The following is a 109,689-nucleotide window of genomic DNA, read 5'->3' on the forward strand; positions in this document are numbered from 1 at the left end:
AATCCAGGCATGTTGTTTTTCCACTCGCAATGTTGCCCTCGATACAGATCTGGTGAAAAACAGAGTCACTTTGAACAGTGAACAGTGTGTTAGAAATGCACCCTGCCCGTTCCAACATGCCAGCTCCCTACCCTGGGAACGGATTATTTCATGGGAAGGCACTGGCGATCTGTTTGGATGTTGTGACTCTCCCAGAGCAGCACTTTTTCCCTCCTTGCTACCCCCACAGCCAGCCCCTGCCCTGCTTACAGCTTCCTCCCCCCTCCCAGGAGCCCGGGGGTTCCAGTGGGTCACTGCTGCTCCTCACTCTGCCACCACCCACCTCAGAGACCTGACTACCAGCTTCAAACAAGTGCCAGCTGAAGTAGTCATTTCAGCATCCATTGTATAGCTGGCTTAAACCTTAAGTGGGCTCACATTTTTATCTTCAGAAACCTAAACAACTAAAATAAGCTAAGAGAATTTTTTTCAACCGCCTTAAAATGATTTATAGCCCAAGAGAGTTATATAAGGCAATGGCAAGGCTACACATGCAACACTGAACCCAAAATGCCACCTGTCCTGACACAAGCCCTCACAATTTTATTCCTAACAACTTTTGCACACATCTCTCACAATTTTATTACAATTTTCACAACTAGACCAGCAAAGAGTATGACCCAGTGACAGACCCACCACTACAGTGACACAGCTATGGCCTACGCTTGCCAATACACACACTCAGATTATAACTGAATTGTAATGAAAGAGGCTGCACTGTTTATTTTGCTTTCTGAACAAAATGCAAATACTTACAATTCTCTTTCTAGCATCTTTTTTAATCAGATGCTTATCTAGAATGGAAATAAACAACAGTTAACATCAAAGTGGTCTTAATAACTTAGTTATACTGAGCCTCTTAATGTGAGACGCTCTAGGACATTGTTAGGTTCCCTATGGCTTAACATGACACTATTTTCTAAATTATCAACCTTCAAGGTTCTAGGTAATTATTGGGTCATGTAGCAGACACATTGTGGCACCGACTGACACAGATTTAGCTGAAGCTGAACGCTGTCCCTGACGCTGCCAAGTCCAACGCTGAGTGCTCACACTTTCACCACATTTTTGCTACATCTGCTGCTCCTCAGCGGGTTTGCGTAGAGGAAAAATGAATTTTAGAAAGACCAGCTGGCGCAGCACCCACTGGCCTCACAGGTCCGGCGGGTAAGAGCGAGGATTACAGAGCAGCTCCAAAATAAGCACCTTACACCTCAAAACAGGGCAAAAACACTGTCCAAGCCAAGCTGAGCTTACGAGACCCTTCACCCAGCCAAGCACGGCAGGAAGGCAGGGACGGGCTCGGCGGTCACCCCCGGTCAGAGCTCCAATCTGACCCCGCTCGCTCCTGTTGCCCCAAAGCCGCTCCAGGGTCTGACCCGGTCCTGCTCCCTCAAAGCCGCTGCACGGTCCGACCCCGCTCCCGGGTCCGACCCCTCTCTCGGGTCTGATCCAGCTCTCGGTCTGATCCAGCTCTCGGGTCTGATCCAGCTCTCGGGTCTGACCCCGCTCCCGCTCCCCCAAAGCCGCTCCAGCGCATCCCGAGGGCTCGCACTGACCCGAAGCCGGGTTCAGGGGCGGTCGCCGGGCCCGTCCCGTCCCCTCCCCGCGGTTCCGCCCCGCACTTACGGCCGGTAGCGGCGCGGGGCCCGCCCGCTGAGGGGCCGGGGACGGCGCTGCCCGCGCCCCGCTGGCCCCAGGCCCAGGCCGCGCCCCGCCGCCACATTGCCCATCCCGCTGCCGCCCGGACCCGCACCGGACCCGGCTCCGCCCCGCTCCGGCCCTTCCGCCGCCGCCCCATCACTTCCTCCGCCCCTGAGGCGCTCTGAGGCGGGGCTGGTTCAGCGCTGGCGATGGCACCGGGATCACCTGCGGGATCGGCTCCGGGATCTCCCCGGCTGGAGGGGCCGTCCCGGGGTGCCAGTCCTGCCGGGCACCGCCCCGGCAGCGCTGCCGGCCGGCTGGAGGGGCCGTCCCGGGGTGCCAGTCCCGCCGGGCACCGCCCCGGCAGCGCTGCCGGCCGGCTGGAGGGGCCGTCCCGGGGTGCCAGTCCCGCCGGGCACCGCCCCGGCAGCGCTGCCGGCCCGACGCGGCTGCCGCTGGACCGGGCCTTCCCCCGCTCGGCGTGGTGCGCGGTGAAGATCGCCCGCACGGTACGGCCTGGGGCGGCCCCGGGGCCCGCGGCATGGCCCGGGCCGGCGCTGACCCCGTCCCCTCCTGTCCCGCAGATGGTGGCGCTGGCCGCCTTCATACGCTTCCTGACCGCGGGCGAGCAGCTGTTCTACGCGGCGTATGCCGGCCTGGACACGGTGATCATCGTCTTCTTTCTGCTGCTCTACCTGCTGAGGCTCGACGCGCGGATGCGGTGGCTCCCCTGGCCGCTAGCTGTGAGTACCCGTGGGCTCCGAGTACCGGGGTGCTCTGGATGTGAGTACCGATGTCCCCTGGCCGTGAGCATTGATGGACTCGGGCCGTGAGTACCAATGTTCCATAGCTGTGGGTACGGCTGTCCCCTGGCTGCGGGTACTAATGTCCCCTGGCTGGTGGTACCAATGTCCCCTGGCTGCGGGTACCAATGTCCCCTGGCTGCGGGTACCAATGTCCCCTGGCTGTGGGTACCAGTGTCCCCTGGCTGTGGGTACCAATGTCCCTGGCTGTGGCTACCAGTGTCCCCTGGCTGTGGGTACCAATGTCCCTGGCTGTGGCTACCAGTGTCCCCTGGCTGTTGCAGCTGCTGGCTGTGAGTGCCAGCAGGGCAGTGAACAGGAGGGATCTCCTGTCCCAGGGGACTTTGTCAGCCAGCCCAGTGATTGTTTCTGTACAGGTAAGACAAGCCCTCGTGTTCTGTGGAGGTTGAGGCAGGTTTTCCTAACGGAGCGTTCTGTTCCATCAGTTCTGGATGGCTGCTGGATCCGGTAACAGCCCTCCCGGCACAGGCACTGTTTGCCTCTTTGCCTTTGTTGTGTAACACCTTCACACCACCAACTAGTCACACACTTTCACCCAAATACCCACGAGTTCTGCTCCTACCTCCCTTTTGTACATGTATTTGCTGCTTTGGTCCATCAGGTGTAGCCAAGTTGCAAAATATCAGGCAAAAACAACAGAAGAAATGTAAAATGAGCAAGTTTTACTATAAACACTCTTTTTACCATCAAACCACTGGGTGTCAGTGTCTCACTGTCCTCTCGCACAGATACTGCTGTAACTCTGTTTTCATGGCAATCCAGCCATTTTTCACCATGCCTTCTCTGTTGGGAGCTCTCCACGTTCTCCTTCAGGCCTGTATTTCCAAATAAATATTTTGCTTCCACTACCTGTTTCAGGATATTTTCATGTCGGGGACGTCAGTGATGTTTCTCATCCCTGTGGGCTTGACTGCAGTAAAAATCAAGACCAACAAGTGGATAATGGATGGAGGAGTAAGTAGGAACCTTGTTAACGAATTTCAGTTCTTAAAGTGCAGTGATTTGAACCTCTTGGTACACTGACATTGTGGAAGGACCATGCAAACAACTGTCTTGGAAGAACATTCAGCAGTAGCAAACAAGGTACATTCAAGTGTATCTCACAAAAAGAAAATAATCCTCCCATGACTATTAATTTAAAGATGACAAGAATTAGGAATTGCTGCAGAGAAGTACTGAAACATTCAGAATTTCTAGTGTTTTTAAGTAATCTACATTTGCTCCCATAGCTTGAAATCCCAGGTGGGGGAATCCCTAGCTCTTTTAGAACTATCCAGTTTGGCTATTTGAGAAAAAATTACAACAGTCCTGCTAAAAAGAGTTGAAGCTTTTTAACAGACACGCTGGTACTTCCCTCCTGGCATGTGCATTCTTGTTTCTGACACAAACTGAGGAATTACGTCAGTTGAAAAGGGGTTTTGTTCATACTGTGATTGTAAGAATTCATCTTCTTAAGATTTAACCAAATTAATAGTTTGTGTAACTGATATTTTTAATTCAAATGGCAACTAATGTAATTAACCTTAATAAACAGCTAGGAGGGGAAGAAAACCCCTCAGTTTTAAAAGTCTCTAGAAGTACAAGATACAGTACAAGCTGAAATGTGACAAGAAACCAAAAGAAACCTCAAACCTACAACAGAGGTCTTTCAAACTGAGCTTAGGAGATGGTGGGGGGGAAAGTTGATGGCTTCATTGGCAACAGCATCCTAAAAAGGAGACTTTGTGATAGATTGACTGTGCTGGAATAGAATTTATATTCTCAGTTGTGAAGTTCACAGAAATTAAAGGTGGGAGCAGGAGACTGAGCAGGTAGCTGGGAACACAAGTTTGGGTGGAACATGGGACATCTCCAGTGCTGGGAGGGACAGAATCACCCCCAGCCAGTTCTCCTGAGGCACAAACTGCCTTGAGCTGTCCTCTCCCAAGAGCTCTCCTGAAAATAACTCCCCTGATCAGATAATTCAGTGCTTTCAGAAAAAAACCCTGTGTGCATGTGGGGTGGGGCTGAAGGGCAGGAACTGAGTGAGTTAACTCAGTGGCTCTTCTGCAAACACATTTTTCCAGTTACCTGCCTGAGGTTGTCTATTTTCTGAGTAGTTTAGTGCATTTTATTCAGTTTGGAGAATGTTTCCCTTTCAGAGGAGAAGAGCATTTTCCTGCTGGGCTTGTTTCCACAAATACTGACTTTTCCCCTTGACTTTTTTCAGGGCCAGTCCCATTAATAAGCAATCCTTAAAGGGACAGAGGGGATTTCATTAAGGATAAAAGCATTGTCTGGCATAATGCAGCATTAGCTTAGCTTTCAAGGAGAGCACCACACTATCTCCAAGGCCTGACACAAACATCAAACAGAGCAGGCTCTCTGAAAGGCTGATGGGATGTAAATATGGGTGTTATTTGATTTATCAGCTGTCTCAAATCACACACGTTTTCAAGCCCAGAACAAAGTTAGGAAGATGTATTTACTGCTACCTTGATGAGTCACTACAGTAAAAGCTCAAGATTTATTGGGGGCACTAATTTTATGATAATTTTTATAGGTGTTGAGTCTTATATTGCTTGCTCTCTGCCTTGTTGACATATTTCTTCTTTCGGAGAAGATTAGCCTTGAGAAAGCAAGAGAAAGGAGTGCTGCCAGTTAAGATTGATGTGTTAGTGAAAGAATGAGTTCTCCATCCCGTTTCCCCACTGTCTTTTAAAGACAGTAAAGTATTTTCACATACTCGATTTTGAATTTCCTGTGCACTGATGTTTCTGCAAGTACCATTCATAAGTTTTCATACTTTTCCAAATGCAGTTTCAGCGTTGCAATTTCACCAGTTAAAGCTTCAGAGAGAATTGTCATGTTTTTCTAAACTTAATTGTGTTTTTACCTGTACGAAAATTATTTTCATGGTTGTCGTCTTTCTCTAATAAAAAAGAAAATAAAAACGAGCTTAAGCGCATTAATCTTATTTATTTACTAAGTGTAAAAAAGTACATTAAAGTAATGTACATTTTAAAGAAAAGTAAAAATGTAATGACCCAGTAACCATGCTTCGGAAAGATTTTGTTGGGCCATGTGAATTGCATGTTAAAGCATTCGCCGAGGCATTTGAATCCTGAAATTTCAGCCTTGAGCGGGGTTTGGCCTGGGTTACCTGCAGCGGCCCCTTGGAGCCCCAGGCGCCCGGTGGTTCTGTGCTTGGTGTGTTCAGAGTGGCGGGGACAGAAGCCCCCCGGCTCCCTGGTGTCGCTCCAGCAGCACAGGACAGGCGGAGGTGGCGGCCCAGCTCCATTGTCCCGGGGCTGGGGCGAGCGCTGGGGCCGTCCCCCACAGCTGGGGATGCTGAAACTTTTTTTTCACGTTTCCGCAGTGTCACGATTTCCGCTTCCCTCCTTCAGAGAGGAAAAAAAAAAATTTAAAAAAAAATTCCACGGCCAACCCCCCACCCCTGTTGGAGTCCAGGGGATCCCTCTGACAGCCCTGGAGAGTCAGGGGGCTGTACAGGGGGGTCTGGGATCTGTACAAGGGGGTCAGCCAGCCTCCCACAGAGCCCAGAAGGACTCTGATTCTGGCTCCTATCCATGGAAGTGAATGCTCACATGAAGGAAGAATCACAGATCCTAAGAATTTAGAAGTAGATAGTAGTTTGTTATAGAGTATACATGTAGAGATTAGGATTCATAGTATACGGGGCTGAGAGGACAAGATGGAGGAATTGGGGAGTGGCCCCTAGTTTCCTTGTTCTTGTTCTCATCCCCCATCTTTTGCTGATTTGGACTTTAGAGATTGGTTTAGAATAGAACTGACATGTTAGCGTAGCAAGTTAGTATTGGTAATGTTCTGTAAACAATAAATACGTCTTGGACTGTGGTTGGGTCGGGAGTACGGTACATAAGGTACGGGGCTCTCTGATCCGGGCAGTCCAGCGGCAGCCCAGCGCCAGTCCAACGGCGTGTCTTGCTTTGCTGGGGACGCCTTGCAAAGCCGAACAAGAACAGTTAGATAATATGAAATAAACAACCTTGATAACTTCAGCTGCTGGACCCACAGTGTCGTCTCTGCCTTCGGTGTGAAACGCTCAGGGCAAAGAGAAGACAGAAAACCTTATTATCTTGGGGAACAGCAACCCCAGGGAAATACCCAGGGAACAGCAACCCTGGGGGAAGATTTCACCACCTCGGGGAACGGCCACCCCGAGGAGAATCTCGGGGAACATTAACCCGGAGACACCCCGAGCCTGAGCCCGCGCCCAGCCCGAGCCCGGCGGGAGCTCAGGCCGAGCCCAACGCGAGCCCAGCCCAGCCCAGCCCCAGCCCACCCCGCCCGCCGCCGCAGCCATGGAGGACCCCGAGCCCGCGGGCGCTTCAGCACCGCCCGGGCTGAGCTCGCTGCTCCCCCCACGCGAGTTCCTGCGCTCCCGCAAGGGGCAGCTGCTGCTCTCTGAGTCGGCTGTGGAGTCTCCCTCTCCGGGGCATTCCAAACCTACCTCGACATGCTCCTGTGTCACCTGCTCCAGGTGACCCTGCCTGGGCAGGGCTCGGACTGGGTGAACTACAGAGGTCCCTTCCAGCCCGAAAAATTCTGGGATTCTGTTGGGATTCAACTTGTTACCTAGAAACACACTTTAATACTGCTTCAAGTAGCTTTTTCAGTAGCACTGAGATGTGTGCTGGTTTGGGCTGGAGTAGAGTTCATTTTCTTCACAGTGACTAATATGGAGCTCAGTTTTGAATGCTTAAAAAATGCCTTTCATGTACAGTTAGCCAGAATTAATTTTGTTGAATTGTTTATGATTGACTTTCATCACCGAAGAAATCCAGAGGAGTGCACGTGGATTAGACTAGAAAAAGCTCAGGAAGTAAAATATAAAGATTTGCTTTTTGCACAACTAATGGTTGCAATTCTGTCATCCCCTGATTCCGGCAGTGTAGGAGAAACAGAACTTTGCCCAAGGTAACACCAGGGTACAGGACTGCCTTCAGCTCTGGGTGGATTGTGAGAAATGGGTGTTAGGAACAAAAAGTGTTCACAGGGCTGTGTCCTGACAAGTAACAGTGGCATCCTTTGGGCTGTAACATTCTCTGTACTAAACCATTGACATTTTCTGTGCCATGCAAATTGTATGTCCATAGTGAAATTAGAATTAAGAACAAACTGCAGGAGACTGAGCTTCAATTGTATAGAAGCATTTCCAAAGAAATCGTTCTTTTGGACTCTTAGAGAAGAAAAAGTTGTGAAAGTTTAATAGCAGATGTCAAGAATATCTGGTATCCCCCCTACAAAGAAGCTGCAATAAGTAAGATAATTACTTAGCACACAAAATCTTACTTTTAAGCTCAAATTCTAAAGATTTACAACAGAGCAGCCGAATGGCATTCCTGGGATCACAAGCTTTAGTGCTTCATTAGGAAATGCTCTCTGTGCACTTACCATTATTGAGTTGCAGTGATTTAGAAAAGAAACAGCTCACCAGATGGGAGTAACAGGACAGGAGGTGCAGTTCCTGACTGGGTGTGGTTCTCTCAGTGTAATGCGGTTTAGGCAAACCACAACCCTACAAACGCAGTGCTGTCCAAAAGCAGCACCATCAGATATTGTTGCAAAGCCCCATAACTGAATGTTTCCATCCTGCACTAAGTGCCTGACAAATGTCTGTACAAAGTGATCAAAGTGCTCACGAAGCCTTGCTTGTTCCAGCTAAACCAACCAGAACCAGTAGGGGGAAAACATTCTGTACTTCTGGGATCATTCCCTGAAAATGACCCCAAAAATCAATGTGAGAGCAGTCTGAGTGCTGCATTGAAAGGATTCCCTTAAAGGCAACACCCAGAGGGTGAAGCACAAGCGAAGGGCAACTCAGCACTTCCTTTCACAAGTCCAAGAATGAAACCCCCACTGGTTTTCTCTACGGACTTGCCAAGTACTTACAGGTCATAATAAACTAATAGTGATATAAACCCAAAAAACACCTGTGTTTTTCTTTAAAAAAAGAAGTAAAAGAATGCAAACCAATTAAGAAATCAATTCATTTTAGAATTTTTTTAGAAATGTTTGAAGAGAGTAACAGTGTCCCATGCACCCTGTATTTTCACAGCTCCTCAGCTCAGCCAGAGCAGGGCTGGGGATCTCATGAACACAAATAAAATAAGCTCTCTGTGAAAAGCTAGCTGAAAAAACCCCTTGCAACCTTTCTGCAATCACTTACAAAAACTGTGTTTTGAGGGGTTTTTAAATGTTTTGCAGTGAATTCAGTGGGACTACCAGTGCACAGTTCTCTTCAGAACTAAGTTATGTTGTGATGTCCTGCAGAGCAGAAAGAACTTCCTGAATTCAATGAGCTTGCATTCATGTGGACAGGATTAGAGCACAACACCATTTCAAACTGGTAAGATCTGTTTAACAAAGCTACTTTAACTCAATGCACTTCATTTGCTTCCTCCAATAATAAAATAATGAACATCCTGCTTCTGGTATGAACTGTGTAAAGCCTGGGCAGGAAGGAGTCAATGCCTTGCTGTGCCTCAGGCACCTGATGGCCACTCAGGATGTGCCTGGAAAGGGGAACCAAGGAGCAGAGGGTAGGGCAGCACCTTCCTGGAGCCACTTTTCTGCTCAGGTCATGGTGCCCACACAGCACAGGGGCACGAGTGGGCAAGAGCCAGAGGGGCATTGACACCACCCAGGCCTCCAAATGCCCCTGACTCCTGCCAGGGAGGCCCCACCCAAAGGCTCTGCATGGCCCTCAGGGTCACAGCTGACAGAGGAAGCATTTCCCTGGGGAGGGATACAGCTGTTCCCATGCTAAATGGAATGTCTGCAACCCTCTGAACTGTCGCGGTGCCGATACTGAAGCCCCTCGGCTTCGCCCCGTGCTAGCCCAGGCACCGGAGCAAGTGTAATCTTGGGCTGCCCCTCAGCACTCACTGAGGAGTCAGCCTTCGTGGATTCTTTTTCCCTGAGGGAAGCCTCTAGGTGACAAGAAGTATCGAGCGATGAAGCAGAGAGGAAGAAAGGAGGATCCAGCCAGCCAGACAGTAAAACAGTAACTTTAATCCCAGTGAACACTGTCAGGGCCAGGCGGAGCTGGACCCAGAACAAAGAAATGCACCGGCTTATAAGCTCTCAGGGAAGGGGAGGAGAAATGGGAGTTCCCCTTTGTGGCCACCAATGGAAACTTATTACTAGGGAGAAAAGGGGAGGGGTTGCAAGCCTTGGACCAATTGGGGGAAGGGGGAGGGAGAACACAGTGGCGGGAAAAGGGAGAAAGAAACATGTAACCAAGGGGAGCTAAGAATAGGGACTTGTAGGGAGGATGTAGCAACTTATGAATTTCAATTAGGGGGGAAGGTACATAGAACAGACAATGGCATACAGAACATACAACAGTATTGGACCCACCAATCCTTCTTTTCCTTTCACATATCTAAATCCATTCCACTCGGTAAACCACCCATATGTCCTTCAACTCTGCCCTATCTCAAAAAGCCCTCTCTTTATTGTCCTTCTTCCAGCTCCCTCTCTCACTTCCTTAAGTCTCTCTTTAAAATCTTCTCTCTCGTCTGTCCTTCTTCTTCTTGACACAGTCCTTCAGAGCACTTACTTTCACTTGCTTATACAGTCCTACTTTCTCTGGAGGGTCCAACTGGGATTTAACATACAAAACTGGGGAAGGTTCAACTATCCACACCACCAAGTTTTTGTTTGGTGGGTACCACCCCAAGGGACCAAGAGTGGACGTTGACCTGACCAGGGACATCAAAATTCCAACAATCCAGCCTCATTGCTTTGAGATCTTTCCAGTACCTACTCTTACCCTTGCCTGCCATACTTTGTGGTATTTTTGTATTTGAACAGAAAAGAACCCAAAGAGCTCCACCCCTCCTTTTTACTGCAATTCAATTGTTCAAAAATCACAGAATCACTGAGGCTGGAAAATACCTCAGAGGTCATTGAGTCCAGCCTGTAACCAACCACTCTGTCACCCACCCAGAGCACTGAGTGTCACGTCCAGACATCCCCCTGCAGCTGCAGGGGGTCATTGTGGCTGAAGTGCAGGACCTGGCCCTTGACCCCGCTGGACCTCGTGGCAGTGGCCTTGGCACATCACCCAGCCTGGCCAGGGCCCTCAGCAGGGCCTTCCCGCCCTCCAGATCCCATTCCAGGCAGTGGGTATCACCCCAGTTAGCCGGGGGTAAACTCAGTGCCCTCCTCCACACCGTCAGTAGAGGTGTGGAGCAGCCCTGGTCCCAGCAAGGGACCCCATTCCCACCAGGGGGATCCCATTCCCACCATTCTGGGCCCGGCCCTCAGCCAGCTCCCATCCCAGCCAAGGACAGCCCTGGCCAAGCTGGGGCTGCAGCTTCTCCAGGAGATGCCAGGGGAGAGGGGCCCAAAGGCTCTGTGAATTCCAGGGAGGACCTGCCCCTCCTAACCCAGCCTGGCTGGGGCTGATCCCGTGGCTGTCCTGGGGTTGTCCCGCCCGTGCCGTGTGCTCACACTCAGGGTGATCTGCTGGGCTCCAGGGCCGGGCTGGCAGCTCTGTCAAACCAACCTCCCCCTGCACACAGCGGCCACTCGGGGCTGGGTACCCCGTTCACCCCACTCAGAGAAACCTCAGGTACCCTCCTCAGAGGCCATTGTAATAAACCCTTTATTTCAAATTACAAAAACAGTTGTCTTTAGGGAAAAAAAGAAGACATTAAAGTTACTTCTGGGAAGCAGCAGCAAAGTGGGAAATGAGGGAAACAGCCGTATTTCAGCTGAACAAAACTGACACAGTAAAACTGATGGAAAACCTAAAAACACAAAGAGAACTGGCTCATGTTCTGTTCCTGATTGGCATCTGATCATTTCAAAGCTGTAAGTCCATAGCATTCTACAAAGCATAGTGCAAAAACAATAGCCATTATATTTAAATACTAAAAATACTAACTCAGACTTCAGTAGATGATTTCTGATACAACAGCCACGGGCTTTATAAATGGTGTTGTCTGTTCGGTGGGTTCAGTATTTGGTCCCGGTTTTCTTCGTACTTCTCAATCATTTTCTGCACGTCATGGTCAGCTCCAATGACCTTGGAAAGAAGATGAAACACTGGAAATAACTGACACCACAGAACTTGGTTTCTCTTGAGCAGAACAGTACAGAACAGGACTACCAGTGCAGCCAAGCCGGGATACTCCAACAGATCTGCCCAAGCTGCTTTCTGCTGGGAATTTGGCATTCCCTGAAAGCTACACAGCTGATCCTTCAAGCCATCCCAGTGAACAGCCCCTCAAATTCCACTGCAGAGATGGCAGACCCCACTTTTATGCTCTACACCAACAGCTGTCACATTTGTCTGAGGCTGTCCTTCTCCAAAGGTTATCAGAAAAGCAGATTTATTTACTTTTACCACTGAACAACACTCCTGTTATTTCAGAAAGCACAATCCCCCACATGCCTAATTGGTTATAATTAAAATAATACTCACAAGTACTGGGCAGGAAACTTCAAACAGTGCACGTTTAATGAGCCACTCTTCATAGAGCTCGTGAATAGCCTCTAAATATTCCTAGAAAAGAGGCACTGGAATAACACAAATGCCCAGGGATGACACACACATTGCAATCCTTATCCATTTGGGAAGCAGTTAAGAGACACATATAAAAGCCTGCAACACATATCTTCCGCTAACAAAAAAATAAAAAGCATCAGAAGGTTTTTGAGAAATGTTAATTCCCAGTATAAAGTTTAACTCCAGGAAGACCTCAAAGACACAGCTCACAGAAGCACAGGGCTCTCAGCTCCTTTTAAGATCAAGCAACCATGATGCTCTCCCACAGGTAAAATGTGGTTCAAGATTTTTACAGAGGAAAATACTACAAGGTAAGGACAAGAAGGGCAAGGCTGCTAAGAATATGTATGGGGGGCACTTTCTGTGTCAATACATTTCCCTGAAATTCCCAGTTCACTTTCTGGTAACTCAGTTTCCTCTAAAAGCTCTTCTGCCTGCCACCAATTGGTTTTTTGCTTCATGGGGACCACTTCACTTTCAGAACTGCTCCCCTCCTCTTCAGCAGAGCTGCAAAATAACACAAAAGCTCTTCAAATCCATCACAGGGGATTTATTCTCAAGGCAGGCAAAATTTCACTGGGCCCAAAATTTAGCTCTTTGCACAGATCTTCTACTGACAATTGCTCCTCCTGAGCCACCCACCCAGAGCTGCAGAGGGAACTGCATTTATGTCTGCTCAGGCTTTTTTAGAAGCCTTGTGGCATGAAGGGCCGTGCTGTAAACTGGCACAGAAAGTCACTGTTCCATCACCACCATTTGTTTCAAAGCAGATTCCCAAGCTCACAATTCTCATGGAGTTGCTTCTTTTCAGCCACAGCAAGAGACACTTTTCATGCACAAACATCCTGGAGGGAGCAGACTACAAAGTGCCCAGGAAATCTCAGCACCTGCAAGCCCAGCTATCCGTGCTTCACCTGGTGCTTTTGTGCCATTCAATGGTACAAAGGCAATTGACTTTCACATCTTAGAGAAGATTACCAGAGGATTAATACTGCACCTCAAGTCAGCTACAGTGCACTGACTACTACAACAGAACACCTGGGAGAGTCAGCGTGCATGACAGATCATTATTTTTTAAATAAATCAAAATTCAATACTCAGGGTTTACTTTGCAGTAGAAACAGCTGCACCACATTTTGGCAGTATACTCAGGATACAATTTTAGTATTTAGACTGGAATCATTCCATTTTCAAAGCTCATTATAAGCACATATATCAGAGGAACTCCTTACCAGAGGAATGACTTTTTCCTCTTCCCTGCATCGTGTCTATAGCCTCTCATAACAAACTTTAGGAGATGGCTGCAAATAAACTGCCGGAATAAAAAATTTAATAGTTATTTAAAAGCAAAGAAGTAGTTCTTTAAAAGCAAAGAAGTAACTCACTTCACAAACTACAGAAGGGAAGGATCCTGGCTTGGGTACCACCACTAGACCTCCCCTTTGGCACTGCTGTGAGTCAACCCAGGAACCACCCACAAACCCAAGCTGTCTGATGGTGTCCACTTTTATACTGAATAATGTGATTATCTATGAGCCAAGAAACAAGAAGTATTGCTTCTCCCAGAAGGGAAACCCACCCACAAACACAGCCCTCCAGAGCCACCAAGATGTTACCTATCAAATCCACTGAAACATCGATGTTGTTCTGGATCCAGTCAAACCATTCACTCAGGACAGCATAATCCACCTCTGGCATTTTTCCACTGAACAAACACAAGAGGCACAAATCACTCACTTAGCATCATGCAGAGATCAACTCCAAACTCTCATTTTGCTCACCAGACCAGAATCCCTCCCCATTTACTCATCATTTATGAAAAGGCCAGCATTATGCCCACCCAAATTGAAGGCCACACAAACCATTGTTCATAACATAGAAAGACCAAATCTTTTCTCTCTCTCTCTTTTTTTTTTTTTCAAGTACTCAACGATATTTATTGCTCAGGTTCTCTGTATCAGTATCAGTTCAAATCTATCCCAGGGCCTGTCACCAGAAGGGCTGGATTTACTGAGCAGCACCAATAATTCCTTACAGAAGCCACAGTGAAATGCAGCAAAAAATATAATGTCAATGTGTAGATAAATTTACTCCCACTGTAAGAAATATTTGTGGAAAGAGTAGTGAAATATCCAATATGCTTAACTAGAACTCTGAACTCGGAGCACAGAATGTTGGAGACAAAGACCCCAAAGTTATCTCAGCAACAAATAAAGTATCAGGCAACTCAAGTAAAAGGGAGTTACTGAGGACACGTTAAGAATCGCATACTATGTTTTTATTAGTGAATCGATTTTCACTTAATACCATATTCTGATTGTCAAATATTACTAATTTTACAGTATCCTCTCTTCAAAACTGGTGACAGTAACACATACTCCATACTCTTTCCTAAATGCTTCTGCAACATAAAAATTGTAAAAAAGATGGAGTTGGGAGGCTCCTGTGCTCTCCAGCTGAGTAATTAAGACTAGTTATGCCATTTGAAATAGGACCGAAGAAAAATATTCCACAGATTTCTAAACCAGTCCCCTGACAGCTTGCTTTGGTCATTTGCAAAACTGAGCAAAAGTAATAAAGCCATTTCCCTAAATATGGAAAAAAGCAAAACCCCTGTTTGCACCACCTCCCCTCTTGATCTGCCATCCAGAAATGGGGTAACACTGGTCACTGCTGCTCTTCCAACACATCAGTTCTGGGTAGCAGGGATCTACATCAGCCAGACTCTCATTGTGCTACTTTTCTCCAGGACACACGGGGAAACAGGAAAGTTAAAAGCAACTGGAAATAAGAAAAAGCTCCACTGTTCTTACCCTAAAAGACAGATACCTCCAAGTCAATACTGCACTGACCTGCCCTGCAGACAACACACCTCTGCTTTCCCTGGGAGGACTCTGGCTCAAGGTCCATAAAGATACAGGGAATATAAAAGGCACAAAATGATGTTTAAATTTCCAAAGTTTGCTCACATTTGACTCCTACCAAGTCACGTTTTTACTGCCTAAGCCCAACACGAGCTGAGCAAGTTTTCTATCATAACTAGTGATGGATTCAGAGGGACACTGAACTGCAGAGCTCACCTACGGCACACCCTGCACACTCGTGTGCACACATTTAAAACATACCTAACACAGCCAGATTGACTCATTTTTTAATGTGTCACAAACTAGCTACTTTCATACATTCCTCAAGCATTCCTTGTTTTATTTATAATCCTTTTAAAACACATCTTTTTCTTTTGGCTTGCTGTTGGTACTATCATTTGCCTTCTAGTGTGGTGGTGCATGTTCCTTTTATCTTTGATGTTGTATGTAAAGCTTGGTTCTTTGTATTCTTTGTACAATTCAGTTCTATGTACTCCTACCCCCCCCTAATTAATATTCCTTTGTTCTCTCCTTCTCCCTCACAAGGGGATATTTTTAGACCTTACAGTTAAGTGTCCATCACCCTTCCCGCCTTTGGTTTTCCCCTCCCAGTTCTCTGTGATTAGTCCGAAGTGCCTTTTCCCTCCCCTGTCTGCCCTAGAGACTGTATCCCATTGGCCGGAGGCGGCCAACCCCACCCCTTTCCCCTCCCCTTTTGTCCCCCTTAAAACTCTGTGCACGACCAGTGTCTGGGTCCAGATTTGGGCTCAGAGCGAGGCTAATAAACCTTCTCTGCTGCACCATTTCTGGGTCCTCCTTTTTCCTCTGCCTTGCTGCTTCAGCACATCCCTCCTAAGCCCCTTCAGGGACACAGAGCCCACAGGAGTCAGTTCTGCTCGCCCTGCCTGCAGACTGACCCTAGGCTGCGCCTTGTCCCAGTGCCTGGGCTAGCTCGGGGCGAGAGCCAGTGGCTGCAGGAGGCATTGCGGCATTCTAGCTTGCTGTAACAAAACAAAGCAAATGCCTTTTTTCCAACATTTGAAAAGTGCTGAGGTCACAAAACATCTTAGAGGCCCTTAAAAATGTTATTATTATTTAATTAATTCCCAGAGTTGACACAAACAGATGTAGCCTAATAGCAACTAAATCTTTGGGAACAAAGCATTTTGTCTACATTAAAAAGAAATCAGCATCTAAAAAGGAGGCTATTCTGGGCTGCTTGCACTGTGTATGGACTGGGATGAATGATGTGAGTCTCTCCCCAGTGCCAAAGGCGGTCCCGCGGCAGAGAGGGATGACACTCGTGCAGCGTGGGTGACACCTTGTGGCACAAACCGGGTTTGTCCCTCCGGGCCACTGAAAAACCCACTAAAACCCATCTGTCGCAGACACTGCTGGCATAAGGTCAGCATCCCAAACAACCAAACAAAACCCTGATTCCTGCACTACCGCAGTTAGTTTGGGGTGGGTGAGTTATACCTAGGGCAGGTAATTGCTCTTGCTTTACTCACAGCCTACCAAAGCTCGCAGTCTTTTTTAATCCTGTCAATCCTGATTCTGTGCAAGGGCATAGGACTTGAGTCCCTGCTTGCAAGAAATGCCAATCCAGGGTGCCAGGCTGGCTAACGCAGCCCAGTTCTCTCCCTCCTGCAGCCTTATTCTTTATATCCTTGTGGTTTTTTACCTGTTCAGCGTGTGTTTGAGTCAAGCAAGATTCGGGTATTCAGCTGGAGAGCAGATCACTTCAATAGATGGTGTCTAAACAACACTGAGTTCTAAATACTCAGGAGCAGTGCTGAAAAAGGTTTTCCAGAGTCCTACAGGAAGTGGGCAGCACCACCCATACCAAACACACTGCCACTCCAACACAGAACTGGCAGATTGCACAGGCCCCTTAAAATGCACACTACCAAAGGAATTATCATTTGATTAGATATACATTTTAAATAATTAATCCAAGAAAATAAAGTAGAAAGCCACATCCCATACCTTCGATACAAGTTTTCCACAAAAACGTGTTTTGCACTGTGAATCGACCGCTCCATCATCCTTATGGGGGAAATCTGCAACACAGAACTTCACCCTGTACATTTTCATGCTTGCTTCTCTGCAGACTCAGGTGGCACATAGGAAACACAATTTTCAGAATCTAGTGAGAAACAAACTTCCTTGGAGGGTGGGAACCCCAAAACAAACAAGGACTCCTGATCTTACTCTAATTTGTTATTCAGACACCAGCTCAAAGCTAAGTGGGAGCCAACTCAGGGTACAAAACAGCAGCAACCCACTTAGGATCTGCAGGATAATGGGAACTGTTGCTCCCCAAATAGCTGCTCCATCTCATGCATTGCTGGGTGACAGCACAGGGCTGACATCAGACATTCAAGCAAGGAAACAGGACTTTAAAAATAAGTAACTGCAGCTGACAGAGCCCTGGCCTCAGCCAGCACTTCATGTGTTCCACCACTACTTCATGTGGGAGCAGGGAGATCCTCTGACACTCTTGGGCCTGGCAGAGCAACTTCTCACCCAGGTTTCTGCACATTAACAAAGCAAAAATAGCTCCAGCAAGGCTCAAATGACAAAAAAAAGCTTAAATTGAAATACAGGGAGATCCTCAGGAATTCTTGAATGAACCTCTCCAACAGAACAGGATTTCTGTGTCTTGGAAAAACACCTCTTCCAAAACCCTAATGATTATATGTGCCACTTCCATATTTGGCACTGCTAAAAGTCTGCCCTAACACAAGCTTAGAAAACAGAACATAAGAACAATCAGTAAAATATAAGCATGGCATGTAAGACCAGGTCTTGTAATCAGGGAATGGAAGACAGCATAGAATGTAACAAAAGGTGTTTGAAGGAGAAAAGAATGAAGAAATCTTGATAAAAAAGGCAGGATGTGAAATTTAATTTAAAAAAAAAAGGAACAAATACAAGGAAAAAAAGGATGTAAACCACCTGAAAAAGCAATAGAAAACGGTAGTGGAAGTATTTTGCATAAATAGAAGAAGCAATGGCTAAATTTGTTCTAGACAGCACAAAGCAGTACTATGAATTCTAACATAAGGTTACTTGGTGTTTGCCAAAGATTCAAAATAATGAAATCACAGACAAGTCACTGACATGAAATGAGGAAGAGATTTGTGCAAGCCGAGCTCCAGAAGTTGTGCCCAAACAGCAGGATCAGTTTGGGGAAGTTGTGAGCAAGCAGGAGGCAGAAGTTTTACCCCCAGAGCACATGCTGAGCATATCAATGTCTGCCCCACAGAAATCCTTACTCACTGCAGGAACAAAGAATGAACACACACAGCACCTTAACTCTTGAATACAAGGTTAAAAGGATTTCGCACTCCTAACCACATCTAATTACTCTTAAAATTAAAAGAAGAAGTTTCCTTACCATGGGCCTGGTGTGCTGCTCCAGCATGGTTAGCTGGACATAGGTCTGCAGAGTTATTCCCCACCTCGATGCATCCTGGTACATTAAGCCCTGGGGTCAGAGATGGAAGCAGGACAGATGGACACTTGTTAGGACAAACAGCACAACAGGAAGTTTGGGTTATTAGGAAGCTTTTGCCCTACAACAGCGTTGCTCTAAGAAGCACACTAAAATAGCTGACATCAGGTTTGATTAGAATTAAGTGATCATTTGCTCTCCACAATGGACAGTTAATGTACAATTATGGCCCTGTCCCTACAGACACTGAGTGGGAGGTTGGTTGAAGTCAGCAGGAATTAGTTACTCTGCACATAGAACAGTCAGAACCAAGTAATGAAAAAAACCCCTATCTACTACTCTATTTTTGTGCACTGACAGACTCTCAGTACACCCAGTGCATCCAGATATCATACAGAGTTCTAAGTATGGTCTGGGCCTCAGAAAAGGTTAACAGGCAGCTGTTCTTCCCAAAGGATCCTCAGAGCAGCTCTCAGGTAGCTGTTCCACTTTCTGACTGCTGCAATTCCACACACACACAGAACTTACAAGAAACAATCTATCCTGCACAGCAGAGAAAGGATCTCACTCAAAATAAAACATCATTCAGTGTCTGTTGGCTGAGGTGACAAGTTTTAAGCCAGCAGCACAGCTTCAGCCCACAGGTCTGACCTTCTCCTTTTCTCCCTGCCAAGACCAGACTTTCCCAGTGCTCCGAGGCTGCTGTGGTGTCGTGCAACACGTGCCCCACCCTTTACTAACAATCAGAAAGGCATCAGCAACTCCTAGGAGGGACAATTTACTCCTCCAGGGGGCCTGTGCTAACACTGATGGTATTTAACACGTGTCAGGGCAAGTATGGCTTGGGCTGTGTCCACAGGGCGGACCGCAGATCCCTCCTCAGCCACCACGGGGTTTGTGCAGAGGGCTGAGCCCCAAGCACAGCACTGACAGCAGGGACCACTTCCAGCACCACGGCAGGGTTGGTGTGCAACTGCAGCTGGGACCCAGGGACAGCCCCGGGGCAACAGTTCCAAGAAGCCTCGGCCACCCAAAGGTCAACAGAAGCCCTCAACGCCTCACTGAGCTGAATTTTCCTTATCTGCAGCAGCCACAGGATCACAGATTCATACAGTGTTAAGGGGTTGGAATGGACCTTAAAAGATCATCCAGTGTCACCCTCTGCCATGGCAGGGACACCTTCCACTGTCCCAGGCTGCTCCCAGCCCCAGTGCCCAACCTGGCCTTGGGCACTGCCAGGGATCCAGGGGCAGCCACAGCTGCTCTGGGCACCCTGTGCCAGGGCCTGCCCGCCCTCAGAGGAAAGAGTTTCTTCCATACATCCAACCTAAACTACTTCTCTTTCAATTTGTCCCCTTTTCCCCTTGTCCTGTCACTGCAGTTCCTGAGGAATTGTCCCTCTCTGGTTTCCCTGCAGCCCCTCAGACCCTGAAGGAGCTCTGGGGTCTCCACACAAGCTTCCCCTCTCAGGCTGAGCAGCCCCAGCTCTCCCAGCCTGGCTCCACAGGGGAGGTGCTCCAGCCCCCTCAGCACCTCCGTGGCCTCCTCTGGACTCGCTCCAACAGCTCCATGTCCTTCTTATGTTGGGGGCACCAGAGTTATTCAAAGAACTCCAGTCAAACAACATTAACTGACCAGATCCACCCCTCACCTTGAGTGACATCCTGCCCTTCTTTGAAACAGGCATAAGCACATTTAGAAAGAACTGCCACACTCAGGGCTCACCTTCCTGGGAATTGCTTTAATTCACACCCCACTGGACACCCAGTCCTTGCCAAAAGCACATTTTATATGCCATGTTTCTATTATATGCATGTCTTAATCACAGTAGAAGCTCTTTTGCTTTGTGGAGCTTTAATTTTTGCTGTGTAATGTTTGGATCACACCTTTTGGAGCAGTTTTGCTGGCTGATAAAAAGCCATTACACGTCTTGCTAAAAGAACAGCCACTGTAACTGCAGAAATAATTTCTGCCACTTACCAGTATATTGTGACCTCGAACATTCCTCCACTTGGTCAAAGGTTCCTTCAAAACCTGGTTAAAAAGAATAACTCCATGTTCAATGCATCTTGGATTCAAAATACTTAATGTGACCCTACAAGTGTACAACTATTTTTAAGGAATACTTGAGCAGTAAATCAGAGTATTCAGGACTTGTATTGGAAACTCATCAGACTTAAAAAAACAGTACTGAATTCTGTAACGTAAAAGGTAATAATGAACACTGCTAAAAATAGAGAAATGTCAATACCCAACATATTCTTAGCATTTTTAAATGCTGATTAGACTACCTCATACGCCTGGAGAGAATTTTTTTTTTTTGGAGTCAAAATCAATGTGATGTAAGGGAAAGAACAGCTTAGCAGAGTACTTCGCATTTCAGTGACAAGCCCATCCCCTTACAAATTAACTTCTCAGAAAGTAACGCTTGCCAGCAAAGGAAGAGGACCAGAGTGCTACCACATTCTACCACAATGTGTTCTAACAAACAGAATGTATTCAAATCTTTTACAAAATGAATCAGAAAAGCATCTACCCTGAATAGGTAAAATCACAAGAGACTTGCCTGGTTCAAACAGGGTCTAAATCTGCAATAATACTGTAGAGTCAGGCCTAGGAGAATCTCATCAGCCAGGGAATTTAAGTAACTACTTAAAAATGTTGCATGGTATGCAAATTAAAGTCTGTTATCCTTTGGATTAACAGTTAATTACTTCATAAGGACAATTCCTGTAAAATTACCAAATAATATCTGGCAACCCAGCATTTCGAGGAGGACTCCTAAAAATTATTACAAAATGTGTTGCCAGGTCTGTTGGGGAAAGCATTAATAACTGTTGTACAAAAACAATTGTTCAATCAAGGTTCGACCTTGATTTTGTTTAAAATACAACAAGCCTGCCCTTCCCCTAACCTGGTTCTAAGCAACACAAAATCAAATACCGGATCAGTCTAAGAGGTCTCCTGAACCAGTTCTAACAGATGTTCCTTCTTTTAAAAAAGCCATCTATTCACTGGGATCTCTGTTACATGGCATAGGTATTTTTACATAATAATTCTTTACTTTGCTTTTACCACACCCATCTAAGATTTCAGTGACGTGAAATGGCAAACAGGCAAGTCCAAACATGCCCACGCTCTGCGAGTTGCTGTTACTTTATAAAGGTACAAACTCTGATTCACGGGTTTTACTGGGATTTTGGCATCCTGTACATACATACCACATGTGATCTACATTTCTCTGCTGCAATTTGCCTATAAAACGTTGGGTTGCTGCCCCAGCAGCCCCCTGCTGCTCCCTCCTCACACACCCAAGGACACGGTGGATCTAAGACAAGCAGCTGCTCAGTGATGGAAATAAGGACAAAGAAATGTGCATCCAGTACCTCAGTGCTGGTAGTTTGTGCAAAATAATCCAGGCATGTTGTTTTTCCACTCGCAATGTTGCCCTCGATACAGATCTGGTGAAAAACAGAGTCACTTTGAACAGTGAACAGTGTGTTAGAAATGCACCCTGCCCGTTCCAACATGCCAGCTCCCTACCCTGGGAACGGATTATTTCATGGGAAGGCACTGGCGATCTGTTTGGATGTTGTGACTCTCCCAGAGCAGCACTTTTTCCCTCCTTGCTACCCCCACAGCCAGCCCCTGCCCTGCTTACAGCTTCCTCCCCCCTCCCAGGAGCCCGGGGGTTCCAGTGGGTCACTGCTGCTCCTCACTCTGCCACCACCCACCTCAGAGACCTGACTACCAGCTTCAAACAAGTGCCAGCTGAAGTAGTCATTTCAGCATCCATTGTATAGCTGGCTTAAACCTTAAGTGGGCTCACATTTTTATCTTCAGAAACCTAAACAACTAAAATAAGCTAAGAGAATTTTTTTCAACCGCCTTAAAATGATTTATAGCCCAAGAGAGTTATATAAGGCAATGGCAAGGCTACACATGCAACACTGAACCCAAAATGCCACCTGTCCTGACACAAGCCCTCACAATTTTATTCCTAACAACTTTTGCACACATCTCTCACAATTTTATTACAATTTTCACAACTAGACCAGCAAAGAGTATGACCCAGTGACAGACCCACCACTACAGTGACACAGCTATGGCCTACGCTTGCCAATACACACACTCAGATTATAACTGAATTGTAATGAAAGAGGCTGCACTGTTTATTTTGCTTTCTGAACAAAATGCAAATACTTACAATTCTCTTTCTAGCATCTTTTTTAATCAGATGCTTATCTAGAATGGAAATAAACAACAGTTAACATCAAAGTGGTCTTAATAACTTAGTTATACTGAGCCTCTTAATGTGAGACGCTCTAGGACATTGTTAGGTTCCCTATGGCTTAACATGACACTATTTTCTAAATTATCAACCTTCAAGGTTCTAGGTAATTATTGGGTCATGTAGCAGACACATTGTGGCACCGACTGACACAGATTTAGCTGAAGCTGAACGCTGTCCCTGACGCTGCCAAGTCCAACGCTGAGTGCTCACACTTTCACCACATTTTTGCTACATCTGCTGCTCCTCAGCGGGTTTGCGTAGAGGAAAAATGAATTTTAGAAAGACCAGCTGGCGCAGCACCCACTGGCCTCACAGGTCCGGCGGGTAAGAGCGAGGATTACAGAGCAGCTCCAAAATAAGCACCTTACACCTCAAAACAGGGCAAAAACACTGTCCAAGCCAAGCTGAGCTTACGAGACCCTTCACCCAGCCAAGCACGGCAGGAAGGCAGGGACGGGCTCGGCGGTCACCCCCGGTCAGAGCTCCAATCTGACCCCGCTCGCTCCTGTTGCCCCAAAGCCGCTCCAGGGTCTGACCCGGTCCTGCTCCCTCAAAGCCGCTGCACGGTCCGACCCCGCTCCCGGGTCCGACCCCTCTCTCGGGTCTGATCCAGCTCTCGGTCTGATCCAGCTCTCGGGTCTGATCCAGCTCTCGGGTCTGACCCCGCTCCCGCTCCCCCAAAGCCGCTCCAGCGCATCCCGAGGGCTCGCACTGACCCGAAGCCGGGTTCAGGGGCGGTCGCCGGGCCCGTCCCGTCCCCTCCCCGCGGTTCCGCCCCGCACTTACGGCCGGTAGCGGCGCGGGGCCCGCCCGCTGAGGGGCCGGGGACGGCGCTGCCCGCGCCCCGCTGGCCCCAGGCCCAGGCCGCGCCCCGCCGCCACATTGCCCATCCCGCTGCCGCCCGGACCCGCACCGGACCCGGCTCCGCCCCGCTCCGGCCCTTCCGCCGCCGCCCCATCACTTCCTCCGCCCCTGAGGCGCTCTGAGGCGGGGCTGGTTCAGCGCTGGCGATGGCACCGGGATCACCTGCGGGATCGGCTCCGGGATCTCCCCGGCTGGAGGGGCCGTCCCGGGGTGCCAGTCCTGCCGGGCACCGCCCCGGCAGCGCTGCCGGCCGGCTGGAGGGGCCGTCCCGGGGTGCCAGTCCCGCCGGGCACCGCCCCGGCAGCGCTGCCGGCCGGCTGGAGGGGCCGTCCCGGGGTGCCAGTCCCGCCGGGCACCGCCCCGGCAGCGCTGCCGGCCCGACGCGGCTGCCGCTGGACCGGGCCTTCCCCCGCTCGGCGTGGTGCGCGGTGAAGATCGCCCGCACGGTACGGCCTGGGGCGGCCCCGGGGCCCGCGGCATGGCCCGGGCCGGCGCTGACCCCGTCCCCTCCTGTCCCGCAGATGGTGGCGCTGGCCGCCTTCATACGCTTCCTGACCGCGGGCGAGCAGCTGTTCTACGCGGCGTATGCCGGCCTGGACACGGTGATCATCGTCTTCTTTCTGCTGCTCTACCTGCTGAGGCTCGACGCGCGGATGCGGTGGCTCCCCTGGCCGCTAGCTGTGAGTACCCGTGGGCTCCGAGTACCGGGGTGCTCTGGATGTGAGTACCGATGTCCCCTGGCCGTGAGCATTGATGGACTCGGGCCGTGAGTACCAATGTTCCATAGCTGTGGGTACGGCTGTCCCCTGGCTGCGGGTACTAATGTCCCCTGGCTGGTGGTACCAATGTCCCCTGGCTGCGGGTACCAATGTCCCCTGGCTGCGGGTACCAATGTCCCCTGGCTGTGGGTACCAGTGTCCCCTGGCTGTGGGTACCAATGTCCCTGGCTGTGGCTACCAGTGTCCCCTGGCTGTGGGTACCAATGTCCCTGGCTGTGGCTACCAGTGTCCCCTGGCTGTTGCAGCTGCTGGCTGTGAGTGCCAGCAGGGCAGTGAACAGGAGGGATCTCCTGTCCCAGGGGACTTTGTCAGCCAGCCCAGTGATTGTTTCTGTACAGGTAAGACAAGCCCTCGTGTTCTGTGGAGGTTGAGGCAGGTTTTCCTAACGGAGCGTTCTGTTCCATCAGTTCTGGATGGCTGCTGGATCCGGTAACAGCCCTCCCGGCACAGGCACTGTTTGCCTCTTTGCCTTTGTTGTGTAACACCTTCACACCACCAACTAGTCACACACTTTCACCCAAATACCCACGAGTTCTGCTCCTACCTCCCTTTTGTACATGTATTTGCTGCTTTGGTCCATCAGGTGTAGCCAAGTTGCAAAATATCAGGCAAAAACAACAGAAGAAATGTAAAATGAGCAAGTTTTACTATAAACACTCTTTTTACCATCAAACCACTGGGTGTCAGTGTCTCACTGTCCTCTCGCACAGATACTGCTGTAACTCTGTTTTCATGGCAATCCAGCCATTTTTCACCATGCCTTCTCTGTTGGGAGCTCTCCACGTTCTCCTTCAGGCCTGTATTTCCAAATAAATATTTTGCTTCCACTACCTGTTTCAGGATATTTTCATGTCGGGGACGTCAGTGATGTTTCTCATCCCTGTGGGCTTGACTGCAGTAAAAATCAAGACCAACAAGTGGATAATGGATGGAGGAGTAAGTAGGAACCTTGTTAACGAATTTCAGTTCTTAAAGTGCAGTGATTTGAACCTCTTGGTACACTGACATTGTGGAAGGACCATGCAAACAACTGTCTTGGAAGAACATTCAGCAGTAGCAAACAAGGTACATTCAAGTGTATCTCACAAAAAGAAAATAATCCTCCCATGACTATTAATTTAAAGATGACAAGAATTAGGAATTGCTGCAGAGAAGTACTGAAACATTCAGAATTTCTAGTGTTTTTAAGTAATCTACATTTGCTCCCATAGCTTGAAATCCCAGGTGGGGGAATCCCTAGCTCTTTTAGAACTATCCAGTTTGGCTATTTGAGAAAAAATTACAACAGTCCTGCTAAAAAGAGTTGAAGCTTTTTAACAGACACGCTGGTACTTCCCTCCTGGCATGTGCATTCTTGTTTCTGACACAAACTGAGGAATTACGTCAGTTGAAAAGGGGTTTTGTTCATACTGTGATTGTAAGAATTCATCTTCTTAAGATTTAACCAAATTAATAGTTTGTGTAACTGATATTTTTAATTCAAATGGCAACTAATGTAATTAACCTTAATAAACAGCTAGGAGGGGAAGAAAACCCCTCAGTTTTAAAAGTCTCTAGAAGTACAAGATACAGTACAAGCTGAAATGTGACAAGAAACCAAAAGAAACCTCAAACCTACAACAGAGGTCTTTCAAACTGAGCTTAGGAGATGGTGGGGGGGAAAGTTGATGGCTTCATTGGCAACAGCATCCTAAAAAGGAGACTTTGTGATAGATTGACTGTGCTGGAATAGAATTTATATTCTCAGTTGTGAAGTTCACAGAAATTAAAGGTGGGAGCAGGAGACTGAGCAGGTAGCTGGGAACACAAGTTTGGGTGGAACATGGGACATCTCCAGTGCTGGGAGGGACAGAATCACCCCCAGCCAGTTCTCCTGAGGCACAAACTGCCTTGAGCTGTCCTCTCCCAAGAGCTCTCCTGAAAATAACTCCCCTGATCAGATAATTCAGTGCTTTCAGAAAAAAACCCTGTGTGCATGTGGGGTGGGGCTGAAGGGCAGGAACTGAGTGAGTTAACTCAGTGGCTCTTCTGCAAACACATTTTTCCAGTTACCTGCCTGAGGTTGTCTATTTTCTGAGTAGTTTAGTGCATTTTATTCAGTTTGGAGAATGTTTCCCTTTCAGAGGAGAAGAGCATTTTCCTGCTGGGCTTGTTTCCACAAATACTGACTTTTCCCCTTGACTTTTTTCAGGGCCAGTCCCATTAATAAGCAATCCTTAAAGGGACAGAGGGGATTTCATTAAGGATAAAAGCATTGTCTGGCATAATGCAGCATTAGCTTAGCTTTCAAGGAGAGCACCACACTATCTCCAAGGCCTGACACAAACATCAAACAGAGCAGGCTCTCTGAAAGGCTGATGGGATGTAAATATGGGTGTTATTTGATTTATCAGCTGTCTCAAATCACACACGTTTTCAAGCCCAGAACAAAGTTAGGAAGATGTATTTACTGCTACCTTGATGAGTCACTACAGTAAAAGCTCAAGATTTATTGGGGGAACTAATTTTATGATAATTTTTATAGGTGTTGAGTCTTATATTGCTTGCTCTCTGCCTTGTTGACATATTTCTTCTTTCGGAGAAGATTAGCCTTGAGAAAGCAAGAGAAAGGAGTGCTGCCAGTTAAGATTGATGTGTTAGTGAAAGAATGAGTTCTCCATCCCGTTTCCCCACTGTCTTTTAAAGACAGTAAAGTATTTTCACATACTCGATTTTGAATTTCCTGTGCACTGATGTTTCTGCAAGTACCATTCATAAGTTTTCATACTTTCCCAAATGCAGTTTCAGCGTTGCAATTTCACCAGTTAAAGCTTCAGAGAGAATTGTCATGTTTTTCTAAACTTAATTGTGTTTTTACCTGTACGAAAATTATTTTCATGGTTGTCGTCTTTCTCTAATAAAAAAGAAAATAAAAACGAGCTTAAGCGCATTAATCTTATTTATTTACTAAGTGTAAAAAAGTACATTAAAGTAATGTACATTTTAAAGAAAAGTAAAAATGTAATGATCCAGTAACCATGCTTCGGAAAGATTTTGTTGGGCCATGTGAATTGCATGTTAAAGCATTCGCCGAGGCATTTGAATCCTGAAATTTCAGCCTTGAGCGGGGTTTGGCCTGGGTTACCTGCAGCGGCCCCTTGGAGCCCCAGGCGCCCGGTGGTTCTGTGCTTGGTGTGTTCAGAGTGGCGGGGACAGAAGCCCCCCGGCTCCCTGGTGTCGCTCCAGCAGCACAGGACAGGCGGAGGTGGCGGCCCAGCTCCATTGTCCCGGGGCTGGGGCGAGCGCTGGGGCCGTCCCCCACAGCTGGGGATGCTGAAACTTTTTTTTCACGTTTCCGCAGTGTCACGATTTCCGCTTCCCTCCTTCAGAGAGGAAAAAAAAAAATTTAAAAAAAAATTCCACGGCCAACCCCCCACCCCTGTTGGAGTCCAGGGGATCCCTCTGACAGCCCTGGAGAGTCAGGGGGCTGTACAGGGGGGTCTGGGATCTGTACAAGGGGGTCAGCCAGCCTCCCACAGAGCCCAGAAGGACTCTGATTCTGGCTCCTATCCATGGAAGTGAATGCTCACATGAAGGAAGAATCACAGATCCTAAGAATTTAGAAGTAGATAGTAGTTTGTTATAGAGTATACATGTAGAGATTAGGATTCATAGTATACGGGGCTGAGAGGACAAGATGGAGGAATTGGGGAGTGGCCCCTAGTTTCCTTGTTCTTGTTCTCATCCCCCATCTTTTGCTGATTTGGACTTTAGAGATTGGTTTAGAATAGAACTGACATGTTAGCGTAGCAAGTTAGTATTGGTAATGTTCTGTAAACAATAAATACGTCTTGGACTGTGGTTGGGTCGGGGGTACGGTACATAAGGTACGGGGCTCTCTGATCCGGGCAGTCCAGCGGCAGCCCAGCGCCAGTCCAACGGCGTGTCTTGCTTTGCTGGGGACGCCTTGCAAAGCCGAACAAGAACAGTTAGATAATATGAAATAAACAACCTTGATAACTTCAGCTGCTGGACCCACAGTGTCGTCTCTGCCTTCGGTGTGAAACGCTCAGGGCAAAGAGAAGACAGAAAACCTTATTATCTTGGGGAACAGCAACCCCAGGGAAATACCCAGGGAACAGCAACCCTGGGGGAAGATTTCACCACCTCGGGGAACGGCCACCCCGAGGAGAATCTCGGGGAACATCAACCCGGAGACACCCCGAGCCTGAGCCCGCGCCCAGCCCGAGCCCGGCGGGAGCTCAGGCCGAGCCCAACGCGAGCCCAGCCCAGCCCAGCCCCAGCCCACCCCGCCCGCCGCCGCAGCCATGGAGGACCCCGAGCCCGCGGGCGCTTCAGCAGCGCCCGGGCTGAGCTCGCTGCTCCCCCCACGCGAGTTCCTGCGCTCCCGCAAGGGGCAGCTGCTGCTCTCTGAGTCGGCTGTGGAGTCTCCCTCTCCGGGGCATTCCAAACCTGCCTGGACATGCTCCTGTGTCACCTGCTCCAGGTGACCCTGCCTGGGCAGGGCTTGGACTGGGTGAACTACAGAGGTCCCTTCCAGCCCGAAAAATTCTGGGATTCTGTTGGGATTCAACTTGTTACCTGGAAACACACTTTAATACTGCTTCAAGTAGCTTTTTCAGTAGCACTGAGATGTGTGCTGGTTTGGGCTGGAGTAGAGTTCATTTTCTTCACAGTGACTAATATGGAGCTCAATTTTGAATGCTTAAAAAATGCCTTTCATGTACAGTTAGCCAGAATTAATTTTGTTGAATTGTTTATGATTGACTTTCATCACCGAAGAAATCCAGAGGAGTGCACGTGGATTAGACTAGAAAAAGCTCAGGAAGTAAAATATAAAGATTTGCTTTTTGCACAACTAATGGTTGCAATTCTGTCATTTCCTGATTCCAGCAGTGTAGGAGAAACAGAACTTTGCCCAAGGTAACACCAGGGTACAGGACTGCCTTCAGCTCTGGGTGGATTGTGAGAAATGGGTGTTAGGAACAAAAAGTGTTCACAGGGCTGTGTCCTGACAAGTAACAGTGGCATCCTTTGGGCTGTAACATTCTCTGTACTAAACCATTGACATTTTCTGTGCCATGCAAATTGTATGTCCATAGTGAAATTAGAATTAAGAACAAACTGCAGGAGACTGAGCTTCAATTGTATAGAAGCATTTCCAAGAAATCGTTCTTTTGGACTCTTAGAGAAGAAAAAGTTGTGAAAGTTTAATAGCAGATGTCAAGAATATCTGGTATCCCCCCTACAAAGAAGCTGCAATAAGTAAGATAATTACTTAGCACACAAAATCTTACTTTTAAGCTCAAATTCTAAAGATTTACAACAGAGCAGCCGAATGGCATTCCTGGGATCACAAGCTTTAGTGCTTCATTAGGAAATGCTCTCTGTGCACTTACCATTATTGAGTTGCAGTGATTTAGAAAAGAAACAGCTCACCAGATGGGAGTAACAGGACAGGAGGTGCAGTTCCTGACTGGGTGTGGTTCTCTCAGTGTAATGCGGTTTAGGCAAACCACAACCCTACAAACGCAGTGCTGTCCAAAAGCAGCACCATCAGATATTGTTGCAAAGCCCCATAACTGAATGTTTCCATCCTGCACTAAGTGCCTGACAAATGTCTGTACAAAGTGATCAAAGTGCTCACGAAGCCTTGCTTGTTCCAGCTAAACCAACCAGAACCAGTAGGGGAAAAACATTCTGTACTTCTGGGATCATTCCCTGAAAATGACCCCAAAAATCAATGTGAGAGCAGTCTGAGTGCTGCATTGAAAGGATTCCCTTAAAGGCAACACCCAGAGGGTGAAGCACAAGCGAAGGGCAACTCAGCACTTCCTTTCACAAGTCCAAGAATGAAACCCCCACTGGTTTTCTCTACGGACTTGCCAAGTACTTACAGGTCATAATAAACTAATAGTGATATAAACCCAAAAAACACCTGTGTTTTTCTTTAAAAAAAGAAGTAAAAGAATGCAAACCAATTAAGAAATCAATTCATTTTAGAATTTTTTAGAAATGTTTGAAGAGAGTAATAGTGTCCCATGCACCCTGTATTTTCACAGCTCCTCAGCTCAGCCAGAGCAGGGCTGGGGATCTCATGAACACAAATAAAATAAGCTCTCTGTGAAAAGCTAGCTGAAAAAACCCCTTGCAACCTTTCTACAATCACTTACAAAAAGTGTGTTTTGAGGGGTTTTTAAATGTTTTGCAGTGAATTCAGTGGGACTACCAGTGCACAGTTCTCTTCAGAACTAAGTTATGTTGTGATGTCCTGCAGAGCAGAAAGAACTTCCTGAATTCAATGAACTTGCATTCATGTGGACAGGATTAGAGCACAACACCATTTCAAACTGGTAAGATCTGTTTAACAAAGCTACTTTAAAACTCAATGCACTTCATTTGCTTCCTCCAATAATAAAATAATGAACATCCTGCTTCTGGTATGAACTGTGTAAAGCCTGGGCAGGAAGGAGTCAATGCCTTGCTGTGCCTCAGGCACCTGATGGCCACTCAGGATGTGCCTGGAAAGGGGAACCAAGGAGCAGAGGGTAGGGCAGCACCTTCCTGGAGCCACTTTTCTGCTCAGGTCATGGTGCCCACACAGCACAGGGGCACGAGTGGGCAAGAGCCAGAGGGGCATTGACACCACCCAGGCCTCCAAATGCCCCTGACTCCTGCCAGGGAGGCCCCACCCAAAGGCTCTGCATGGCCCTCAGGGTCACAGCTGACAGAGGAAGCATTTCCCTGGGGAGGGATACAGCTGTTCCCATGCTAAATGGAATGTCTGCAACCCTCTGAACCTTTTGTTTGGTGGGTACCACCCCAAGGGACCAAGAGTGGACGTTGACCTGACCAGGGACATCAAAATTCCAACAATCCAGCCTCATTGCTTTGAGATCTTTCCAGTACCTACTCTTACCCTTGCCTGCCATACTTTGTGGTATTTTTGTATTTGAACAGAAAAGAACCCAAAGAGCTCCACCCCTCCTTTTTACTGCAATTCAATTGTTCAAAAATCACAGAATCACTGAGGCTGGAAAATACCTCAGAGGTCATTGAGTCCAGCCTGTAACCAACCACTCTGTCACCCACCCAGAGCACTGAGTGTCACGTCCAGACATCCCCCTGCAGCTGCAGGGGGTCATTGTGGCTGAAGTGCAGGACCTGGCCCTTGACCCCGCTGGACCTCGTGGCAGTGGCCTTGGCACATCACCCAGCCTGGCCAGGGGCCTCAGCAGGGCCTTCCCGCCCTCCAGATCCCATTCCAGGCAGTGGGTATCACCCCAGTTAGCCGGGGGTAAACTCAGTGCCCTCCTCCACACCGTCAGTAGAGGTGTGGAGCAGCCCTGGTCCCAGCAAGGGACCCCATTCCCACCAGGGGGATCCCATTCCCACCATTCTGGGCCCGGCCCTCAGCCAGCTCCCATCCCAGCCAAGGACAGCCCTGGCCAAGCTGGGGCTGCAGCTTCTCCAGGAGATGCCAGGGGAGAGGGGCCCAAAGGCTCTGTGAATTCCAGGGAGGACCTGCCCCTCCTAACCCAGCCTGGCTGGGGCTGATCCCGTGGCTGTCCTGGGGTTGTCCCGCCCATGCCGTGTGCTCACACTCAGGGTGATCTGCTGGGCTCCAGGGCCGGGCTGGCAGCTCCGTCAAACCAACCTCCCCCTGCACACAGCGGCCACTCGGGGCTGGGTACCCCGTTCACTCCACTCAGAGAAACCTCAGGTACCCTCCTCAGAGGCCATTGTAATAAACCCTTTATTTCAAATTACAGAAACAGTTGTCTTTAGGGGAAAAAAAGAAGACATTAAAGTTACTTCTGGGAAGCAGCAGCAAAGTGGGAAATGAGGGAAACAGCCGTAATTCAGCTGAACAAAACTGACACAGTAAAACTGATGGAAAACCTAAAAACACAAAGAGAACTGGCTCATGTTCTGTTCCTGATTGGCATCTGATCATTTCAGAGCTGTAAGTCCATAGCATTCTACAAAGCATAGTGCAAAAACAATAGCCATTATATTTAAATACTAAAAATACTAACTCAGACTTCAGTAGATGATTTCTGATACAACAGCCACGGGCTTTATAAATGGTGTTGTCTGTTCGGTGGGTTCAGTATTTGGTCCCGGTTTTCTTCGTACTTCTCAATCATTTTCTGCACGTCATGGTCAGCTCCAATGACCTTGGAAAGAAGATGGAAACACTGGAAATAACTGACATCACAGAACTTGGTTTCTCTTGAGCAGAACAGTACAGAACAGGACTACCAGTGCAGCCAAGCCGGGATACTCCAACAGATCTGCCCAAGCTGCTTTCTGCTGGGAATTTGGCATTCCCTGAAAGCTACACAGCTGATCCTGCAAGCCATCCCAGTGAACAGCCCCTCAAATTCCACTGCAGAGATGGCAGACCCCACTTTTATGCTCTACACCAACAGCTGTCACATTTGTCTGAGGCTGTCCTTCTCCAAAGGAAAAGAAACAGAAAAGCAGATTTATTTACTTTTACCACTGAACAACACTCCTGTTATTTCAGAAAGCACAATCCCCCACATGCCTAATTGGTTATCATTAAAATAATACTCACAAGTACTGGGCAGGAAACTTCAAACAGTGCACGTTTAATGAGCCACTCTTCATAGAGCTCGTGAATAGCCTCTAAATATTCCTAGAAAAGAGGCACTGGAATAACACAAATGCCCAGGGATGACACACACATTGCAATCCTTATCCATTTGGGAAGCAGTTAAGAGACACATATAAAAGCCTGCAACACATATCTTCCGCTAACAAAAAAATAAAAAGCATCAGAAGGTTTTTGAGAAATGTTAATTCCCAGTATAAAGTTTAACTCCAGGAAGACCTCAAAGACACAGCTCACAGAAGCACAGGGCTCTCAGCTCCTTTTAAGATCAAGCAACCATGATGCTCTCCCACAGGTAAAATGTGGTTCAAGATTTTTACAGAGGAAAATACTACAAGGTAAGGACAAAAAGGGCAAGGCTGCTAAGAATATGTATGGGGGGCACTTTCTGTGTCAATACATTTCCCTGAAATTCCCAGTTCACTTTCTGGTAACTCAGTTTCCTCTAAAAGCTCTTCTGCCTGCCACCAATTGGTTTTTTGCTTCATGGGGACCACTTCACTTTCAGAACTGCTCCCCTCCTCTTCAGCAGAGCTGCAAAATAACACAAAAGCTCTTCAAATCCATCACAGGGGATTTATTCTCAAGGCAGGCAAAATTTCACTGGGCCCAAAATTTAGCTCTTTGCACAGATCTTCTACTGACAATTGCTCCTCCTGAGCCACCCACCCAGAGCTGCAGAGGGAACTGCATTTATGTCTGCTCAGGCTTTTTTAGAAGCCTTGTGGCATGAAGGGCCGTGCTGTAAACTGGCACAGAAAGTCACTGTTCCATCACCACCATTTGTTTCAAAGCAGATTCCCAAGCTCACAATTCTCATGGAGTTGCTTCTTTTCAGCCACAGCAAGAGACACTTTTCATGCACAAACATCCTGGAGGGAGCAGACTACAAAGTGCCCAGGAAATCTCAGCACCTGCAAGCCCAGCTATCCGTGCTTCACCTGGTGCTTTTGTGCCATTCAATGGTACAAAGGCAATTGACTTTCACATCTTAGAGAAGATTACCAGAGGATTAATACTGCACCTCAAGTCAGCTACAGTGCACTGACTACTACAACAGAACACCTGGGAGAGTCAGCGTGCATGACAGATCATTATTTTTTAAATAAATCAAAATTCAATACTCAGGGTTTACTTTGCAGTAGAAACAGCTGCACCACATTTTGGCAGTATACTCAGGATACAATTTTAGTATTTAGACTGGAATCATTCCATTTTCAAAGCTCATTATAAGCACATATATCAGAGGAACTCCTTACCAGAGGAATGACTTTTTCCTCTTCCCTGCATCGTGTCTATAGCCTCTCATAACAAACTTTAGGAGATGTCTGCAAATAAACTGCCGGAATAAAAAATTTAATAGTTATTTAAAAGCAAAGAAGTAGTTCTTTAAAAGCAAAGAAGTAACTCACTTCACAAACTACAGAAGGGAAGGATCCTGGCTTGGGTACCACCACTAGACCTCCCCTTTGGCACTGCTGTGAGTCAACCCAGGAACCACCCACAAACCCAAGCTGTCTGATGGTGTCCACTTTTATACTGAATAATGTGATTATCTATGAGCCAAGAAACAAGAAGTATTGCTTCTCCCAGAAGGGAAACCCACCCACAAACACAGCCCTCCAGAGCCACCAAGATGTTACCTATCAAATCCACTGAAACATCGATGTTGTTCTGGATCCAGTCAAACCATTCACTCAGGACAGCATAATCCACCTCTGGCATTTTTCCCCTGAACAAACACAAGAGGCACAAATCACTCACTTAGCATCATGCAGAGATCAACTCCAAACTCTCATTTTGCTCACCAGACCAGAATCCCTCCCCATTTACTCATCATTTATGAAAAGGCCAGCATTATGCCCACCCAAATTGAAGGCCACACAAACCATTGTTCATAACATAGAAAGACCAAATCTTTTCTCTCTCTCTCTTTTTTTTTTTTTTTCAAGTACTCAACGATATTTATTGCTCAGGTTCTCTGTATCAGTATCAGTTCAAATCTATCCCAGGGCCTGTCACCAGAAGGGCTGGATTTACTGAGCAGCACCAATAATTCCTTACAGAAGCCACAGTGAAATGCAGCAAAAAATATAATGTCAATGTGTAGATAAATTTACTCCCACTGTAAGAAATATTTGTGGAAAGAGTAGTGAAATATCCAATATGCTTAACTAGAACTCTGAACTCGGAGCACAGAATGTTGGAGACAAAGACCCCAAAGTTATCTCCGCAACAATAATAAAGTATCAGGCAACTCAAGTAAAAGGGAGTTACTGAGGACACGTTAAGAATCGCATACTATGTTTTTATTAGTGAATCGATTTTCACTTAATACCATATTCTGATTGTCAAATATTACTAATTTTACAGTATCCTCTCTTCAAAACTGGTGACAGTAACACATACTCCATACTCTTTCCTAAATGCTTCTGCAACATAAAAATTGTAAAAAAGATGGAGTTGGGAGGCTCCTGTGCTCTCCAGCTGAGTAATTAAGACTAGTTATGCCATTTGAAATAGGACCGAAGAAAAATATTCCACAGATTTCTAAACCAGTCCCCTGACAGCTTGCTTTGGTCATTTGCAAAACTGAGCAAAAGTAATAAAGCCATTTCCCTAAATATGGAAAAAAGCAAAACCCCTGTTTGCACCACCTCCCCTCTTGATCTGCCATCCAGAAATGGGGTAACACTGGTCACTGCTGCTCTTCCAACACATCAGTTCTGGGTAGCAGGGATCTACATCAGCCAGACTCTCATTGTGCTACTTTTCTCCAGGACACACGGGGAAACAGGAAAGTTAAAAGCAACTGGAAATAAGAAAAAGCTCCACTGTTCTTACCCTAAAAGACAGATACCTCCAAGTCAATACTGCACTGACCTGCCCTGCAGACAACACACCTCTGCTTTCCCTGGGAGGACTCTGGCTCAAGGTCCATAAAGATACAGGGAATATAAAAGGCACAAAATGATGTTTAAATTTCCAAAGTTTGCTCACATTTGACTCCTACCAAGTCACGTTTTTACTGCCTAAGCCCAACACGAGCTGAGCAAGTTTTCTATCATAACTAGTGATGGATTCAGAGGGACACTGAACTGCAGAGCTCACCTACGGCACACCCTGCACACTCGTGTGCACACATTTAAAACATACCTAACACAGCCAGATTGACTCATTTTTTAATGTGTCACAAACTAGCTACTTTCATACATTCCTCAAGCATTCCTTGTTTTATTTATAATCCTTTTAAAACACATCTTTTTCTTTTGGCTTGCTGTTGGTACTATCATTTGCCTTCTAGTGTGGTGGTGCATGTTCCTTTTATCTTTGATGTTGTATGTAAAGCTTGGTTCTTTGTATTCTTTGTACAATTCAGTTCTATGTACTCCTACCCCCCCCTAATTAATATTCCTTTGTTCTCTCCTTCTCCCTCACAAGGGGATATTTTTAGACCTTACAGTTAAGTGTCCATCACCCTTCCCGCCTTTGGTTTTCCCCTCCCAGTTCTCTGTGATTAGTCCGAAGTGCCTTTTCCCTCCCCTGTCTGCCCGATGTGAGTCTCTCCCCAGTGCCAAAGGCGGTCCCGCGGCAGAGAGGGATGACACTCGTGCAGCGTGGGTGACACCTTGTGGCACAAACCGGGTTTGTCCCTCCGGGCCACTGAAAAACCCACTAAAACCCATCTGTCGCAGACACTGCTGGCATAAGGTCAGCATCCCAAACAACCAAACAAAACCCTGATTCCTGCACTACCGCAGTTAGTTTGGGGTGGGTGAGTTATACCTAGGGCAGGTAATTGCTCTTGCTTTACTCACAGCCTACCAAGGCCCGCAGTCTTTTTTAATCCTGTCAATCCTGATTCTGTGCAAGGGCATAGGACTTGAGTCCCTGCTTGCAAGAAATGCCAATCCAGGGTGCCAGGCTGGCTAACGCAGCCCAGTTCTCTCCCTCCTGCAGCCTTATTCTTTATATCCTTGTGGTTTTTTACCTGTTCAGCGTGTGTTTGAGTCAAGCAAGATTCGGGTATTCAGCTGGAGAGCAGATCACTTCAATAGATGGTGTCTAAACAACACTGAGTTCTAAATACTCAGGAGCAGTGCTGAAAAAGGTTTTCCAGAGTCCTACAGGAAGTGGGCAGCACCACCCATACCAAACACACTGCCACTCCAACACAGAACTGGCAGATTGCACAGGCCCCTTAAAATGCACACTACCAAAGGAATTATCATTTGATTAGATATACATTTTAAATAATTAATCCAAGAAAATAAAGTAGAAAGCCACATCCCATACCTTCGATACAAGTTTTCCACAAAAACGTGTTTTGCACTGTGAATCGACCGCTCCATCATCCTTATGGGGGAAATCTGCAACACAGAACTTCACCCTGTACATTTTCATGCTTGCTTCTCTGCAGACTCATGTGGCACATAGGAAACACAATTTTCAGAATCTAGTGAGAAACAAACTTCCTTGGAGGGTGGGAACCCCAAAACAAACAAGGACTCCTGATCTTACTCTAATTTGTTATTCAGACACCAGCTCAAAGCTAAGTGGGAGCCAACTCAGGGTACAAAACAGCAGCAACCCACTTAGGATCTGCAGGATAATGGGAACTGTTGCTCCCCAAATAGCTGCTCCATCTCATGCATTGCTGGGTGACAGCACAGGGCTGACATCAGACATTCAAGCAAGGAAACAGGACTTTAAAAATAAGTAACTGCAGCTGACAGAGCCCTGGCCTCAGCCAGCACTTCATGTGTTCCACCACTACTTCATGGGGGAGCAGGGAGATCCTCTGACACTCTTGGGCCTGGCAGAGCAACTTCTCACCCAGGTTTCTGCACATTAACAAAGCAAAAATAGCTCCAGCAAGGCTCAAATGACAAAAAAAAGCTTAAATTGAAATACAGGGAGATCCTCAGGAATTCCTGAATGAACCTCTCCAACAGAACAGGATTTCTATGTCTTGGAAAAACACCTCTTCCAAAACCCTAATGATTATATGTGCCACTTCCATATTTGGCACTGCTAAAAGTCTGCCCTAACACAAGCTTAGAAAACAGAACATAAGAACAATCAGTAAAATATAAGCATGGCATGTAAGACCAGGTCTTGTAATCAGGGAATGGAAGACAGCATAGAATGTAACAAAAGGTGTTTGAAGGAGAAAAGAATGAAGAAATCTTGATAAAAAAGGCAGGATGTGAAATTTAATTTAAAAAAAAAAGGAACAAATACAAGGAAAAAAAGGATGTAAACCACCTGAAAAAGCAATAGAAAACGGTAGTGGAAGTATTTTGCATAAATAGAAGAAGCAATGGCTAAATTTGTTCTAGACAGCACAAAGCATTACTATGAATTCTAACATAAGGTTACTTGGTGTTTGCCAAAGATTCAAAATAATGAAATCACAGACAAGTCACTGACATGAAATGAGGAAGAGATTTGTGCAAGCCGAGCTCCAGAAGTTGTGCCCAAACAGCAGGATCAGTTTGGGGAAGTTGTGAGCAAGCAGGAGGCAGAAGTTTTACCCCCAGAGCACATGCTGAGCATATCAATGTCTGCCCCACAGAAATCCTTACTCACTGCAGGAACAAAGAATGAACACACACAGCACCTTAACTCTTGAATACAAGGTTTAAAGGATTTCGCACTCCTAACCACATCTAATTACTCTTAAAATTAAAAGAAGAAGTTTCCTTACCATGGGCCTGGTGTGCTGCTCCAGCATGGTTAGCTGGACATAGGTCTGCAGAGTTATTCCCCACCTCGATGCATCCTGGTACATTAAGCCCTGGGGTCAGAGATGGAAGCAGGACAGATGGACACTTGTTAGGACAAACAGCACAACAGGAAGTTTGGGTTATTAGGAAGCTTTTGCCCTACAACAGCGTTGCTCTAAGAAGCACACTAAAATAGCTGACATCAGGTTTGATTAGAATTAAGTGATCATTTGCTCTCCACAATGGACAGTTAATGTACAATTATGGCCCTGTCCCTACAGACACTGAGTGGGAGGTTGGTTGAAGTCAGCAGGAATTAGTTACTCTGCACATAGAACAGTCAGAACCAAGTAATGAAAAAAACCCCTATCTACTACTCTATTTTTGTGCACTGACAGACTCTCAGTACACCCAGTGCATCCAGATATCATACAGAGTTCTAAGTATGGTCTGGGCCTCAGAAAAGGTTAACAGGCAGCTGTTCTTCCCAAAGGATCCTCAGAGCAGCTCTCAGGTAGCTGTTCCACTTTCTGACTGCTGCAATTCCACACACACACAGAACTTACAAGAAACAATCTATCCTGCACAGCAGAGAAAGGATCTCACTCAAAATAAAACATCATTCAGTGTCTGTTGGCTGAGGTGACAAGTTTTAAGCCAGCAGCACAGCTTCAGCCCACAGGTCTGACCTTCTCCTTTTCTCCCTGCCAAGACCAGACTTTCCCAGTGCTCCGAGGCTGCTGTGGTGTCGTGCAACACGTGCCCCACCCTTTACTAACAATCAGAAAGGCATCAGCAACTCCTAGGAGGGACAATTTACTCCTCCAGGGGGCCTGTGCTAACACTGATGGTATTTAACACGTGTCAGGGCAAGTATGGCTTGGGCTGTGTCCACAGGGCGGACCGCAGATCCCTCCTCAGCCACCACGGGGTTTGTGCAGAGGGCTGAGCCCCAAGCACAGCACTGACAGCAGGGACCACTTCCAGCACCACGGCAGGGTTGGTGTGCAACTGCAGCTGGGACCCAGGGACAGCCCCGGGACAACAGTTCCAAGAAGCCTCGGCCACCCAAAGGTCAACAGAAGCCCTCAACGCCTCACTGAGCTGAATTTTCCTTATCTGCAGCAGCCACAGGATCACAGATTCATACAGTGTTAAGGGGTTGGAATGGACCTTAAAAGACCATCCAGTGTCACCCTCTGCCATGGCAGGGACACCTTCCACTGTCCCAGGCTGCTCCCAGCCCCAGTGCCCAACCTGGCCTTGGGCACTGCCAGGGATCCAGGGGCAGCCACAGCTGCTCTGGGCACCCTGTGCCAGGGCCTGCCCGCCCTCAGAGGAAAGAGTTTCTTCCATACATCCAACCTAAACTACTTCTCTTTCAATTTGTCCCCTTTTCCCCTTGTCCTGTCACTGCAGTTCCTGAGGAATTGTCCCTCTCTGGTTTCCCTGCAGCCCCTCAGACCCTGAAGGAGCTCTGGGGTCTCCACACAAGCTTCCCCTCTCAGGCTGAGCAGCCCCAGCTCTCCCAGCCTGGCTCCACAGGGGAGGTGCTCCAGCCCCCTCAGCACCTCCGTGGCCTCCTCTGGACTCGCTCCAACAGCTCCATGTCCTTCTTATGTTGGGGGCACCAGAGTTATTCAAAGAACTCCAGTCAAACAACATTAACTGACCGGATCCACCCCTCACCTTGAGTGACATCCTGCCCTTCTTTGAAACAGGCATAAGCACATTTAGAAAGAACTGCCACACTCAGGGCTCACCTTCCTGGGAATTGCTTTAATTCACACCCCACTGGACACCCAGTCCTTGCCAAAAGCACATTTTATATGCCATGTTTCTATTATATGCATGTCTTAATCACAGTAGAAGCTCTTTTGCTTTGTGGAGCTTTAATTTTTGCTGTGTAATGTTTGGATCACACCTTTTGGAGCAGTTTTGCTGGCTGATAAAAAGCCATTACACGTCTTGCTAAAAGAACAGCCACTGTAACTGCAGAAACAATTTCTGCCACTTACCAGTATATTGTGACCTCGAACATTCCTCCACTTGGTCAAAGGTTCCTTCAAAACCTGGTTAAAAAGAATAACTCCATGTTCAATGCATCTTGGATTCAAAATACTTAATGTGACCCTACAAGTGTACAACTATTTTTAAGGAATACTTGAGCAGTAAATCAGAGTATTCAGGACTTGTATTGGAAACTCATCAGACTTAAAAAAACAGTACTGAATTCTGTAACGTAAAAGGTAATAATGAACACTGCTAAAAATAGAGAAATGTCAATACCTAACATATTCTTAGCATTTTTAAATGCTGATTAGACTGCCTCATACGCCTGGAGAGAATTTTTTTTTTTGGAGTCAAAATCAATGTGATGTAAGGGAAAGAACAGCTTAGCAGAGTACTTCGCATTTCAGTGACAAGCCCATCCCCTTACAAATTAACTTCTCAGAAAGTAACGCTTGCCAGCAAAGGAAGAGGACCAGAGTGCTACCACATTCTACCACAATGTGTTCTAACAGAATGTATTCAAATCTTTTACAAAATGAATCAGAAAAGCGTCTACCCTGAATAGGTAAAATCACAAGAGACTTGCCTGGTTCAAACAGGGTCTAAATCTGCAATAATACTGTAGAGTCAGGCCTAGGAGAATCTCATCAGCCAGGGAATTTAAGTAGCTACTTAAAAATGTATGCAAATTAAAGTCTGTTATCCTTTGGATAAACAGTTAATTACTTCATAAGGACAATTCCTGTAAAATTACCAAATAATATCTGGCAACCCAGCATTTCAAGGAGGACTCCTAAAAATTATTACAAAATGTGTTGCCAGGTCTGTTGGGGAAAGCATTAATAACTGTTGTACAAAAACAATTGTTCAATCAAGGTTTGTCCTTGATTTTGTTTAAAATACAACAAGCCTGCCCTTCCCGTAACCTGGTTCTAAGCAACACAAAATCAAATACCAGATCAGTCTAAAAAGTCTCCTGAACCAGTTCTAACAGATGTTCCTTCTTTTAAAAAAGCCATCTATTCACTGGGATCTCTGTTACATGGCATAGGTATTTTTACATAATAATTCTTTACTTTGCTTTTACCACACCCATCTAAGATTTCAGTGACGTGAAATGGCAAACAGGCAAGTCCAAACATGCCCACGCTCTGCAAGTTGCTGTTACTTTATAAAGGTACAAACTCTGATTCACGGGTTTTACTGGGATTTTGGCATCCTGTACATACATACCACATGTGATCTACATTTCTCTGCTGCAATTTGCCTATAAAAAGTTGGGTTGGTGCCCCAGCAGCCCCTGGCTGCTCCCTCCTCACACACCCAAGGACACGGTGGATCTAAGACAAGCAGCTGCTCAGTGATGGAAATAAGGACAAAGAAATGTGCATCCAGTACCTCAATGCTGGTAGTTTGTGCAAAATAATCCAGGCATGTTGTTTTTCCACTCGCAATGTTGCCCTCGATACAGATCTGGTGAAAAACAGAGTCACTTTGAACAGTGAACAGTGTGTTAGAAATGCACCCTGCCCATTCCAACATGCCAGCTCCCTACCCTGGGAACGGATTATTTCATGGGAAGGCACTGGGGATCTCTTTGGATGTTGTGACTCTCCCAGAGCAGCACTTTTTCCCTCCTTGCTACCCCCACAGCCAGCCCCTGCCCTGCTTACAACTTCCTCCCCCCTCCCAGGAGCCCGGGGGTTCCAGTGGGTCACTGCTGCTCCTCACTCTGCCACCACCCACCTCAGAGACCTGACTACCAGCTTCAAACAAGTGCCAGCTGAAGTAGTCATTTCAGCATCCATTGTATAGCTGGCTTAAACCTTAAGTGGGCTCACATTTTTATCTTCAGAAACCTAAACAACTAAAATAAGCTAAGAGAATTTTTTTCAACCGCCTTAAAATAATTTATAGCCCAGGAGAGTTATATAAGGCAATGGCAAGGCTACACATGCAACACTGAACCCAAAATGCCACCTGTCCTGACACAAGCCCTCACAATTGTATTCCTAACAACTTTTGCACACATCTCTCACAATTTTATTACAATTTTCACAACTAGACCAGCATAGCCTTGCAAGAGTATGACCCAGTGACAGACCCACCACTACAGTGACACAGCTACGGCCTACGCTTGCCAATACACACACTCAGATTATAACTGAATTGTAATGAAAGAGGCTGCACTGTTTATTTTGCTTTCTGAACAAAATACAAATACTTACAATTCTCTTTCTAGCATCTTTTTTAATCAGATGCTTATCTAGAATGGAAATAAACAACAGTTAAAATCAAAGTGGTCTTAAGAACTTAGTTATACTGAGCCTCTTAATGTGAGATGCTCTAGGACATTGTTAGGTTCCCTATGGCTTAACATGACACTATTTTCTAAATTATCAACCTTCAAGGTTCTAGGTAATTATTCGGTCATGTAACAGACACATTGTGGCACCGACTGACACAGATTTAGCTGAAGTTGAACGCTGTCCCTGACGCTTACAAGTCCAACGCTGAGTGCTCACACTTTCACCACATTTTTGCTACATCTGCTGCTCCTCAGTGGGTTTGCGTAGAGGAAAAATGAATTTTAGAAAGACCAGCTGGCGCAGCACCCACTGGCCTCACAGGTCCGGCGGGTAAGAGCGAGGATTACAGAGCAGCTCCAAAATAAGCACCTTACACCTCAAAACAGGGCAAAAACACTGTCCAAGCCAAGCTGAGCTTACGAGACCCTTCACCCAGCCAAGCACGGCAGGAAGGCAGGGACGGGCTCGGCGGTCACCCCCGGTCAGAGCTCCAATCTGACCCCGCTCGCTCCTGTTGCCCCAAAGCCGCTCCAGGGTCTGACCCGGTCCTGCTCCCTCAAAGCCGCTGCACGGTCCGACCCCGCTCCCGGGTCCGACCCCTCTCTCGGTCTGATCCAGCTCTCGGTCTGATCCAGCTCTCGGTCTGATCCAGCTCTCGGGTCTGACCCCGCTCCCGCTCCCCCAAAGCCGCTCCAGCGCATCCCGAGGGCTCGCACTGACCCGAAGCCGGGTTCAGGGGCGGTCGCCGGGCCCGTCCCGTCCCCTCCCCGCGGTTCCGCCCCGCACTTACGGCCGGTAGCGGCGCGGGGCCCGCCCGCTGAGGGGCCGGGGACGGCGCTGCCCGCGCCCCGCCGGCCCCAGGCCCAGGCCGCGCCCCGCCGCCACATTGCCCATCCCGCTGCCGCCCGGACCCGCACCGGACCCGGCTCCGCCCGGCTCCGCCCCGCTCCGGCCCTTCCGGCGCCGCCCCATCACTTCCTCCGCCCCTGAGGCGCTCTGAGGCGGGGCTGGTTCAGCGCTGGCGATGGCACGGGTATCACCTGCGGGATCGGCTCCGGGATCTCCCCGGCTGAACGGGCCGTCCTGGGTTGCCAGTCCCGCCGGGCACCGCCCGGGCAGCGCTGCCGACCCCACGCGGCTGCCGCTGGACCGGGCCTTCCCCCGCTCGGCGTGGTGCGCGGTGAAGATCGCCCGCACGGTACGGCCTGGGGCGGCCCCGGGGCCCGCGGCATGGCCCGGGCCGGCGCTGACCCCGTCCCCTCCTGTCCCGCAGCTGGTGGCGCTGGCCGCCTTCATCTGCTTCCTGACCGCGGGCGAGCAGGTGTTCTACACGGTGTATGCCGGCCTGCAGACGGTGACAACCGTCTTCTTCCTGCTGCTCTACCTGGTGAGGCTCGACGCGCGGATGCGGTGCCGCTACTGGCTGCAGGCTGTGAGTACCCGTGGGCTCCGAGTACTGGGGTGCTCTGGATGTGAGTACCGATGTCCCCTGGCCGTGAGCATTGATGGACTCGGGCCGTGAGTACCAATGTTCCATAGCTGTGGGTACGGCTGTCCCCTGGCTGCGGGTACTAATGTCCCCTGGCTGCGGGCACCAATGTCCCCTGGCTGCGGGTACCAGTGTCCCCTGGCTGCGGGCACCAATGTCCCCTGGCTGTGGGTACTAATGTCCCCTGGCTGTGGGTCCCAATGTTCCCTGGCTGTGGATATAGCTGTCCCCTGGCTGTGGGTCCCAATGTCCCCTGGCTGTCCAATGGCTGTGGGTCCCAATGTCCCCTGGCTGTCCCCTGGCTGTGGATATGGATGTCCCCTGGCTGTGGCTACCAGTGTCCCCTGGCTGTGGGTACCAATGTCCCCTGGCTGTGGCTACCAGTGTCCCCTGGCTGTGGGTACCAATGTCCCTGGCTGTGGCTACCAGTGTCCCCTGGCTGTGGGTACCAATGTCCCTGGCTGTGGCTACCAGTGTCCCCTGGCTGTTGCAGCTGCTGGCTGTGAGTGCCAGCAGGGCAGTGAACAGGAGGGATCTCCTGTCCCAGGGGACTTTGTCAGCCAGCCCAGTGATTGTTTCTGTACAGGTAAGACAAGCCCTCGTGTTCTGTGGAGGTTGAGGCAGGTTTTCCTAACGGAGCGTTCTGTTCCATCAGTTCTGGATGGCTGCTGGATCGGTAACAGCCCTCCCGGCACAGGCACTGTTTGCCTCTTTGCCTTTGTTGTGTAACACCTTCACACCACCAACTAGTCACACACTTTCACCCAAATACCCACGAGTTCTGCTCCTACCTCCCTTTTGTACATGTATTTGCTGCTTCGGTCTATCAGGTGTAGCCAAGTTGCAAAATATATCAGGCAAAAACAACAGAAGAAATGTAAAATGAGGAAGTTTTACTATAAACACTCTTTTTACCATCAAACCACTGGGTGTCAGTGTCTCAGTGTCCTCTCACACAGATACTGCTGTAACTCTGTTTTCATGGCAATCCAGCCATTTTCACCATGCCTTCTCTGTTGGGAGCTCTCCACGTTCTCCTTCAGGCCTGTATTTCCAAATAAATATTTTGCTTCCACTACCTGTTTCAGGATATTTTGAACTCGGTGACTTCAGTGATGTTTCTCACGCCTGTGGGCTTGACTGCAGTAAAAATCACGACCAACAAGGGGATAATGGCTGGAGGAGTAAGTAGGAACCTTGTTAACGAATTTCAGTTCTTAAAGTGCAGTGATTTGAACCTCTTGGTACACTGACATTGTGGAAGGACCACGCAAACAACTGTCTTGGAAGAACACTCAGCAGTAGCAAACAAGGTACATTCAAGTGTATCTCACAAAAAGAAAATAATCCTCCCATGACTATTAATTTAAAGATGACAAGAATTAGGAATTGCTGCAGAGAAGTACTGAAACATTCAGAATTTCTAGTGTTTTTAAGTAATCTACATTTGCTACCATAGCTTGAAATCCCAGGTGGGGGAATCCCTAGCTCTTTTAGAACTATCCAGTTTGGCTATTTGAGAAAAAATTACAACAGTCCTGCTAAAAAGAGTTGAAGCTTTTTAACAGACACGCTGGTACCTCCCTCCTGGCATGTACATTCTTGTTTCTGACACAAACTGAGGAATTATGTCAGTTGAACAGGGGTTTTGTTCATACTATGATTGTAAGAATTCATCTTCTTAAGATTTAACCAAATTAATAGTTTGTGTAACTGATATTTTTAATTCAAATGGCAACTAATGTAATTAACCTTAATAAACAGCTAGGAGGGGAAGAAAACCCCTCAGTTTTAAAAGTCTCTAGAAGTACAAGATACAGTACAAGCTGAAATGTGACAAGAAACCAAAAGAAACCTCAAACCTACAACAGAGGTCTTTCAAACTGAGCTTAGGAGATGGTGGGGGGGAAAGTTGATGGCTTCATTGGCAACAGCATCCTAAAAAGGAGACTTTGTGATAGATTGACTGTGCTGGAATAGAATTTATATTTTCAGTTGTGAAGTTCACAGAAATTAAAGGTGGGAGCAGGAGACTGAGCAGGTAGCTGGGAACACAAGTTTGGGTGGAACATGTGACATCTCCAGTGCTGGGAGGGACAGAATCACCCCCAGCCAGTTCTCCTGAGGCACAAACTGCCTTGAGCTGTGTTGGGATTCATGATTTATTTCTCTATGAGTTCTCTGTATGGTTCAGTTTTATGTATCCCTTCCCCCTAATTGTTATGCAAGCCTTCCCTCACAGTCCCTGCACCCCAAGCTATTTTTAGCCTTTGCTGTTAAGTATCCCTCATCCTTCCCGCCAGAAATGTTCTCCTCCCCTTCCTCCCTGATTGGCTCTACTGCATGTCCCTGCCCCTTTTTTGTCTTGGTTACCAACTTGGATTGGCTAGCTGTGTCTAGCCACCCCCATTGCTCCTCCCATGCTCTGTCCCTTAAAACCCCTGTGCATCCCTGATTCTGGGCTCTCTCGCGCTCTCTCTCTCTCTCCTCGGAGAACGTAGAGTGGGCAAATAAACCTCTCTGTGTGTTCCCCCGAGAGAGCCTCTCTGTCTCCTCCTTCTTTGTTGTGGCGAACCATCGGGTCTGCATTGCCTCTCGAGGCCAAGAACCCACAGGGGCAAGGCTGACTCCACAAGACTGTCAGCTCGCCTCCTCGAGTCTGTGTTGCTGGCGGTGTAGAGCAAGCCAGGCCAGGCAGACGGTGAAGAGCAGACACCGCCGCAATAGAGCTGTCCTCTCCCAAGAGCTCTCCTGAAAATAACTCCCCTGATCAGATAATTCAGTGCTTTCAGAAAAAACCCTGTGTGCATGTGGGGTGAGGCTGAAGGGCAGGAACTGAGTGAGTTAACTCAATGGCTCTTCTGCAAACACATTTTTCCAGTTACCTGCCTGAGGTTGTCTATTTTCTGAATAGTTTAGTGCATTTTATTCAGTTTGGAGAATGTTTCCCTTTCAGAGGAGAAGAGCATTTTCCTGCTGGGCTTGTTTCCACAAATACTGACTTTTCCCCTTGACTTTTTTCAGGGCCAGTCCCATTAATAAGCAATCCTTAAAGGGACAGAGGGGATTTCATTAACGATAAAAGCATTGTCTGGCATAATGCAGCATTAGCTTAGCTTTCAAGGAGAGCACCACACTATCTCCAAGGCCTGACACAAACATCAAACAGAGCAGGCTCTCTGAAAGGCTGATGGGATGTAAATATGGGTGTTATTTGATTTATCAGCTGTCTCAAATCACACACGTTTTCAAGCCAGAACAAAGTTAGGAAGATGTATTTACTGCTACCTTGATGAGTCACTACAGTAAAAGCTCAAGATTTATTGGGGGCACTAATTTTATGATAATTTTTATAGGTGTTGAGTCTTATATTGCTTGCTCTCTACCATGTTGACATGTTTCTTCTTTGGAAGAAGATTAGCCAGCTTGAGAAAGCAAGAGGAAGGAGTGCTGCCAAATAAGATTGATGTATTAGTGAAAGAATGAGTTCTCCATCCCGTTTCCCCACTGTCTTTTAAAGAATTTGTATTTTCACATGCTCGATTTTGAATTTCTAAACTTAATTGTGTTTTTACCTGTACGAAAATTATTTTCATGGTTGTCTTCTTTCTCTAATAAAAAAGAAAATAAAAACGAGCTTAAGCGCATTAATCTTATTTATTTACTAAGTGTAAAAAAGTACATTAAAGTAATGTACATTTTAAAGTAAAGTAAAAATGTAATGACCCAGTAACCATGCTTCGGAAAGATTTTGTTGTGCCATGTGAATTGCATGTTAAAGCATTCGCCGAGGCATTTGAATCCTGAAATTTCAGCCTTGAGCGGGGTTTGGCCTGGGTTACCTGCAGCGGCCCCTTGGAGCCCCAGGCGCCCGGTGGTTCTGTGCTTGGTGTGTTCAGAGTGGCGGGGACAGAAGCCCCCCGGCTCCCTGGTGTCGCTCCAGCAGCACAGGACAGGCGGAGGTGGCGGCCCAGCTCCATTGTCCCGGGGCTGGGGCCGGGCGCTGGGGCCGTCCCCCACAGCTGGGGATGCTGAAACTTTTTTTTTTCACGTTTCCGCAGTGTCACGATTTCCGCTTCCCTCCTTCAGAGAGGAAAAAAAAATTAAAAAAAAAAATTCCACGGCCAACCCCCCACCCCGAGCCTGAGCCCGCGCCCAGCCCGAGCCCGGCGGGAGCTCAGGCCGAGCCCAACGCGAGCCCAGCCCAGCCCAGCCCCAGCCCACCCCGCCCGCCGCCGCAGCCATGGAGGACCCCGAGCCCGCGGGCGCTTCAGCACCGCCCGGGCTGAGCTCGCTGTTCCCCCCACGCGAGTTCCTGCGCTCCCGCAAGGGGCAGCTGCTGCTCTCTGAGTCGGTAAGGACCGGGCTGCGGGGCCGGGGGCCGCGGGAGCCGCCCCCGGGGCACCCGGGACCCGAGCGGGCTCCGCCGCACCGACCTGCCCCGGGCCGCTCCGCTGTGCGGCTGAGGGGAGAGGGGGCGGCTGAGGGGAAACGGGGCAACAGCCGAGGGGAAAACCGGGGAACAGCAACTGAGGGGAAAATTGGGTAACAACAGCGGAGGGGAAAACCAGGGAACAACAACTGAGGGGAAAATTGGGGAACAGCAGCCGAGGGGAAAATTGGGGAACAGCAGCCAAAGGGAAAACTGAGGGCAACAGCAACCGAGGGGAAAACTGGGGAAAAACAACCGAGGGGAAAAACAGGGAACAACAACTGAGGGGAAAATTGGGGAACAGCAACCGAGGGGAGACAGGGGGCAACAACCGAGGGGAAAATTGGGGGAAAACAACCGAGGGGAGGCGAGGGACGACAACCAAAGGGAGAACGGGGAAACAGCCGTACCGGAGTGGGGGAACTACAGGGCTGAGAGCGTGATGGATTTAGCGTAATTCAGGCAGAGCACGTTAGAGACCAGAACTTGTCACGGTAGACTTCCAGTGTCTTACATGTGTTTCGCTGTCGGCCGCCTCTTTTCGGTAAAAAAGCGCTCTGATTTCGCTTTAAGCTGTTTGCAGTGTGAATTCAGTAACCACTACGGCTGCGGTTTGCATTATGGGCTGGTGCCAGGTTAGGGAGCAGCCTGTCCTGAGTGTGTCAAGAAAGACTTTACTCGTGAATTTATGATGTGTGGCATCAGGCTGTGCATCCCGGTCACTCAGCTGCTGTCCCGAGCGCTCCGGAGCCCGTTTGTCCCTGACCCGCCGAGGGATGCGCCTGCTCGCCGCTGTGGAGCCCTTGGGCTGGAGAGCTGCCCGCAGGGAACGGCCCTGGGGTGCTGAGACAGCGGCTGGGCACCAGCCCAGGGGGGCACAAGGCCAGGGACACCTGGCCTGGACCAGCGGTGGTGTGGCAGCAGGAGCAGGGCTGTGACTGGGGTGTGAGACTTTCTGGAATTTTACATGTAAAGGCTTAAAATCTGACAGCTGAAACAGTACCCACGTGATAGGGAAGGAGATTGCTCACCCCATGGGGAGTGGCTATTTCACACCAAAATTTAGCTTCTGAGTAGGAAGCTCGTTGATTGAAATTAGATGTTCAATATCATTTTTGCTAGAAATAATGATAAATTCAAACACTGAGTTTGTTGGAGTTTTAGCTGGAGTTTTGGCAGCAGGTAGTCAAGTATCAGGACAGCCCAAACTAGCAGTCCGGTCCATCGAGCGCTGGTCAGATGTGCACGGTGTCTCTGGCTATCCACTGTGCTAGCTCAGTGGAAGGAAATGAGGATATTCCAACAAAAGAAAGATAAGGAACAGGTAGGAGGCAGAATTGTCTGTGACCAATTGGCAGCTCTGAGAGTTTGTGAGACTGTGGGCACTGCTCTGTGGCAGAGAGACAGGGAACAGCCAGATGCAAGGGTGGCTTTGAGAGGAAAAGCATTCACTCAGGTCAGGATGACTTCTGGGGGGGAAAGCCTCAGGCTGGGTAGCAGCAGGCCATGGGCTTTACCAGCTCCACCAGAAAATCCCAGCTGCCCCTTCCCTCCTTCAGGAACCCCATCACTCGCACAGCATCTGTAGTTTACAAACCCACACATTTAGAAGATATCAAAGCCCAGCTAACCTGGCTCCTTTGGCATGTATTTTTGTTACATTCTATAACACTCAGTGGAATTTCCTTTACAAGCTTACAGCCACTAAATGATGGCTTTCAGAGAGCCTGGCTTTTTAACATCTCAGAATGATGACATATTGGAGGAATACTGTTCTGCTCATGGGATCAGACTCACCCTTTTGTTGTCATAGAGAAGTACTCATGATGCCTTCTTGGAGTAATAAAAACTGCTCTGTCTTGACAAAACAGGGATTTATCCTTTGTGAGGCCAGTTGGGGCTTCCCAAGGGCTTGGCTGGCTAAAGGAGCTCTAAAATCCCATCTGCCAAGAGCTTTCCTTGTGCTCCTTGCAGGCCAAGCCCACATGCTCAGGACATGATTTCCTGGCAGACAAAAAGCAGCAGCAGTTTCGCTCCAGTTGTCTCAGCTTTGCCAGAAGAAACCCTTGAAGACAACACAGGCCCCAGAGTAAAATGCAGCCTGTATACAATTAGAGAAATGCAGTGCCAAATAATTGAAGATGAGTCCAAGTTAAATCTATCATGGTTAAATCTGTGTTTCATCTTTAGCTTTGTATTTCTCATCTTGAATGTTTAATTTTTCCTCTGACACAGTGCTAATGTGGGGTGGGGTTGAGTTCTGCATAAATGTATGGAAATAATATTCATGGATACACATTTTGAACAGTGCCTTTTGTTCAGAAGCAAAGTGGGGTCCTCATTACTGTTACAAATGTCACATTATTCAGCAGCTTGGCAGTTCCCCAGAAATGCACTTTATTTCTGCAGCTCTCGAGCCATTTTTGAAAATAACATTTCCATATGGAGGATCTTTAGGATATTCAGGTGTGATTTGCTCTGGTGCAAACTGGGCATCCTGGTGCTTCCCCTAGAACAGGTCAGGCTGGTGGTGGAGCTGATTACTGCTGGAGGCTTAATTATAATCTCAAATTTTCTTCAGATAAGGAAGTTATCCTCCCCCCATTCCCTGCTCCTTTTTCTTTTGATCTCCACAGAATCACAGAGTGTTTGGGGTTGTATGAGACCTCTGGGGAACATCCAGTCCACCCCCCCACTAACCTGCCTGATGAATTTTTTATTCCACCTAGGACAGCTGTAAAGCAGAAAGAAGCAGTACCATCAAATACATTTATAAACTTCACTATCTCTCCTAATCCTGTTTATTTTCACTGCCTTGCTCCCTCCATTTTCTAACTATCTTTTTTAACCTTACAGGTTAAGCTTTTTTCCTTTCTATTCTCCCCCCCATGCCATGGTTTCTTTCACACATTTTAACATTCTTCTTATGCTACTCATTTTTCCTAACCACTCAAGTTGCTGTGTTGAAGGTCAGCATCTCATCCTTGCTCTTTTCCACCCTTCAAGAGATGAGCTTTCAGTTTCCTGTGTCCTGTGTTGGAACCATTTAACAGCCACTCTCACACTGCCACCAGAGCTTGTCCAGGCAGGATCCCCAGCTGTGGATTGCTGCTCACCTGGCTGTTCCACTCAAGCCTTTGTGGCTGCTTTAGTTGGCATCTCTGTCTCCTGAAGCCAGCATGCAGTGGCACTACGTTTTATTTTGTTTTTATAAAAATGCAGTTTGAATAGGTAAAGTTGTACCTTTGTGGTGACATAAAGGGATGCAGAATTCATTGTGCCTGTTTCTCTCCTCTTTTCCTCCTCTTTTCCTGTCTTTCTCCTGTCTTTTCAGTCTCCTCTGAACTGACCTTCGCAACTGAAACTCCAGCTGCTCGGTGTAAAGTCTCCTTTGAAGAGGCCCCTGTGCCTTTCTCAGGGTCTGTAGCCAGAAGGCCTCTCCTGCAGCCAGTTCTGGAGAAGGCAGGAATTTCACTCCACAAGTGCAACAGAGAAGTAGTAACTGAACAGCAGAGACCCTGAGTGATGCACTTTGTCTGTCTGACAAGAATACAAGAACAAAAGGCTCTCTTGTCCAAAAGATGACACTGCTACCCACTGGTACAGCCTTTGGCAGAGCTGTTCTTTCCTGGAGAGGGAGGCAGGAGCTGGTGCAGTGATGGCAGAGGCTTCCCAGCATGTCCCTAATTCCCAGTGGGTTCCAGTGGGGCTGTTCTCCCTGCTCAGGAGAGACAAAGACCTCTGCAGCTGCCATGACCTCAGCACTGCTCAGGCCTCCCTCCCTTCAGGGACACTGTGCTCTCTAACCACTATCAGGATTATTTTTTAGACCTTGAACTGCAAGCCAGTTGTACAATAAAGTATAACTTTCTAATGCCTGGCCATTTTAAGAAGCCCAGCAACACAATATTAAGTAATAATTGCATGGGTTTAAATGGGAAAGTTGCTTTCTGAAACACAATACCCAAGAAGGGTTTTGTGTGAATGGGAGTGTGCATAAAAGGTGCTCAGTGAATAGTCAGGCTGCTTTTTTGCCAGGATTTTTTTATAACTTTATGACTGCCAAGCTGTGAAAGGTCTCTGTCCTGCTCTTTGCTGTATTAGAGCTTCCTGCATGCAGATATTCCTTCACAGTGAAGCGGGCAGCAGTGACACCAACCTGTCATCAGCAGCTCAGGAAGAGCTCAGACTTGGCTGCTCTCGATACTGAGGGTGCAATCCCAAGTGAAGGGAAGAGAAAAACCTTGTGTAAATACAAATTGACAAAACTGATAAAACACTGTTACTTCTTTTTTTCTCCCAGAAGCTGCAGTGCTTTCTGAAACTGCTGGAAATGAACTTGCAACTCCATGGAACCTCACAAACTTCCACTCTAGCTGCCTTTTTTTTTTTTTTTCTTTTTTAAGCATAGATGCAGAGCTGTTAGAAAAACAACAAGGTCCCATTGCTTGACCTTTCTGTGAAGTGACCCTGAAACACACAGCTCCAGGAAAAGAGGTGCAGGACAAGTGTGATGTGCAATGGAACATTTGGAGTCCTTGGAGGGGTCAAGGTATATTCTGAAAGGTGCTTTTGAGTTTTTAGAGCACCTTTCAGTTTGCAAGATGTTTGTCACAAAGACTTGAAGTCTGGAAAAGCACGTATGTAGGTGTCATTATTTCTGGGTACAGACTGGTACTGCAGTGTTTGTGTTGTGGGAGGAGAGGTGTATTTTTAAAATTTTAAGATAACATCAAATGCTTGTGTTAGTGGCACTGCACTTGAATGATCAGGAAAGGCATCTTCTGGCTTCTGTAATTCAGAAAAGACAGATATAGGAAATATCCAATATTGCTGAAGGAGTCTGTGCATTCCACCTGTCAGAAGACGAAATGAATTCTACACAAGGAGAAATGAGAAATATCATCAAAACCCTACAATTTGTGGGCTCTTGTATTACACGGGGCTGTTCCCAAGCTGCGAAGGAAGTTTGGCATTAAAATCCATGTGAGGGCTGTCATGGGAGACAGAAAAGAAGAAAACCAAAGAATGAGGTGCAGTACTGAGGTGCAGTACCGAGGTGCAGTGCCATGGTCATCACCTGACAGAGCCCTCGGGAACCTCCTTCCTCTTGTTCCTCTGGCTCTTTCCAAGGTCTGCTTCCCTCCCCTTCCTGTGCCTTCCAGCCTTCTCTCGATTAAGGTATCCAAAAATATTGTCTTTCACATCTTCATTCTCAAAAACTGGTCCATTATTTTACAGATGTTTATTTCACATAAAATGTTCCTTGGGCCCTTTCAGTCTCAGAGTGCCTCCAGAATGACGAATGCTGTTTAACTGCAGACCGTTACCACACTTCAGTCTTTCCCTTTACTCATACCATCAATAATCTACTGCAGCTGAGTGGCTTCTTGTGAATCAAAAGCTTTTCAGTGTGCCTAGAGGTGCAGCTCTCCTCACGAGGGGATGCCCACAAGTGGAGAGCAGGGCAGGCTCGACCAATCCCACCACTGAGGGCGGGAAGGTGGGAATACAGGTACTGACCTTCAGGGCTGAGGAGCAGGCAGCAGCACACTGCTGTCATCTACCAGTCATGCAGGGCTTGGTTTGAACAAGTAACTGGCCTGGTAACCAGATTTTAAAATAAACAACTAGTATTTCTCCAGCTTCTCTGGGTCAGACCCAGTTAGAAAATTGAAATGCTGAGACTGATGTGTCTCTGCAGCAGCTTCCCTGGCACAGAAGCAGGAATCCCCTGGCACCCCAGCACCTGGGATCGGGGGCTTCTTGGTGTGTTCCTCCCCAGAACAGCTCCTGTTTCACCCTGAGTCCAGCTTGTGTCTGAGCCTCACACCTGCCCAGGGCTGAGAGGAGACAGCAGGAGCCTTCCCTGGCACTAATTGCCATAAAGCTGATAAGAACAGACCACAAAGGCTCTTCCTTTCATTTTACACTTCAACAGGAAAGCTTTTTTCTCAGTGCAAAGGCAGTCGGAGCATGGGAGTTACTGACTCAAACAGAATTGAGATCAAAGGGATCTCTGCTGTGCAGCATCACCTTACATATCTGAAATTTGCCTACCTCCCCTTGCTGCTCCAGTAGGATGTATTAATACTGCATTTAAGCCTTTCCTAAGAGATCACCAGGTTTAGTTCAAGTCTAAGGATCTGCCATGGGAAGGTTGTGGTCAGTGGGACCTACCCCAACCCAGCTCTCTGCTGCTGGTCACCCCTGCAGCTCAGCCATCACACACCTACATTTAGCCACAAAAAGGACATTTTTTCAACACCATAACAAAAAGAAAATGTCCTGTATAGATGGTGATTTCTTTTTAATCCAAGAAAACATAGAACTGTCTCTAAATTATGTTCCAGAAATGCAAGTGAAGCGGATTCAGAAAGCAAGTGCAGGCTTTGTTCTTTGAGGTGGGAAGGGAATAGGTGCTATGACAGGGAGAAGGAAGCCCTCTCTCCTCTTAGGAGTTAGGAGTTGTCAAGCTCTGATAAATCCACTTCCCTTCAGAAAATTCTTATCACTTTTAGCTCATAAAATACCCCGCTAAGGATGAGATACAGGGAGTGAACTCCCTCCACTTTATGAAAATGAGAAAAACCTGCAGAGAGGCTCTGTGAGCAATAAACAAATCAGAATGGGGTAAACACCAACAAATGAGGCAGATGTTATGAGCTAGCAGGCCCAGGCAGAAGTGAGCTCTATAAACTATCCCTGCTCAGTTTCTTAGAACCCAGTGAAACAAGAACAATGCATAGACATTTAAGATAAATATAGTCTCTTACTAAAAATGTCACATCCTCTCTAACCTCACCAGCCAGTCCTAAGGGATGAAAACAGTTTATTCCAGCTGTTAGTATCCTGCTCAGGCACTGACTGCTTTCCACAAAACACAGGCTGAGAATAAAGGCTTGGTAACTATTACACCAAGAAATTATTTCAGTGGGATTGAACTGCTTTGTTGCCCCCTAAACATAAAAGGTTTTTTTGATACATATATTTGAGAGTTGACTAACCTCTCATAGGAGTAATTAATTACAGGAGCCTCATCACTGAAGTGTAATGATGATTTTTTCTGAGGTACAGGTGGTCCCCAGGAGACCATAATAGCAGCAAACAAATCCACAGAGTTAAAATTTAACAAGGCAAATCCATTGGTCACCTTTGCAGGAAGATACATCTGCCTTCAGAAGTGCCATCTGTGGGAAAAGAATCCATTTATTTTCAGTGCTGTGTGAAAAGGAATGTCAGTGTCCCAATTTGGAATTATAAGTTTAAAAAAATCTTTGTAATCTAATGCTCAGTCTGTGCTGACCAAAAGCATCCCTGAGCTTTGGGAAGGCAGAGATTGTCTGCAGGAGAAAAGGCTGGACAGAGCAGCCCAGGTGTAAACTGGCACACAATAATGTGTAATTCAGCATCCTGGCTACTTTTGTTACTTCAGGCTAAATTGATTGAAACAGCAACCAATTCCCATGCAAGGCAGTAGAACAGGAGGACTGGAACCTCTTTTTGGAGGTGACCAACCCCTAGTACAGCAACTGAAAATGGTGTTGAGCTTATCCGTGATTCCATCACCTTGCACTTCTACAAACACAGTCCAGGAGTGTAGGACAGCACTCTGGTACTGCCTGGTTTAGGTGAAAATGCATTTTCTTCTGTTGTTTTCCCATAGTGAAATTTTGTATTTTGAGCCATATTCTCAAGATATTTCAATTGAGTGGGAAAAATGCCGGTTTTTTATTATTTACTAGAGTTAGGAAACATTATGGAGATAAATCTATGGAAGTTATCTGCCCTATTATTCTCTAAAACAGCTGCCACGCTGGAAAACTGGAACCAGACACTTCCAGAAATCACAGAACAATTAATTCTTGGCCCTTTTCTATCTATCATCATCAGACTTTATTCTTTCAACTCCAAGATTATAAATGCTGAGTTACTTCAGGCTGTCTGAGCACTGCTTTGGGTTTCAAATGAGAACTGTCACTGCTGAAAGCTCAAGAGCTCTGCTTGCTTGGCAACATCACTCTATTTTCAGAATTATGTTGTCAGAGCTGTTTACAATCCAGAGCAAATTACTGACTTCGAGAGGTGCAAATCCACCCAGTGCTCCAGAAAAGCGCCTTCACACACATAGAAATAAACACTATTACTTCAGATTTATTCTGTGCTGAACAAGAAAAATCATTTGGCCCAATGAAAAATAAAAAAAAACAGGATGCTGAAGCTATGCCAACAGCAGCAGCACTGACAGAAATACACAGGGAAAATAACACTTCAAAGCTGCTCAGCTGACTGCGGCTCTGCTAGTCCATGCGAATAACTACGAGTTTTCCCTTTAATTTAGGTGCTGTCATTTATCATCTTTATCTGCTATATTGCATCTCTAGCAGCTTCTTTCATGATGGCACCACTCCTAGAGTTTCTGCTGGCACTGTTTCTTCTTTTTGCCTACGCCTCCAAGCTTAATGAGAAGTTTAAAGGAGTCCACTGGCCTTTGGCGGTAAGTGAGATGTGCAACAGAAACCTTCAGATTTAATTGTGCAGTCTGAGGGGAGTGAAAGGGCCCGGGCAGGAGTTCAGGGTGACTCTGACAGCTTTACAGCCCTGCTGGCATCTTGTCCATGCTGCCTCTGGTTCAGAAGGCCCAGGAGCACACTAAACTATGCTCTGCTCTGCACTGCAGCTTGTTGGGTGCTGACACAAAGCATGGCTTTATCAAAGCACACAATGTATGCCCAATTCCAGGCCAATGGCTTAGGGTCAGCCCAAGTCCAACTGCTGAGGGCTCCTTATTGCCACCTTTGCAGAGGGGGAAACAGGTGTGTTGTTGAGAATGGGCAGACTTTATCAGGCTGTGATTAAATTCTCGGGTAGAGTTACACCCACAGGCAAACTGAGCTGCTCTGGGAAGGGGCAGCTCCGGCCAGTTCATGCCCACACAAGAGCCCAGTGGCTGCTGTGGCTGCAGGAGAGCCCTGGCCACTGGATGTCCCTGCAGCCTCCCTGCAAGGGGAGCAGCTGCTTTGCAGTACAAAAAATTCAAAAAGCCCTGCTGATCTTATCAATCTGGACTCTCTTTTGGTACCATCAGTAGTTCATTGCAGTGGGGTTTGAATTAGAGCTCTCAGTGTATAAAAATAACTTTAGCAAGGCCACTGGGAGATAAAACAGTATCAATGACTTTGGCTACGACTGTGCACAGCTCTCAGCTGGTAATCTCAGTTCCATCATTTTCCTGTTTTCTACATGCATCTGGTTCCAGAACTAAGACAAAAAAGGCACTGTGTGTTTATTATGGCCATTACCATAACATACTGCAGGCACAGAATGTAGATAACTGACCTTGTCCTGACTTCAGAGGAGTCAGGTTTCTTGCAGGATTTGTGCTTTGAGACAGGATCTTACTCTTCCATCTGTTCTGGAAAGGCAGAAGAGCTAATTGTGAGCAGAGCTGAGGGTACCATTATTGCAGCCCCCAGGTTTGCATGTGCCCTGGGAAGCACAGCTCTATGTTTAAAGCTCACTGCAGAGCCATCCCTGCTGGTGTGACAGGGCACAGCTCAGCAGGACACGTCCAGGGATCACACCAGGCACGTGCTCACCAGGGCAGGCTGGTGGAGCTGGCAGTGGACATAGGAAGTATAAATCATTCCAACACTAAACCAAGTGTTTGGTTCCTGAATGAGGAGTTCCTGAATGACAGGTCTCCCTGGAGATCACCACACAGCCCTGCATCTACAGAGAGTCAGGCACCCGTTCCCACGGGAGCTCCGACCTCCTGAGCCTCTGGAGCCGCAGGAGTTCTCAGTGCTCAAATAGGAGGTCTTTAAAGCGTTTCAAATGATTTTTACATTAAAGCCCTTGCTGTGCTCCAAGGCAAATGCCCCACACAGCCCTTCCCAGGCTGAAGGATGATCTGCCTGACACAGGCAGGGTAGAAGCAGGATTTATCCCAGCATCGTTAAGAGCAAAAGTTTATGCCAAGGTTCAGGTCTTCTCTTATTTAGAAATATTTCAGGGATGAACAGTTTCTCCTCTACAGGCTGTGGTCACATACCAACAAGGCCACTGATGCAACAACGGAGGGGCTGAGTGTTTGTTTCCAGAATGGTTTTTAGGGAGAGTCCTTGACCAGTCTAAGAATGCACCGTTGCTTCTCCCACAGGATTTCTTGCGCTGTGTCACCGCTGCCATTATTTACTTTGCCATTTCAATTGCTGCTGTCTCAAAATACAACGATGGAGCATCTAAAGCAGCAGGGGTGAGTAGGCATGAGCTTTCCACCTAAGTGTTGTGGTGAACTGAGTATGGATGTACTTACAAAACAGCTCAAATACGACCCCGCTGCAAGTCATAGAAGTTTCTTCAATTAATTGAATTCATCTGCCTAAAGCAAAGAAGAAATGGTCGCTTATTCAGAAAAACATGTCTTGAACCAATGAATAGTTTCTTCACCCTAACAGAGCTGCTCAGTGTTAACTGTGCCCTTAGGGAAGGCACCTGTTCTGCTTTTTGATTTTACTAGCTGCTCCTGCAAGGAGTGTCAAGATCCTTGAATGGAGGGAATAATAATAATAATAATAATAATAATAATAATAATAATAATAATAATAATAATAATAATAATAATAATAATAATAATAATAATAATAATAATAATAATAATGTTATTGTTATTATTTTTAAAAACAGCTGAAACCTGTAACTGCTGAGGCAAGTCTAAATTAAGTAATTTCAACCTCCTGCCTTTCCTGCTTAGTTTTATTTGCATGAGTTGAAACAAGAGCAGTGTCATTTTACCCTCCAGTACAAGGATTGCCCAAGAGGGAGCCTTCACCCATCAGCATTTTGTAGTCAGAAATACAATACAGACCCTGCATCTGCAACTTGACTCTCAGCATCAATAATGTATACAACATGAATAAAATTTGCATAACAATTTTGTAAGCTTGGGAAGAATGATGCCCGGTGGTGTCGGCCAGCAGCCCTTCCCAAACCATCCCACAATGCAAATCCAAATGTTGTTTAATCTTTTCCCTGCAGTGAGACATGGAGCAATGGAGTGTGTTCAGCCCAGGCTCCCAGACCAGCACCCAGCCTGTGCTGGGCACAGCTCTGCTGCTCTGACACTGGAGAGGGAACTCCAGAATCATTTTAATCTGTCTGGTTCACTCTGCAATATGCACATCTCCTTGCAAACAAGTGGAAAATTGTTTCCCAAGAAAGGGGGGTGATTCCTTGGTGGCAGAGGTGCCCTGGGACAGTGGAGGTGCAGGAGATGCTGATGCCCAGAACATGCCCAGAGCCCTGGAGGCCTGCAGCCTGGGGGAGGGATAAGGACACACCTGGTCCCTTTTCAGGCTCCCAAATCTGCTGTAATTCAGTTGATACCAATGTGCCACAAGTCATTTGCCTTCCCTGCCTTTTTGGAAAGGCACAGGCCAAAAAGCCATGGAGTTTTTCCTGTGTGGGTTTGGTTGGGTTTGGTTTGGACAGGTAGGGGCTGTTGTTAAGGACAGCATTATTTTGCCATTCCAGGTGTTTGGGTTTGTAGCCACCATCGTGTTTGCCATTGATTTCTACATAACCTTCAATGACCTGGTCACTTTTCTCAAGCAAGGCAGCTCCAATTCCCTCGAGGGCCGCAAGACAGAAGGTGGGTAAAATTCCCTGCTTGTTACACGAGCTGCAGGGTGAGATTTCCCTCTCCAGTTCACCTTTTGCAGGGAGCAAGCTCTTTTAGTAGACTATTAAGTGCTTTTCAAGCTTTAGGCTGAAAAGAGAGACAAAGGAAAAAAAGAATTAAAGGAACAGGAAATGGACTGTAAAGGCTAAAAACTGAACTGCCCTGATGATGATCAGGTGGCAAGGGTGCAGAATTAGGATTCAGATTAGATCAGTTCCCCTGGAGATGGAGACACAAATACATAATCTCACAGGAGTGCAGTCACACAGCTTCGTGTTGGTGTTTGTGACCGTGCAGGGAGGGCTCAGCCCTGCAGCACAAACTTGTGTTCACACAGGGGCTCTCAAGTGCTGAGGCCAGAAGGATGGAGCTCTGGCGGCCTGGTGGGATTTCTCAGCATCTCAGGGCTTCTAGCTCTCAGAAATGTTGAGCTGCAGAGCACACAGCAGTGCCCAGAGCAGCAAGGATGCCAGCAGGGCCTCTCAGCAGCACCTCCCAACTCCTTCAAAAACATTTCAGGTCCCATCACGTCAGCAAGAAGTGTCATTTCACAGAAGTATTCATTCCCAACCCCGCTGTGTCCTTTGAAGCACAGCCTGCCAGAGCAGCCTCTCTCCCAGCCAGAGACACAGCTGGGGGGGATTTCCAGTTTGCATTTTCACTTTTGTTCCTTGTTTCACCCCTCAGATGAGGACTCCGACTCTGACTCAGACTGAAGAACCAAGCATGAAGGGAAGATGATCAAGCACTTTCCTCTTTGCTGAATGCACTGCCAATTGAGATATCTCCTCTTTTCAGCCCCTTTCCACCTCACTGTTTATGGAATCACCAGAGCACATACAGGGCAGTGATGTGGAAAAGGAGACATTAATCACTCCTTGACAACTACAGATCCAACAGTGGTTCTGTGCAAGCAACACAGCTCGATTCTCTGCTGCCCCTCCCCACTCAGCACATCCATGTCCTGAGGAAATAGGAAGAGCATTTTTAACATTTACAGCTTTTAATGTGCTTTCATAATTCCAAACCTTTAACATTCAGAGCTTTTATACTTCTTGATGTGCCAAAGAAGAGAGGTTTGGATGCATCTGTTTGTATTTTTCTTCATTAACTAACAGTATTTCTTTATCCAAAGTCTGAGTACTCACAAGCACTGAAGGCAGGGATCACAGTTAACACATTGGTTTCCCTACCTTTGTATCTCCTGTCTGTCTGTGACAAGGAAAAGTGATAACTGGAAATCTGCAGCAAGAGCAAACCTGCAAGTATAATGGTGCTGCAGAGCAGCTGGCTCGTCAAACATTCAGTATCCCTTGTTTTAAGCTGCTTGGTTGGAGTCACATCCCCTCTGCTGCAATTTCACCACAGGGTGGGCTGGAACAGGTGTGGCAGCTCTGGGCAGCCCTGCCCTGTTTCTGTGGAAGCCACTGTGAGTGTTTGCATAGCCAGGGAAAGCAGGCTTGGAAAACAGCTCCCCACAGGAGCTGCCTGGGGATCCTGCAGGTGTTTGTGCCCCAGGCAGCAGTGCCTGATGTCTGCTCTGTGTTGAGGCCACTGGGGCTGCCCTGACACCAGCACCAGACTGGTGCCACTGGACACTGGTGCTGCCACACTGAGGGTGCACAGGCCCCAGGAGGCCAGGAGTGCCTCCTCCCCACTGGGGAAAGGCCAAGAAACCAACCCCAAACTACAGAATGTCTGCCATGAATTCATCTCCCCAGCCCCTTTTTTCAGTGTGGGTGGGGTGGGTTGGTTTTTCACCCCTGGAAGAATGTGATTTATCTTGTGGTGTTGTATTCCGGGGAAAAGCCCTCAGAATTTACAAGCTGTTCTCACAGGTAGCACAACCTGCAATATCTGTGTCCATTTATAAACACTTGGGAATGCTTGGGAAGAGCATGGCATACTCCTCACAGATGGCATCAGACAGGTCTGTGGCAAAGACACCTGCATGGATTTTTCAAAAATGAATACAGTATCAGAACAGGTGTGATTAAAAGGCGAGCAGATGGTACTAACAGAGTAAGTGAAAAACAGGGATAAAACAATAAAGGCAGATTTCCTTTGGAATAAAATCAGCACCTGGGTTCCAGTTCCCTGTGGCAGCTGCCAGCTGGACAGGGGAGCTGGCAGGGAGCAGGGGGTGCTGCTCAGGCTCAGAGCTGGCAGGCAGGCAGCTCCTACACCTCCTGCTTCCTGACCACTGAGAGAGTAAATGCAAAACAAGTGGTTGCATCTAAATGTGACAGATAATCTTTGATTTATAAGAAAGATCTCTTTGGACCTTTCCCTGTACAAACTCCCATGTTTCTTTCCCTTGTCATATTTTACTGGCACACACTGTGATGTTCAGGGGACCTGGGCTCATTTTTGTACTCATTTTGTATTTCCCTTTAAGTAAAAAATGTACTGCATGTCACAGCTGGAGACATGGTTAATATTTAGAAACCATGCTGGATTAAACCTCTTTTAATAGAAGTGTTGGGTGTCTTTACTTATTTGAAGACTTGATTTTGCTGCTTTGCCTCTGCCCAGCACAAGGGACAGTGACTTAAGGAATCCTAAATCTGTGCTGGGGAGAGGACACAGCTCAGAGCCAGCCCTGGGGACCAGCCACAGGACAAACCTCTTCCTTAGAGCACAAGACGAAAAAATTTAACCAAGAATTAGTTCTAAATATTGAGTAGACATTGGGGATGCAGTGCTCCCTCTTGGCAACCAATAATCCTGTGAACAACAAAGTCCCCTTGGGGTTCACGCTTCACACACCCAAAATAATACAGGGGTTTTCTGGTCATTTTTTCCATGTTGGATTAAAAGAAACAGGCAGCAAACAAAATGTTCCTTAGTTGCCTCAGGACTGCTTTAGCAGCTTGCAGTGAGGTGCCTGCCCAGAGAATTTCATTACTGGCTTTTGAGTACTTGATGACTTCGTTTATTTCAAAGCAGTTTGCTCCCAGGATCAAGGACTTCTGTAAGATCCCAGCCTTCTATTAAAAAAGATCTGTTCCCATTACTGAAACAAAACATGGCTCTGTATTTTAGGATTATAATTTCAGAAAATTAGATTTAAAATAATTACTTCAAAGCCAGTTTGGATTGGGGTGGAAGGAGCTGACTCTGGGGTCTTCTGCCCATATTCTGCCACAAATACTGCACCAAGCTCAGGGTCTGGGGCACGTGGAGGAAAAGTCAAAGTCAGCTTGGCTTTTTGGGTTTTTTATTTGTTTGCTTGTTTTTCCTCAACTGACAACATCAAAAGGGTGCTGGGAGCGCTGGTTTCTCTGCAGTTCAGGTTTCAGGAGACAAACACAACACATCACCTGCAGTGTAGAGCCCTTAGTTAAGTCCTGATTTCAGTGGCCTTGTCAGACACCTCTTTCCAATCACAACCACTCGTGTCCTGTGGAGGAGCTGCTTCCGAAGCCCCCAGAGCCCAATCCCTGCCCTCACTGCAGCTCCTGCACAGCCACGGCCACCTGGATTCCTGGGCCTGCCTGAGAAGGAGTTTCCAAACCCAAGTGTGGACAAATCTGTGTAGAAACAATGCCAGAAGTTCCATGACCTCGAAGCCACTGACAGGAAGGGAAAGTGGCACCTCAGGTGAGTTCACACAGCTCTCACCTGCCTGAAGGGCTCTCCCTCCTACCAAGCTTTTACATTTATCTGTGGACTTGTTCAGACTTGTGCAGTGATTTTTGGACAAGTGACGTTAAGGAATTCAAAAGACCTTTCCAAGGAATTCAAATACCTTTCCAAGCAGCTTTTTTAGATTCTGACTGAAGTAAGAGGCTCTCTTGTCCTTTGAACACTCTGTCCATTACTCCACCTAACTGTGATTTTCACTTGATGCTGAAGTTCCTCAAGGCTTCAATTTGCATCTGACAGTCACTCCCAGGACACCAAGGAAGAGCAGAGCATCCCAGCTGCTGTGGTGGTGGAGAACAGCCTGGTGGGCTGGAAAGCAGAACTCAGCTGGATGCCCTGTTCAGCAAGCCCCTGGCTCCACTCATGGTCCTTCTGCTGAGGATGTTCCCTGGGCACAGCTCTGATCAGAAACAATATCAGTGCATGGCTGCACTCCGGGTTTGCACCAGGGTACAAAGGGCAAATGCCACACGGGGCAGCACGTGCACAGCACCTGGCCACCCTTTAATCCTCTGAGAGAGAATGCATCAAAGAAGCAGAAGAAATTTAGGTAAGCACTGAAAATGTGAATCTTGTTACAAGATGCTTGAGACACCTTTTTGCATGGAATATTGGCTTAAAAGTCAGGATCTTTAAAAAGTCATGAATAAATAAACAGGAATGCATCAAAAAATCCACAGAGAACACAGATAGTCACCTAGGACATTCCTTTCCTGGAAGAATTCAGTGTTCAGTGTTTTGTAAACCTTCCAGGTCAGAAAGTAAAGTAGTGCTACCCAGAAAATTCAAGTGTGGTTTTGTTTGGGGCTTTGGAGAGAAGTTTGGGTAGAGGTTTTTTGGTTTGGGGTTGTTGTTAGGGATTTTTTTTTTTTTTTGGTTGGTTGATTTCTTTGTTTGGTTTGGTTTTTTGTTGCTATTGCTTTTGTGGGGGTTTTTTGGTTGGTTTTAGTTGATTTTTAAAATAAGTCAATTTTAAAATCTATTTCCATGAAAATACTGATTCCAACATTAATTTTCGCCAGGAAATACTTGTCCTTTTCTTTTATGGATTTTGGACACAGCCCATCACATTTTCGTAGACTGATCCATGAATAAATTAATTACAGTCCTTCTGGAAGAAAAGATACCCAGTATCTAAAAGTTACACTTTTTTTTTTTTTTTTTTTTTTTAATTTGACAGCTGCTGAAGCTTCTCCTGACCCAGGAGCACCTGGGTAATGCCACAGTGCTGCTGACAGCCCCACACAGGCAAAATGAACCGGCCTCGTGTAAGAGCCTCTGGCTCCCTCAGGGCATCCTTCCTTTGTGCCACCTCCTCACACGCCCCTGATCCCTCCCCAGTGTTCTGAGGGCAGCATCCACATTCCCAAATCTCTTCAAACTCACCCATCCCTCTGTGCCCTTCCACAGTTCTCACCTGTATTGATTCAGTGCTTCCACCTCCTGCCCAAAGCACCTGGAAACCAAAAATCCCACCAGCATCGCTTACAACCTCCAGCTCATGAGGCAGCAGAGAAATGCCCCAAATCCCGGGGCATTTCAGCCCCAAATCCCTTTCCAGTCCCAAATGGGCAGGTGCAGCACCCAGGATGGAGCCCTGCAGCCCACGGCAGTGCCCCGGAACCACTCACATGCAGGTGAGCAGCAGAGCAGTTCCACCTCCCTCTGCTCCGCTGCCCTCTCCCCAAGGCCTCTCCCTTGGCTGGCCCCTGCCCCAGGAGTGTCCCAGGGGCAGCCCCAGCCAGGGCTGCCCTGCTGGGTGTTTCACCCACGCTGTACCACACACAAAGGGCATTTTACAGCTGCCTGACCAAGTTATGAACCCGGGAACGCCCCCAGAACTGCACTGAGGGGTTCTGCTGCCTCTGGGGGTGGTTTCACCCCAGCAGCCCCCAGCCCCACACAGGATTTACTCTCTCAGTGAGACGAGGCAGAGAATGGGGAGGTGAAAAGTGAGAAAACTCCTGTGTTGAGATAAAGACAATTTATCAGGGAAAGCAAAAGCAGTGCACACAAGCAAAGCAAAAGAAGGGATTGGTTCCCCTGGGCAGGCAGGTGTTCAGCACCTCCAGAAGAGCAGGGCCACATCCCCTGGAAGGGTGGCTTGGGAAGACAAACACCATCACTCCAAACATGTCCCTTCCTCCTTCTTCCCCCTTCACACACTGATGCCACAAGGTGTGGGATACCCCTGTGGTCAGGTGGGGTCACCTGTCCTGGCTGTCTCCCCCCAACCTCCCAGGCACCCCCAGCCCCTCCCCAGCATGGCTGCACAAGGGGCAAGAAAGGCCTTGGCTCTGGGTGAGCTCAACAAGAACAAAAACATCTCTGAATTATCAACACCCATCCAAAACAGCCCCACACCAGCCACTGGGAAGAAAATTACCCCTCCCCAGACCACGTTTACAGATAAGATTTACATGTTTACACTGTTTTAGTACTTTAATATGTCCATTTATTAAACAGGAAGTCCTTCACAAATGATTCTGTACTATATTGATTGGACTAAGTGTTAGAAAACTACCATTTCTCCTACATACAAAAATACAGACTTTTACCACTATGAAGAATGATCAGAAGAGTACCGTGGAAACCCAGAGAGCTCAAATCTTCCAATACCAGAAAGAAAAGACAGAAAGACAACTAAATTAAAAAAAATTACAAAAAGTATTGTGCCCATATACAAAAGACTGGAAAAGCAAAATGACATTTAAAACTGATAAATACACCACTTAAATTACGCTGCAACAGCATGGATTTTAAAACCAAGATCGCTTTGTGTATTGCAAGACTTTACAATTCTTCAGCTTGTGTTTTTTGATTAGGACAGACACCAACAGAAGGAACACAACTGAAAGATGGTTACTGGTGTGGAAACAAGCTGGAGGTTGTGTTTTTTTGTGGAGTACCTTGGCTTTGAGCTTGGTCAAGCATTCCCAGGACACCTTTCCCACCCAGAGCTGGCAGCTGCTGCTGTGCCAGCAGTGAGTTCCAGCTGTGGGCACGGCAGGAAGGGGCTCCCAGCTGGAGGCAGTGCCTTGGAGCAGCTGCTGCAGCACCAGGCTCGGGCTCTGCTGGAATGCCGGAGCCCAGTGGACAGTGGGAGATCCTCCAGGGCTGTGAACAGTCTCCAGGGGAATGTGCTGCCTGCTGGAACCCTCCAGTCCTGCAGCAGGGTCTGGTGCTCAGGACAGCCCTGGCCTGCCGCCCCTGGGGCGAGGGGCACCGCCCAGGGCAGGGCAGGACAAGAGCCGGGAGCTGCCCTCGCACCACACCAAGAGATGCACTGAGGGCTCTCCAGGACGGGACATTGCAGGTTTTATTCCAAAAGCAAAGTACCAAGGGTATTGCATGGCAGACTTGTGCTCATGATGAAAGGAGAATTGCATCCCCTTTGCTCAGCCTGAATGGAATTCTAACCTGGTATTTCCATAATACCTCTGAGCTGTTTGCAATTACAAACCTGTCAGTACAGCACCTGTAACACAGAGGGATAAAGTCTTTTGGTCAGGCATGGATGCTCCCTCCTCAGAAGCTGTAAGTCATGAATTATGAGCTAGAGTTGGAATGTTTGGATTGGGCTGCAGAGTCTGTCTAGAGGAGCCAGAGCAGCCCTGAGAACACAGACCCCACACTGAGCACCCTCCACAGGGCCCGAGGAAGGGAATCCGGAGCACCAGAGATGTGCTCGGGGGCAGCCAAGGGCAGAGCAAAGGAGAGGCAACCCAGATTCCCAGGGGTCACACTCAGTGCACACACGGAGGGAAGGCAGTGACCACGGCAGCCATAAACCTGGAGTTGGTGGGAACAAAGCACAACGAGGCCAGAGCTCCGTTAGTGACTCACGTTACAAAAACAGTGTTTACTGCATTAATAAATTTACATCTCTATTCCTGTGAATGACAAGTGTCTGTACCACACATGGAAGGCACCCTAGGTGAAGCAGTTTTTCGGTATTTGTTTACAATTCTGTGAAAAGACAGAGTGTCGATTTCCAAATCAAATTCGAGCATTATAATGAGAAATAAATACATACTTTACTATTTTATTGTGGGTTCCTGAACCCTTACAAACTTCAACATATACAAATAGTTTCAAAATGACACTAACACAGAAGAGAGTAAGTCTAGACAGATATAATGATCAGCAAAGTCATTTGTCCTATTGTGTCATAAATGTTGTGTCTAAAGTACAGAAATCATTTCAAAATGCAATAAATTTGCCACAATATATAATTCAAAATATTTTCTTACTCCAGGACTGTGCTGTATGAGTTAAAGCTGGATGAGCTGTAGTGCTGAGACACTCTCCCTCCACAAGATCCGACAATAGAAACTGGTAAACATTCAAGATTAAAGTAGAAACAGTAGAAAAATGAAGGTAGCAATTGTTGTAATAAAAGGGTTCTAGCCAGGACCACTTTAACCTGCAGGCATCAGGATTAGCTGGAACATCATTAAAAATATTTCGACAACACTACTTTTGGGATTAAAAGGGTACCAAAAGTGATAAATCAGCCTAGTTAAGAGAGGATGTTTTCTTTCAGACACATGAAGATTTTAATTAAATAACGTCTATTGAGACATTTGTCCAAAGCAGAACAATACAATACCCTGAAATTTCCTGTGCTCTAGACAACAGCCTGTGACAGTCAGAAGAGGCAGATGCTCATATTCCATTCTGTTACTCACATCCAGATGTTATTAAAATAGCTGCAGGGACCAGCCCCAATCAAAAAATAAGAACCTCTCCAGACACTCTGTAAAACAATCTGGCTATTGCCTTTTAAATCCTCCTATGTCCTCATTCTGAGGCCATGAAGAAAGTTCCCATGTCCTTCCATAAATGCTAACTGGCTTTTTAAAGTTTTACCCATGAAGTTCCACGGGATACAGATAAAACCTTCATAGTAAACACAAAGGTCTAGGTTATAAATATGTCAATCAAGGTAACTATGTATCTTGTATATAAAATTAAATATCTTCTGTTTGCCAAGTATAATTTAAAAAGGAATATCTGTGGCTAGTTATAAAAAAATATTTATTAACCCATAGAGATTAAAAGGCAATTTCACTAACTCGTCCATCCAGCACATATGAAAGAGCTGCACTGGGATTCCAGATAGGTTACTTTATCTAATCACATTCCTATGATAAATAGACAACTTTCATTTCTGGGCGTATATAAGAACACTTCTGAAAGCTGCAAAAGAAAATTAGATTGTGTTGTAGACTCTAAATTAAAGGCTACCAGAAATCACAGTGTAAGCAGATTTTTTTAAAGATTATTTTTAGCATAGGAATGGTTAAATTATAGACAGATTTTTGATATACAACACACACACACAAAAAACAAAAAACCAAAAACAAACAAACAAACAAACCCCTCCAAAAAAACACAACAAAAAAAACACCACCCCAAAACAAGGGAACCCTTTCAGGTTGGACAGCACCACTCTGACCTGGTCAAGCAAATCTATCGAGGTAGCCAAGTGGCTGATAGGGAAAATAATATACCAGGAAAACCCTCTATAATGTCATTCAGAGATTTCCTGAGTATTTGTATAAATTCATTTTAACCAACTCCCTCTGTCAAAATAAAGAGAGGAACACGGCATAATTTCTACAAAGTATTTTCACACATTCTGTGCATTTTTGTACTGATTTCAGGATCATTTAAAAATGCTTTTGTTGCCATTAAAACTCACACACAGGACACCTCTATCTGCACAGTAATTCTGAGCTTTACTGGCCCTCCAGACAATGAACAGTCCATTCCTTATTTCATGCTACAAATAACAAGAGCCCAGTGCCTGATTTTCAGGAGTGCCAGCCATTGGCTTTACTCCTCCCTGTGGGACTGAGCAGGGAGCAGCCTGGATCCTCTCTGCACCCTCTGAAGCTGAGCCTGAACAACCCCAGCCCTTCCCCAGCCCCCGAGATCACCACGACTGCTGTGGCCACTGCGGGTTCTTACTGCTCATGTCTCACTTTGACAGCACTGGATTGTCAAGTGTCCTTCTCACATCCCCAATTCCTTACCAGACTGTGCCTCTTTATTATCTGGAATGCCTGCTGAAGATTTTTAAGTCCAGAGCCTTCAGGACAGGAACTGTTCTTAATGCTCCTCCATGGACAAAGCTGTTCAGTATCCCAGCTGAGTAGGAGAGATGACATTATTTCCTACACTACATGAAATGCTATCAATTTTGGTTTCATTTTTTATTTATGTCCTAAAACCATTATTCTTGCTTATTTTAGATTTTTGGTGAGTTTTTTTCCCTCACAAAAAAAATCAAGTAGAAATTATTACAAAGTTGGCATGAGACAAGAAAATAACAGATACAGAAATAGGCCTAAGGCAGAGGGGGGAAGAAAGGATTGCATTAATAAAGCCACAGATTAAGTAAGCATTTCCTGTGCCTGCACACCCCCAAAAGAGCAGAGGGGTGACAAATGTCAAATTCATTTAGGGACCTTAAAGCTCCTGAAAAGCTGGTGGTTAACTGACTCAGAACTCAGCCTGCAGCAGACCCACAGCACCTCATGAACCACTGATTCTGCCCTGGGGGAGGGACAATCAGCACATGGGACAGAATAATTCACAAGGAGAAAGTAAACTACTGCCTTAGAGAGGAGTGGGAACCTTCCCCTCCTCCTTCCAGAAGCAGCACTGGAATAGAGAGAGGTGAAACAACACCAGAGCGTGCTGTGAGCCGCAGGGTGACACACACACACAGGAGTGTTTGTCACAACACGAGACAAAGCCACTAAGGGAGCAGCACAGGCTGCTCCTTTGCTGAAATCCCAAGTAAAAGACACGTTAGAACTGAAAGATGAGGAGCTGCTGCCAAGGCACAGATCTTTGCTGATGCTGTGCTCCTGAATGCAGTGAGCAGCACAGACTGACATCTCAGATCTCTGGAGCCAGTGCCTGTCTCTCAGAAGGCACAGGCAGATCACACCACCCCTGCCAAGCTCCAAGCAGGAATCTCACACCAGCACCAGCTTTCCACAGTACCACAGGAGAGAATACCCAGCACAGCCTCCCAGGCCATCAGGAAAGGGAAGAGCACCACAGCTGAAATAAAGGGGTGTTGGACACATCTTGATCCTCCTGGCACTGCAGCAGACACTGCACAGCCCAACAAACAAGCTTAGCAAGAATTAAACATTAATGCATTTATCCATGAGGCACAAATATTCCAAATGAAAGCAAAAGGCGGAGAGGAAGAAGAAATTGGCTTTACTCAGACACATAAGTGAGCTCCTGTGTGGCTTCAGGAGCTCCTGCTGGGGCCGTTCAAGGACGTGGCACAAACCTCAGGTGAGGCTGACAAACCTGAGCAGGGAGGGGCAGACCCTGCCAGCACTGAGGAGCAGCTCCAGGCTGCTGTTTAATATTTTGATGTCTGTGCACAGGCTGCAGAATTCAGTCATTTCTACACCCAGAAATGCAGATAGATTCCAGGTCTAAGGGCTCTCTTTGACCAAAGGGGACTCATCCAAACCATTACTGTTTCAAGCATCCTGTTCCTACCAAGTTCAACTGTTTGCTTTAATTTAGTTCTATTTACAGTGGGGTTTGAGTCCCTTTATGGAGCTAAACAGCACTCTTAATGACTAAAAGAAATTATTCCTATGTGCTAGCAAGTAAGTAAGACTAACTGGCTGAAAGAAGTAATTTAATATCACTTTTCTAAGCAAGTTCAAAGAAAAAAATCAAACTTTCTACCCTCTTTTCTTCCTTAAGGGTTTTTTTGTGTGACTGCAGTTTAGACAACAGTCTTTAAAAAGTACCGCGCAATACACTGTGTAAAATTAACTTGGGGGAATGAACCATGTACACATCAAATGATCTTAATATTTCAAATGTAGTTGTCTCTCACAGCTACTTCATTTCCCTTCTATATAATCCAAATAGTAAATAATGTCTCTGCAGAGCAGTAAGTGCTTAAGATTTTTTAGAAAGTATATACTGTACAATACTGAAATCATCTTTGGTCCCAAAAATAAGGAAATTACACATTCACATTTGGTTTTGTTTCATGAAGTGAATCAGATAGTGTTTTCTGTTTTGGATTCCCCCCTGAGAGCTGTGCTGGGCTCAGGGCATGATGTGAGTAATAAATACTGGCATTCCCAGCTGAAGGAAACTCACCCCTGCTGCAGCAGCCCCGGGGCTATTCCAGCACCACTGCCCAAGGACCCCACTGCAGACGGGACTGCCCCACTCTGCTCCTGCCACTGCAGCTCAGCGGGGGCTGGGACCTCACTCCAGAGCAAACCCAAGTTACCTTTTCTAGGCCAGGAAAGCTGTAAGGGGGTTGAAAGGTACCTAATTCATAAATTTAGAGAGGTGCAAGAGCTCCCAGAGCTCTGCCCCAATCACAATGAGCTCAGGGAGCACAGGAGAGGATCTGGCAATGCTCCTTCAGCCCTGGCCAGTGACAGAACACACTCCTGACAAAATCCCTGGGTGACACCATCCTGTTCCCTGATTGCTGATGGCAGCTTCACTCTAAAAGCATGGATCTTCTGGAGAACTGTATTTTGTATTTCAATAGGTGGGTTTGGTTTGATTTTGGTGTGGGGTGCTTGGGGTTTTTTTTGGTTTTGTCTGGTTTGGGTTTACTTGGGTTTTTTTACAATCTATACAAACTGCTTTGATGGCAGTTTACAATTCCAGACTGGGTATGCTTGTGCTGCTTTTAAAAAGTGTTTTAGTAATTGACATTGCAAACTCTGCCACTGCTCCTGGGCAGTGCTGGCAAACAGCAGGGCAATAACAAACTGATATTTCTTACCACCCTGGTCATGGAACTGCCATGTACTGCTCAGGGAATGCACCCAGGTGAGACAGCCCTCTGTGGAATGTTTCTGTTCTAACCCAACACCAAGAGTTGGTTCAATCTTCTTTTACACTGGTGTTCCCTTTGGCATTACATCCAATAAAGCACAATAAATCGTTACTGTAGAAACTGGTAAACCATCAGTCACTAAGAAAATGCAAATTTTTCTTAACCTCATCAGTAGCTCTGAATTTTAATCTCCATCTTAGCCACTAAGGTAAAATGCACTGTAGATGTCGATACATTGAAAATGAAAAGGCATCACCTTTGTCACCTTTTTTTTCACACATCAAAATAATTCTCTGCTGCTCAATTTTAATATTGCAGCATTAGGTTCACACTTTCACTATCCCAGCTCCCTCCAGCATTATACAAGCCCAGGCACTTCTGCTGATCTCCTGTTTGGTGTAGCTTGGTTTTCATGGTTAAATAATTATCCACAATACACTGCCCGTTGTCCTTAAGGCTCCAGGTGCTACACTCTCCCTGAGCAGTGCAGCCCCAGCAGGACACAAACTCAGGCATACATGGCAAGCAGTTCCACCAATTGCACAGATTCTCATTTTCCTCACACCACAAAGGAGTTCAGCTCCAGAGATCTCCTCCCACACGCACTGTCTTCACACAGGCACACAAATCCCAAATAATGCATTACAGAGATAAAAACACCTAAGAAACAGAAAAATATCAAGAGACGTCTTCCTAATAATATTGTGACATTGTCTAGCTAATTACTGCTGAATTTGAGTTCTGAGTAGAGAAAATGTAATTCATTCACTGGAAATACACAGAAAATAAAAGAAACTTCAGCTAAGTACAACTATTTCTAAACAAATCAATACAATCATATTATTTTCCAATTTGCTGAATTAATTTTCCAAAGAAATATAAGGGGAATAAATCTGCAGAAACACTCAGTTAAAATAAAAATCAGGTTTACCTACTACCAATTTGGGTTTAATTTTAGAACAACCATCCTTCCAAACAGAAATATTTACCTTACATGAATCATAACATTGCAACCTTAGGAACACTCTAAAAGCACATAAATTTTTGCTAGTTCTTGGTTACCCTGGGCTTAGAGGGAAAGCAAGTTCTAGCAAAAACTTCTAGAAATGCTGAACCTTTAAAAAAAAAGAAAAGAAGAAAAAAATAAAAAGAAAAAGAAAGCCATGGGTGGAATGTAAGCCTATAGGATGACAACCCTTTCATTTTCTACTGCGCCCCTTAAGCCCTTTTTCTCCACCCCATCTCCTAAACATATTTATTTTCCCACTTTGGAATGAAAACTGGAATGTGTCCCCACACGAGCAGACAACCCCCTCCCCACACTCAGTGCACCCATGGGCAGCCGCGACCGCCCCAGCCTCAGCCCAGTCCAGAGCGGGCAGTGGCCCCTTCCCGGCGGGCTGCAGCCACGGGAACACGTGGAGGGGTCTGCAGCAGCCAGGAGGTGTGCAGAGGCTCAGGGAGCAGCGGGACAGACGGACAGTTTGGGATGGACAGGCCCCGCTGGCTGAGTTATTGCTGAGTGCCCCCGGCTCCTGGGCACATCCAGGGGCTCCGTCTGCTCTGTGGCTGTCCCTCCTCCCTCAGCCAGCCAGGGCAGGGCTGCTGTCTGTGGGGCAGGTGAAGCGACAGTGGATCTTCACAGAGGGAAGGAAACTGCTGTGCAGTTAATCCAAAACAATGACATACTTCAGAACAGACATATATTACATATTCTATAAGCTATATAATATATGCACATGTAGATGTGGAGGTCTTGAGGGGATCTTCCTTTTGAACAACCAACATTTTCTGCCTCCACGACAGCAGCTTCTGGCTCAACGCATCTCTGCACGCGTGCAGGGCTGGGCATCCTCCGCCACCCTCGGATCCACCTTCTCCTCCTTAAATAAAGCAAAACCCTTATTCCGTGAGGGAGCTGAGTGCTTCTTTCCCTTCCAGTCCCGTCTGGGGGTGGCTCTCACGCGTCCAGGCGCTGGATCTCGGGGCGATGCACCACCTCCCTGGACTCTGTCCGAGCGCGGATGTAGTCGCTGCTCTGCCGGCTGCTCTGCTGCCTGCTGCTCACCCGCCACTTCTTGACTGCTAAAAACGTGTTCACAGCATACACTGCCATTGCCAGGAAACCAAACACCTACGAGGAGCACAAAGGGCTGTCACAGACAAGTTTTGAAAACAAGAAGACAAGTAGTTTCACAGCAAAGTCCTCAGAAGTTCAGTTTCCTACATTATTTGCACAGACAAAACATAATGGCCTGGGAAATTATGTTTTTCTTCTCAATGAACCAGAGAATCTGCAAAAGTGGCTAAGATCAATGATCCCAGAAAGCAGTTTTCTCTGACTACCAACATGACAATTAAATCCTGCAGTGGAGCCCCAGTGGACGATCCTCTTGTAAAGAAACCAGCTCTACATCCAAAAGCTCATTTATTCCTCAGGATGCACACAAAAAGTGACAAGTCCAGAGCATCAGCCTAGAGAAGCAGCTGCTTTGCAGTTTTTTCTCTATGCTTCTGCAGAACTTACGTAATTTTAAAAACCAGGTTAAAAAGAAAATAAAAAACAAAATAATAAGTGGTTGCCAACTCACGCCCAAAATTAATTTGTTTGAACTGACTGCTGTTGATTTAAAACCCTGAAGTGCTACTACACTCACTCCACAGATCAAAAAATCATCTGTACTGAGCAAGAACTCAGCAAATTATGTGTGAGCAGCTTCAATTTCTTCTGACTTTTTGGCTCTATTTTTTCCATAGGCTTTCAACATAGAGCAGGATCGTGTAAGGCACCAAAGAGAAAGGCAAGTTCGACTGTAAAGTGTTCACTGCAAGTCATTTTTCTGCTGTTCTTGTCTCAAAGCCTTCAAAGCTCCAAGGATGTTAACACTCTTAAAATATGAACTGTCTCATAGAAAATTGTGAAAGTAGAAGTAAATTGTGATGGCAAAGGCAACAGGTATATTCAATCAATGAGTAGAAGTTAGATATAAACAAGTTTAAATTCTTACCACAGCAGCAATTTCTGCTCCAGTTTTATGGTTTAAAGCAGCCAGTACTACAGAGGCAATGAAAAAGAAGAAAGTACTGAGTCCAGTGTTGACCAGATCCTAAAAAAACAAATTCAGTGGCATTACTAAATGATGATTGTTTGCTTTATGAGAAGTGATGACACAGAAGGTTGGAACAAGAAGTGCAGCAACCCTTTGCCAGTTCCTCTGCAGTTTCCCAAGGTGTCCCACAGGACCAGGAAGAGTGTGAGCTGCAGTCTCCCAGCACCCAGAGCACCCTGCAGCCCTGGAACATCACCTCTGTCAGCACAGGGATGGGCTCACCCTGCTCCAGCCCGCCTGGTGCTGAACCAGCCAGGCTGGCTGAACTGCTGAACCCCTGCTGCTCACATCCCAGCAGAGCTCCTGCCCTGCCCTCACACCAGCCAGGAGCTTTCCTACCCCTTCCTTGAGGCCTGCGTTGAACAAAGCTGCATGTCCTGTACCACTTCTGTGAGTAACAACTGCCAGCAGTGTAAGAACAGAGATTTTTACCTATTTACTGCATAAAACTGATGTTTCAAGCAGACATTTTAGAACACACACACAGCAATACACTCAGGGAAAACTGCTTTGCTCCAAGCAAAGAAAAACAACTTGCTATACACAACTCCTGTCACACGTGCTGCACATGTCACTGGTGTTCAGATGGTGATGCTGCCCTGCCTCACCTCAACCAGGGTCATTAACACGTCACTGGAACCAAAGGAAGAACTCTGAATGGCAGGTATTTGCACAAAAATAATTACATCAATGCAAGACTAACTGATCAGACTCGAGGGAAAAAATATTCAAGGGTGTAAATAATAGAAGAAACAAAGCCTAGAATCTTTCAGGACAAGGTGCTCAGTGTGTTATCAGCACAGCTTTCACATTTGACATGTAAGGACACTGCACTGTCTGCATCCTCCCACTAAATTGGGCAACACCATTCCCAAACCACATAACTACCGTGAACAAACAGATGAGGTCAGTGTAGAGGGACGAAGAAAGGACAATTCAACACAAACATCAAATCAGTGAGAAGTGAATACTACCATAGACAGAAAGGATGGAAAGAAAACCTGAATTCAAGATTGCTGTGCAACTTACAGTCTTGAGGTAAAGAAAAAACACCAAAAAACCCACACAGAACAAAACCACAGTGAACATGACAACTCCCAGCATATAAAAACAATCACAATTATTAGAATTAAAGGACAATTTGTTCTGCTTGACTCTCTTCTCCCACATGCAAAGCAAGCTCACTTCCTGTTACAGCTCCTTCACTTTTTCCATCTTTAAATAATTATTTTATTTTTTCCCCGAAGTGCATCTTGTGAAGTACAATGAGAAGTCAGGCTTAGAAGACTTAACTCTAAATTTACTCTGCTGGATGTGAATCCCACAACTATGTTCCAGTTACACAGCACAAGGACTTTGAAGGGAACGGTGCCATCCAGCCAGCCCCAAAACATCTCCTCTTCAAGCCACAATTATAGAATGCTGCAGAAAGTAACTGCAGGAATGGAAGATTCTGGCAGTGTGTTACTCACAGAAAACACTCTATTTTGAGGGTACTGACTCAGCAACAGCTGGTTATCAAAACTGAGTGTCCAGCCAGCACGAGGCATCACCGTGGCCTGATCCTCATCTCAAACAGGGACTTTCCCAAGGAATCGGAGAGGCTCCCATGGCTCATGGCCACTTCCACTCTCATGTCCAGATGTCCCAAGCCCAGTCAGACCCAAACTCTAATCAAACAGCAAAAAAACCAAAAGTAAATTGTGGGTCTCACAAATTCCTACCAATTTTTCATCTGCCTTTGATTTTTTTATCCCTGCTCAAGCTCACTGAGATAGATGCTACCTGACACTTAGGGCATAAAAAAAATCCAAATTCTATTAACTAACTTTTGCAGTTTTAATTATATAACTTTTGCTTTGCAGAGATGAAGTTTAAACTTTATATAACTAGAGGTATTAGAAAATAAATGGCACTACACAATTTCTCCAAGCATGCCCCTCCGCAGCTCTGAGTTTACAGCCCTAACTGTGCTCCTGCAGTTGCCAACGCAAGCTGTGGTTCTCACCTGCACAAACCTTTTTCTTACTAGAGGGGAAGTCTCACTGTATCTGCAACAGATCCAGCTTCAACACTTCCACCAAGTCTCTATGTAAATATATGTGTGTCACCAACAATGGGGAAACTAAATATTGAGAGGAGGGCAGCCCTCAGATAATTAAAAATATACAAATTAATTCAACTCAAGATCAAGTTGAGTATTTTACTACCAGAGTACATCTGGTTATCTACAGGAAGGACCTGAAAAACAGAGACAAAATCCTAGAAGAAATAATTCGGAAGAACTTAGTGATTACTGTAGGCAAGTATCTCAAGAGATGCTGCTACGACCAAAACAAGGAAGAAAAATCACTTTTGCACTCCTTTGGACACATGGACACGACAGGTGTCTTATCTTTGCAAGGGACAGTGGAATGCTGTGTCCTGTTCCAGTATCCACATTTTTAAAAGAATGTTGAAAAATTGGACAGGATACAGAGAAGAGCCACAGAAGTTAGTGAAAGGAGGAGAATTTCTCACAGTATGAATCAAAAGAACCTAAATAGCTTTGAATATTAAAAAGACTGAGCTGTGTACATGAAGACTCCAGAGTTCAAACAATTAAAACTACTGGTTGTTTTAAAAGCTTAACATCAGAAAACCAACAAAATTAACAGCAAAACAAAATCCATAGCTGCCAGGTTAAGACAGAAGTCATATTCAAAATGAAGCTAAATAATTATAGGAGACCTAACCATCAGAACAAGAAGCCAAAGATGTATTTAATAATAGAATATTCCCTTTCATTTCTTATAATCCAGGTTAGGCTTTTTCAGACACACATTTTGTACTTCCTTAGTACCATACTTGAAGACTACATGGATGGCACATGATGGTCTATGATTTATGGGGTCAGATGTGCTCATTAATTAATCCCGCTGACCTCTGACATTTAGAATCGGTCATTTGGAGACCTTCCTAAAGGAGTACAGTGTAAGCAAGAGGGCCAGGCAAGCCTACAAAATGACATTTATCACCACATTACAAATGGATCTGAAAGCTTCTTTCAAGCTGCAAAACATAAAATCCTGCTGAAATTAAACTGCCAATGCCTTTTCCAATGTACTTTGATATAAGTACATCAGAAACTTGTCATCATCGCTGGCATTTTATTCTAGTTTACTTTTCACAAAGAATATCAAATTCCATACAGAGGATTCAACAACTTAAATCTAAAGAAGTGATTCTATCTTGAGGCTCCAAATTATTCATCTCTGCAACTCCATTTTCCCTGTTTAGGTCAAACTTTTCTAATGCAATTAACAACTGATTCACATTCATATGACAAGGCTGGTTTTTGAAAAAACTAAAATGAAAATTGTTTTATGCCCCCACAGCAGACTGTCTGGAGCTTAAGGAGCAATGACAGCAGTAACACTGCCATCCACACGTGTAATGGTAGCATCACAGATGCAAACAGCAGTGGAGGTTCTTAATCCAAAATGTGGAAGCTACTGCTTAGAGCAGAAAGACAAGAAAGGCCAAAAAACCCAGTAGTTTTGGGTGAAGTAAGAGGAGAAATAAAAGAACACAAACTACAGCAAGAAGCAGAGGATACTCCCTAAAATACTGCAAGTTTTTTCCACGTAAGAGAAAATGAATAATCGTGACAATAAGAAGAATAAACTAATTGAAAAAAGATGAGCTGCTTCAAATCTGGCCATGATGGAGCTGAAGTTCTTGCTATTATATTTATAGACAAAGTAAAACCACATCACAGAGGTAGAAGAATTTCTGCTGAAATTCCAGCAACCTCATGAGACACTATGGAGTGCCATAAAATACTCTACAAAGCTGCCATCCATAACAGAATCAAATCTTTGAGCTGAATCAAACCCACTCCAGGCTGCTGCTGCTGCTCCTTTTCTCCTTTCCAAAATGATTTCAAATGAAGACATGACTTGTGGTCACTTGCTAGATTATTTGCAAGTCATTCTGTTCAGTCCCCAGTGGTCCTGTCAGTCCAAAGGAGAACATCCAAGGCCATGGATTTGCTCTCTGTCCCACTCGGGGAGGACAAGGCAGAGGAGATGTTGCAACTTGTGGATGAAGATGGGCTTATGCCAAGATAAATATTTTTATGCTAGAAGAGGGCAAATCAGCTTTTGTTCTGCTGATTCTGCTGTGAAGGTGGGAAGCCCCATTCTATGATTCTGTGACCATCCCACACTCTTGTTTTTGAGGATCCAGGCAGGTATCGCTCCTGGAGTAATGAGGACAAAAAAGCTGAACTGGTGCTACAAATGAGAGCTGTTAACAGACCTGGCAACTGCCACCAAGTCACTCCTGCAATCTTCCACGCTGCTGCTCAGCCTCTCAGGCTGGGACATCACCAGGAGCTGCTCTGGTACTCTTTAAAAGGCAGACAGTGCTGTATTGCAGTTGACACTCATGTAAACAGAGATATGACATTTAAACTGGTGGTTGCTCTTGTCATTTGCTTTCTGAAATCAAAAAGTTTACATCTAGATGGAGATTAGAGTGGCTAAACTAATGTACCCTGGAAGAAAAGCCTGCACATTTCAAGTCTGACTTTGCCACAAAAGGTGACAGAAGTCAGTGGCCTGCTGGTGCCTGATTTATCTTCCACAGAAGACAGAGCTCAAAGTGACACTTCCTTTTAGTTTTAGTTTTTGCTGGTTTGTCAGGGGCAGGGGGAGAGAATGTTGTTGTTAATATTTTTTTATTAATATTTTAATTTTTTTTTGTACAGTGACCTTAATTTTTCCTCCAACTTTATTTGCAAGGTTTGGGAACATCTTTCCTTGCTTCTCTATGAAGCTATCAAGTTGAAGGTTACAAACAGCCCTCTGCACCAAGCACCTCTGGTCAAACTCCCAGAATTTTGCTCTGTTATTAAGCACTGCTTAAATTACAATGAATTAATTAAAAATGAAAACATGGTTCATCAACCAGAAGTAAGTGCTATGTAGAAAGAACCAAATTAACTGTATGAGCACTAATTGCCATCTCTTTTTTCCCCTCATGTATTTATAGTTACCTAGATAAACACAAGATACACATAAGCACTGCTTCCCCAACAGAAGAATGCATGAACATAAATTTCAGCAAGTTACTGCCACAAAGCAATAGATCACACCTGCAATAACCACCAAAATACATTATGTTTCTTGTATCTAAAACTAAGACTGCATTTATTAGAGTAACATTTATACCATGCACCAAATAAGAACAGTCCATGAAGACAATCCAGAGGAAATTAATTCTAAGAATTGTTTTTAAACTTATAAAATGTTCATTTTTATCCTTAATAGGTGCTGCTATTTTGGGAGTAGTAAACATAAAGGTCAAGGATGACTGACTTAATTTTTCATTCAACAGCTAAGGAAAGAAAGATGTTTGTTCAAGATAGAAGTGGGGAAAATAAATTAAAAATACAAGTAAAAATCAAGATTGCCCTGTGAAGGCCTTTGAACTACAGCCTTGTAATTACACTCTGCAGAGGCAAGGCTGCCACAGGACAGTTTTTCATTGGGGTACCATATCAAATTTTCTGCCAATTCTTTCAAGTGGCAGTTGCTTTGCACACAAATTTTCACTGCTGCAACAATGAAAAAAGCCCAGCCCTGCAGAGACAATGAAATCCATGTTCAGGCAGCACAGAATTCCCCAGGTGTGTTCTAACACACACCTGGATACCAGTTTGCTCCCTGGTGCTTCCCTGGGACTGCAGCCCAGTGGAATTCTGATTTTGTGCTGTGCTCAGTTCTGTGCTGCGCTTCTGAGCTGCTCCAAGCTGAAAAGCTCTGCAGTCAGAACTGGACTCCCAAAAATACACTACCATAACTCCAGTGAATGCTTCAAGAAAATAATTTAAAACAAAAAAATCATTGGTCAAAATGTTTTGGATTTTTTTCCCTACACACAAACAGCTTATTCTACTGGCTGATCATGCAATGATTTACATTGGTACTTAGATAATCAGGTTTCCCTTGTCACACAAACTCCCATCCAAGGGACACTGACAAATTCCAGTGTTCCCAGGTCCTTGGCACCACTGAAGTGTCTCCTTGAGCAGGAGAGAGGATCCCAGTGCAGGTTCCCAGTGACACCATACCCTGTGCAGCAGATCCCAGTGCAGGATGCCAGTCACACCACAGCCTCGTGCAGCAGATCCCAGTCACACCACACCCCCAGGACTCCAGCACCTTTCCTGCCCAGCCCTGCTCCTACAGGGCCAGCTCACCCCTTGGATACCAGACCTTCAGCTCTCCCTGCACATGAGAATGTAAATCATGAATTTTAGAAAAAAGGATAATTTAGGCAAAGACAAAACTATAGCAAAATTCATTAGCTCTGGCTGAAAGCAAACGTGCCCAAGCTCCTGGTGGAGCAGGAGCTGCTGTGCTCCCCATTCCCCAGGGCCACTCCTGTCTCCCCGCAGAATGGACTCCCTTTGAGGCTGTGAGGCATAAAGGAAATGGAAATTTCCATGGACAGGTTCCCCAGCTTTTGCATTTTTGCATAATATTGATAGTGCTGCACAACACAGACAAGGGACTGTTCTTTCATCTTGCTGGAACAAACTAGCCTCTCTCCAACACACCCAGACAACGCTCTTTTTTCTGCCCTCACCAGCTCCCTGTTTCTTGCATGTTCACCTCAGGAAAATATGAAAATGACTGGCAAGCCTCTAATTAGGATCAAAACAAATCTCTTTTCCCCAAATGGCTAAAAATATATATTTAAAAATAATTTAGCAATTTTGCGTATCTGTTAGATCCTAGTCTACATTGATCCACATTTTCATTCCAGCCAGGGAGGGGCTGGAATCTGCCAATATCCACAACACATTGGAAAGCATTCTAATTTTAATCAACTTTTAAAGGAAACAATCCTATGCTGGACAATAGCAGTTGATGACCAGGTACTTTCTAATACAGAGAATCATTTGAAAGCAAATGTTTTCAATGGTTCCTAGGAAGAAGTGCTAGTTTTCAAGAAAAATTTCTTCCTAAATTTAAGTTGATTAAATTTCTTCAAGCACTGCAACAGCCTCGTCTTCTCACACAGCAATGTTTGAGATTTTCCATAAGGGAAATATGCATTCTAAAGTCATATATATTTTTAAAAGCGTGTATCTTGTTGAATTTATGCATAAGGAGGAGTGACATCCTCCTAAAGCACTCAGGGATGTGAAAGACTGTTGATCAGAAAGCAACTCCTGTAGTAACTGTTTCATATACAGAGGCTGCAAAAGTATAAAAATGACCATCAAAACACAGGGAAGTAATAAATATCGAAAGAGGCAAATAGTGTATGAACACACATTCAAATTGTAAAGAATAAAATGCCAAAATAAGCAAAAGAAAAAAAAATTAGCCAGAACCCTACATTCCTAAATTTCCTACTAACTTGACCAAAGTAATATCCCACAGGTGTTTTATCAGCAGCCTTTGACCTCACACTCTCTACTTGCAGGAGTGGAAACAGCTGTAGAATCACAGAATGGTCCCAAGCACTCTGAATAATGAAGGTACTCCCTCCTGTCACAGGAAGAGTCCCACCTGTTTGTTAAAAATCGAATAATCATAAATAAAAATCAAACATAATCAGATTGCTGAAATCTGTAAGAAACACCAGTAAGAAGGATGGTCTCATCAGTTCATGCAAGACACAAGCTGCCAGTCCCTTCTCACTTCTGAAGAACTCTGGTATAAGGATGGGAGAAGCATTTTATCTTCAGTACACAACTAACAGAATGAGGCTTGGGAGATCATGGCCAATTCTTCCTGCCTCTGGGTCTGGCACTATGAATTAAAGCACAGCCCCGCAGTGTATTCCATGTGCCCTCTGGCTGATCTCCAGCTTGCTTTTGTTGCTCCAGGGCTGTTTAGGCAGGGGGTGCAGAGCGTGACCACTGCTCAAAAACCAAAATACCTTTATAAAACAAAACAAAAAAACCCCAAAACACAACTGACTGGATTTTTAACCCCTCTTCCCCAAAATATCTCCTAACAGGTGCTATGCAGAGTCAATTGATGCCACCACAAAGGGATAATTTCTGGACAGTTCACCCACAGCTTGCAGAACACCTAATCTATCTACCAAGCACTCCTAGGAGGAGTTCATCAATTAACTATGCAGCCCCAAGGTAGAAAGGATCATCTAATTCCACATTCCAATATCAATTTAAACAAGTCATTTAGGCTGGGAAACGAAGCAAACTGCAACATTAATTTATTATGTTTTAATTTTTAAAAAAAAAAAATCACACAAAAGCCTAAAAACCTCTGGGACTCCGACAGTACTTGCAAAATTACTGTTATAAAATAAAACAGAACACTGGCACAATTGTATCTGCACTGTCTAAAGAAGTTGGTATAAATATTGTCCTTGAAGCTGACAGATCCTTTGCTAAGAATGACTTAACATGTCTGAGTGACTGAGTGACTTAACATGTTGATTCTGTGACCTGTATTTATGCAACCCAGTCTGAAAGTTTAACTCAGAGTAGAGCATGAAAATAGACTTAAATAAAAAGAATGTGCACTGCCAGCAGTTCTCTTCCTAAAACTCCTTGTATCTGAGAATACATTAAGCATTGCCAGTAAATGTTTAATAGTTAGGTGTGTAAGAAATACAAAACACCCAATTTTCACAGAAAGCACTTAATTTTCTACACTACTGCCCAATGATTGCATTAGTCTATATAAGAAAATATACGTTGCAAATTTGTCCTAATATAAAAAAACCCCAGGTTAAGAGAGAATAACAGGCTGCTGTAAATACAGCATCTGTCAAAGTTAAATAACTACAGGCTGCATTTTTATCCACTTCATCCACAAAGCGTAATTGCTGGCATTAGCAGGAAGTTTTTCCTCCCAAAGACAATCTACCAGAACACAATTTTAGTTCTATTTAGTGTAGTTTAATCTTGCTACATTTCACAGCTCATTCTGCTGCTAGCTTTTAAAATAAATGTAAGTAAAATGTATACTTTACTCAGCATAAAGAACACTCATACACAATATTAAACAGCAGGAGAAAGCAAAGCTCAAAGACCAAACTTAAACCAGATTTGCAGCTATTTTTAACAGAGTGAGAATTCGAATGAACTTACAGTAAGATTCCAGTTGATCTGGGGTATTCTTATGTGAAGGTTCAGACTGAACAGAAGCAGGAGAGCTCCGGTAACCACCAGGGCACTGCAGCTCACAAACTCAAAGAAGTAAAGGCCCTCGCAAGGGGAGCATTCCATGATGGTCTCTATGCAGATGAACGCCGTCAGTGCCAAAAGCTGGGAAGAAAAACAAGTGGAAAAAAAAATAAATAGATTTCCACATTTTGAAAGTAGCCACAAGTATTCCTGAAATTTCCATTGGGAACGTGATCAGTTTACACTCAGGAATGTGTGATTTTAGTTTACAACAGAGCACTGTCTGGGGAGCAAATACAAAAGCAAAGTAACGTAACATTTTCTGGATTTGTCCCATTCAACAAAGCACACTTGAGCAAAATTACAAGGACTCTAACATCAAAATGACCAAGACACCCCAAAAAGCATGAAACCCCTGCAGGTCACTGGTTTAACATGCAAACAGCACTTCAAACATTTTATTTCACTTTTCACTCATGATACACTATTCCAAAACTAGAAGATGGAATGCATTTGTCAACCTTAAGCACAATTACACAGTATTAATGTTGTGTGATTGTGAAAGACATTTCAATAAAGATTATTACTTAAATTAATTACCAGTTGAGATCTAAATCAGTTCAAAATTGAAGAGATTCCGGATTTCTATAAGTCTCCAAAAATGCCTGCCTTTTTCACATTTATCATCATTACACTATATTTCATATAAAAACATATTTTATCATTCCCTTATAGCACAATAAAACAGGCAGCTAAGAAATGAAGAAAAGTCCCCTGGTGCTGCAAACACAAACATGCAACTGGGATAATGATAGGTCACACTAAATTCAGAGGATTTACTGGCAGAGTTAACATGTGTGCACCCTGAATTCAATAAGAGTTGAATTCACCATTTAGGATAAACCCTTACACTCACTGTACTTGAAAATAAAATCTGCCCAGTGGACAAAACTAAAATATATCCCCTCCAGAGCCCAGTGTCAGCCAGCAGGGACAGCTTCCATCACATGGGACTCCACTGGCACACCACGGGCACACAGCTCACACCACATCTGCATGCGAGTGACTCCTCCTCAAACACACTGACACAAGAGAAGCAGTTGCATGGATGGTTTGGGGGGTTTTTTTGTTGTTTTGTTGGGGTTTTTACATTTTCCAGGACAAGCAAGGAAGGCTGTAAGAGTGTTTTGCTTTGGTTTTCAGGGCAACCACCCCCATCCACCCACTGACATTTTTTAGAAACAATTCTCTTCTTGCTGTGCCACAAAATTCTATCGAGGCTGCAGTAAGCGCTTCAATCTCAGGATGAGGAACTAAGGGACATACTTTCCTCAGAACCAAATATTCAAGAATCCAAATGTTTTGCACAAACATAAGTTTAGAAGATTGACAGAATGAACGATAAAAAACAACTTCTGCTAAATCCTTCTTTGCCAATTTCAATGTTTTGCAGATACACTTCCTTCAAGCACTTTTTATGCTTCATCCATTTTGTTTGTCTTTGCCTCCCACAACAAAACTTGCAAAATGAAAAAAAAGGATTTTAAAATAAGTCACCAAGAAAGAATTTTTGCCACTAACATGAGCAGTAATCCTAAGAAAAGGACAATATCTCTCATGTTCACTTGCCACATACTTCAGAATACAGCAGAAAATGTAAATTTAAAACCAGATTAAAACTCAGCAAAACTACTTTAATAAAACCCCTCAAACTTGGTTGGAAAACTTCTCAGTTCGCTTAGCACATGTTCATTAAAGACAGCAGATACTACACTAATTTTTGTCAGCTAACTGAGCAGGCCAATTCATATCAAACAAATTCTCAATGGATATCCAGTGATTAAACACTTCAGATTTTATCTTTGACATTGAATAGCTTCAGAAAGAAAGATCATGCATGAAATGGAATATTCAGGATCAAAACAGAATCAAAGTCAAAGGATGATTTCACCAATGACACACATACCAAAAAAAAATTACTGACCAGACACAGCCTCATTTTAAAGTATTAGCATGTAATCAAGTTCTTCTCTGTAAACACAAGCCTCAAAACTGAAGATGACAATGCAATTTAAAAAAAAAAAAAAAGCTTTAAAAACCAATCTTTGCTCTATCAAGAAGGATCAACATCACATATTAATGCTAAATGTTAGCCAGTATAATTTTTACTTCTGGATTTTCCAGTACAATAAAGTTTCTAATTTTCTTGCCACTATTTTTAATGTATTATGACACTAGTAATTTTTTTTTTCTTAAGATATGGTTCTGCAATATTTTCTAGACATACTATAGTACAAGCCCCAAATATTAGGTTAATTTTCTCAAAACATGAACAACTCTGAATTGTGCCACCAACATTAGGCTGAAGGAGCCAAAATCTCTGGCACATCAGTTGCTGTGCTGGGATACAACTCTGGTGTTTTGCTGATGAACTTTTACGCTAACTCTTCTCCACACCAGGCAGCATTGCTTCTTCAAGGCCAACACACCCATCTTGGCTGGCAAAGCTCAAAAGAGACCAAAGAGTTTCCTGCAGGAGCACTGGAAATTAATTATGTAGTGAAGAGGCACTTGGAGCAATGAACTCAAATAATCCTTTGTTATCTAAATATTCCCAAGCCCAGAATTAATAAACTCCAGAGCAACTCCATGTTTAGATTTCATATTATCCCTTAAGAAACTACAAAATACATTTACCTATGACACACCCTTATAAGAAAAAAGCCTTAGCTGTGTACACTTAGGCCTGACTTAACCCAAAGCATTTCAAATGCAAGTAAAGATGTGCCATCATTTTGGGATGTGCAGCAGCAGTGCAGTGGCCTGGGGTGTGGCAGCTCAACTCTACTGATAAATTCATCAGAGAGGCTGGGAGAAACCTCAGTTGTATCCCTGTCTGATGGAGGGACACAGGAAAAGGACAATACTCCCATACACACAATTTATTTCTAACTCTTTGGTACTTCAAGTAAGATTACAACAAAATTTGTTGCTATTTTTCTTGCAATAGAAATTTATGTCCCTCTTCTCAAAGACTGTTAATGCTACCAGTGCTACAGATAATACCCTCCTGCTATCTGCCAATCCTGTCTCACACCAAAGCCATGACAAAAAATGAAATCCACATTAATCACTACATCAGAAAAAAGCTGTCCTCCTACAGAAACCTTCCTTTTCCTAATCACAATTGAAATCTCAGTCCTCAATACAATATATTCTCTTTAAAACATCAAGATAATCTTGTCCTCCTACACATTTACAAACTTGCCAGAAACATCATTCCCACTTGTAGTTAGAAGTTATATGAAACTTCTATAAAACATACTTTCACTGGCCATTCACTCAGCAAGGACTCTAACTTTGTTTTCAATGAGAAAGCAAACTATTCAGAACACATGAAATGAAATACACAGGGTTGATTCCACAGCCCCATGACTTACTCAGAGAGCCTAGAAAGTGTTGTGCAAATGCTGCCACATGAACAAACGCTGCTTCTCAAAGGCCACAGCTCACCCAGGGATAGGGTTCATTAAAATAACCCCAACCATGTGTTAACAGCCATTATCTTTGTGGTTTTTAATGCATGAAATCAATAACTTCGGAGACAGTGTACATAAATGAGGCAGTGAATTAACACAGAACACCTTTGCCTGGCATGGTCGTGAAGCAGAATGAGCGCCCCACTGCAAACTGCAGCAAAGTCTCTTCTCCAGAACTTCCTTGGCGCTTCCCCCTGCCACAGCTCACACCCCAGGTAAAATCAGTGCCTTGCCTTTCTATGATGACTACACACACCCTCCTGGGAAGAGGAAACAAGGATCAAGACCCTCCAGCCCTCCTGGGAAGTCTCCATGCTCCATCCAGGTTTGCATTGCTCCAGGTGACAGACACAAAGCTACAGAGAAAAAAACTCCCCAGCTGCTAAAGCTCAGCCCTTGCTTTGTAACACTCAAAAATCAGGATCCTGCTTCTGCCTCCCACAACTGCAGTTCTAATACAAGCCAAAAACCCCCAGAAAACCAGGGGAACAGCATCGTGTCAGAGCACAGGTTTTGGCCAACAAAATAAATCGTGACATTTGTCCAACATAGGAGGCAATCCCCACTTTCAAATATCCATAGTTTAGGGTGATGAGATTTGACAAGTTTTTCCACAAACAGAAGTTTCAAGGCTGGTTTACCAAGGAAAAATGGGAAGTTGAATGTGGTAGAAATCTCCTCTTACATGAATTACTGCTCTTTCCTACAAATAACACAGATACAGCTTTCTTGGGCTGAGGCAAGAGAAGTTTTCTCTGATAGACAAAACAAACCTTTTCATCTGTTTTTCTCTGCATTGAGTACTTTGGAGAGTTTTCTGTTCCATTCTAATTCCTCCAATGCCCTAAAATTTGTACAGCTCTCTTTTACTACTAACCTTTCTCTTTTTTAGCAGTTGCGTTTGGTTTCTTTTCTACTTCCACCCTTCTTTAAAGTACAGTGAAATGCAACTTTGTCATCATGGAAACATCTGCTGATTCTAGATGCTCAGGTCCATGCAGAGGTATCCCAGGGTAGCTGCAGTAACACCCTTCTCTTGTAAGAACCTGCTCAACCGAGCAGGCTCACAAGGAACAGGGTATGCTCAGGGTAAGCTCAGGAAAGGTCTGGCTCTGCCTGCATGTGCAATGCAGCTCCAGTGCTGTGACAGAGCATTCCCTGCCCTTCATTCCCCATTTCCCACCACCACATCTCACAGACAGGAGGAAAAAGCTCCAAGCAGAAGATTAAATATGAAATGTGCTTCTCAATTATGCCATTTTGTGCTTTTAGCAGTGAATAAACTGGCAAGCAGAAGAATCTGGCAACTGTTGCTGCCCGGGGTGTGCAGCACTGCCGAGGTAATTCCTGCACTGAACAGCACCGAGACCCCAGAGCAGCTCCACGGAGCCACCACAAATTAGGGCCACGGAATCCCTGAGAGAGCCTCTGCTCCGGGATCCGATGTCCTTGGAGTCAGCCACATCAGCCTCCCACCATTATGGCATCCATCTCAACTTTCCTGCAAATTCCCCTGGAGAAGGGCCTTAATGAAGAAATCATCTGCCTCGGGGCTATGTAAATGGCTCATATTTACATCACTGTCTTGGCAACACAGGCACATCAGACACAAAACACTGGATTTCCCCAAAATGGAGAAAACGTGCTGTGACAGGTACCGACGCTGAAAAAGAACTTTTAGGAGGTTGCTAATGGTGTATTTTTCCTGTCAGAATATTTTGTTATATTTTTGAGGAAGCTAATCAAAGAACTTTGCACTAAAAATAAAAAAAAGACAGTCCTGTAATGAAAACAAAGAAAAAATGAGTTTTCCTGTTTATCTAAAACATTACCACAGAAAGCTTTATTGTGTGGTTAAATGACATAATTACGTATGATTTTCAAAAAACCACAAAATGGTCAGCATTTTTTCTGCCTGAAAAATACCCACAGAATTTTAGCAAGAATGTCACACTAGCAAGACATTTTTACATCCAGACTGTTTAAATTAATGGTACAGCAGAATACACAAGCACAAAATAGGGAAGAATATATTGCTACTACATCGCTTAAAGTATCTGAAGACATTGAACTTTCTTGAATTAAAATCTAGATTTATTGTTCTCCTTTACTTGGCCCAGCAGTCCCAACTTTATGCATGAAATGAAGTGGGTCTCATTCCTTGCAAAGCACATGCATTTCCCACATCTAAAACAGCTAGCACAGATATGAATATTTGGGATCATATGGCTCAAACACAGCCCTGCTCCTCCAGCAGGAAAACATCTTTTACCCTAAGCAAAAAATTACTGATTTCCCGCCTGCTCCTGGTCTGCATCCTCAAAACTCCATGAAAAGTGTTATTAACTCTGGTAGGAGGCTGCAAGGGACCTCAAATCACAAAGGAGCATTTAAATTTCCCTGCAAAATAGAAAGTTCAGGAAAACACCACTTATCAGAGAGGGAAGCTTAAGCACCACCAGTGATTCAGCACCCCAGATAAACTAAATTGTGCTCTAATGGCCCAAATACAATCAAACAAACCCAAAGAGAGAAATTCAACCAGGCCTCCCAATTCACCTCTGATCTGGTTTTGGTGGTGACGGTAGAAATAAAAGCAGAAAATATGAGTTTCGGATCATCATTGCACCTCTAGTGTTCTACATGGAGCTGCAAAGTTTTCATTATTTCTCAGTTCACTTTTGGCCGTAATGTGGCAAACTTCAGTGCATTAAATACCATGGAATCTTTACTAAATCAGCTGATCTTTTGCCACCTCCAGCAGTTTTCTATAACCCCAAGATTCAGCTACTGCTGACTTTGCCTTCTCAATTTAGGCAAAAGACCAATTCTAAATACAGACCATATTGCTGAGGCCTGAAACATTTTGATGGTGTATTAGGAGAAAGGGTCATATTTTAGAGTGAAGGTAATCAACACTCAAAATCAGCAACAGAATGATATTTGTTTTGAAACATTTATGACATCAAAACTAATGCTTATTCTACAAAAAAATGAACTGAACTATGGTGAACAGAAGAAATTCTCAACTGGCTAAAACAGAAATGCATCAATTTTTAAAGTGAACTTAATCATAGAATCTAGAACAACAACAACAAAAAAAAGCTGCAGACATGATGTGGTGACTTATTTCCTGCTAACTGCATTAGCAGAGTTTTGTTATTGCTTGGCCACACTTACATAACAAACATTCTTATCTGCTAGATAAATGCAAAACCAATTCCAGTTCAAGTACTATTAAACACATAGTAGGGTTTGACAGATAAAACAGAGTTCTTCCTAAGAAAACAAAAACAATGAAACCCCCCCAAAAAAGTCTTGATTTAGATGTATTTTAGGTTTTATCCAACAAGCAGATGACCAAAAGAACTACTGAACAGCATCTGAAGCCAAGGCACATTGAAAGTATGTGCCTTGCATATGACATTTCCCCACTAAAATCTGAATGAGATTCAAACAAACCTTCCAGACTAGACAAAAATTAATGTAGTGTGCCACCTGTCCCATAAACAGAAGCCCATCAGCAGCTTTTTAGCAACCCCACCCTACAGGAAGGTTCATTTGAAGACGATACAGAGAGACATGCTTTAAACAAAGGGAAACAAAACATGCAAAACATAACTGGTTTCTCCCACCAATTCCTCTCCACAGGAACCTGTGCCTCCAGTCCCCAGAAACTGTAATTCTTGTGTAGCACAAATCAAAATATTTTCTTAAGCAACAGGTCCTTCAAGACAATAATGAACAAAATCACAACACAGAGTCTCACATTTCTAACTTTCCCATTCATATTCATCCATTAATCACTTCATTCCTGAACAACCCAGGGAGTGAACAACTCATAAATTGAAAGCTTTATTTTGTATCTGCAGTACATTAATTGTGCCAATGGCTACAGTGAGTGTCATCAAACAGAAAAACTAAGGGAGGCAGGCGATTCTTCACCGCTTTTTCACCATATCCTGATACTTGAGGCCTAATTTTCCCATTCATTGTCTTGTGCTCATTCTGGCAGTGTCTGCAAGCAGAGTTTATACAGCCATCTCTAATTCCCATGCAGGACAAGCTGCTCTGTTAAGGATGCTCCCTGGTGCCAGACAGGGCAAGTTCCTCAAGGCAGCTGCAGCTCACCAAGGTCAGGCAGGACAATTCTCTCGAGAAGCCTCAGTGTCCCCCTGCCTGTCCCAGAGGAGCAGGGAGGGACAGGCCACCAGCCCAGGGAACTCTGCACAAACCACTGCGGTGTGGCCAGACCTCAGAACAGGGCTCCAGGGTGCTGATAAACACCATAATTAAAGCACTCACACAACACTGAGTGGAAATTCTTGAACAGCAGGACTACCCAGCTAGGTTTCTTCAAGTCCAATTTTATCACAATCTGACCAGCATTTGTATTTCGTGTTCTTCAACAAGACAGGCAAAAATAGGTCAAAGAAACCATCATGCATTTCTTTGGTGCCACACTGAATGTAATTTTGTATGCATTGAGTCATCTGCATCTTCCTCAGCCACTGCCAGCTGCAAGTAGTAGGTGCAGAAGGGAGAATAAAATATTTTCCCATTAGCCTTATTTGCTGCTATATGCAGGCTTTACCACAATAGTGACACAGAGTAAAAACCAGCTACAGGTAACAAAATGGAGAATAAATCCAGTTTAACTGCTCCGTTAGCAAGCCCCACTCAGTAACCTGAATGTTGGCAAGCATCACTTTCAAGCACCAAAGCAGGGAAATAAAACTTTCCTTAAAAATCACTGCCAAATCCTGTCAGTCTTACAGACTAATTTAATAGCTAGTGTCCCTGAAGCCAGCAGTAACCAGTTTTGTGTCAGCATTCATGAGTTGTTAGTAACACCTGTGTGGGATGCTCAGCAGGTACCTTCCAGCACCATCCCCTCCCCAGCCTCCCAGCAAGGGTGAAGTGTCCACTCCACTTCCTGGCATTTTCCATTAAGTCAAGCTGTAAGAATGCAGAGCTTATCATATCTCTGCTATTTAAACAAAATGGGTAGATATAACTGCCCTGTTCTTGTCTTGGGTCTGCACACACACACTGCTGGAATACAGCACATTACTGAGATCATACTTGCATGGTTTTTAAATGAAGTACAAAAAACCCTATTGCTTCACTTATGAGAATTCTCTATTCAGCTTTTTAAAAAGAGAAAAATCAACACTTCTGAACTGGCTTCATGTTCCCAGCCATGTTCACAGGCCAGTCTGTGCTGGAAACCTGGCTAGTCAAAATAATATTAAAATAGAGTACTGTAAATCTAGTAACAAACAGATAAGTAATTTACTAATAAGTTGTTTATTAGTAATTTAGTAAATTTATTAATTTATTGTAATTTAAGCTATAAAGGTATAATAATAAAATTTGTCAAGTATTTGGTCTGCACAGCTTCTGGTTTAACTAGCCTGTTTGGCTATTTTAAAAAAATGAAAGTTCTATTTTATCACTATCAGAATCAGTCTGTATCCTTTAAAACCCCATTTAATCCCAATTATGAGTAAACATCAAACATCCCACAAATACTAAAATTAGAAAAGAATTTTAATGAGAAAACAGTGAAGAATTCAAAGTAGTCCGACGGAATTGAAATTTTTTGGGTTTGTTTTTGTTTAAAGGAAATGGTGCAAAATGTCCTTGCAATCCCAACCTTCCCAGGACTGTAACCCGAAGGCTCCCTTAGATGCCATGCCTTAAAAGGCAAAAAGAGTCCAGACATCCTGGTGAAAGAGAACTTAAAACAAGAGATGTGGCCAGGACGTGCAGAGCACTGCCAGCTGCACTGGGGAACGCTGCTCGGACTGGCTGCCAGGAGAGATGCAGGAGTAACTCCACCAAAACAGCTGAGCCTCCAGATGCCATTGCATAACTGCAGATCCTGGGATTTTTTACGTGGAGAGCAGCTGTGCCCCAGGCTACAGCAGCCTCAGCCTGCAGCCTGCAAAATGCTGTGAGCAGCAGAGAGTCCCTGCAGCGCTGCCCTCACCTCCTGCACCATCCTGCACACCAGGGCTGCACTGCTCTTGAAGCACTTCAAGAATGTTACTGATTACACGAGCATCTCAACTTTAAATATCACTATGTTTATCAAAAGGTTTCATCTACATTAGATAAAAAGTTTCTAAGCATTAAATGCAACAATTAGTTTCTTTTAGAAGAGTGTGTGATCAAACAGCTAATTAATATTTTCACAACATTCAAGAGGCAGCATCAGTTTCCAGCATGAAAATAATTTCCTGAGAAAAAAGTTACTACACACTGTTAAAGACTTGGAGAACTTAAGCATTTAACAATACTCACAACCATGCTCGTTGCTTTCTTGCCACTAATATTTCAGTTTAAAAATGTACAAAAGTACAGAAAATTCCTAATATGGAAATGGTTGTAGTCAATTCATAAAATAATTGGGAAAAAACCTGCCAGACCTGTTTTGAGTGATGCTGTATCACTGGCAGATTTACAGCACTTGAAAACACCCTGGGACAGTTTCAGTGACAGTCACAGCAGAAGCAGCACCTTGTGCACCTCAGACACGGCACACGACGTGTTCCTGCTCACTGGCACTGCTGGCCTTTAAGGCTCTCCTGAACGAAGCAGACAACCCCAACCAGGTCAGCTCACCCGCAGCCTCAACACTTTGGGAACATAAGAGCTAAAGAAAATTTAAAGACATGCAAGCATCACCAGCTGAATATCAAGTTAGATATTAACAGAAGTTTAAGTGGATGTTGGAACACTTGTCTGGATAAAAATGCATCATATTCTTCCACAAGCTAAGGCATTACACACCAGACCCTTAATTACAGTTCATTAAACACCACAGTCAGGAATCTGATACTCTGAGTATAGTTCCCAGTTTTATTTGCACATGGTGAGATTAAAACACCAGAGGATCTCTGCTCACCTGAACTCCCACTGTGGACTGTGAGTGGCCCTCTCCTCTGGGTGAGAGCTACACCAGCTCTAGGACCTCTCTGCCCATTGTCAGCAGTATTTCTGACCCATCTTTACTCATGGTAGGATGTTCTTACACCTATTCTACATCAGGTTGGCGTTATCCAGCTTTTGCTTCCTTACTCCCATATTCTGGAGTTGATGGTACAAGTTCCAGGGAAACCTAAACATTACTTCCATGTTTTGGAAGCAACTAAACAAATCATCTAAGAATTAGGTGGCTTTTCTTTTTATTAAATAAGAATGTATTTTTAATTGCAACTCTAATAAATGGAGGCTTTAGCACTACAGCACAACAGCAGTTGATCCATTGTTAAGAAGATGCCTTGGAGTGGCTACCTGGAACAGAAGCTAGACAAGGTTAAGAAAATAAAAGCAGGTATTTATTAAAGACCTTCAATAGGTACACCTTGAGCAGTCAGGAGCCTTGCAGAGGCTACACCCAGGATGGATGATGGTGACAAGTTTTTCAGACAATTATAAATTTGGTCCGTTTATATATGAGGGGTTAATCCTCCAGTTACAGAGTCAGGTAATGGAGTCATATTCCCCCCCGGTTTGCTCCCCTCACAAATCACTTTGTTTACACTTCTCAGAGCCTGAGGCTGTAGGGTGTCCTTGATTTTCAGGCCTAGAGGGATTGTTTTGCTTGACCAAAATGTGAAGAGAGTTAACTAACACTCTATGTGGAGTTTATACACTAATGCACTACAGGATTTGAAAATATAAAAGCTAAAATCCTAAGGCATCAAGATGTCTCTTCATTGTGCATTTCGTTTTCTTTGTATGCAGTTTCAGTACAAAATTATTTGCTGAGGTCCTGAAGAAAGAGAGATTTTGATGAAATGCAATTTTGAGCACAGGATAATGATGGCTACTGAAAAGTGCAAGTTGATTTCACAAAACAATGCACTAACTCTCACCAGGAGTAACAGATTCCTCCAACACTGACTATGTTACAAGAAAAACATAACCTGTTACATTTCTAGTCCTTAACTTCTTATCTCAAGATGATAATTATCACTAGGGAGCCTCATCAACAAAAGACATCACCAGAAACATTACAAGAAGTAAAGGTAGCTTTCCATTATTAATAACATGAGAACTAATTAGTGTAGTGTATCTATTACTATTGCACTGGTTCATAGTGGAAGGGAAAAAAAAACCTTGGTACAGACATTGTAGGAATTTCTTCTGAAATCAGAAATTTTAAACTATCCACCATCTTAAGAGGAAATTATTAACAGAAATTTGGAGTTTACTGGCAGGAGGATATGATCCCATGGCCAGATGGCAGTTAAGAGACACCATGAAAGAAACCAAAACCTACTTACCTTCCTGTGGGAAGACAGTCACAGTCATTTCTTCAGTTGTTCACAGAAAAAAATTAAAAGCAAAGCTAAACAGAGTTATCTTATTATTCTTCAACAGTAAATGTTAGGATGAAAATATCACCACACAGCAATGCAGACCTACAACCTTTGAAGAGAAATCTTTTTGAAGAAAAATCAAGAGTTTCAGAGGCACCAAAAAGACATCTGAAAAGGATTTCTAAGCATATTCTTGCATTACAAATTTGATCCTCTCAATATGATATGATAACAGCCTTTTTCTAAGACCAAATACCAGAGATCACCAGTATCTGCTGTGATACTCAGCATCTTCTGAAGAAGCTACAAATGCCACTGAAAATCAAAGCTTAACACATGCAAAAAATCACAATGATTTCTTACAGTAAAGCACATTCATTGTTTGGAGAGTATGAGAGAATAAAAAGGTGGACGATGCAGTTCATCACAGAGTGACTATAAACTGCCAGAATGATCCTGGGATGTGAGAGCAGCAGTGTCTGGAAAAGTGACACTGCACAGAGTGGTGGCAGCCAGCCCAGCTCAGGTTTGCTGCTGAGAGCCCGGCCCCTCGGGTACGCGGGGCGCAGGAGGCGGCCGGACGGTCCCAGGGCAGAGAGCCCCTGTCCAGCACTGTCCAAACCTTTCTGTCCGGCCTCGGGCAGCAGGACAGGGCTGGCTGAGGGCACGAGGGGTCAGGAGCACTTACAGCAAGGGGCAGCGTTAACACAAGAACAAAGAGCTATAAATTGCTCAAACTAAACCCACAGAGAAAAGGAGGAAGGGTTCTATCCCTCCAAACTGCAGAATAAATGAAGAGAACGAAACCCAAAGGTGAAACTGTCACCTATGAATAAAAAAGGCAGGTACAGGCTGCTGGGGACCCGGAGCTCCCTCTGAGGCTCGGGTGTCTCCTGCAGTGCTCTGCTCCTGGTGAACCCGGAGCACCGAGTGCTTCCCACCAGGACAGATGGTCTGACTGCCCTGACCTTGCTCAGGACGTCACTCCCCGCCCTCTGTTAACGCCCTGGCACTGAATTAACACCCCACTGACAGAACAATCCCAACTTCGCAACAAACAATGCAAAAGCAATCTCCCTTCAGTCACACTGATCCAGCGGTCCCTGACTTACGGAGGAGCTGCCTGGGAAGCGTGGGCTCCTGCTCCAGCCGCCCATTCCCAGTCGGGAATTACACCCAGGGCACTGCAGGGGCAAAGGGGCAGGCAAGTCAGACAAGCCCTCCGATGAGACACACCACACACCCGTGGGTGTCGGGGCTCCACAGAACCCTCCTCTCCAGCTGAGAGCCTTGCAGAGGCTACACCCAGGATGGATGATGGTGACGAGTTTTTCAGACAATTATAACTTTGGTCCATTTATACATCAGGGGTTAATCCTCCAGTTACAGCGTCAGGTAATGGAGTCATATTCCCCCCAGTTTGGCCCCCCGCAATTCACTTTTGTTTACACTTTTCAGAGCTCAAGACATAAGAAAGCAGCAAACAATAACTAAATATGAGATTACTGAACACCTCAGAATAGCTTTCAATGAGATTCAAATAGTCAGCAACTAGCTTATTCCTGGGAACATAAATGTTATTACTCTAATTTTCTAATATAATTAACAATGACAATTCTCAATAGTCTTATTACCCATGTAAGCATGCATTCCTGGCTTTTAAATTTGGTATTTTTTATTGCACCAGAACCTGACAGCCAAGAGTTTAGTCCTGGCCTCAGCAACTCATTTCTGAATCTGGAAATGTATAATGACAGTAAGCCACAAAACAATTTTTTTTCAATGTTCAGCTACTCTCCACCAAATGAAGATGGAACTTTTTATTCTGAAAACAGTGAACATCTGAACTGCTACTCCCATCAGATTTCATTTAGCTCAAACTGCTGCCTCCTCTGGCAATATCAAATGCTATGGACAAGAAGATGAGAGCAATCACGGAGTGATACTTCCCAGTGCACTCATCAGAATCTCACAGCTCAGTGACCTCCCAAGCAGAAGTATTATCTTCTTTAAAAGGAATCTCTGATAGATTTTTGTAGCATATGGAACAAACACATGAGGAGAAGAAACTCTAGGGCTGTCTGAGCCACAGAAGCCGTCACCAACCCCCACAGATGCCATCTACCCTCTCTCAGCACTTGCTAAGGGGTTTGTGCCTCTTGCTGCTTCCACCAGAAGGGTGTTCTGTGATCCCACTGCTCCGGGTAAACCATTCCTAACTGCTGCCAATGTCACAGGGACTGCCCAGGCACCTGACTTCACACCCACGGGCCCAGCTGTTAAAAGTGACGCAGGTTACTTTAAATCAAGTGCCTGTGCAAACCTGGCAGGATTCCCATGAGAACCAGCAGGGTTCCCAACATGATCCTGCCCGGTTTTCCTTTCCTTAAAGCCTATGAACAGCCCACCTGGAGCTACACTCCCGGAAAAACTGAGCAGCAGACAAAGGGCAGCCACGACTGGCCATGGGAATTTCAGTAGGAAATGTGTCTATGCCCAGTTTTAATGACAGTAAGATCCTTGGAGATGCAGAATTACAATAATCAAGGAAAAAAAATAATGCATTTTGAAAAGCTGAAAACTAGATGAAGAGGCAAAAAAAAAGCAGTCTCATCTCAAATGAAATTATTTTCAGCAAAGAGGTGGTACCTGCTAACCAGCTCATCTCCTTTACATGACAGGACTGTCATGACTCCTCACACAGTTAACACCTTTCTTCAGCAAACACACTCAGGAGAAGGGAAGACTGTCCTTAGGGAAGTCAAGGGAATGGGGAGAAAGTACTGAAATAAAATAAATCATCTGAGGACATCCACAGCAAAGTTTTCCAGTGATATCCATTTCATTATTGTACAACAGTCTCCATGGGAAGTATTAAAGCCCTCAAAAGCATGAGAAACAAATTCATGCCAGAAAGTAACGAGAATAAACTCTAAAGAACATTCCTGCTCTGCTCTCCAAGGACAGCCACCTCTCTCTCACACCTTCCATGAGAAAAGGTACTCCTCCTTTTAAATGCCCAAAAGTCAACGAACACAGCCTCTCCAAAGGAAAAACATTTCTTCGGTTAGCATACAAGTGCACTGGCTTCTTCCCGACTTCCCTTTCAAGTTTGAAATCTCATTAGAACAAAACCAAAAGGCACAAACCAAACATGAAAGCTCCAAGCTACCTTAAATCCTCACCCCTTCCATTTCCCTTTGTGCCCTTCGTGTGTCACTTCCCACCTGTCTGGTGACACCCTCAGGTGTCTCAAGCACCCCAGGAGCCCTGCACACTCCTTTTCTGACGTGATCCAACACTCCCCACCTTTCTCCAAGCTGCTGCTGTAAAGAGGCTACGGCTGCATCCCTGGTAAAGCAGATGTTCCCTCACAGATCCCAACAAAAACATACAAATACTTCAACAGAATATTGAGATACAGGCAAAAAACTCCCTTCTGAAAAGCTCACCTACCTGGCAATAACATTGTCAAAATCAGGGAAACCAGTTCAATGCTAAGCTGTTCCACATGGGCCCTTTCCCTTACTCCCTCGCACTGCTATTACTGACCACTGGCAGGCACATCCAAGGACTAGGAACTCTTCAGCTTGGCCATAAAGAGGAGCCATAAGCCCTAAATTGTACAGTTTTCCAGTCTGCAACCAAATCTAAACTTAGAAAAAAACCAAAACAAGGCTCAGAAATAAGCTGCATAATACTATACATGAAGCATCATCATAACCCATTATGTTGGTGTCCCTTCAAAGGACACTTTGGGGCACATTCTCTTGAAATATGAATGAGTTAAAACTCCTGTCCCCTCTAGCAGCACTTACATTACTCCCTACGCCTACAATGTCATTGTGGTTTCCCGTTTGTAACAACTCCTTCATTTGAATCCATAAAGATAAATCTACAACAAATTAACAGAGCCTTACACCTCTTTTAAGTGATGTAGGGTTTTCCCCATTCCTAGTTCCTTCAGCTTTTGACAGTCAAAAATGGGCATTTGTAAGCAGGGCCATCCAAGCCACAAAGAGCAGTAGTTTTCCTTCTCACAGCACCACAGGGCAGTTTGTGGGAAGCCCTTCAACCAAAGATTACAACAAGCAGCAGCAATGTTTGCCTTGAGCTGATATTTTGCCTGCCAATCACAAATGTATTTTAAGACAAATCCTGATGCTAAATGAAGCACATGCATTGTAATCTTTCCTGTAACATTCTTTTTTACTATAATACATTTAGAGACTTTTATCTTAACCAACCTTTTTCCTTTTTGTAATTTTTTTTGTGTGCCAGGAGTTCCTTCTTGTTTTTTCTTGTTTTTAAGAGATGGAGTTCTACACCACAGACTTGGTTACATTTCGGTTCCTTCAGTATTTTTGTAAAGACATTATTGAATATTGTCATTGAAATAATTACACTTGGCAAATAAGCAACCTAAGTACACAGTGGAATGTGCTCTCTCTCCTTTCTTTTCCAATACTGCTCAGTTTTCCATTGGTTTGCAAATGTCACTAGTCTGCTCCTCCATTACCATGAATGAGGAGGGTTTTGAGTACAATTAACCAGGCTGAGCTGGTGCACAGCCTTCCACCCTACACTAGCTAATTTAATTTCTTCTTAACTTCTGCCCCTCTGCATTCATACGCTTCTGGGAACCACATGCAAAATCTCAGGTCATTCTTATGAAAAGAGCACAAAGCATGGCTCAGTTCCTCTGAAGACATTGCTCTGCAAGTATAAACCTTCCCTACGATGAACTGGGAGCAGCAGTGTCTTTTTGTCTAGAGACAAGAAAAAGTCTCTAACTCCAGCAGAGCGTGGTTTTCCCCCATCTTTCTTTACATGACTTAAAAACTTATGACGTGTACTCAATGTATCTTGGTGATTTGTTCCAAGCAAGTCAGATTTAATAATAAAGGATTCAGTTACGATCAGTAATTAGTCATATTAATGACAAGTTTTTCACAGCACTTGCCACAGTTATTAGTGTACTGCAGAAAGGAACTGCAGTAGGAACTGAAACAAAAATCCCGAGGGTGGATTATTTCAGTGTATCAGGCAGCACCACCCCAGGATTTCCACCACACGGACAGTTTTTAACAGCTCGAAGACAGGTAGATGTTGCACAGTGATGACAGATCCCTTGGCTCCAGTCCCAAACACACACAACGCACACACTGCTGGTCCCTGTTGTTCTACTGGGCTAACGTGCTCACTGCTACCACTTGCAGAGCACAGATCTTACCCTGCGCCGAGGAGATGAGAGGAAAACAAATCACACTTCCAAATCCTGGCTTTTACTGGGCATTCATAAAAAATGAATTCATCACCAGAGTGCTCTATAAACTTGTGTGCAGCTGAAGCCAGGATACTTCAATGTGTTTTTCATGAAACCTGTATGTGCAAGTTCTGCCTCGTACTAACCAGCAATGGTTTTAAATGCCAAAGCTATATATATGAAATATTAAAATGCTGCTGGCATCACTCTTCTCAAATAACTTGTTTATTTTAAGTTACAAGAATTTGCAGCACCCTGTAAGAAATTACTTAAAATCACTTCAAGGTGATTTCCATTTTCATAAAACACCTTTTTTCCTAATATCCTGAAAAACACATTTGTTGACTCGAAAAATATAAATATCATAGTGACTTGGAAAGCAGATCAGATGAAGTCAAACATCAGCACTAGCACCACAGAAACTGCTGAAACGCTTTGGTGTTTATTATGTGTTTCACTGCTGGGGTGGTCCGAGCCTTGCACGGGCTCCACCAAACTGAACCAGCTCAGGTGTCCAAAGTACACGAACGAACGGAGCTCACGTTCAGTTTCACAGTACAAAACCTCACGTTTGGTGTTCGGGTTTATTTTAATGGTTTCTTTCCTTTTGTTCCGTGCATTTAAGAGAACTTCAGGCCGCTAAGGGCAAGCAGGCGAGCGAGGGCTCTGCGAGCTCCGGGCGGATCCCACGCCCCCCGCGCTCCGCACCCGGCACCGGACGGGTCCCACAGGGAACCGCGGAGCCTCACCGGGCACGGCCGGGGGCGTCCCCGGGCACCGCGACGCCCTGCACGGGGTCGGAACGTGTGCCACTGCTACCGAGAGGCTGCCTGCCGTGCTGTCCCGGCCCTGCGGCGGTAGTTTGCTCGGCACGCCGGCCATCCGCGGGCACACGGCCAGGTGAAACGCGCTCCTGCAGCCCCGGCAGCCCGCACGGCCCGGCCGGGCCCGCCCCTCACAGCGCCCGGCCACAGCCCCGCTCCCCGCCGCGGTACTCACCACCTCGGCCAGCTTCAGTTTGCCCAAGGTGCCCCGCAGGTAGTCCAGGTCGCAGCGCAGGCCGCCCAGCCCGCGGCGCTGGTTGACGGGCTCCGTGGTGGGCTGGTAGGGGCTGCTGGCCGCCGAGATCATGGAGGCGCTGGACGCCTCGCCGTCGAAGCCCTCCAGGTCATCGCCGTTCCTCATGGTGCCGGTGCCGCCGGTGCCGCCGGGAGGTGGCCGCGGGCTCCGGCCCGAGCGCCGCGCTCAGCTAAGGCAGCGAGGGCTGCATGTTCGCCCCGCGCCCGCCTCAGGCGCAGCGGCGCGGGGAGGGCCCGGGCAGCATCGCGCGGAGCGGGGCCGCGCTGCGGCGCGGAGAGGCGAGGAGCGGTGCCCCGGTGCGGTGCGGAAAGGCGCGGAGGGGGCGCGGAGCGGTGCCCCGGTGCGGTGCGGAAAGGCGCGGAGGGGGCGCGGAGCGGTGCCCCGGTGCGGTGCGGAAAGGCGCGGAGCGGAGCCCCGCTGTCCCGGTGTGGAGCCGTGCCCCGGCCACGGGCGAGGAGCCACGAGCGCTGCAGCCCGCCCCGCCGCTCGGGGGCGCGCTCCCGGCTCCGCTGCCCTGGTTCTGATCCCGAGCCCGGTCCTTGTCCCGGTCCCGGTCCCGGTCCCGGCAGAGCAGCCCAGCTCCGAGCAGCGCCGCCGCAGCCACTCCTCCCCCTGCGCGGAGCGGAAAGGGCGGGCAGGTCCCGCCCCGGAGGGCGCGCAGTCGGGCGGTGCCTGCGCCGCGCCCGCCCCGCGGGGAGGGCCGCGCACCTGTCCGGGCACCGCGCCCGGCCCGGCCCGGCCCGGCCCGGGCTGCTATCGCTGCCCCGCCCGGCCCGCGGCCGCTCATTTTTCTGCTGCGCCGAGGTGCGCTCATAGCCCCAGCTCGGCCCCCGCGGGGCCGGCTCCGAGCAGGCTCCGAGAGCTGCCCCGGGCTCACGGCCCAGCCCCTGTGCCGACACTGCGCCCGAGCGGCTCCGGCAGCGGAAACCTCCGCGCCGTTCTTCCGCGAGTGTTATGTTTCGAAGCAGTGATATTTCCAAGGCAGCTTTAACTGGCTCTGCATCCAGTTTTGGGGATACATTTTCTATGTCACGACAACTAAGGACAAATTGCAACATAACCTGGCAAATCCAGGTGAGTGAAATGCAGCTACCTTATTTTTTTAAACACAGCCAGACCGCTGTGTACCATGGTGAAGCTCAGGTGTTCCGTGTTGCATCCTGTGATCTGCCATGGTTATCAGGCAGGCTCTGACAGACCCGTGCTCCAGTTCTTGTCACTGACAGTCTGCACTGTCACCTGTTCCACAGTACAGGACTTCAACACATTAACAATTCTAGCATCTTCCTCTGGCCTCCAAGAGTCTGACTGTTCTGAGTTCTGCTGTAATCCACGAACACTGTGGATTACCCTTTCTATGGGGATTTCTTTTCCAGTTACCTGTACGTTCTACTTCATGTCTCCCTTTCAGTTCCTTGAAACTCCTTTGATCCTTTTTTTCATAGGTTCTGCCCTGTACACGTGATTTTTGATTTCAAGATATTTTTTCTTCTTTCGTTTGGCCTCTGAATAAACATCACCAAAGAAGGAGGGGCAAGGAGACAGCCTCGGAGAGAGAACCAGGGAAAGAGTCAGGGGTTTGTTCACACTGACAGTCGTGGCTTGGTTAACTGGAGCCACAGCTGACAGTGCAAAGTCCTTCCACAGCTTCTCTGCTATACCCTGGGCCTGGGAGAGGCCGATACTCTCAAACAAGGTGAAGAGTTGGGAGATGTGTAAAAGAAAGTCATTGCCCTTTGGTGAAGTGTGAGTGGTAGGGAAAGAAAAAAATAAGAAACATGAGCAAAGCATGGAGAAGGGTAACTCTTGCTTGGGTCACATGAACTTGGCCTAACAATATAATATCAAGTAAGTGTAAGGGGAAAATCCTGCTATGGCACAGGGCTGGTATTTATATCGGTGTTTACAGTCTCTTATTTCAGTTCTTGTATAACTCTGGGGAAATCAGAACTCTCATAAAGCTCTTTTTCTTGCAGGAAGTATCGTGAGTATGTGGTTGTCAGTTAGGAGAGCATCTCTGGATTGTAACTTAAGGCTCCATGGCTGTTTCAGGAAACAGGTTATGCATATTTATGCAGAGACATTTAGCCTTTATTGTGAAGGACTGCTGTGGCAGTTCCAGAAAACTATCCTGGGCAAAACAAGGTTTCTGAAATATCCAGTGAGTATTATTTTGGTCAATCTTTTGCAATTCTAATCAAACCACATCAGTGTGTTGAAAGAGAATCAAAAGGTAGTGTTGAAGGACAAAGGGGTTGATTGTTGAGCGGTTTAGCAAAAGGTGAGGTGGCAGATCTTTATTCTGGCTGTTTGCTTAGTGCCTCCTGCACACCCTTCTGCAAACTCCTTAATAACTTCCTTCTCCCATGGAGTGGAGGACATGAGGTGTAAATGTATTTCAATCATGAGAGCAGTTTGGGGGTGCTGAGAGGTACAGACACACCGAACCCTTCTGGTTTTGGGCAGCCAATTTCCGGGGTAGGGAGAGCACAGCGAGCGAGCTCTGCTCCAGCAGGGTGTTCCTGGGGCAAGAGGAGGGCTGGTCCCAGCGTGTGCTGAGTGTCCCAGCTGCAGGGGCAGCTCCTGAATGTCCCAGCTCCAGGGCACAGCCCTGCCAGGAGGGCCCATGCCAAGCCCGGCCGTGCCGGGGATCCCTGGCCTGCTCCTGGATGGGTGGGTGGGCTGGACTGACTTGGCAAGGCCTGCTGAGGCTGCTGCCAACATTTAACAAAGGAATCCTTTACACACATTCTTGCCTGATATGGCACCTTTTCAGCTCTGCAGCGCGGGAAGGAAAAAAATGTCTACGTTTAATATGTAAATAAAAGTACTGATCCAGGAAAAAGGTCACTGCATTCATCCCGGGCGGATCAGATCGCTCTCAGATAATTTTGGCTTTACAAGTTTCCAGCACAGCCTGCCATTCCATTGTGTGCCTGCTCACAGAGACCAGGAAAATGGGGAACTGGGTCAGTGATCAGCACTCAAGACACCACCATAGTATTGAGCTAATCAGATCAGGGAATTCATCACTGAGTTCTTCACATCCAGCTAAAATACGATCGAAGAGTGAAAACAAGGAAGAAACAGCACTGAGGGAAAAACCAAGTAGGCTGTTCATAGACACTGTAATTAAATGATCTGTTTGTTACGGAACAGTTAGGTCAGCTTTGACAGAATTAAAAACTCCCCAACAGAAAGAATCTCCAGGACACTGGTCATAAATTAAAACCAGCTGGTGAGTTAGATGTAAAAAGCGGTTGAAAGAGAATTTTAAATATTCTTAGTGAAGAAACTCAATAAAGAGACCCTCATCTCTCAACCTTCATCTCAGCTATTCCTACAACCTTTCATAAACTTGTGAACCAGTTATGGGTTTTCATTAAGCACATTTAAGTGCTATTTCCACGATTAAAAGCTGTGATTCTATTCCAGTAGAATAGGAATATCAACTTAAATCCAGATTTTTAAAGTGCATTTATATAGTTCTAACACACTTAAAAATATTTTAATGCTTAAACATAAAATTTTGTAGATCTGAATGGTGCTTATTAAGAATGGTGGTTTAATGCAGTTTAGAGTGTAAAAGGCATCAGAATCCTAACAGGGAAGTTACATCTGTGCAAGCACCTGAAAAGAGCTGAGAGGTTCTTTAAGAAAAGGCTCTGGTATTTCCACATGACCTACCAAAGGGAAGGAGCACTGGTATGCTGCCAAATTCCAGGAGAGCTGAGCAGTGATTAGAGTTTAACTTTGGCATCAGATAGGAGGCTTTTTCCCCCTTGAAATTCTCAATGTAAAAAGCGCTGAAACTTTTCCTCAGCTTTTCATTTGGGGGAAAAGAAGAAAAACTAAGCCCCACCCTGAAAAGCTAATAAAGAGCTTGCTTTAGGAAAACATCTGGTAGCTTTCAGTGCCTTAGTGCAGGGAATTGTGCATTTTCCCAGTGTAGGAGTGTGGTGTGCACACTGGTTCTGAAGCCATGAGCAGCATGGGAAGTGGGCAAATCATTTTGCTGAGTCAGAAGTAGGAATTAATACAAGAAGAAACTGCAAGTTCTAAGAAAGAAGGAAGACAGAAGGAAACCTGTCTGGATTGGTGGGGAGTTATGAGGTCAGTCCTCTAATGCTGCTGAACAGTGTGACTATTCCATGTCACCACATCCAGCCACATCTGGGCACTGCAGCCTCCCAGCCTGACACCACCAGGAAAGGCACCTCAGGAACACCTCCAGTGAGGAGACCTGGATTTCACAGCTGGGAGTCAAAAACCAGTCCTACCTACTGAGGACAGGAGTCAAAACACAGCCCTGCCAACTGAGGATTCAGAGAGAAGCAGAGAGGACACAAAGAAACTGAGGTGAAGGGCAACCTCTAAGAGCTTCTTGCAAGTTCCAGTGGCTGAGAGCACCATGCCTGTTTGGCCAGGGTCTCTTGGTCACACACCACAGCACAGTGAGGGACTCCTGGGCTTTTCATCTGGTTAGAAAAGTGCAGCTTCAGTAGCCAAAAGTGGTAGTGAGTCCTACTCCTCTCCTCAGCTACAACATTGGCCAGACTTTCTCCACCATGATTCCAGCCCTGAGGCCTTGGAAAATAAACAGGGCAGCCCTGGAGGCCCCCAGGCCTCAGCCATTGTGGCAGTCCCCAGCCCCAGGGGTGCCACCAGCTCTCACAGCCGGGACCAGAGGCGGCAGCAGCTGAAGTCCCCACAGGACCCTGCCAAGGAACTGTATAGCATGGAGGGGACAGGTAGAAGTGTTACTTCTGGAACTTCACCATCACTGTCAGGAAACAGTGTTTCCCTTTCCTGCAGACATGAACATGACTACGTGTGCGTTTAACAATGAGCCATTCACAGAACCATTTTATTATTTTCTTTTTACTCCAGGATTAGGGACTGACATTCTGTTTTATCTACTGGTCCAATTTGGTGGTAAAGAAGTCACTGGCTCCTTTCACCTCTAAAAACTTCTAAGGGCATCTGCAATCTGCAAGTGCCAGAAGGAGGTTTACTGTGCAGCCACAGCTGGGCTGAAGGGCAGCAGACATTCTACAGAGCACAAGGTGAAATGAATTTCTATAAACAAGAGAAGCAAAATGCCAGATTCTTAAGGAAAGTGCCAGCAGACCTTTAATGGTGCTGGGAACCAGCCAAGCCTGTGAGTTACATTTCTTTTGAAAGAATCCTGTATGAAGCACACTGAAAAAATATGCAGAGACTGACAGCAGTGTTTATTTTATTCATGGCACTACATTTATCCAGGGAACAGAGGGGAAAAAAAAGCTGTGGACTGAGAAAAGAGGTGGTGGTCTTCCAATAACACCATAAAACCACACAGATCTAGAGCAGAAGGCCAGAAAACTCTTGTTCCCTCTGCATGGATATGGGGATGCTGCCCCTGCAACATCCAGTAGTTTTATAGCAAGTGATGGAGCACACAGGGTACAGCAGACCTTGGAGGGAAAGAGCCAGGCTTTATTTTCTGAGGAGGTGGGAAGCTGAAGGGTAGGAGGAAAAAATTGTATAGACCATGTTTTATAAGCAAAGTTTTAAAGGTCCCTTAGTAGGCTTAAAAAAAGGATGAAGTACACTCACTACATTCTTTCTTTACACGGACAGAACGGGCCAGCGAAAACAACTGACCTCAACTGTTTGAATCCTGTGTGTGTTGTTATGCTACAACCCAGCCAGTCCCCTGCACTTCTACGGGGGAACTGCACATGGTAGAGAAGTTAATTCTTTAATCACCCTCCTGAATTTATTCTACTTACAGTTAACGTGCAGCTGATGCTAACAACAGCAACCATAACAGCAGTACAAAGATTATTTCCTTTTGCAACAGCACCCAATTTCTCCATACGATAGAACTCCATATTCAGCTAATTTGGCTCATTCCCTCAGAGCATTTCTTTGGTTACATGGGTCTTCTACATGCAAGGGAAAGTTTTGGCTTTTTGGCTTTTTTTCAACAGGAAAAATAATTTCAAGTCTTCCATCACTGGCCATAAACCCAAGGCAGGCACATGCCCCAGCTCTCCAAAGCTTTACACAGAGGAACTAATAAATCCTGATTCCTTGCAGG

General features: G+C 45.7%; 5 protein-coding genes, 2 long non-coding RNA genes and 2 pseudogenes across 18 annotated transcripts in view; 3 read left to right on the forward strand and 6 right to left on the reverse strand.

Annotated features, from left to right (window-relative positions):
• The window catches only part of LOC134557828 (thymidine kinase 2, mitochondrial-like), a 13,950-nt gene extending 10,660 nt beyond the window's left edge, over window positions 1-3,290 (reverse strand). The window contains exons 1-3 of one of the 11 annotated variants that reach the window (XM_063411094.1): window positions 1,669-3,243; window positions 796-833; window positions 1-49 (exon numbers count right to left, since the gene is read on the reverse strand). The exon at window positions 1-49 is cut by the window's left edge and continues 26 nt beyond it. In XM_063411094.1, coding sequence (XP_063267164.1) covers window positions 1-49; window positions 796-833; window positions 1,669-2,290 — 709 coding nt within the window. In that variant the 5' untranslated portion in view covers window positions 2,291-3,243. Of the gene's footprint in view, window positions 50-795; window positions 834-1,668 lie in introns of all 11 variants that reach the window. The other 10 variants (XM_063411095.1, XM_063411096.1, XM_063411098.1 and 7 more) reach the window with 10 other exon arrangements.
• A 7,837-nt stretch (window positions 3,291-11,127) lies between these two features.
• Window positions 11,128-23,627, reverse strand: LOC134557834 (thymidine kinase 2, mitochondrial-like; annotated as a pseudogene).
• Window positions 23,628-23,679: 52 nt separating this feature from the next.
• LOC134557840 (chemokine-like factor) lies at window positions 23,680-27,230 on the forward strand. Its single transcript, XM_063411111.1, has 4 exons — window positions 23,680-23,979; window positions 24,055-24,213; window positions 25,153-25,248; window positions 26,837-27,230. The coding sequence occupies exons 1-4, from the start codon at window positions 23,680-23,682 to the stop codon at window positions 26,936-26,938; spliced, it is 657 nt and encodes a 218-aa protein (XP_063267181.1). The 3' UTR covers window positions 26,939-27,230.
• On the reverse strand, window positions 26,110-28,442 carry LOC134557855 (uncharacterized). Its single transcript, XR_010082211.1, has 2 exons — window positions 28,304-28,442; window positions 26,110-27,674 (listed from the first exon to the last, which is right to left on the reverse strand). It is a non-coding gene; the product is annotated as an uncharacterized LOC134557855 (long non-coding RNA).
• Window positions 27,668-68,567, forward strand: CMTM3 (CKLF like MARVEL transmembrane domain containing 3). Of its 2 annotated transcripts, none has more exons than XM_063411128.1 (5): window positions 27,668-28,730; window positions 57,267-57,422; window positions 59,088-59,183; window positions 60,461-60,578; window positions 61,296-68,567. In XM_063411128.1, exons 1-5 carry the CDS (start codon window positions 28,620-28,622, stop codon window positions 61,322-61,324), a joined length of 510 nt encoding a protein of 169 aa, XP_063267198.1. In that variant the 5' UTR covers window positions 27,668-28,619; the 3' UTR covers window positions 61,325-68,567. The 2 variants fall into 2 exon arrangements, with proteins under 2 accessions (XP_063267198.1, XP_063267199.1); XM_063411129.1 differs by lacking the exon at window positions 27,668-28,730 and adding an exon at window positions 48,715-48,847.
• Window positions 32,037-43,948, reverse strand: LOC134557837 (thymidine kinase 2, mitochondrial-like; annotated as a pseudogene).
• Window positions 43,980-48,129, forward strand: LOC134557844 (chemokine-like factor). Its single transcript, XM_063411118.1, has 4 exons — window positions 43,980-44,202; window positions 44,278-44,436; window positions 45,582-45,677; window positions 47,850-48,129. The coding sequence occupies exons 1-4, from the start codon at window positions 44,029-44,031 to the stop codon at window positions 47,952-47,954; spliced, it is 534 nt and encodes a 177-aa protein (XP_063267188.1). The 5' UTR covers window positions 43,980-44,028; the 3' UTR covers window positions 47,955-48,129.
• Window positions 48,336-57,257, reverse strand: LOC134557854 (uncharacterized). Its single transcript, XR_010082210.1, has 2 exons — window positions 49,336-57,257; window positions 48,336-48,576 (listed from the first exon to the last, which is right to left on the reverse strand). It is a non-coding gene; the product is annotated as an uncharacterized LOC134557854 (long non-coding RNA).
• On the reverse strand, window positions 66,680-103,915 carry CMTM4 (CKLF like MARVEL transmembrane domain containing 4). The gene is made up of 4 exons (XM_063411112.1): window positions 103,524-103,915; window positions 85,351-85,527; window positions 76,125-76,223; window positions 66,680-75,250 (listed from the first exon to the last, which is right to left on the reverse strand). Exons 1-4 carry the CDS (start codon window positions 103,707-103,709, stop codon window positions 75,077-75,079), a joined length of 636 nt encoding a protein of 211 aa, XP_063267182.1. The 5' UTR covers window positions 103,710-103,915; the 3' UTR covers window positions 66,680-75,076.
• Window positions 103,916-109,689: the final 5,774 nt, after the last annotated feature.

Source organism: Prinia subflava, chromosome 13 (genome assembly GCF_021018805.1).
Source record: "Prinia subflava isolate CZ2003 ecotype Zambia chromosome 13, Cam_Psub_1.2, whole genome shotgun sequence".
Classification (NCBI taxonomy): domain Eukaryota; kingdom Metazoa; phylum Chordata; class Aves; order Passeriformes; family Cisticolidae; genus Prinia; species Prinia subflava.

Coding starts and splice junctions, on each gene's coding strand:
- LOC134557840 (XM_063411111.1), top strand. CDS start 23,680: ATGGCACCGGGATCACCTGCGGGATCGGCTCCGGGATCTCCCCGGCTG. Junction 23,980..24,054: donor CGGTGAAGATCGCCCGCACG/GTACGGCCTGGG, acceptor CCTGTCCCGCAG/ATGGTGGCGCTGGCCGCCTT. Junction 24,214..25,152: donor GGCTCCCCTGGCCGCTAGCT/GTGAGTACCCGT, acceptor TACCTGTTTCAG/GATATTTTCATGTCGGGGAC.
- CMTM3 (XM_063411128.1), top strand. CDS start 28,620: ATGGAGGACCCCGAGCCCGCGGGCGCTTCAGCAGCGCCCGGGCTGAGC. Junction 57,423..59,087: donor GAGTCCACTGGCCTTTGGCG/GTAAGTGAGATG, acceptor CTTCTCCCACAG/GATTTCTTGCGCTGTGTCAC. Junction 59,184..60,460: donor GAGCATCTAAAGCAGCAGGG/GTGAGTAGGCAT, acceptor TTGCCATTCCAG/GTGTTTGGGTTTGTAGCCAC.
- LOC134557844 (XM_063411118.1), top strand. CDS start 44,029: ATGGCACGGGTATCACCTGCGGGATCGGCTCCGGGATCTCCCCGGCTG. Junction 44,203..44,277: donor CGGTGAAGATCGCCCGCACG/GTACGGCCTGGG, acceptor CCTGTCCCGCAG/CTGGTGGCGCTGGCCGCCTT. Junction 44,437..45,581: donor GCCGCTACTGGCTGCAGGCT/GTGAGTACCCGT, acceptor TACCTGTTTCAG/GATATTTTGAACTCGGTGAC.
- CMTM4 (XM_063411112.1), bottom strand. CDS start 103,709: ATGAGGAACGGCGATGACCTGGAGGGCTTCGACGGCGAGGCGTCCAGC. Junction 85,528..103,523: donor AACTGAAGCTGGCCGAGGTG/GTGAGTACCGCG, acceptor TTTTCTTCCCAG/CTTTTGGCACTGACGGCGTT. Junction 76,224..85,350: donor AGATCAACTGGAATCTTACT/GTAAGTTCATTC, acceptor TTGTTTTTTTAG/GATCTGGTCAACACTGGACT.